Source organism: Phyllobates terribilis, unplaced genomic scaffold, assembly GCF_046119375.1.
Source record: "Phyllobates terribilis strain yellow unplaced genomic scaffold, ASM4611937v1 Scaffold_3__8_contigs__length_932513732, whole genome shotgun sequence".
NCBI lineage: Eukaryota > Metazoa > Chordata > Amphibia > Anura > Dendrobatidae > Phyllobates > Phyllobates terribilis.
The window spans coordinates 120,933,331-121,077,509 of record NW_027362763.1 but is presented as its reverse complement, the minus strand read 5'-3'; the positions used below and the strand labels follow the sequence as shown (position 1 = coordinate 121,077,509).

The following is a 144,179-nucleotide window of genomic DNA, read 5'->3' as shown; positions in this document are numbered from 1 at the left end:
CCCCTCCTCACATCCCCCACCTTTACACAGACCATACAGTGCTATAATCAATGCCCTTAGTTAGTATTAATGCACCCACTGTGCAATGTACGGTAAAAGTACCCTCCTTTTGTGCCCCACACATTAGTGCTCACTCTGTGCCTCTACATAGTAATAGTACTCCTCTCTGTGCCTTCTCATAGGCAAAATGCCCCCATGTGCCTCCTTACCGTATACTACCCCCCCATGGTAATATCCCCTTGTGCCTCCTTAAAATAATGCCCTTGTACCTCTGTAATAACACCCCTGTAACTTCCTGATAATAATGTCCTCATATGCCTCCTAACTATAATGCCCCCCATTGTGCCCTCTTATAATCATGGCCCTTAGTGCCTCTCTATTGTAAGAATGCCCCTCACTGTGCCTTCTTATAATGCCCCTGCCTACACTTTGTGCTTCCTTATAATGTCCTCAGTGTTTCTGTGGCGCCCCTGCGGGTTCAGTCGCCACAGAGGTACTGCATCTCACCTAGAGGAGTGGTATCTCACGCTCAGGTAAGGAAGGAGTACTGCCCGGGACCCTAACACCTGCATCCAACACTACACTACTCCAGACCAGCAGGAGGGGCAAGATGCGTCGCCTCCCTGCTGAGCCCTGTCCCTGGCTGGAGTGGGGGGAACCAAAGTAGGGGGAACCATGTAGTGGGTGTGGGTGGAGGAAGTAAATCAGGGGAGCACTTGTTAGGAATAGTATAAAAAGGGGAACCATCTTGAAAGGACAGATCAGTCTGAGAGGCGAAGTAGAGGGAGCAGGAGCTCTGTAGGAGCTCTGCTCAGGAGGAGGGCCTAGCAGAGAGGCCCAAGACTGAAGAGGGAGAGAGGAGCAGGAGAAAGGCTCCAGGAACGTGGAAGGGACCCCAGGGGTACGGGTAGTGCTGGAGGCCACCCGTACGCCCGAATCTACCAGGAGGTGGAGGGGTCAGGTCGCACAGAGGGGACCGGTCCCTAAACTAGCAGAGTTCTTTAAGCCTCAACTAGGAAACCGGAGGTTGCAGTATTTCAGGTACTGCAGCCAAAAGCCACATCTAATCACCAGAAAGGTGGCCATAGAGGACCCAGGGGACAGAGAAGACGTCGCCCGACAAGGTCCGCGGCCACTGGCCTGAGACACTGGGTGTGAGGTGCAGGGAGACAGCCAGAAGGAATACACAGAAGGGGGTCCCGTTACGTACTCTGGAGAGACCTGGGAGTTTGCTGAACCCCTCCCTGAGTAAGCACAGGACGCCATGAGAAGTTACTCTAGTACTGGTAACTGGAAGTCTAAGAAACCGTGAGTAAACCCTGAGGACTGCACCTTACTGTCTCTGTGATTATTTTCTGCGCCATACTACCCAGCATCATCTTCAACATCTACAACATCTACACTGCCCTGGAGCTAAGCTCTACCTGTGGAGAGCTCAACCAGCTCTGCTGCATTCACACCAGCTCCAGAGGACCTGCTCCGCAGCGGCGGCTCCATATAGCCGCATACCACAGGTGGTGTCACGAACTGTATATAAAAACTATAAATCCCCTGTACTGACCGCCCTGGGTCACGGACCGGATCACCGCCACTGTGACATCTCCCCTAGCAACGAGTGGCCCGGAACCGAGTATCCCACGGCCCAGGGGGCGCGTCATACTTGGCGTCACAAACAGGATATGAACCCACCCGTTATCACCAGGTATTGTGCGCCTAGAGACTGTGTTCTATACTGAATGCGGCGCCCGCCCCAGAAGAACGGGCGCCATTATGTGTGTTATCAAGGACAACAAAGAGCATCCCATCGTGGGCCGGGTCCCAGAATGGCGCCAAAAGCGCAACCCGCCCCATGCGTCTGTGGCCATATACCTGGATCTGTCCATCAGTCTGAGGAAGCCGCCTCCAGGTGTGGTCGACAGCAAGCAGCCATGGGACCGCCCCAGAAAGGGGAGAGGAGAGAAGAACCTGGGAGACAGGGCGGAGTCTCCAGCAGTCTAGACAGACCGCACCCGGCAGGCAACATGGAGGAGAGTCCGGAGCAAGCTCCAGTCCATGGCCTGCAGCAACCAGAAATGCCTCTCACCCTGGAGGAGGCAATGGCAAAATTATCCCTGGAGGATACCGAGTTCCTCCATGCCGAGATGCAGGAGCTAGGCCGGAGGATGGAGAGGGCCCAGCAGGATGCAATTGCCAGCTGGAAGGAGGAGCTGCTGGGAAAGATTGTGACCCGGCAGCAGTCGGCGCTGCAAGTGTCCGGCAGCGCCCCAGCCCCGGCGGAGCAGCTCCTGGACCAGGAGGTGTCGGGCCGAGCTGAAGCGATCGCGGGAGCAGGTAGGAGCGATATCCCTGTCCCGGACGCTGCTGGCGCTGATCCGTTCCTGGTCCCCCTGCAGGAACCTCCTTCCCCGGACGCTTTCAACACCGACCCTGGTGACAAGGTCGCCTACACCAGGCACAGAGGGGAATGGGGCTGGTACGCTCTCCGTGTGCACCGCGTAGAGGAGGATATGCCCCTGCAGGTTGAGGCTGATGACCCGGCTGGGTCAGCCTGCAGAAATCAGGTTTTTCCCCAGAGGGAGCACCACTGTTGAACTGTTCCGTTGAAAGAAAAAGTTTAAAGACTGTATATAGTTACCCGGAAGGGTATAGCAGAGACACTGCAAGTTTAAAAAGTTTTGTGTGCATAATTACCCGGAAAGGGTACCAAAAACTGACAGGCTGAGGACTGTGAGCAGCCAAAAACTTAACTTGTAAATAGTTGCGCTTCTTAAAGTGCCCCTTATTGGTTTTATACAACAAGACTGACCTGAGAACAAAAACCCGTTTGGCGTGGCCGAAGACGTGGTCCAGCGACTGGATCATCTATGCCCTGCAGCCATGCCCAGGGCCTACGTTGAGGGTTTTCGGACGGGTCCCTCATGTTGCTCAAGTTGCACCTTCTCCAGTGAGATGGACACCTGGTTACAGATAGCGCTGTAGCCTGCTAAAAATGTTTTATGTGAAAAATGTTTTATGAGTGTGAAGAAAAATGTGTTCTTTAAAAAGTTTTATATGGTAACCTGTAACGTTTAAGAAGTGTGCTTCCCATAAAGGGAAGAAAAGTTTTGTTTATTATCTTCTATGTGAATGCATCCTAAAAAAATTGTATGTCTAAAATGTGTTTTTACTCTGTTCCAGCCCGCGGACATGCTGTGTTTTACCAGGGGGGTATGTAGCGCCCCTGCGGGTTCAGTCCCCACAGAGGTACTGCATCTCACCCAGAGGTGTGGTATCTCACGCTCAGGTAAGGAAGGAGTACTGCCCGGGACCCTAACACCTGCATCCAACACTACACTACTCCAGACCAGCAGGAGGGGCAAGATGCGTTGCTTCCCTGCTGAGCCCTGTCCCTGGCTAGAGTGGGGGGAACCAAAGTAGGGGGAACCATGTAGTGGGTGTGGGTGGAGGAAGTAAATCAGGGGAGCACTTGTTAGGAATAGTATAAAAAGGGGAACCATCTTGAAAGGACTGATCAGTCTGAGAGGCGAAGTAGAGGGAGCAGGAGCTCTGCTCAGGAGGAGGGCCTAGCAGAGAGGCCCAAGACTGAAGAGGGAGAGAGGAGCAGGAGAAAGGCTCCAGGAACGTGGAAGGGACCCCAGGGGTACGGGTAGTGCTGGAGGCCACCCGTACGCCCGAATCTACCAGGAGGTGGAGGGGTCAGGTCGCACAGAGGGGACCGGTCCCTAAACTAGCAGAGTTCTTTAAGCCTCAACTAGGAAACCGGAGGCTGCAGTATTTCAGGTATTGCAGCCAAAAGCCACATCTAATCACCAGAAAGGTGGCCATAGAGGACCCAAGGAACAGAGAAGACGTCGCCCGACAAGGTCCGCGGCCACTGGCCTGAGACACTGGGTGTGAGGTGCAGGGAGACTGCCAGAAGGAATACACAGAATGGGGTCCCGTTACATACTCCGGAGAGACCTGGGAGTTTGCTGAACCCCTCCCTGAGAAAGCACAGGACTCTGTGAGAAGTTACTCTAGTACTGGTAACTGGAAGTCTAAGAAACCGTGAGTAAACCCTGAGGACTGCACATTACTGTCTCTGTGATTATTATCTGCGCCATACTACCCAGCATCATCTACAACATCTACACTGCCCTGGAGCTAAGCTCTACCTGTGGAGAGCTAAACCAACTCTGCTGCATTCACCCCAGCTCCAGAGGACCTGCTCCGCAGCGGTGGCTCCCTTTAGCCGCATACCACAGGTAGCGTCACGAACTGTATATAAAAACTATAATCCCCTGTAAATAACCCCCTTTTTACTGACCGCCCTGGGTCACGGAAAAGGTCGCCGCCACTGTGACATCTCCCCTAGCAACGACCAGCCCGGCACCGAGTACCCCACGGCCCAGGGGGCGCGTCATTTCTCCTTATATTAATGCCCCCCATTGTGCCTCCTTATAGTAATGTCCCCATTGCGCATTCTTATCATAATATCCCCACTGTACCTCCTTATAATAATGCCCCCCATTGTACCCTCTTGTATTAATGCCCATCATTTGGTCTCCATACAATAATGCTCCACTTGTGCCTTTCCACGTTCTAAGGATGCGGGTAACGTTAAAAGTGTTGTGTGCGATATGACCACTGCCGGACCAGCCCATCTGTTATTTGTCAGAATTGCCAGATGTCCAGTCTGGCCCTGTTAGGAAATACCCACACAGCCCGACACCAGAGAGCATTTCCTGCCACTTCCAGTGTGTTGAGACGATACCAGGCGTTAGAGAACAGCAGAGTAGGACTTTGTACATGTGCTGCGGGTGTCAGTAAGGGTATAATTTTTTATTCGACCCCATTCAGCCGTCCAATTTTTTCTCGGACCATTTTTCCTCAGCGTGGTAGATCAGATTTTCAGCTTTTTTTTTTTTTTTTTTTTTTTTAAGGTCGTGTCCATTTTTATCATCAGCGTGGCAGCAAGAATTAAGAAATTACAAACTTCTCTAACCCATTAAACAGTAAAACATCTACAGCCCTCAGGTGACACATGGATGGCAGGGATGTTTTTCATTGTTTTCACGGACCTATTAACGGATCAAAGACGAACGTCTCCAATTTTTTATGCAGGTGGTCAGCCTTCAAAGACACACGGACATGTGAACAGTCCCATAGACTATAATGGGTACGTGTTGTATATAGGAAAAAAAAGGAAGTCTGAATGAGGCTCATTACAGTAGTGCAGGGTGAGCCATTTTAAATCTGGTTTCATTTGCTGACGGATGCCTTGCGCTGCCAGTTCTAGTTAAAGATTATTAGAGGCTGGAGCTGAGCATTGTTAGGTGTGAACAGACATCATAAAACAGACTGAATCTCAGTCCAGTACAAATGTGACACATTACAATGTACAAAAATGTCTTTGTTGCCTATAGCAACCAATCACAGTGCTGCTTCCATTTTTCCAGCCCAGAATACAGAATGAGAGCTGCGCAGTGATTGGTTGCTATGGACAGCAAGGCCAGGTTTCCTTTACACAGTTTCCTCAATCTCCTAACTGATCACATCTTTGTATTCAGTCATGTCCAAAAGTCGCAGCATGTGAACATACCCCTAATGTGCTTCTCATATTACAGTGCGTCTGTGGCAAAGGCCACAGTCACCAAGAGGACAACTCACCAGATTAAAAGCGACCCATTTTGCTCTTATTTTATTCTTGCTGCGCCCCTGTTTTTTTTTGTAAATCGACCCTATGGATGTAGAGATGTGGGCCTTTTTATTTAGTGCTAAATTTTACAAGAAGTTTATTTAACCCTTCAGGTGCTTAACAGCAATTTTTGGAATGTGGAAGAAAAAAAAAAAATGAACATTTAACTTTTTTTTCACAAAAATTGTACTTTAGACCCAATTTTTTTTTTTATTTTCACAAGGGTACCAGGATAAAACGGACCCCAAAATTTGTTGTGCAATTTCTCCTGAGCACGCCAATACCCCATATAGGGGGGGGAGGGGATGGGGGACTACTGTTCGGGCGCATTGCAAGGCAACATTTTCTGGAATAATTAGTGGACGCCATGTCGCATTTGGAGAGCCCCTGATGGGCCTAAACAATGGAACCCCCCCCCCCCCCATTTTGGAAACTAGACCCCTCAGGGAACTTATCTAGATAGGGGTTCAAGGTGTTCACCACACAGGTGCTTCACAGAAGTGCGGGCACCGCTTCTGGCACCGAGTGCCGGGTGTCAGCTGTCAGAATCAGCTGACACCCGGCGGCAATCGCACGTGCACAGCCTCTGTGCACGCAGAATCACCAATACATATCCATACGTCCCATGTCTGTAAGTACCAGGCCGCAGGGACCTATGGATATGTCTCATGTCAGAAAGGGGTTAAAAAAACAAAAAAACAAACCCCAGAATATTCAGGGGAGCACGGGGAATAAAATAAAAGCAAAAACTGGACACTTCTCTTCTGGTGACACGTCCTCTTTAACGACCTTGGACGTATAGGTACGTCCAAGGTTGCCTCTCCATTTGATGCGGGCTCTGGGGCTGAGCCCGCATCTTTTCTGGCACATGACAGATGATCTGATCAGCTGTCATGTGCCCCTAACAGCCACGAGTGGAATCGCGATGCACACACGGTTGTTAACATGTTACGTTCCGCTGTCAAACTTTTAACATGGCCGCGCTGGAAGCGTGTCATAAGACCCACCCATCGGTGCACCAGTCACGTGATCGTGGGCCGCCAATGGGTTGGCATGACAGAAGATCGCAGCTTCCAGTCTCCCATGGAGACTATTGGAGCTAGTGAAAAAAAATATGTTTATAAAAAAATAAATATATAAAAGTTCAAATCACCCCCCTTTCACCCCATTCAAAATAAAACCATTAAAAAAACAAAAAATAAACCAAAACACATATTTGGTATCGCCGCGTTTAGAATTATCCAATCTGTAAATGGCGTAACGAGCAAAAAAATTCAAACCCCCAGAATTAAGTTTTTTGGGTTGCCACAACATTGCAATAAAATGCAATAACAGGCGATCAACACAGTCTGTACCCCAAAATGGCAAATAAAGTCAGCTCGGCTCGCAAAAAGTAAGGCCTCACCCAACACCAGATCCCGAAAATGGAGACGCTACGGGTCTTGGAAAATGGGGCAATTTTTTTTTTTTTTAATTTATTTATTTTTACAAACTTTGGATTTTTTTCCCCACCACTTAAAGAAGAACCTACACATGTTTGGTATCTGCGAATTCATAATGACCTGGAGAATCATAATGGCAGGTCAGTTTTGGCATTTAGTGAACATGGTAAAAAATGATTGTGGAATTGCACTTTTTTTTGCAATTTCACCACACTTGGAAATTTTTTTTACCGTTTTCCAGTATGGTAAAACCAATGGTGTCTTTCAAAAAGTACAACTCGTCCAGCAAAAAACAAACCCTCATATGGCCATATTGACAGAAAAATATAAAAGTTATGGCTCTGGGAAGAAGAGGAGCAAAAAACGAAAACAGAAAAACCCAAAGTGCTGAAGGGGTTAAGCATCTGTAATAAGGCCATGAGAAATGTGCATATAACTGTGGAAATATTTATGTTTTGAGAGGTAGAGGCACTATACAAACTATGGTGCCCCAAGATTTCCATCTACATGTCTGAACAGAGGGGGGCTGACTTAGCTGGAAAATCCCTTTAAAGCTTCCTTTACACAGGCTTTTACGGTATTTTGAAGGCTTAGTCTACCCTCACCTAATGTGCTCTAACTCTCGTCTTGACCCTTTACAGACACTACAGAAGCCGGCATCACTAAAGTCTCAAAGAATTACTATCAGCTAAAGAAAATGGCGACTGCCTTCTGATTCTCTCTGCAGTAATAGAAACTGTAGATCAACTCCTGTTCAGTATGTTACACTCTTGGAATTAAATGTATTGCATTGCAGAGTGTAGCGGTTTAAACAGGAGGAGTGATATACTGCAGGATGGGGCTCTATATAAAGGGTCTGCAAGGAGTGATATATTGTAAGATGGGGCTTTGTATAGGGGCTGTAATAAGATATACTGCAGAATGGGGGCTGTGTACAGAAAATTTTAAAAAGGAGAAATATACTCTACAAAAGGTTTTTATATTTGGCCTGAGAGGAGTGATATACAGCAGGATAGGGGCTGTGAGAAGTGATGTACTGTAGGAAGGGGCTGAATTTAGAAGAGATACTGCAAGATGGGGCAATGTATAGAGGTGATGAAATGAAAGATGATATTCTGCAGGATGGGGCTTTGTATAGAGGGGCTGAGAGGAGTGAAATACCGCAGGATGAGGCTTTGTGTAGGAGGGGTTGGGAGGAGTGATAAATTGCTGTATTGAGCTGTATATAGCAAGTTGACATTTGTTATCCATTGCAGGGTGGTGCTATATACAGTCATGGCCGAAAGTGTTGGCACCCCTGAAATTGTTCCAAAAAATGAGTGCATTTCTCCCAGAAAATTATTGCAGTTATACGTTTTGTTATACTCATTTATTTCCTTTGTGTATATTGGAACACAAAAAATAAAGGCAAATTGGACATCATTTCACACAAAACCTCAAAAAGGGGTCAGACAAAATTGTTGGCAACTTAATATTTGGTTGCAGTTATTTATTCCAAAGGATGTGCAATCAATTGCTTCCTATAACCATCAACAAGCTTCTTACACCTCTCAGCTGGAATTTTGGACCACACTTCTTACAAACTGCTCCAGGTCTCTCATATTTGAAGGCGTCATCTCCCAACAGTAATTTTAAGATCTCTCCACAGGTGATCAATAGGATTTAGATGCGGACTCATTGCTGCCACTTAAGAACTCTCCAATGCATTGTTTCCATTCATTTCTTGGTGCTTCTTGAAGTATGTTTGGGGTCATTGTCCTGCTGGAAGACCTATGACGCAAACCCAGCTTTCTGTCACTGGGCACTACATTGCAACCCAAATTCCTTTGGTAGTCTTCAAATTTAATGCCTTGCACACCTCCAAGGCACCCAGTGCCAGAGGCAGCAAAAACAACCCCAAAACATCATTGAACCTCCACCATATTTGACTGTAGGTACGGTGTTCTTTTCTTTGCAGGCCTCATTCAGTTTTCAGTAAACAGTAGAATGATGTTACTAAAAATGATGATGTTACTAAAAAGCTCTATCTTGGTCTCATCTATCACCAGAAGGATTTTTGCTTACTCTCGTACATTTTGGCAAAGTGCAGTCTAGCTTTTTTAGGTCTGTTTGCAGTGGGGTCCTCCTGGGTCTCCTGCCATAGCGTCTCATTTCATTCAAATGTTGATGTATAGTTCGCACTGACACTGATGCACCCTGAGCCTGCAGGACAGCTTGAATTTCTTGGAACTTGATTGTGACTGCTTAACCATCCAGACTATCCTGTGTTGCAACCTTTCATCAATTTTTCTCTGCCGTCCACGTCCAGGATGATTAGCTACAGTGCCATGGGTTTTAAACTTCTTGACTATGTTGCACACTGTGGACAAAGGAACACCAAGATCTCTGGAGATGGACTTGTAACCTTGAGATTGTTGATATTGTTCAACAATTTTGGTTCTCAAGTCTTCAGATAGTTCTCTTCTCTCTCTGTGTATTCCTCACTAAGAATGGAGAGCAGACACACAATGGCAAAGATTGAGTCAACTTTTCCCATTTTATCTGGCTTCAGGTGTGATTTTCAGATTGTCCACAGCGGTTACTTGCCACAAAGTTTAACCGAGCATCACATGCTTGAAACAAAGTTGTTTACCAAAAATTTTGGAAAGGTGCCAACAATTTTGTCCGACTCATTTTTGGGGTTGTGTGTGAAGTTATGTCCTGTTTACCTTTTTTTTTCCTCTTTCTTCTGTTCCAATACACACAAAGGGAATAAACGTGTATAACAAAGCATGTGTAATTGCAATAACTTTCTGGGAGAAATACTTTCATTTATTGGAACAATTTCAAGGGTGCCAACACATTTGGCCATGACTGTATAAATCATTAGCAGTTTCGGCTTTCAGTTCTCTCTACGCTGATGACACCCAATTATACACATCTTTTCCAGAAGTGACTCCCACACTGTCTCTAACATCATGTCTCTGTAAGCTGAAAATTTACAAAACTGAACTTCTAGTGAATCCACCCTCTACTAACCCAGCCTGATATTTCCATGTGTGGTACTACCTTAGCTGCCAAGCAGCGTGACCACTGTCTTGGGGATTATAGTGGACTAGATCCAAATCAATCACTAATGTTTCAGGTTAGGTAAAAACATCCACAGGATCCACTTTTCTCCCACGGAAACAGCAAAAATTGGATTTTAGTTCGTACCATAAAATCCCTCTCTCTTTGAATATATCCACTAGGAGGCTCGATACTAGGTAGAAAAAAAAATAAGTTGGTTCCACTCTGTGGGCTATACCCTCTCCCCAAACATTAGGCAGCTCAGTGTTATGCCATAAGCATTAGAACAAAAACAACAACCAACATGACCCGATCCCAAGGGGGAGAACAGGGGCCAAAAGGCAAGAGGAAAAGACTCTGGGAAGACAGGGTGGGATCTGTGTCCCCCAATATATTCAATGAGGGAATGGATTTTATGGTATGTATAAAACTCCCTACTTTCCTGCAAAATTTGTAACAGCCCTTCCAAATGTGGTGCCAATCCCAATTGACAACTTTGCAAACCGTATTAAGAATTTGAGGTTTAGTGTACAAAGCTCTGATCCAGAACTATGCATCTCCATGGTTACAGACTACAAACTAACCCTGTGTAGTCAGAACCTGCAGTCATTGTCCTCCCATCTGCCCCATATTTCTTGCTAACGATTTTTTTAAAGATTTCCGTATCAAAAAAAATCTAAAAAACAAATTGTTAAAGAAAAATAAAATGTCTGGGTCGTTAGATTTTCTTTTTTAATTTATTTTACTCAAGAAAAATATTTCTTATTCAATCTTTCACTGCTGAGTGCGATCACACAAGCATGGTCAACGATATGTCACAAGGTTCTCCAGGAGTAAAAGTGTTAAGGCATGAAAAGACAGACGAGAAGCAGCCAAAAAAAAATAAAATTAAAACGACAATGAAATAAAATATAAAAAAGTACCAAGAATCATCATCATCATCATCATCATCTTCCCCAAAAACTACTTCCCTCGTAAACGATAATCAGTAAGAGATTGTCTTAAAATGTAAGTCATCTTCATGTTAAAGGTTAAGGCAACGCAAGCGTCGGGCTACATAAAAAACAATGAGGTCTCTGTAGAGTGGGGCTTATTCTGTAGGGTGAGTGGGGGTGACGTTATGTGCGGGAGGAGCGCCGCCAGGTTATACATCCTTCTGTGATGGGATGTAAGGTGGGGGAGGGTCCTTCTCCTTCTCTGGCATCTTCATGGCCATCTCGTATGTTGGAAGGATGTACTGCAAGAGAAAGGATTGGTCAGTGGAGCCAGCAAGTGTTAAAATGAACTGGCAGGTGGCCAGCAGCGGGTGAGCTTTCCGCCATTTTACCTGTGGAGGGGTCTCGAAGGCGGGATACACTGCGATCTCCGGCATGTTCCTGTTATTGATGTACTTGTAGCAGTTCCACACACAGTTGATCAGATAGGCCTGCAGGTGGAAAACACAAGTTATGGAAAGACATGACATCAGGAATGGAAGGGAGAAAGCCAAGCTGGGTCTGACAAGATCATACGGGCCATGTGCTGCCCAACAACCGGGACGTATATGTGGCACCCCAGGGGTCTGGTTGCCACAGTAATAGAAATATTATGTCTGAGAGCAAGTGGGAGGTTTCTCTCGTCAGGAGCCCTAAGCATGCAACACTGCCCGCCCAGACCTAGGAGGGGAGGAATCTGCCCTTATAAACTGGGTCTGGGGCGGGATTAGAGAGTCAGAGCTTGGAGAGGGAAAGATACAGCAAGAGCTCTGTAGGAGCAGGAGTGAGAGCAAGAGGCTGGAAGGCAGATAGCTCGCCTTAGCTGAAGACACTAAACCCGGACATGGAGTCCGAGGCTGTGGGGACATCCAGGTCCAGCAGCAGAATCCAACCGGCAGGGGATTCCAGGTCCTCTGGCCTTAGAAGCCCGGAGGCACGGTCACAAGCAAGGGACCAGCACCGCCGTCGTGGAGCGGAGGCTAACAGAAGGCCCCAAGTCACCGGCCATACGGGTGAGCACCACACGGTATACTCAGGGACATGGGCTACTTCTACCCGCTTACAGCAAGGTAGCCAGGAAAGAGTACAGATAGATGGGGAGGCCTAAAACTCTACCTGGCCAGGGGAGATCCTGCTTGCTCACAGACTGACCAGGCCTCTACTGCTAACCAGTACTCCCGGGAGGGTCTGCTTTATACCATCAGTAAAGACCCTGAACTGCACCACACGTCTGTGTTTCATCGCCGCACCATTAGTACTGGGAAGCTCACACCATCACTCCCATCATCCACACTAGCTGCCCTGAGGCAATACTTCTCCCGTGGGGAGTTATCCCATACTTGGCTGCGCTTACATCATCAGCCTCAGCGGCCTGCAGCGCAGCGGCGGTCCCCACTGACCGCAATCCATGGGTGGCGTAGTCGGACATTTGTTATTACACTCAGACTGCCACTGGTTTGACCACCCTGAGCCACGGACCGGGTCGCTGCCACACAGACTACCACCCCCAGCATCCCACCAGAGGCCCGGCTCCGGGTTCCCCACGCGGCCCAGGGGGCGAGTCATATACAGGCCCCACAGATGCCAAAAGAAAAGGCTTTTAGCCTCCATCATGTGAAAAGGTACAGCCATCGGTATCCACAAGAACATATCAGTGGTGGTGCCAACCTGAGGACACTGTGTGTAGTACACGTGTTGGGAGACCTAATTTACATTAAAGGGGTATTCCCATCTCCAAGATACTATCCTAATATGTAGTAGGTGTAGTAATAATATTAGCAAATACCTCCAATTAGAAATGTAGCAGTTTTTCTGATTCGCTATGTCTCTTTCCTTACGAGAAGGCATTGCAGGACCTTTGGTACCTATGATTACGACCACTAGCAACTAGCTGTCACTATATCAGTGGTCGTAACCATGGATACCAAAGGTCCTGCACATCAGGAAAGACATAGGGAATCAGAAAAACTATACTACGGAGGTATTTGCTATTATTATTATTACACCTACTACATATCGGGATAGGATCTTGGAAATGGGAATACCCCCTTTAATTTATTGGTAGCAGGCAAACAAACTCCAAACTTCCGGCGGGGGAACATGAGCTGGGCTATAGATAAGAGGCAGCCTTAAGTGTGGATTCAGCAGTCTGTGCAAATTGGTCTGATATTGGACCACAATGCACGGACTGGCCATGGTTCTCCCGAACCTGACAGTTTCATAAAAATATATGAAGCGGCCATGCCGGGTTTGGAGACCCCGCAGCCAGTCCATGCATTGTGCTGTGATCTCAGACTGATTTACAAGGATGTCTGAATGCGTCCTAACGGCAGCTGACCAAGTACTTAAATGCAGCCGATGACAGTGGTGTGATGAGGTGGGGAGGGCATGTGTTGACACCCCCCGCCAAGGTGTTTACCATGGGAGTCACCATAAAGTGCAATACAAAAGGAAGATGTATGATACAACCAGGCCTCAATTCATCAGGACCAGCATATTGCAGGTGGAGTAAAACGCGCCCAATTCCTAAAAAGATTTTTTAATAAGTTAACGGTAATGTCCGAGACCGGCGTAAAAATGCCAAATCATTGCGACACGGAGAATCTACTCATCAGATTATTTGTGGGGATTTAAACAATAGATTTTGGACCTGTGCACGGAGCCCATCTGTAGTCACTGACCGTAGCTGTGCCCCAATGGTACCAGGCAGGGGGCAATCAGCCGTGCTGCAGGGGCTCTGTACAATAACATGTTTTACCTTTAGAATAATTATTAAGGCGCCAGCAACCAGGACGATGAACAGGAGGCAGCTGGAGTCCATGGCAAGCATGTCATCTTTATATGGAAACTCCGGCTGTAAGAAACGAAAGGGGACAAAAAAAAAAAAAAATAATCTTAGGTTAAGAACATTTTATATTATCACAAGAGCACGCCAGAGAAGACTGAAGAAACGTCCAGGAGAGATTTCACATGATGCACCCCAAAAATAACACATGAATATCTTCGCAATGGAGCGGGGCAGCGCAAAATGAAAAAGAGCGGCAGAATGAGGGGTTTCTACATGTGATTTATCTCAAATTTTTGTAATAAGAGTTAAATGTCCTCTTTAAAAGAAGAAAATTATTTCCAGGCGTTTCCCCCACATCATAGTGCAATCCAGACATGCCTAAAGGCTGAGGCTGCAGTGACTACATTCCCTGCCCTGTGTATTATCATGGAGGTCTTATGTGCACAAGTAACGCTTACAGTCATCTTGCACGTGGAGGAGCTATTGGTGCACTTCACTTTAGATGATGATACCCGGGATAATTTAATTTTGCAAATAGCTCTCCACTAGAATGAAGGAAAGTCTGGCCGCAACGGGTTAAAATATCTGCGTTATTAGAGGGAATGCATCATCATCATCTACAATATCAGATAGCAATACAGTCATTATTTTCATATTGTAGATTATTTTTATTCTGCTTTCCTTCCATGATTATTGGTGCAGCCATCTTGACTGAGCTGCTGATACCTGCAATTAAAGGGAATCTGTCAGCAGGTTTTTGCTATGTAATCTGAGAGCAGCATGATGCGGGTGCAGAGACCCCGGTTCCAGCGATGTCTCACTTAGTTTACTGGGTGCAGCAGTTGTGAAACAATCACAGTTTTCTCTGCTGCAGATCTAGCAGAGCTCGGAATGCTGCGCACTGTACAACTCCGCCCACACCACTGATTGGCTGCTTTCTGTGTACACTGTATATTGACAAAAATCTGCTTACCAGTGATTAGGGCGGGGTTTGGACCAGGAGGCACGAGACACCTTGTCCTAAAGTGTTAATCTCCTGCTGATAAAACACTGATTGTATTGAAACTGCACAAAGTTTACAAAGTGATACAGCGCTAGGCTCTCTGCGTCTACATCATGCAGCTCTCAGATTATATAGCAAAAACCTACTGACACATTCCCATTAACCCCTTCACCACCTTGCAATTTTCCCAGTTTTGTGTTTCATTTTTTGCTCGCTTTCTTCCCAGAACCGTAACTTTATTTTTCTATCAATGTAGCCATATGAAGGCTTGTTTTTTGCGGAACAAGTTGTACTTTTGAATGATACCATTGATTTTACCATACAGTGTACTGGAAAACTGGATACAAATTACAAATGTGGTGAAATTGAAAAACAAACAAAAAAAAAAAAAAAAAACAACCCACAACCCAATTCCACAAATAGTTTATCATTTTATTTTATTTTTGTACCATGTTCACTAAACGCTAAAATAGACATGGCAAAATGACTCTGCAGGTCAGTACCAGTATGCACGTACCAATCATGTATAGTGTTTTTTTTTTTTTTTATTTAAGCGGTGAAAAAATAAAAAAATAAAAAATATGTTGCCAATTCCCTGAGACCCATAGTGTCTCCATTTTTCGTGATCTGGGAATGGGTGAGAGCTTATGTTTTGAGCTCAGAGCGGAGTTTTTTTTTTATTGATGCGAGGGACTTATGACTCGCTTACAGCAGGGCGTGTGTTAAATGCTGCTGCCACTAATGGACAGCGGGATTTAAGTGGTTAACAGCCGCAGGTGGATCTCGGATAGAGGCACATGACATCTGATCAGATCATCTGTCACGTCCAGAGAAAGATGCGGGCTCAGACGCTGAGCCCGCATCAAAGGCAGGGACACGACCCTGGACGTACCTAGACGTCCAAGGTCTTGAAGGGGTTAAGAGTTGGACCACTAGAAACAATAGACTTGAGGTGATCAATAACTTCTATGAGAGAGACTGTTGTTGGCATGCTCTGTGCAGAGGTCATTGTGCAGAGGTCATTGTGCAGAGGTCATTGTGCAGAGGTCATTGTGCAGAGGTCATTGTGCAGAGGTCATTGTGCAGAGGTCATTGTGCAGAGGTCATTGTGCAGGGAGGGAGGAGAGTTGAGATCATGTGTCATCCATTATGTTACTCTGCCAGTGATCAATGAGGTGTCTGCTGAAAAGAAGTGACAACCTATTATAGGGTTAAGTAAAAAGATATAAATAAATATTATAATATTTTAAATATGTTTAATAGAAAAAAACTTTCTTTTTTAAACGAGAAGTGATTTCCTGATTCACATTTCCTGGTAAATTGCTTCCAGTCTGATTGAACAAGGCTAAATAACCACGTGCTCACATAGTGGGTGCACATCTGCAATACCTGAATCCACCAGTGGGGGGCAATATCAGAACTAATAATCAGATATCAATCTTTATGCCATAAGTTCATATATCTTTATAGATGGATATTGAGGGCTAAAGCACTTTGGCAATTTACTGATTATTAAAATTTGCAACCGTTCTTGATATATTAACACTTGTTTACAGCTCATCACCTGGGAGACCGACCACTGCTGCTGTCTAGCTTGTAAACACTGAACTGAAGCTGGACAGGAATGAGAGTCAGTGGCGAGCTCCACTGATTCATAGCTTCAAAACAGTGCTTACAAGCTGAACAGGAAAGAGCTTGTAAGCACTTCCCAAGTTCTGCTGTCTAGCAGCGCTGGTCGGTCTCCTGGGCAACAAGATGTAAACAAAAGAAAAAAAGTGTTAATATCTCAGATTTTTTCAGAAGAATATGGGAAAGTTATGAAATGTCCTATAAATGTCTGTCCTATTCCTGATCTAAGGGTCTAGACTTAGCGGAGATGAATCTGTGCTGCAGTTTATGTACATAAGTAGGGAAGCTGCTCCTTAACAGATAAAAGGAAAAAAACAAAAACACACAGGAAAGGAATACCTGTACTCATCTCAGAACTCCTGGAGTGAACAGGAAAGCAGGATTAAGATAAGTACTTCTTAAAGCATATCTAAACTTTCAATAAACTGTGCATAAATCTATAGTCCAGTATATGTGGTCTCTGTATGCTTGATGTTTTAGTTTGTTTTTCCTCTTAGTTCATGTTTGGAGAAATTAGCTGCTCTGATGACATATACTCTATATATAGAATATAAGAGGAAAAACTGTTTTCTAACCTCTCAAATTCGGAAATACAGCAACAGGATCAATGAGGACATACAGTACAGACCAAAAGTTTGGACACACCTTCTCATTTAAAGAAATTTCTGTATTTTCATGACTTTGAAAATTGTACATTCACACTGAAGGCATCAAAACTATGAATTAACACATGTGGAATTATATACTTAACAAAAAAGTGTGAAACAACTGAAAATATGTCTTATATTCTAGGTTCTTCAAAGTAGCCACCTTTTGCTTTGATGACTGCTTTGCACACTCTTGGCATTCTCTTGATGAGCTTCAAGAGGTAGTAACCGGAAATGGTTTTCACTTCACAGGTGTGCCCTGTCAGGTTTAATAAGTGGTATTTCTTGCCTCATAAATGGGGTTGGGACCATCAGTTGTGTTGTGCAGAAGTCAGGTGGATACACAGCTGATAGTCCTACTGAATAGACTGTTAGAATTTGTATTATGGCAAGAAAAAAGCAGCTAAGTAAAGAAAAACGAGTGGCCATCATTACTTTAAGAAATGAAGGTCAGTCAGTCCGAAAAATTGGGAAAACTTTGAAAGTGTCCCCAAGTGCAGTTGCAAAAACCATCAAGCGCTACAAAGAAACTGGCTCACATGAGGACCGCCCCAGGAAAGGAAGACCAAGAGTCACCTCTGCTTCTGAGGATAAGTTTATTCGAGTCACCAGCCTCAGAAATTACAGGTTAACAGCAGCTCAGATTAGAGACCAGGTCAATGCCACACAGAGTTCTAGCAGCAGACACATCTCTACAACAACTGTTAAGAGGAGACTTTGTGCAGCAGGCCTTCATGGTAAAATAGCTGCTAGGAAACCACTGCTAAGGACAGGCAACAAGCAGAAGAGACTTATTTAGGCTAAAGAACACAAGGAATGGACATTAGACCAGTGGAAATCTGTGCTTTGGTCTGATGAGTCCAAATTTGAGATCTTTGGTTCCAACCACCGTGTCTTTGTGCGACGCGGAAAAGGTGAACGGATGGACTCTACATGCCTGGTTCCCACCGTGAAGCATAGAGGAGGAGGCGTGATGGTGTGGGGGTGCTTTGCTGGTGACACTTTTGGGGATTTATTCAAAATTGAAGGCATACTGAACCAGCATGGCTACCACAGCATCTTGCAGCGGCATGCTATTCCATCCGGTTTGTGTTTAGTTGGACCATCATTTATTTTTCAACAGGACAATGACCCCAAACACACCTCCAGGCTGTGTAAGGGCTATTTGACCAAGAAGGAGAGTGATGGGGTGCTACGCCAGATGACCTGGCCTCCACAGTCACCAGACCTGAACCCAATCGAGATGGTTTGGGGTGAGCTGGACCGCAGAGTGAAGGCAAAAGGGCCAACAAGTGCTAAGCATCTCTGGGAACTCCTTCAAGATTGTTGGAAGACCATTTCCGGTGACAACCTCTTGAAGCTCATCAAGAGAATGCCAAGAGTGTGCAAAGCAGTCATCAAAGCAAAAGGTGGCTACTTTGAAGAACCTAGAATATAAGACATATTTTCAGTTGTTTCACACTTTTTTGTTAAGTATATAATTCCACATGTGTTAATTCATAGTTTTGATGCCTTCAGTGTGAATGTACAATTTTCAAAGTCATGAAAATACAGAAATTTCTTTAAATGAGAAGGTGTGTCCAAACTTTTGGTCTGTACTGTATAATTATATATATATATATATATATATATATATTTTTTTTTTTATGTATATATGTGTGTGCGTTTTTCTGGAATATGATTCAGCACAAACATGCTCCCTCCCTCCTCCTCTCTTCATAGACTGAAGAAATATGATGTGAAGCATTTAGTGAGCTGTACCCCGAGACAGGGCTGTGGAGTCGGCGTCATGGAAATTGAGGAGTCGGAGGTTTGGCTTACAGACTCCACAGCCCCGCCAGTTAAAGAGGAAACCTTATTTAAAATATTGAAATGCACCCCCAAAAAGGCCTTTTATGACCTTATGGGGAGGCACAATGCGTGAAATGAAAAAAAAAATTATAAACTAGAAAAAAAAAATTAAAAATTAAAGTCCACACTGCTGTTACTAGCTCCACCGCTGCAAGAAAAAAAAAAAATAAATGTGATCGATTATAGGTAAATTACAGAAAGGGGTGAGAGAAAAAAAAAAAACATACATTATTTTGTGTAAATAAAATCTAGGCTCCACATATCAGGAGAAAAAGATGCAAAAATTTAAAATTTGAACGAGAATTTTCTTTTATTTTCCTTAAAACTGCATGTGCCTGGTTAATGGGGGAAAATGTGCCTGGTCTTGAACTGGTTAAGGGAATCTGTCAGGGCAAAATGCCATAATACAGTACGCACATCCCTGAAGGGCACCTTGCCCTAAGAACAATGGTACATATTGTTCCAAAATCCATGTACTAGAATCCTATTCTATTGAGCAGGACAGGAGACACGATAGGTGGTGATCGCACCGGCGTCCCAGTAGGTATCGAGAGGTAACGTCACCGGTCCTGCCCACCTCAATGCAGATGCGAACGGAGCAGGACCGACCATTTAATGGACACTGCTTGGTTTCATTTGGTGTCTCTCCTGAAATTTGGTTCAGGTGCACATCACCACAGTATAGGTGCTCGTCACCACAGTATCGGTGCACGTCACCACAGCAGGCTCTCTCTTAGATGCATGTGCTATATGTAAACGGAGCAGGGGGCGCACATGCTCACCACCGCTGTGGCGCCATCCCCAGCATAGGAAATAAAAGCAGTTAATGGGACACCGCCTTCAACCACTTATCCAGCCAAGCAGCTCTGGAGTAGAATTCTTCTGTAGAGGAAAGAGCCCAGCTCCGAGCATGAGCCGCATATACGGAGGTGATAACGTGAGCCGCCATTCACTACCACACAGGCAAAGTCTGTACTTACCAATTGCTCCAAATAGTCCTTAATCCCAGGCAGGTAAGTGAGGGAGCTGATGGTGAGCAGACACGTGAGGGCGAAGTCAAACAGCTGGTAGCAGAAGAACGGGATCAGCCATCCACCGCGGTGCTGCGGGAGAGAGACACGTTACATCGGGACCCCCCACCTCAGTACACCTATGGCATATCCACAGCAGGCGCTCAGCCATTTCTCTAGACTACCATTCAACAGAATGGAGAAAGCCGTGAATGAGCGGCCACCTCTCCTATCCCAGCAGTACAGGACTGTGCTGGAGAAAGAAGTGGGCCCCACCGCTGGGACCATCAGATATTTATGGCATTTCCCATGGACAACCTTCTATAAAGCTGTGATCACACACCGCAGATTGCGTGCAGAACTTTGTGACTAAGATATCCATTCCATACATGTGCATTCATTTCTGAGCAGATGGGACATTTCTGGAGCATTTTGCAATAAACCTGCTGCGCGTGAGCCTACCTGAACGAAACGCACACCTACAGTCATGACCGAAAGTGTTGGCACCCTTGAAATTGTTCCTGAAAATGAAGTATTTCTCCCAGAAAAGTATTGCAGTTACACACGTTATTTCCTATGTGTGTATTGGAACACCACAAAAAAACAGAGGAAAAAAAAGGCAAATTGGACATAATTTCACACAAAACTCCCAAAATGGGCCGGACAAAATTGTTGGCACCAACTTAATATTTGGTTGCAAACCCATCGGAATAAATTACGGCATTCAATAACTTCCTATAACCATCAACAAGCTTCTTACACCTCTCCACTGGAGTTTTGGACTCTTCTGCAAACTGCTCCAGATCTCTCATATGTGAAGACGTCTTCTCCCAACAGTAATTTTAGGATCTCTCCACAGGTGTTCAATGGGATTTAGATCCAAGCTCTTTGCTGGCCACTTCACAAATCTCCAGCGCTTTGTTTCCATCCATTTCTTGGGGCTTCTTGAAGTATGTTTGTTGTCATTGTCCTGCTGGAAGACCCATGACCTAGGACTCAAACCCAGCTTTTGGACACTGGGGACTACATTGTGACCCAAAATCCCTTTTGTAATCTTCACATTTTATGAAGCCTTGCGTACAGTTAATGCACCCACCCAGTGCCAAAGGGAACAAAACAACCAAAGACATCTTTGAAACTCCACCATATTTAACTGTAGGTACTGTGTTCTTTTCTGGTCCTCATTCAGTTTTCAGTAAACAATAGAATGATGTGCTTTGCCAAAATGCTCAATCTTGGTCTCATTTGTCCACAAGACGCTTTCCCAGAAGGATTTTGGCTTACTCATACATTTAAGCAAACTGCAGATTAGCCTTTTTTAGGTTTCTGTCAGCAGTGGGGTCCTCCTTCATCTCCTGCCATAGCATTTATTTTCATTCAAATGTCAACAGATGGACCATTAGTGTCAGTACAAACTGAGTCTGCAGGAAAGCTTGAATTTCTTTGGAACTTGATTGGGGCTGCTTATCCACCGGACTATCCTGCATTGCGAACTTTCATCAATTTTTCTCTGCCGTGCACTTCCAGGAAGATTAGTTACAGTGCCATGGGTGGTATACTTCTTGATTATGTTGTGCACCGTGGACAAAGGAACATCAAGATCTCTGGAGATGGACTTGTAACCTTGAGATTGTCGATATTGCTCAACAATTTTGGTTCTCAAGTCCTCAGACAGTTCTCTTCTCCTCGCTTAGTGTGGCGCACACACAGACACACAGTGCAAAGATTGAGTCAACGTCTCCCCTTTTTTTCTGGTTTCAGTGTGATTTTCATATTGCCCACACCAGTGACTTGCCACAGGGGAGCTTGAACAAGCATCACATGCTTGAAACAAAGTTGTTAACCCACAATTTTGGAAAGGTGCCAATAATTTTATCCATTTTTGAGGTTGTGTGTGAAATTATGTCCAATTTGCACTTTTTTTTCTCAGTTTTGTGTGTTGTTCCAGTACACACAGAGGAAATAACCCAGTGTATAACAAAACGTGTGTCATTCCAATAATTTTCTGGGAGAAATACTTCATTTTCTGGGACAATTTCAAGGATGCCAACTCTCTCGTCCATGACCGAATGTGTCCATCACATGGGACGGACAATATATCCATTGGAAGTGAACTGCTCCTATCCAGTGACTACAGAGAAAAGTATGAGGACTATTATAAACTGTATACATTCTCAACTCAGGACTCGCTTTACCCCCCCATTACTGCAGGTAATTAGAGGTCTATTAATCTATAAATCTCATACCCCCAGAGGATTTGGCTTTTCCTGAAGTGGTCATACATATACGGAGCAGGACAGCAGCCATAGCCCTGTATATAGGACCATTATATGATCTTGTCAGTAGCCTTGCTGGGTTCAGCAGACTATACTAAGGCCATTGTATTACTTGTCATCATGGGGATTATTCGGCAGCTCACTAGTTAGTAGCGGCTCTTCTGTACTCACAGTGATCGCTCCGTAAACCATCATTGCGCTCATAGTAAACATCAGCAGGGAGATGGCAAACAGGACGCAGGCGTTCTCTGCAAGACAAGGCGGCGGGACGTCACACGGCAGAAAGTGCAAACACGTATGTCACCCATTATTATGCCGTGCCGTTTATATGCAGACAAAGCCAGGAAGGAGTGGAGGAAAAAAAAAAAAAATAGTCTACTCCCCCCGACTGACTGGGCTCAGGTCTGGCTTTGTCGCAAAAAAACTGCACTTGTGATTCCAGCTCAGCAGGAAAAAACAGGCAGCTTGTGTTTTATAATCCATTTATCTAATACTTGCAGAGACAGGAAGTGATGATGTACATAGTATGAGCCCCCACACAGCCCCCCAATACATACAGCGTCAGCCCCCTCCAATGCATACAGTGTGAGCAACCCCCACGCATCGCCTCCCCTATATACAGCGTGAGGCCCCCCCGCAGCTCCCCCCTATATACAGCGCGAGCCCCCCCCCCACAGCTCCTCCCTGTATACAGCGTGAGCCCCCCCCACAGCTCCTCGCTATATACAGCGTGAGCCCCCCCACAGCTCCTCCCTATATACAGCGTGAGCCCCCCCCACAGCTCCTCCCTATATACAGCGTGAGCCCCCCCCACAGCTCCTCCCTGTGTATATCATGAGCCCCCCCACAGCTCCTCCCTGTATACAGCATGAGCCCCCCCACAGCTCCTCCCTGTATACAGCATGAGCCCCCCCCACAGCTCCTCCCTGTATACAGCATGAGCCCCCCCCACAGCTCCTCCCTGTATACAGCATGAGCCCCCCCCACAGCTCCTCCCTGTATACAGCATGAGCCCCCCCCACAGCTCCTCCCTGTATACAGCATGAGCCCCCCCCACAGCTCCTCCCTGTATACAGCATGAGCCCCCCCCACAGCTCCTCCCTGTATACAGCATGAGCCCCCCCCACAGCTCCTCCCTGTATACAGCATGAGCCCCCCCCCACAGCTCCTCCCTGTATACAGCATGAGCCCCCCCCACAGCTCCTCCCTGTATACAGCATGAGCCCCCCCCCACAGCTCCTCCCTGTATACAGCATGAGCCCCCCCCCACAGCTCCTCCCTGTATACAGCATGAGCCCCCCCCCACAGCTCCTCCCTGTATACAGCATGAGCCCCCCCCCACAGCTCCTCCCTGTATACAGCATGAGCCCCCCCCCACAGCTCCTCCCTGTATACAGCATGAGCCCCCCCCCACAGCTCCTCCCTGTATACAGCATGAGCCCCCCCCCACAGCTCCTCCCTGTATACAGCATGAGCCCCCCCCCCACAGCTCCTCCCTGTTATACAGCATGAGCCCCCCCCCACAGCTCCTCCCTGTTATACAGCATGAGCCCCCCCCCACAGCTCCTCCCTGTTATACAGCATGAGCCCCCCCCCACAGCTCCTCCCTATATACAGCATGAGCCCCCCCCACAGCTCCTCCCTATAAACGGCATGAGCCCCCCCCACAGCTCCTCGCTATATACAGCATGAGCCCCCCCACAGCTCCTCCCTATATACAGCATGAGCCCCCCCACAGCTCCTCCCTATATACAGCATGAGCCCCCCCCCACAGCTCCTCGCTATATACAGCATGAGCCCCCCCCACAGCTCCTCGCTATATACAGCGTGAGCCCCCACAGATCCTCGCTATGAGATGTGCAAACATCCCATACACATGGAAAGACAAAAAAATATAAATAAAACCCCAGCTCTGCTCTAGTGTATACTATATATTATCCTCCTCTCTGCTGTAGGTGTCGAACTCCATTTTAATCTTACTTGTCTTATAAATCAATTCTCAATAAATTAGATCACGTAATTGTACAATGTGTTTTTCTGCCTGGCATCTTTTTCGTATAGGATTTATCTACTTGGGCCCTCATCTGTGAGCGGATCATGGATTTAGAAAAGGATCAGGTCATTTGCTGAGATGAGAGTCCTCAAAACTCCCTGTATATAGACAAACAGGTATCCACCGCCCGGCTGTAACCCCTCACCTGCCACCTTCTCCGAGGCGTAGTAATTTCCGATCACTTCATACTGAATGTCGACAGTGGGCACGGTGTCGGGGTGGGTGACTTTCACGGTCAGAAGTATTCCCATTAGCAGGTTCACCACCTACAGGAAGGAGAACAGAAATCTGGTTAAACTTTGTGGAGCGCACACAGACTAAACGGTAAATCGCCGGCTCCACGGACGATTCCACGTCAGAAAATGGCGCCTGTAAGAGAGTGGCCAGACGGCTGGACTAGGGAGAACCCCAAGTAGTGGACAACCCCTCTAAGATACTGAAGCAGTTTCCTCCCGCATTAGGCATGTGTGGCCGCACGGCAGAAATTGGAGGTTCGGCCTCAAATTTCTACTTTGCATTTTGCTGCAGTTCCCCGTCAGAAGATTAGTGTGAACGTTCCCCAACGCTGTGAAGGCGCGACGTCTGCATTGCACATATCCACTAACCAACCATCCTATCTATTCTATGACAGCGGGGCAGGGATGGGCGCTCCAGGCCGGCCCCATGTTCTGCACATTCACTACCATGCCATCCTACTCCGCGCTCACATTCCTGATCTTCCCAGGCAACAATCTCAAATCTGTAAGGAAAACAAATGCTGAGAGGAGGTCGATAACCTCGCTCCACGCCAGCACGGCTGACATTCAGAGACAGAACTCTGCCCACCGACCCAAGAGCCCGACACGTCTGCACTACGGACGCAAGATCGGGCACAGCCGGGAAAATGTCCAAAGCCGAACTTACATCGCCACATCTGACCGAACACCCATCACTAATAGATTTCCTTTGTTTGCTTTCCCATCTGTTGCAACTGCTCATATCATATCCAGAGTGACACTGTATTCAGCAGAAGGCATCAAGAGTGTCAAAAATCTAAAAATTACTGCAAAAATGCAATGAAATGGGGAGGGGGGACATTTTATACTAGTATGTCTAACGCATACGTACCCTCCAGCCCAGCTCAGAAACTGACAGTGTGACTGCAGACTTGTCGATTTGGACTGGACAACCCCTTTAAGCTTTCCTCCCTTTCTACATGATCTGCCATCCCTAATAACTGATGCATTCCCCCTCTTTACACTTTGATCTGCTATGTGCAATTTATAACCTCCCCTCGGCAATCTCTAATACCGAGAGAAGGGATGGAGCCAGCAAACAGGACAGCCAGCTATGTATAAGTTTTGCACAGATGCAACAACTGCAAAATGGGAAAAAAAAAAAAAAAAGTCTATAATCTTTAAAGAACAAAAAAATTATTTTTGACAATAAAGCTATAAATTTAATCCGTGTTACAGCACCATTCCAACCATGTCTTTATATTACAAATTCATGGTGACAGGTTCTCTTTAAGGCATCACTTGCTCAATAAAACTTGTTCTGCACAAACCCCTGGTATTCACCATGTCTTCAGTATTTCCTTGTTCATTACTATACATAAACTGCCCAGACTGGATCTGTCAAGGCCATAACAAAATGGTCATGTGCAGCAAACACTTGCCCCAGGGCAAAGTCAATGCCTTTCGGTTATGTGCTTATGCAGTATTATGTCGTAATAATTTTGAATGTGCGTTTTTCCAAGCAGAAACCACATCAAGAAACTCCTCTCTTTTGGGTAGTTTTCCTTTTCCTGAAAAAAGTGGTTTGGAAGAGGTTTTTTTTCTTTTCTAAAGCGTCCTTTGCAGCCTTTTGATTGGACGGTGCCTATTTTGGAAAGGTTTCCTCAAGAATCCACATAAAAGTAACATGCACTTTTTTTTTCCTGAAGAAGTTCCCGGTGGGGGAAAAAACCCAAAAGCTACACATACAAACAGCAAAGTGGATTTCCCCTAAAAATGAATTGCAAAAGTTTGAGGAGGATTTTGAAGAGGATTCACATTCACCCTCATCAGAGCTCGCTCACACGAGCGTATACGTCGGACGGGAGCTATCTGATGTTTTACTAGAGCACTCGCACCAGTATTGTTCTATGGGGCAGCGCAGATCAGTTTTTTTTTTTTTTTTTACAAAAATTTCCATCATCCTGCGCAAATCGTACCTCACTCAGCCATACAGATCTATGGGTGCTTGGAAAAAGAATTTAACTGAACTCTGATGTCATCTGATGGAGGACTGATTTGTTCACAGACCCAATGACTTGCATTGCAGTTTTTGACCTGACCCTCAAACTTTAAGAAAAAAAAGGTTCGTGCTACAATTTTTTTGTTTCTAAGTCCGGACTGTATCGGCATCATAAGTCAAATATGGGAAAAATCAGCTGATCGCTGGGCCAGCTTCACTTGGAAAATGCCCCTATGACCAGTGACTGGTTGCAGCTATCACACAGGTCAGCATGTCATTTATGGAGCCCGGGGACCAGGGGCGCGCGTCGGCCGGGGACCAGCAGGGGATTAGTAACATGCTGCTCTGTTAGCTCATGGCTTTTTTTTTTTCTTCTTTTTTACGAAACACAAACATTACATTATGGAAAATCCCTTTAATTGTGGGCCAGTACCCCAAGTTACACTTGTCATAGTTAAGATATATGAAATGCAACTTTTTAGAGCAATGATACACAATTGCCAAGGGGAAACCAAACTATGGCCATGATCACGCTTTGCTGGTGTCGCCGTCTCCTGTGACAAGTCCTGACCGCGGTACATGGCACGCCTGAATACTCAGGAACTCCAGTTGTGAAACAAACGACCATATAAAAGAGAATTCTTCCAAATTCCTCTTCTGAGCCGATAGTAAAAAGGGTAGTCAATTGGAAAGTGACATCTCTCAATGCCCTGGCTGGACAAGTGGGTGTAAAGTGGAGAGAACTTGGCACGTCCATGCCACACACAAACATCCCACTCGTTTCAGTAAAGTACGGTGTAGTGCTTCATTTATCCTAAGGTGGCGCTGTAGTGGACAACATTCTCCAGAGAACTTTCTAAAAAAAAAATGGATTTGAAACTCGAGAGACTATTCTTTCTTTGAAAGTAGCCTGTCGGCACAGAATGACTGTTCAAACCAAGCGCACAGGTGCTCGGTACAGCCAATCATGTAAGTGCACCTTCCCACCTACTTGCTCTCCTATCTCCTCCCTTCTCTGGCTCTATAAAACTAGAGCTATCAATCAAAAAAAAGAGAGGGAGGGGGTGGAGATAGAGGGGAAACAAGTAGCACTTAAAAGTTTAGCACCCAAATTAGGCTCGGAGATCGACACATCCCACTTTACTTGAATATATATTGCAAATATGTGCCGAGAGGTATAAGCCACGTGTCTTACTACATACTGGAAAAAGCAACAAGACTCAAGAACAACAAAAAAATAAAGGTTTTAAATCAGAATTGTCAGAAATGGCTCCCACCGCTTCCCCTTTCCGGGACATGCATCGTTTCACCCCAATCAGTAATGGGGCTTCAGGAGCTCCAACCCCACCTAGATCTGTGAATTTCTCCGCCGCAGCTCGTTAGTGATCTATAATAACGTCTAACCATTTGCATAGAGGACGGCAGTAGCTGACGCCCATCTTAGTGGCATGGCGGTCAGCACTGTTGCTTAGCAGGCCTTGGTTTCGAATCCAACCAAGAACACCTCCATGAAGTTTGTATGTTCTCCGGGGTCTTGTCCGGGCTCAATGGACGCTGCCCAGGTCACTGGAAGACTAGCCAAGGAGCTCGAGCAACAAAGGAAATAATGCAGTGAAATTCTTGCTCTTCCGCACCGGCTTATCCCTTAGCGAGGATGAATCGGCAGGAGGCGGAATTGGAGAAGACCATGAGTAAGGCTATGTGCCCACGTTGCAGAAATGAAGCAGAAAATTTCTGCTTCATTTCTGCAAGTCCTCTCCCGGGAAAACGCATGCGGAATTCCGCACGCGTTTATCGCGCGTTTTTTGTGCGTTTATCGCGCGTTTTACACATGCGGAATTGCCTTGCGTTTTTTATGCATTGCTCAAGGCAATTCCGCTTGCGGAAACGCAAAATTAATTGACATGCTGCGGATTTTTGAACGCAGCATAAACGCTGCAGAAAAATCCGCAGCATATGCATAGAACTTGCGGAATCCCCTTGGGGACCATGGGGAGCGGATTACCTAACGTTTTACAAGCGTTTCCGCTGCGGAAATTCCGCATCAAAAACGCTTGTAATCCGCAACGTGGGCACGCAGCTTTACTCTCATCAGAAACATCTGCTCCCGATACCAGAGGACAAGGAGAGTGGTGCCCAGATGGTTGTGACCATGCTAGCCCTGCATGGTCACATAAAAGGCTGCGTGCCCACGTAGCGTTTTTCAAGCGTTTATGCTGCGGAATTTCCGCAGCATAAACGCTTGTGAAACGCTAGGTAATCCGCACCCCATGGTCCCCAAGGGGATTCCGCATGTCCTATGCACATGCTGCGGATTTTTCCGCAGCGTTTATGCTGCGTACAAAAATCCGCAGCATGTCATTTAATTTTGCGGAAGCGCAGCAGAACTCCCGCCATTGACTTGCATTGAAACGCATAGAAACCGCGACTGTACATTTCTACAAGCGGCTTCTATGCGTTTCTATGTGTGGATGGTACCCAGTTCTGGAGGAGAGGAGACTCTCATCCAGACCTGGGTACCATTGTACCTGTAAAAAAAGAATAAAATAACAAATAAACTTATATTCACCTGTCCGGCGGCTTCTCTCTGAATGCCGGCATCGCTTGAGGACCTGCGGTGACGTCACAGTCATGTGACCGCAGGCCCTTCACCGCTCTGTCTCGCGATATGCCGGCAGCCGGGAACCAGACAGGAACGAGCGCTGCTGCACACACCGGGGCCTCGGGGGTGAGTATAGCTTTATTTGTTTTCATTTTTACGGTTCACTCTATATAAATCCATGCTGTTTGCATGGATTTATATAGTGTGACCTAGTTGTCAAGCACTTTCCAAGTGATGCTATCGCCTGGAAAGCGCTTGTCAATCTGCATGCGGAAACGCATGTGAACCCGCATGTGGATCCGCATGTATTCTGCAGGAAAAACGCATGCACAATCTGCATGCGTTTTTTCTGCCAGGGAGATGCAGAAATGCTGCAGAAATTTTCTGCTTCATTTCTGCATCGTGGGCACATAGCCAAAGGAGGTCTCTCCAGGACTTTACCACCATGTAGGACAAAACGATAGGGTCAGACCAGACAATTGCATGGGAAAAGAACAAGAGACTAAAATACAGAAGTGAAGATAACGTCAGGAAATGACTACTGGGCAATGCGAGAGGAGCAGGATCTCTGCTTGTGTGACCGGCAGTGTCGGAGGTCAGAGCACGTGACATCAGAAGAGATTACACCGACACCGCACTAAATACACCAAGGGTGTCGCCGTGAAGCGAGGACTATCGTTACTGAGCAGATGGATGCATTACTGGAAAGCCTTGGGGTCTGTTACACCAGGAGCCAACTTAACATGCCGAGTAGCCAAGCTCAGGCTGCATTCACACATCCATGCGAAATGTCCGTGTGCACGCGGACCCACTGAGTAAAATGAATATATTCACATATTCATTAAAATTATAGATTCGAGAACAAGATCAGAAAAAACAAACTCATTGCACGTGTTATTTTGAGGATGTACACAATGAAGTAACAAAAAAAATTAAAAACAGACAGCACACCAACACTTCACATGTATATGTGAATGCAGCCTTAGGCACAAGCATATTAAAGTGACCATACACCCCCCATACCATACTGTGTGCCAAGCACAGGTTGTACCACAGAGGAATGCTCCCCTATATAGTGTCTAAGGCCACGGCCCCTCTATCAGTATTTTTTCTCAGGAGTGGAACAATCAGAGAAAAAGGTATAAGGCTATGTTCACACATTGCGTTTTTCAGCGATTTTTCTGCAGCAAAACCTGATCTCTTGGCAGGAAAGAAGCAGGTTTTGGTGCGTTTTTCAGGATCCCAAAGTTCTCCTTTTGCTTCTACCACAGAAGCATGAACACAGGTCACCAATGCAAGACATATGAGAAATCATATTAACCAGAACTACAAATGTAATGGTGGGGGGGGGGGGATTGTTCAGGAATAGTTTAGACACTGGCAGTGCATTGAGTTTGTAGGACACTATGGTCTGCCATTCAGTTGCACATGCATTGTTCAATTTCACACCTCCCTGAGCCACAGGTATTACTCAATCTCACACCTAGCTCAGCCATTGTTTACAATGTACAAATCACTAATTTACACTCCTTATACAAACTACCATCTCAGTGACCAAAACAAGATGGTAAAAATTACAAAAATAAATGTGTGGCACATACTGTTGTACTTGCTTATTTCCACTAAAAACGCAGCAGAACCTGAAAGCTATGTTCACACTAGGTGTTTTTTCACTAACCATTACTTTCAATGGGTGAAAAAACGCTGAAAGAAGTGACATGCTCTATTTTGCAAAAAAACATGCAAAGTACAAAATTGTGATAAAAAAAACCCCAAGATGTGTGCATGAGATTTCTGGAATCTCATAGACTTTGCTGGTACTGTAAAACGCAACTGAAAATTTGCATCAAAAAATGCTGAAAAAAATCAAGATGTGTGAACATAGCCTAATAGAAACAAGTGCACAAATTCTGCATTTATCACCCACTCCTGGAACGTCTGAGAACCTGTTTCCATTTAGAGAAACGCTATCACATATCCACAGGGGAATGCAAAACTGACATAATATTCCAAAAGGAAAAATAGTGATCTGTAAACCCCAGGCCGAAATGCAGAGGAGGCAAAAGAGAAGTACAGGGGAGTCAGCGAGCGAAAAACTGCACAATCTCACAAGTCAAGAAATTATTCACCATCAGTGAACCTGCAAACCCTGCACACATGTGGCGTCTCCAAACCCCAACTTCACCCCTTCTATACGCCTATAGGAAGTCATGTCAGGGTCTAGAGCCCTGCAGCCGGGCCAAGGGTCAGACTGACACAGGAACCACATTCACGTCACCGCCGTAATCAAAGCAATCGGCACTTATGGAGAATCAGTCCCTGTATAATGAAGAGTTCTTCTGTGTGTCTACATATCACCACTATGGCCGCCATTTTTGCAATGTTAATTCTCTCTCAGAAAGCCCACCTTATGTGCCAGTGTGGCGAGAGTCAACCAGGTCTATAGACTTGTTCACATGTAGCGTTTTTTTTATTCAGTGCTTTATTTGTACGGGGAAAAAAATACAGCGAAATAAAAGATTTCTAAAATCTCATTCCCCCCCTCACATCCCTACTTATATATAAAAATACACCTGCAATTTTCACACTGGCCACTAGGCCTAATGCTAGACTCCTACTGCCTGTTCTTTACAAAAGACTGACAGGCGCAATATCAGTAAAAAATATTACAATGACTGATAACACCTCCATATACAGTAGATAACACCAGATCCACCATTCACAATAGGTGATGTCACAGCTCACCTCCTCCTCCTCCTGTACAATGACTGATAACACCTCCATATACAGTAGATAACACCAGATCCACCATTCACAATAGGTGATGTCACAGCTCACCTCCTCCTCTTCCTGTACAATGACTGACAACACCTCTATATATAGTAGATAACACAGGATCCACCATTCACAATAGGTGATGTCACAGCTCACCTCCCTTGTACAATGACTGACTGCTTTAAGTACATTTTTGATGTCAGACGTTTGGACCTGTGGATCTCGGGGTCCCTGGTGGCTCAGGGGAATGGAGTGTGCAGAGCTGAGCAGATCCAGTGGTCTGAGCCCAGTCCCCGCTCTACTCTCCACGGATGAGCAGACCAGTAGGAGCACAGTGCTCCACTGAGCGCTCTCACACCTTTATTATACACAGTTGCTATGACATGTCAAAAGTTTTTGTTAAAGTTTATTAACCCTTTAAGCTATGTCTATTAAAGCCTTTCCAATGCATTCATAGAGGAGTGACTGGAAAGTACTGACGGGGAGAAGTTGACCATTAAACACCAGACAAAATAATTACAGGCAGCAATAATCACCATGGTACGATTATGGCAAAAAACAAACTTTTAAAATCGAATTTTGTTTCAGAAATTTGTAAAAAAATAAAATAAAAATAAAAAAGTTGGTCTGTGTTGTAGTTTTTTCTTAGACCAATAAAGTCTAACTTATTTCCCTGTGGATGGAGCTGTGCGAGGGCTTGTTACTGGTACCATTTTAAGATGGTACACCATACACCCAGCATAGGACGGCGATTACAGCCAACATCAGGAGATGTTAGAGGAGATGGATCCCGACATTATGGAATCCCCATCACTCGAGACACCTCCCTGTAAGACGTGAGATCACTGAAGCAGAAGACTAACCAGAGGAAATGCTGCAGATCACATGGCGGGGACAGCGGGGGGCGCTACTGCCAGAGGACAATGCCGAGGAGGCTGCAGGACCTCTACCTGCACATTGTCTGGCACCACGTCCTCATCTCTTCTGCCTCCTCACCATCTTGTCTCTTGTTAACAGTCTTGTTAATTTTTTGTGGCAATCCCCCCCTCACCATCATGTGCCACATACCGCCTGTAGCCGCTCAACGCATGGGCCCCATGTTATACCCCATACTCCTCTATACTGCCCCTCTCACCATTTTATCCCTGGCTTTTAACCGCTCCCTACCATGTCTCATTCTCCATCACCACCCTGTGCCTGTATCTTATGCATGCCCCCCTTCCAAGCCTCCCCATATATTACATATGTTCCCCCCTCACCATGTACCTGTATCTTACATAGGTCCCCCAGTTACTCCGTATGTTTCATACATCCTCACAAGACCCTATATGTAATTACTAGGGTTGATCGAGTATGTTCTGTCTGAGTATGCTCGGCCGAGCTCCGAGTATTTACAGCTGCTCGGTGATATGGTTGAATCGCTCCCGTGTGCATGATTTGCGACTGTTTGACAGCTTTATTACATGTGAGGAATGTGTAAGAAATACTGCCCCCCCTCCCTCTCTCTCTCACCCACTGCATCCCCCCTCTCGCCCCCACATTCTCGCCTCCTGCTTCCCCCCGCTCTCTCGCCCCCACTCTCACCCCCTGCTTTCTCGCCCCCTGCTGCCCCCATCTTTCTCTCGCCCCCCCATTCTCGCCCCCTGCTGCCCCATCTTTCTCTCGCCCCCTGCTGCTCCCATCTTTCTCTCGCCCCCCGCTGACCCCCCCACTCTCACCCCCCCTCTCACCCCCCTCTCTCGCCCCCACATTCTCACCCCCCTGCTTCCCCCCGCTCTCGCCCCTCGCTGCCCCCTCTCCCCCACATTCTCGCCCCCTGCTTCACCCCGCTCTCGCCCCCCGCTCTCTCCCCCACATTCTCGCCCCCTGCTTCCCCCCATCTCTTTCTCACCCCCATTCTCACCCCCTGCTTCCCCCATCTTTCTCTCGCCCCCATATTCTCACCCCCTGCTTCCCCCCGCTCTCGCCCCCCGCTGCCCCCCCACTCTCACCCCCTGCTTACCCCCGCTCTCTCACCCCCTGCTCCCCCCCATCTTTCTCACCCCCTGCTTCCCCCCTTTCTCGCCCCCTCATTCTCACCCCCTGCTTACCCCCGCTCTCACCCCCCTCTCTCTCCCCCACATTCTCATCCCCTGCTCTCCCCCCATCTTTCTCACCCCCACATTCTCACCCCCTGCTGCCCCCATCTCTCTCTCTCAACCCCTGCTGCCCCCATCTCTCTCTCTCTCACCCCCTGCTGCCCCCATCTCTCTCTCTCTCACCTCCTGCTGCCCCCATCTCTCTCTCTCTCACCTCCTGCTGCCCCCATCTCTCTCTCTCTCACCTCCTGCTGCCCCCATCTCTCTCTCTCTCACCCCCTGCTGCCCCCCTCTCTCTCTCACCCCCTGCTGCCCCCCTCTCCTCCATTACAGCACGGCCCGGGCCCGCACGTTGCTGGGCTGCAGAGCTCCTCCGGCCGCTGTCAGTCCCGGGCTGCCGTCCTCACCATGTACTTAGTGCCCAGGATGATGGTTCCGGTGCGGACATGGCAGCAGCCGCAGCACCTGGTGCTGTACAGCCGGTCCCGGCTCCGCTTCAGATTCATGCTGCGTATCTCTCTCCCTCCGTTACAGCTTCTTCTTCTTGTCGGATTCTGAACGAAGACTCCAGGACGTCACACGTTAACGTGCTTCGTCATGGTCCTGGAGGCGGGGCCAGAATGTTGCGGCGCCAGCTTTGAAAAGGGCAAATAACCCTTCACAGATCAGAGCGGCCATTTTTGGTGTTGGCACGGTAAAGTATCATCCAATCAGAGCTGGTTTCCGGTGTTGTTGATGTAACGCGCGCGCTGGCCGCCAGGTGTCGCTGCTCTGCGGTTGTGCTGACGGCTGCTGCGTCATGAAAACTTTTCTTTCGGTGTTGATTGAACTTTTTAAAACTTATAAAAACTTTTGGGGAGAAGCTGCGGACACGGTGCAGGGGCAATTATGGGGGCGTTACTGGGTGGGCAGTGAGCTAAGGGACAATTCCCCACTTCAGGTGTGTACTGTGGCTTGGCAATGACGTGAGCAGCATTAAAATGCGAGAAGAGGTCGTTATTGGAGTTGGGCGTCCACGAAGGAATTTACATGAAAATGCCAAGTCACACTATTAACCCCTTCCTCCCACAGACAATTTTTATTTTTGCGCTTTGTTTTTTTTCCTCCCCTTCTTCCCGCAGCTATAACTTTTTTATTTTCCCGCTCACATCGCCCTATGAGCCGTATGGCGACTTGTTTTTTTTGAGGGACGAGTTGTGATTTTGAAAGACCCCATTCATTTCACTATATAACGTACACGAAAACGGTAAAGAAATTCAAAGTGTAGCAATATGGTAAAAAACACAACTCCGCCATTGTTTTTATAGTGTTTATTGTGCGGTAATAATGACCGGTAACATTAATCTCCAGGTCACTATGGTTATGGCAATGTCAAGCTGGTATATTATTTTTTTGGGGTGGGAGGGAGTGGGGTGAAAAAAAACTCAAAAAAAAAACAAACTGCTTTGTGTCACCACATTTGCAAACCTCATAAATATTTTGACCTGTAACCATTTAATTTCTCTGGGGATGGAGCTGTGCTTGTATTTTTGCTTGGCGAGCTGTCGTTTTTATTGACACTATTTTTGGTTACGTACGAAGATTAAATCGGAGTTTTTTGCGTTCACGGAAAAACCAAGAACTTCAATTATTATTTGCTTTTCAGAATTTCCTGTATTTATTATATCCTGATTTATATATATACATATACAGTACAGACCAAAAGTTTGGACACACCTCGTGTAAAGATTTTTCTGTATTTTCCTGACTATGAAAATTGTACATTCACACTGAAGGCATCAAAACTATGAATTAACACATGTGGAATTATATACTTAACAAAAAAGTGTGAAACAACTGAAAATATGTCTTATATTCTAGGTTCTTCAAAGTAGCCACCTTTTGCTTTGATGACTGCTTTGCACACTCTTGGCATTCTCTTGATGAGCTTCAAGATGTAGTCACCGGAAATGGTTTTCACTTCACAGGTGTGCCCTGTCAGGTTTAATAAGTGGGATTTCTTGCCTTATCAATGGGATTGGGACCATCAGTTGTGTTGTGCAGAAGTCAGGTGGATACACAGCTGATAGTCCTACTGAATAGACTGTTAGAATTTGTATTATGGCAAGAAAAAAGCAGCTAAGTAAAGAAAAATGAGTGGCCATCATTACTTTAAGAAATGAAGGTCAGTCAGTGCGAAAAATTGGGAAAACTTTGAAAGTGTCTGCAAGTGCAGTTGCAAAAACCATCAAGCGCTACAAAGAAACTGTCTCACATGAGGACCGCCCCAGGAAAGGAAGACCAAGAGTCACCTCTGCTTCTGAGGATAAGTTTATCCGAGTCACCAGCCTCAGAAATCGCAGGCTAACAGCAGCTCAGATTAGAGACCAGGTCAATGCCACACAGAGTTCTAGCAGCAGACACATCTCTTCAACAACTGTTAAGAGGAGACTTTGTGCAGCAGGCCTTCATGGTAAAATAGCTGCTAGGAAACCACTGCTAAGGACAGGCAACAAGCAGAAGAGACTTGTTTGGGCTAAAGAACACAAGGAATGGACATTACACCAGTGGAAATCTGTGCTTTGGTCTGATGAGTCCAAATTTGAGATCTTTGGTTCCAACCACCGTGTCTTTGTGCGACGCAGAAAAGGTGAACGGATGGACTCTACATGCCTGGTTCCCACCGTGAAGCATGGAGGAGGAGGTGTGATGGTGTGGGGGTGCTTTGCTGGTGACACTGTTGAGGATTTATTCAAAATTGAAGGCATACTGAACCAGCATGGCTACCACAGCATCTTGCAGCGGCATGCTATTCCATCCGGTTTGCATTTAGTTGAACCATCATTTATTTTTGAACAGGACAATGACCCCAAGCACACCTCCAGGCTGTGTAAGGGCTATTTGACCAAGAAGGAGAGTGATGGGGTGCTACGCCAGATGACCTGGCCTCCACAGTCACCAGACCTGAACCCAATCGAGATGGTTTTGGGTGAGCTGGACCGCAGAGTGAAGGCAAAAGGGCCAACAAGTGCTAAGCATCTCTGGGAACTCCTTCAAGATTGTTGGAAGACCATTTCCGGTGACTACCTCTTGAAGCTCATCAAGAGAATGCCCAGATTGTGCAAAGCAGTCATCAAAGCAAAAGGTGGCTACTTTGAAGAACCTAGAATATAAGACATATTTTCAGTTGTTTCACACTTTTTTGTTAAGTATATAATTCCACATGTGTTAATTCATAGTTTTGATGCCTTCAGTGTGAATGTACAATTTTCATAGCCATGAAAATACAGAAAAATTTTTAAATGAGAAGGTGTGTCCAAACTTTTGGTCTGTACTGTATATATTATATAAATGTGTTTCTTTTCTATTTCTTTATTCTTGAAATGAGGGGGGTGATTTGAATTTTTATGTTGTTTTTTTTTATTTCACTTTTTTTTTCTCCTATACTTGAACACTACAGTATTACAACACATATTGAGAATGACAGCCTTCTGTGCCTACGGCAGGGACTCACAGTAGTGCCAAGATGGTAGTGATGCAAGCCCACGGCTGCCTTGTAACCCATCGGCAGCCCGCAGGGTTCACATCACATCAGTGTCGCTGTTAGTGATTGACAGGCATTTCAAAGGATGTTACAGTTTTGGAAAACTCCTCTCCTCTAGTACAATTTGATTTAAAAACAAACAAATTGTTCTTTACTCACCCTCCCCGGGTCCAACACTGAGTCAATACTGCTGCTCTTGGTGTCTGTTATTGTCTTCAGCGCTGACGTCTGCAGCCAATCCGTGCAATCAGTGGTTGTCGACATGACGTTAATGCTGCAGAAAATAACGGGAGCAGTGGCAGAGACTCAGCGCTGGACCCGGGGAGGGTGTGTGTAAGAAGTTTGTTTTCTTTAAAGGGGCTGCCCGGCCTTAGGGCTAAGTCTGCAATCACTCCATGTGCATGTTGTCAGGATTCTCATGAAGCAGGCAGGCGCGTGAGCACAAGTATGCGATTTGCACACGTGCGGTCACGTGCCAACTAGACGTGTGCAGCCTCACTCAATACTATTGTATTGAGCGAGGCTGGACAAGTCTAGTTGGAATGTGGCCGGAAGTATGCAAATCACATACTTGCTGTCACATGACCGCCCGTTCCCTGAGAACCCTGACAGGGTGCAATGCCCATGATTTGAGGATTCACAAGTCTGCAGTTACATAGAGTGTACTCCAAGTCAGGAGAACCCCTTTAATAAAAAAAAAACGCAGCTGGGAGACGGCTTTTCTGAAATGGGAAAAGTCCTTTAAGAGGTTAAAGAGCAGCAATCAGAGCCCGCTCGGTCACTACTGTTGGTGGCGGGGGTGAGGGGGGCTGCTATCTATATAATAGTTGTCACCTGCTGTATGTGGGGTGGTCTGACATGTGCGGTGTATGGATATTTGGAAGATTTTAAAGGGATATTCCTATCCTAGTAGGTGGAATGCCATCGCCTGCTGCTGATCAGTAGGATGTGACCATGAAAACAGTGGGGGTCCTTCAGTTGGACTTCCGCAGGTCTTAATAAAATGTCACTACTTGCAATGACCACTGTATTTTCAGCTAATCAGATTCATTCTCAGTGAAGTTTCTTTAAGTCATGAGTCCTTTTTGAAGTTTTTTTTTTTATTTTTTTTTGTTCCTGCTCTAATTTCCTTTGCCACCTGATGCAGGTCCGGGCTTACCACTTCATTTATACTCTGCAGAAAACAGCAATGAATCTCTCCCAGGTTTAATTTTTCCAAGACGTCATCTATAAGGCTGTAAATCAGCAGCCGCCGTCCTCCTGAGTGACATCAGCGCAGTAAATTCCTTAAGGCTGGAGACCAGGAAAAAAGGAGCCGAGAGAGTACAGATGCCCCAATAAGGAAACCGAGAGATTAATATCCAGATCTGCATGGCTTGAAACGTTAGGTTCTAATTACAATTCTGGAGGCGTGCAAGCCGAGGAAAATCCACATAAAGGTGGTTACAAAGGAAGTCATGGGAGCCCTCTCACCTGGTCCCTATTACGTGCTGCGCTAGACGTTTTACAGCCATCTTTACTGCCCTTTTTTTCTGTTCTTAAAAGTTGACTTATTTCTCAACATAACAAGAAATGTGCTTTTCATTTTCTGCCAATCAGACCCACATCAGCCGGGTCAACCGCTGAGCCTGGGAAAAAAAAAATAAAAGGGCTAGACGGGAGAAGAAGAAGGACTTTCTTGAACTCTTTCTGCCACTCAACGCCCTTTAGGGTTGACTTGGCCACCGTGAATTAACAGGTTTTAAATTACAAACTGGGTAACTGGTATGTTCATTAGGTCAGGCGTCTATGCTATGACACTTTTTTTTTCCATTTTTCTACTGAAAAATGGAAAATTTGACAACAGATTTATTTCTGTAACTCTTGAGATTGTTCTTCACTTGTCTCGGCTCTGGGACGGGCGCTGCTATGTTCCCTTTTCTTATGGCCACTGCCTTTCGCTGTGGTCCATACTAGGTTTCTCAAGTAGCCCGACGAACCCCTCTGATATCATCACCCAAGGCCTTTTGAGCTCCACTCAGACAGCTCTGTGTGTCTGAGTATCCAGTAAGCTTGTATACAGTTATGCTTTGTAATTTGCCTCATGAGCATTCATCTCTTTAGCAAACTCCTGTATGTATATGTTCTCTAACATCTGCATTTACTTACTGGCTAAATGGCTGAGACCAGCTGATTAATCCTTCATCTGCTGTAAGCATAACAAACTCTTCTCTGGTGCTGTTCACACTACAAACGCTGTTGCATCAGAGTATATCTTCTCTACAAGCAAGTATTCAGTTTACCTATTCATCACTATTGCCTATGTCCCTCACAAGAACCATCTGTCTGCTGATAACTCCGCTAATCCTTTGTCTGCTGTAGGCATAACAAACTTTTCTCTGATTTTGTTCACATTAGTGCTGCTGTATCAGAATATATCTTCTCTACAAGCAAGTATTCAGTTTTCCTGTTCATCACTGCTGCCTATATTCCTTACAAGGACAATCTGTTATCTGCTGATAACTCTGTCTTTAACCTTTTGTTTGCTGCAAGTCCCTGGACTTACTATATATCAATCTGAGTATAATCAGTCCAAATCAAAAGTGCTCCCAATTGCTGTGAAAAAAAAAACATTTTAAAGCTCTGAGAGGGAGGAAGGGGCTAAAAAAAAGTATGAAAAACATATACAGCTGTCCTAGATCCTGTCCTTATGCCACCACTGCTTCCGCTCCTCAGTTCTCAGTATTGGTCTTCAGGTCTTCTGGTACGGAGTCCAGCGATTGGCATCATTTAGTCACTGAGGCAGCGTAAGGACCGGTAACTATACTGTATTTTATTTTTATTATTTTTATCCATCTAAGGTCCTCAAAAGATGACAGTAAGTTGCCACCACTTTGTTGGATTCATGAAAATTGAATCAGAAAAATTTGGGGGACATTTGTAACAAATTCGATTTGTTATAGGTCATTTTGGTCGTCTCAAATGGTTGCATCTCTCTTATGTTGGGCATACTCAGATAAAAGTTGGCAAAACTCAATGACTTTGTTGGCTTTGGCTAATTATCTGATGTGTACAGGAGTCTACTAATGAGGTGTGGGCTAAATGTTAACCCCTCCTCTTAACCCTTTCTAAGCCAAGGATATATTTCATACATCCTAGGAAGCTGGCAGGTAATCATCCATCTGATGTATGTAATACGTCCTGGCTACTAATAGCCATATCTCAGCCTTGTGTGCAGCTACATCAACTAAAGTCAGCTTCAAAATGAAACCAGAATCGCAGCCTGCGGTACTCACAACCCAGCCTATTAGGGGTTAAAGTGAGAGCTGCTAATCAGTGCTAGGGGCGGGTTGGACCAGGAGGCTCCTAGTCCTGTAGTGATAACCTCCTGCTGATAAAATACTGATTGTATTGAAAGATTTTAATGCAGTCTAATAAGTGATATATTGCTGGAATCAGGGTTTCTACCCCTCTATCATGCTTATCTCAGATTGCATAGCGAAAACCTGCTGGCAGATTCCCTTTTATTATTAGGAATAAAAAAAAAACATTACACATATTTGGAGTTGTTACTCCTGTAACAGCACAAACTATAAAACTAGCTCATGACTTAGCTCGCCCAGTGAACATGAAAAAAATTGCTAATTTTTGGTCATTTTGCCTTGGAAAAACAATGGAATAATAAGCATTCAGAAACTCACAAGCCCAACTAAAATTAGTTTATTTTCCAAAAAACAAGCCCCAATGCACTGCCATTGCAAAAAAAAAAAAAGAAAAAGTTCTGGCTCTTAAAATATAGGAACACAAAAAAATAAAAAGTAGGATTTTTTTGTGTGAGAAAGAAGTACCGTAAAAAATAAATAAATTATAAATGTGTAGCATCGTCGTGTCCAAAACCCAAACTATAAAATGAGCGTGATATTTTTTCCAATGAGGAAAAAAATGTTTAAAAAAAGCCAGAAATTCCGTAACAGTGTGGCAAAAAAAAAAGCAATGCGTGAACAAGCCCTAAGGCTATGTTCACACATTACGTTTTTTTATGCAAATTTTCAGCTTCGTTTTACAGTACCAGCAAAGTCTATGAGATTCCAGAAATCTCATGCACACATCTTGTTTTTTTATCAGGATTTTGTGCTTTGCATGTTTTTTTTGCAAAATAGATCATGTCACTTCTTTCAGCATTTTTTCAGCGTTTTTTTCACTCATTGGAAGTAATGAGTGAAAAAACGCAGGTGTCAGGTTTTTCAGCGTTTTTTGTGCCAAAACCAAAATGAGATAATTTTTTTTTCCACTGAACTTTTTTGTACATGCATAAAAGAGACAAAAGGACAGTGAAAAAACGCACCAAAAAAACAAGCAAAAAAGCAAGAAAAATCCTGAACAAAGCTTTTGGCAAGAGATCAGGTTTTGCTGCAGAAAAAAAAATGCAGCAAAAATTCAATGCCTTATAGGGGGGAAAAAAATTGCAATTTTTCAGTCTGTTCACAGTTATTTCTGAAAGACACGTTTTGAGAAATGCCTTGAGGTTTATAGTTTCCAAAAAATGGTGTCACTTCTGGGTGTTTCCTCTGTGCTAATACCTCAGGGGCTCTGGTGACAGAAATCCATTCCAGTAAAATATGCGCTAAAAAGGGAGTGTGCCCAAACAGTAGTGTCCAACCACGTATAGGGTAATGTAAAACCACATACATAGAAGAAATTGACTAATAAATTCGGGGCTACAATTTTTCTTGTTGCTTCTTGTAGAAATTAAAAATTTTGAGCTGAATCTGTATAATATTGTAAAAAAAATAAATTTTAGATTTTCACAAGCCAATAGTAATGAAATCTGCGAAACATCTGTGGGTAAATTTCTTCATTACACCCCTAGATTGAAAATGGGCTAATTTCCAGGGCGTTTCACCTGTACCTATACCTCAGAGGCTCTGCAAATGCAATAATGGTGCTCCTTCCCCTCTGAGACGCGCTGTGTACCCAAAGAGTTGGCTAGCAAACATTGTGAAGAAATAGAAGAATGAAAAATGCATTTGGATCACCATGTAGAAAATTCTTCTTTGCAAATCACATGAAGGAGGACACCCGAAAATATAAAAACATTTAAAAAGCCAATAGGCTATTCATATACAAAAAAGGTGCGTCTGAAATAAGACGACCACCTATCCTCATCTGCCTGATGAATATCAATTCACAGGATACTCAACAAATAAGAAAACTTGCAAAAAAACCTAGTATGGATGACAACAAGAAATAAATATGGCATAAAATATCAAAAAAAATACCCAAAATAAATAAGATGATGCCAAAAAGTATTTCATATACAAATGACGTTAAATGAAGTGATATAAACATGATTAATATAAAAAAAATAATAACAGGGTGAGGCAAGGAATATTTCTAAGCTGAGAATATGCTGGAAAAGTTATGATAAAGAATGCACCTAGAACACCAAATATAATAATAATAAATGCAGTAAGTCATCAGATAACCAACAATATAAATTAGTAGGTTAACATAAAAAAAATCAAAGAGTGAATAGGGGAACCTGTGAAATCAGCCAAAATGGTAAGATGGGGAATGTACCCCACGCGTATCGCCACAGCTCTGTAGCTTCCTCACGGGTAGAAGTCAAAGAGTTGCCTAGCAAGACGTAGACGGTGAGATGACTATTGTTGCCGCCTTACATTAATAGGATGGGATAGTCAGTATTAGGGGCGTCCACAAGTGGTTTCCCTTCAGAAAGAAGATGACTTGTTAGTAGTGATGAGTGAGTATGTTCTGTTAACCCTTTCGGCGAGCATGCTCGGGTGCTTTCCGAGTATCTTCAGCGTGCTCGACTGCTATGTTTGAGTCACTCTGTGCTCATGATTTGCGACTGTTTGACAGCTTTAGTACATGTGAGGAATGCCTAAGAAACAGGCATACCTCACATGTATTAAAGCTGTCAAACAGTCGCAAATCATGCATACAGAGTGACTCAAACATAACACCCGAGCACGCTGAAGATACTCGGCGAGCACCCGAGCATGCTCGTAAATCTCGAGTAACAAGCATGCTCGCTCATTACTACTTGTTAGCTCTTGTTAAACTCTATTCAGCAGGGTATTCATATGGATGTCTGATGTACTGTAAAGTATACGTTTGATGTTATTTATTGCACCTCCTTCCATTGGTGCCCCTCCACCGCATTGTTTTTAATATTTCCTGTGTTCTGTGATTCATCACCTATGCTTGTTAAAATTTAATAAATATTTTTCTATGATATAATTGACCAATTTCAAAGTGTGTTTCTCTTGTTTTTTACTTTCCTGGGCCAGTACAGCCTCTGTCCCTCTTGTGTAACTCAGCTCTGCTTCATTACTGTATTAATACTGCTACATAGTCGGACCAGCTCTGCCTATGAACCTCCTGAGCAACTCAGCTTTGCTTCACCAAATCCTTCTCTGCTCCCTTGTGGATTACACCAGTTGCCCTAACCTCAACTCTGCTTCATCGGATTTACTGGTTCCAGTTTGCCCCTCCTGTTACAGATCAGCCACCACTTTGTGCATTGTTCCATCTGGATCTCCCTGCTGCATCAGCGTCATCTGTCCGTGCTGCATAAAAGCTGCTCATCCGGACCAAGCGTATAGGATCCACCACACCAGGTGAGACGTATCAAAAACCAAACTGGGACTATCTTTTCCATTTGAGATGATCAGCTACAGATATCCTCTCCTAAGAGTAATAGTTTAAAGGGGAGTGCGGCACCTTACAGAGGTACCATGTGACGGCACACACAACGCGCACACTTCTAAAAGGACAGAATTGCAGGGACCCGTATGGTGACAACAGGATCCATATACACAGGTCTTACATGTATTACAGTGCTGGCCAAAAGTATTGGCACCCCTGCAATTCTGTCAGATAATACTCAGTTTCTTCCTGAAAATGATTGCAATCACAAATTCTTTGGTCTTATTATCTTCTTTTAATTTGCTTGCAAGGAAAAAACACAAAAGAGAATGAAGCAAAAATCAAATCATTGATCATTTCACACAAAACTCCAAAAAAAGGCCGGACAAAAGTATTGAGACCCTCAGCCTAATACTTGGTTGCACAACCTTTAGCCAAAATAACTGCGAACAACCGCTTCCGGTAACCATCAGTGAGTTTCTTACAATGCTCTGCTGGAATTGTAGACCATTCTTCTTTGGCAAACTGCTCCAGGTCCCTGATATTTGAAGGGTGCCTTCTCCAAACTGCCATTTTGAGATCTCTCCACAGGTGTTCTATGGGATTCAGGTCTGGACTCATTGCTGGCCACCTTAGAAGTCTCCAGTGCTTTCTCTCAAACCATTTTATAGTGCTTTTGGAAGTGTGTTTTGGGTCATTGTCCTTCTGGAAGACCCATGACCTCGGAGGCAGACCCAGTTTTGTCACACTGGGCCCTACATTATGCTGCAAAATTTGTTGGTAGTCTTCAGACTTCATAACGCCATGCACACGGTCAAGCAGTCCAGTGCCAGAGGCAGCAAAGCAACCCCAAAACATCAGGGAACCTCCGCTATGTTTGACTGTAGGGACGGTGTTCTTTTCTTTGAATGCCTCTTTTTTTTTTCTGTACACTCTATGTTGATGCTTTTTCCCAAAAAGCTCTACTTTTGTCTCATCTGACCAGAGAACATTCTTCCAAAACGTTTTAGGCTTTCTCAGGTAAGTTTTGGCAAACTCCAGCCTGGCTTTTTTATGTCTCGGGGTAAGAAGTGGGGTCTTCCTGGGTATCCTACCATACAGTCCCTTTTCATTCAGACGTTGACGGATAGTACGGGTTGACACTGTTGTACCCTGGGACTGCAGGGCAGCTTGAACTTGTTTGGATGTTAGTCGAGGTTCTTTATCCACCATCCGCACAATCTTGAGTTGAAATCTCTCGTCAATTTTTCTTTTCTGTCCACATCTAGGGAGGTTAGCCACAGTGCCATGGGCTTTAAACTTCTTGATGACACTGCTCACGGAAGACACAGGAACATTCAGGTCTTTGGAGATGGACTTGTTGCCTTGAGATTGCTCATGCTTCCTCACAATTTGGTTTCTCAAGTCCTCAGACAGTTCTTTGGTCTTCTTTCTTTTCTCCATGCTCAATGTGGTACACACAAGGACACAGGACAGAGGTTGAGTCAACTTTAATCCATGTTAACTGGCTGCAAGTGTGATTTAGTTATTGCCAACACCTGTTAGGTGCCACAGGTAAGTTACAGGTGCTGTTAATTACACGAATTAGAGCAGCATCACATGATTTTTCAAAGGGTGCCAATACTTTTGTCCACCCCCTTTTTTAGGTTTGGTGTGGAATTATATCCAATTTGGCTTTAGGACAATTCTTTTTGTGTTTTTTTCATTGAAGACAAATTAAATGAAGAAAATGATACCAAAGAATTTGTGATTGCAATCATTTTCAGGAAGAAACTGAGTATTATCTGACAGAATTGCAGGGGTGCCAATACTTTTGGCCAGCACTGTATGTCTAAAGACTTTGATCTAACATTTCTGCCTGAGGCCTTTGTTACCGTGACATATAAAAGCCGTCTGACCGGCCATTAGATTGTCTGCATTGTTTACAGATGCGTCTGCTCTGAATCCTTCTCCTACCTTCCTCTTTGTAGATCTGCTCACACCAAAGCTTACAGGCAGCACAAATACAAAGTGTATACAGCCAGCGCGATCGAGTACTAGATTTTTGCTAGATACGAACAGAACCGGTCAAAAGTTTGGATGCACTTGTTTTCCTTGTTCTTATTGGAATCTGCACATTGTAGATTCAGACTGAAGGCAGCAAAACCAGAAATGAACACACACGGAAATAAGGAGTAAAGAAAAAGACATTAAACAATGGTATGTAAAGCGGACATCAGAGTTAATGTGGAAACCTGTATAGAAAGTTTTAGGAGAAACTCAAAGGGTTTCACACGTTTGCCAGTTTTGATCAAATCAGGGAGTCGATCGATCGGAGACGAGAGAACACACAACCAAGTCTGTCTGTGTCTCAGACTTGTCTGCCCTCAGATGCCTGGTCAAGAGTTTTTATTACAAACCACAAAGACAAGGAAAGTGAGAATGGCTTACATTATGTTACATAAAAAGGAAGATAAGTTGGTCAATACAAAGTAATACATTTTGTCAAAATTCCTTAGGAACTGGCTATATCTAGTTTTACTATACTTTCAGAACAAAGGAAAGATTTAATGCAAAGACATCTCTATTTGATACGCCTTATGTTATTTGCTTTTACGAATAACACATGTAAAGCTAATATTAAAATACAAAATTATAAAAGATATATGTGTATATTTATTTGTCTAAATAATAATCAAGGCAAAGTATACTGTAAGTATTTACCATAACAGAGTAAAAGGAGGATATGTTGAGGAATCTAAGGTGTAACACATATTCTGGTTTGTTTCACACTTGTTTCCTTGCTTACATATTTGTTGCGTTCTGGTTTTGCTGCCTTAAGTCTGAATTTGTAATGTTCACATTTCAAGGAAAACCATTGCATCAACAGGTGTATCCAAACTTTTGGCTGGTACTGGGAAACATTTCCGCTGATCTGGTCATATTATTTTTTAGGATGCTCATCAGCTTCTGCAACTGCAATGGAGCATTTACAGGTGAGGTGCCGGTGGTGAGAGACGGCCGACAACTGTTTTATTACCACTTCTGTCTTCTCTTTTTTCAGCACACACAGCAGTGGGTATAAAATATTGAGTCTGTCTCATGACCGATCCTTTGATCACTGGGTGAATAGCAATGGACGCAGGAGTTTTTTGCACTTCGGCACAATTTAATAAATGCATGGGTTATTCATAAAATAGTAAATTATCCCCTATCCTATGGATACAGAAAACTTGCAGATTTCCTGAGGACCAGTACTGCCTTGAAATCAGGTACAACGCTGCTATATCACTGGCCACTTCTGCTTTGGACTCTAAGACAAACTCAGCTCTGCTATATTGCTGAGCCAACTCTGCCAAACCACTGCAAGCTCTGCAGTAGACTTTAGACAAAACGCAGTCTGCTATATAGGAGTGGCGGGAGGAGCTGCCTAATAAACTCGCTGCTACCTACGGATAGGCTGGGGAAGGCAAACCATGCAGGACACAGCAGGGTGAAATTCCTGTAGGATGTGGCCGCGCCTCCGTATAGCCAGGTGGAGACTCTCTAGGAGCAGAGTTGGCAGTGAGCACAAGGCAGCTCATGAAGATGGTCTGACACTGGGGCAGCAGAGTGGTGAGTGCGGTGACGAGGGCATTGCTGAGAAGGCATGTGAGACGCCGGCGTGATACTGAGCAGCTGCATGCTGCCGTACATCACCAAGCACAATGCAGAGCGTCGGATGGAGTGGTGTACAGCCGCTACTACTGGACCAAAGAAGGAGAAGTGTTCTGTGCAGTGACGGATCGCACTTCTCTATCTGCGTCTGATGGAGGAGGCTGGGCTTGGTGACTGCAAGGAGAACGTTACCCCCTGGCTGCATTGTGCTGGGTGGACAGTTTGGTGGAGGAGGGATAATGCTGTGGGCTTGTTTATCCAGGAGTCGGGCTCGGACCCTTAGCTCCAGTGATGGCAAATCTTAATGCTACAGCTCAAGACATTGTGGACAAATGTAGCTTCAGCTTTGTGGGAACAGTTTGGGGAAGACCCTTTTTCTGTTCCTCATGACTGTGCCCAGGGCACAAGGTCCATACAGGCATAGTTGGGGGAGTTTGGTGAAAGAACATGACCTGCCACACAAATCCCAGACCTCAGCCCCATGCATTAACTGAGAATCTGTCCGTGAGCTCGTACTGACTATCTTTCATCTTCTGAGCTCCTCTGAGTTGGTTTGTGACCACATGCAAGTTGAGCTAAACCTTTTTGTCAGAAAACAGCTAAGGGGAGCTCAGAAGGAAGATAGGAATTATAAAAAATCAATACCTGCTCACTGATGGATTCTGAGTTAACTCATTCTGCAGCAAAATTTGCAACATTTTTAATGAAACCCAATGATCTTTAGCAAAACAAAATTCTTGTATTTAAGTAAAAAAATGTCCATATCCTTTAAGGGTCTATTTTTTTATATCTGGGCTTTACATCCACTACTATTTGCATAAAAAATACAAGTTAATATGCAAGTTCCAGTAAAATTTTGCTGCAAAACCATTAAGTGAATTCCAGAATACTGCTCAGCACACGCTCCTTATCGCCTCCTGCTGATCTTGTTGTCACATTGCAGCAGCTCTCTTTATTCATCTAGACCTGTGGTCTCCAGCCTATGAATCTCCAGCTGGTTCACTCCTACAACACTGAACATTCACAAACTGCTGCAGGCTTCCAGTGCAACCTGGGGTTCATAGTTTGGAAACAGATGGAGAGCAACAGGTTGGAGACCACAGGTCTAGAAGCAATTATTGCAACCTTCAAGAACGTATTACTGTCAGCAGCTAAAGGGTTAAACTCTCCTGATGCTTTCCATAGATTTTCCCTCTGTGTCTTCAGTTGGCTTCTTCATGATCTCATCACTTTCTTCGATTCTTACTCGAGGAGCAGAGAAGAGAAGGGTGGCCACAAAAGAGATTATCAGCTGCTGGAGCCTGGGCTCTCTATAGCCGCCATGGACAGTGAATGGCCCCTGTGTTCCAGACTGAATGATTCTTTGTCCTCTACCTGCGTCTGCTGAATTTACGAGGATCCTAAAGGTAATCTCCTCTCTAGATTTCCTCTCAATAACAGGATGCAGATGTTCCATGTCCCAGAGCGGAGAAACTCTCAATGACATCACTCCAGAATATGTCTGTAACCACAAGAATGAACCGGGAACCCACCGGCATTGTGTGCTGGAATTAGGGTAATGGGCTGACGGCTGATCGGACGCCTTCAGGGGAAAATATTTGTCTTCATAGGCAAGCGAAAATTGTACGGTATGTCTAAAAGAAACAGAAACAAATATGAAAGAAGGAATAATAAAATAACATTCAGCTCCGCCTGTCTAATATGATTTTGTGTCTGTGTCATTTGGAGACTTGTATTCTGCATTTTTCACCGGTTTTCCACTTTGTAGGCTTTGTCTCTAACTTTCAGTTGTCTCTGAGCTAGTGGGGGAGACTAAGGCTGTGCTCACAAGCAAACGAGACTGCTCACCACACCTGCATTTGTGACGTCCCAGGTACGAGTAAGCCTAAAGGTAAATCCAAATTGAGGAAAAAGCGTCCTCCTGGATAAATTCTTTATTCCGAATCCACGCGAAAAGACAAGATTAAAAATAGGTATCAAAACATGTGACGCGTTTCGGAATAAAATTCCTTAAAGGGGTTGTCCACTACTTTAACATTGAAGGCCTATTCTTAGGATAGGTCATCAATGTCTGATCGGAGGGGCACCCCCGCCGATCAGCCGCTCTCGGTGTCAGCATCAGCCGGGACTGACCAGTTACGGAGCTGCACATCGGCTCCCTATTGATTTGAACTGGTCAGTTCCGGCCAACACCAACGACAGCTGATCGACAGGGGTGCCTATTTTATTTTGAAATGCGTCAGATGTTTTGATACCTATTTTTGAACATGGATTTGGAATAAAGAATTTATCCTGGAGGACGGAGTGTCGATTTTTCTTCAGTAAGGCTATGTTCACACGAAGGGCTTTTTTTTTTTCAGCAGCAAAAACCTGCTATCTTGGCAGTAAAAATCATACGTTGAAAATACAAGGTTTTTTTTTGCTGCATTTCAACGTGCTTTTTTTTTGCAATTTTTGAGGCGGTTTTTAGCTGCATATTTTTTTGGGTGCGGATTATGTATGGGATTTGTCTACAGTACATGTTTAATAAAGTTTGTTTTATTCAGCAAAAAACAAGCAATGAAAAATTGCAAAAAAAAAGCCGTAAACAGTTTTTGCAATTTTTCACTGCTTTCTGTGGGTGAAAACTGCTACAAAAACACTGAAATAATTCACACACTGCTGAGTAAAAAAATACGCTGCAGTTCTCAAATTCAGCCAGGGAAAAAAAACAAAAGTGCATGCATGAGATTTCTGAAATTTCACAAAACGCAGATCCTAAGGCTGTGTGCCCACGATGCGCTTTTTAAGCGTTTCCGCTACGGCAAAAACGCTGCAGAAAGGCTTAAAAAACTCATGGTAGAAGGCCTGCCATGTTCCGCAATGATAATCCGCACGTGCTGTTCACATGCTGCTGAAATTTCCGCTGCGGATTATCATTGCGGAAAAAAACGCAGCACTACCAATTATTTTGCGCAAGCGCTGCATTTTCGCCGCCATTGACTTGCATTAGAACGCATGGATTACGCATCACTGTATCTGTAGATGTGCAATCCACGCGTTCCAATGTGCGGATGGTACCCGGGTCTGGAGAAGAGGAGACTCTCATCCAGACCCGGGTACCATAGAACCTGTAAAAAAAAAAGAATAAAATAAAAATAAATATATACTTACTTTCTGGCGGCCCCCGATGCGCTCCTCCTCTCATGCCGGCAGATCGCGAAGGACTGAAGGACCTGCGCTGACGTCATAGTCATGTGACGGGTCACGCGACGCTGACGTCGGCGTCACGCGACGCTGACGTCGGCAGGTCCTTCAGTGTACCGCTGCTGGCAAGGGAGAACGGAGGGAAGCAAGACACTGGGGGCCATCAGAGGGTAAGTATATATTTATTTTTTTGATTTTTTACCATTCTTTCGGTCACACTATATAAATCCATGCCGGTTGCATGGATTTATGTTTTCCCTTTAAATACCGCAGCCATCACTTAATATGCGATGACATGCACGTCCCTACAGCCCCTTTATATCCTCACAGTAGTGCGGCACACCTTTTGAAAAATAGTTTTATAAAGTTTTTTATAGTTTTAAACTTTTATAAAAGTCTGGTGCTGCGTGCAACTTTTTGCCGAGCGCTCCGATTCGTGTCTCCGGATGTCTTGCGGCACCACCCCTCTGCTCGTATTTGATGACCTCTCTGGCTTTGATTGACGAAGATGATGGTCAGTACCATGTGTATCAGATGCCGATCGAAGTTAGTGGCGGTAGGAAGGTAGTGACGAGCGCGGTCTGGAGACGCCCAGCGGATGACCGCTTGGCAAAGATTTTGCGGGATCTTTCTAAAACTATTTTTCAAGCTCCTGCTGTCCTAGGGGGGACTTGCGTAATGTCGTATATAAGGTGGCGGCAGCAGAATATAAAGGGGAAACCTGCTGACATGTTTCCTTTAAAGAGGTTCTCAGGCACTGTTCTCTGACACCAGATGGTGAGAAGCACTGCTGTTGTTGCATCCAGTGCGGACTGCCAGGTGTGGTGCACGGCTGCCAGGTACAGTGCACCTGTCCTTTCCATTAGATTATATGGTATGTATTCAGCTGCTGCAACGTCACCATTGGCACCTCCTGGTGCAGTAGTTAGAGGCACTGGAGAACCCCTTTAAGCTGGCCGTAGATATGTCACTGCAGGCACAGAACAACATAAGGGGGGCACAGAGGGCTGGTCACTAAGGCAATACTGGACCCCAAATCATCACTTCCAAAACTTCTGAGCGGGTGATATCATGGCACAGATAGTGTCATTTATAGGTGCCCATACACATAAGAGCAAAGTCCTCTGGAGCAGCCAAAACTGGAGTACAATGCAAATACAGGGAGATCATACAAGTCAGCGCAATGCAGCACAGACCTGGATCGCAGCATTGCTCCGCTGTTCACACATAGAATCTCTACAATATTATTCGTCCATACATGTATCACTCCAGGGGCAAGAACAATATATGGGGCCATTTACAGTCCAATAGCCCTTTATAATGCACAATCCCACTTCTTTGGGGCTGGATGTGGCCCCCTTACCTCTTGGGCCCCTGTACGGCTGCACAGGTTGCACCAATGATATATCCGCCCATGTATCACTCCAGGAGCGGGCACAGGCAAGAGAGGAGAGGGCCCCTGTGCAAGAACAATATATGGGGCCATTTGCAGTCCAATAGCTCTTTATAATGCACAATCCCACTTCTTTTGAGCTGGATGTGGCCCCCTTACCTCTTGGGCCCCTATGCTGCTGCCCAGGTTGCACCAATGATATATCCGCCCATGTATCACTCCAGGAGCGGGCACAGGCAATAGAGGAGAGGGCCCCTGTGCAAGAACAATACATGGGGCCATTTGCAGTCCAATAGCTCTTTATAATGCACAATCCCACTTCTTTGGAGCTGGACGTGGCCCCATTACCTCTTGGGCCCCTGTACAGCTGCACAGGTTGCACCAATGATACGTCTGCCCATGTATCTCTCCTTCTTACAAGGGATGTGCCCAATTCTCAGTAATAAAACACCTACGCAAAGGTGACCGACCTGCACATCACATTCTGCAGAGTGGTATTCCAATCTCAGACAGCAGGTGGCAGATTCTCCAAAAAAATAAAAACTTGTCAAAAGTAGGAAAGAGTAATTTGTAGCAGAATTAGAGGAAAAGCTTCTTCCTCCATGTGGCCGATGCCAAAAGGAGGGTATGGTACTGAAAGCCTTCATCAGCAGAGGTTGTGGCAGTATGGGGGCGCTGTCATCCCGTTACTGCACGGTACATGGTATACTGGTGCTAAAACATTTATTTGGGGGATAATGTCGGGCAGACGTATGTAGCTGGGACACATTAGAAGACTAACATAAAGGGTTGTCTCAACTTCTTAAATGGGCAAAATTGTAAAGTAAATGTAAAAACAAGCAACTTTCTCTCTGTTATCACGAATGGAAGAATTATTACTCGTATATTATGCAGCTCGTTACCTAGGTTACCGGCCACCTCTGCAGTCTATCACTGGTGGCTAGCTTCCTATGATAGGGGCGGAGTATTGCAAGCTTGCACCCGCCGCTCTGTGCTCCTCCAATGCTGCCGAGCCAAAGGTGTCCCTGCTAACAGTATATGGGAGCGCAGAACTCCAGCCCGAGCCTCAGTGATGCCCATGGTCCAAGCTCACAATCACCCCTCCCCCAGCAAGCAGGAGGCCGGGAGGCAAGAGAGCAGTGCACTCCTGAAGAAAGATTAGATAACGCCCTATGTACACAGTGACTGCACCAGCAGAATAGTGAGTGCAGCTCTGGAGTATAATACAGGAGGTAACTCAGGATCAGTAATGTAATGTATACACAGTGACTGCACCAGCAGAATAGTGAGTGCAGCTCTGGAGTATAATACAGGATGTAACTCAGGATCAGTGCAGGATCAGTAATGTAATGTATGTACACAGCGACTGCACCAGCAGAATAGTGAGTGCAGCTCTGGAGTATAATACAGGATGTAACTCAGGATAAGTAATGTAATGTATGTACACAGTGACTGCACCAGCAGAATAGTGAGTGCAGCTCTGGAGTATAATACAGGAGGTAACTCAGGATCAGTAATGTAATGTATACACAGTGACTGCACCAGCTGAATAGTAAGTGCAGCTCTGGAGTATAATACAGCATATAACTCCGGATCACTAATGTAATGTATGTACACAGTGACTGCACCAGCTGAATAGTAAGTGCAGCTCTGGAGTATAATACAGGATGTAACTCAGGATCAGTAATGTAATGTATGTACACAGTGACTGCACCAGCAGAATAGTGAGTGCAGCTCTGGAGTATAATACAGGATGTAACTCAGGATCAGTAATGTAATGTATACACAGTGACTGCACCAGCTGAATAGTGAGTGCAGCTCTGGAGTATAATACAGGATGTAACTCCAGATCACTAATGTAATGTATGTACACAGTGACTCCACCAGCAGAATAGTGAGTGCAGCTCTGGAGTATAATACAGGATGTAACTCAGGATCAGTAATGTAATGTATGTACACAGTGACTGCACCAGCAGAAGAGTGAGTGCAGCTCTGGAGTATAATAAAGGATGTAACTCAGGATCAGTAATGTAATGTATGTACACAGTGACTGCACCAGCAGAAGAGTGAGTGCAGCTCTGGAGTATAATACAGGATGTAACTCAGGATCAGTAATGTAATGTATGTACACAGTGACTCCACCTGCAGAATAGTGAGTGCCGCTCTGGAGTATAATACAGGATGTAACTCAGGATCAGTACAGGATCAGTAATGTAATGCATGTACACAGTGACTCCACCAGCAGAATAGTGAGTGCAGCTCTGGAGTATAATAAAGGATGTAACTCAGGATCAGTAATGTAATGTATGTACTCAGTGACTGCACCAGCAGAAGAGTGAGTGCAGCTCTGGAGTATAATAAAGGATGTAACTCAGGATCAGTAATGTAATGTATGTACACAGTGACTGCACCAGCAGAAGAGTGAGTGCAGCTCTGGAGTATAATACAGGATGTAACTCAGGATCAGTAATGTAATGTATGTACACAGTGACTCCACCTGCAGAATAGTGAGTGCCGCTCTGGAGTATAATACTGGATGTAACTCAGGATCAGTAATGTAATGCATGTACACAGTGACTGCACCAGCAGAATAGTGAGTGCAGCTCTGGAGTATAATACAGGATGTAACTCAGGATCAGTAATGGTTAAGTAATGTAATGTATGTGTGGCACCCCAGGGGTTCGGTTGCCACAGTGGCATTGCTTCCCTCACAGGGGGTGATGCCATGCCTGGAAGCAAGGAGGGGTCCCCTAATCAGGTTTACCAGCATACAACACTTTCCTGGCTCCAGACCAGCAAGGGGAGCTCCTCCCCTACACACTGGAATCTGGAGGCGGGGTTAGTAAGAGTGAGTTGAGAGAGGAGTTGGAGTCAGGACAGCGACGAGGAAGGACCTGGGGAAGGGAGCTGTGGACAAGCTCACCCCAGAGAGAAGCGCAAAGGAACCGGACACCGGAGTCCGTGGTTGTGGGGCACTGAAGGCCCAGCAGCTGAATCCGGAGGGCAGGAGACTGCAGGTCTCCTGGCCCCACCAGACGCCCGGCGGCTCAGCAGCATCATAGGGCCCAGCACCGCCATGTGGGAGCGACACTTGAGGAAGGCCCGAGCTGCCTGCCATACTAGTGAGGAAAAAGACGTTTTACTCAGGGACGAGGGCCGCAGCACAGCTGTAAGCAGCAGGGCCAAAGAGAATAGCGCAGAGGGAAGGCCTACAGCTCTGCCTGTCGAGGTGGATCCCCAACTTGCTTCCAGGCCGCCCGGACCTCCACCACCAGCTAGTACCCGTTCCCTGGTCTGCTTTGATAAAGCGCAAGTAAAGATAGAGGAAACCGCCATTAATCTGTGGACTGGTCATTATCTGCGCCATCACCTGCATTACACCGCACCGGCAACATCAACTTCCACAATTCTTCATATACTGCCCTGGAGCTTAGCTCTGCCTGTGGAGAGCTGAACCAACTCTGCTGTGTCACCATCAGCTCCAGTGGATCTGCACCGCAGCGGCGGCCACATATAGCCGCATACCACAGGTGGCGTCACAAACATCATCTCTATAAAAACTTTATTCCCCTTTTCTTTTCCTTTAATTGACCGCCCTGGGTCACGGACCGGGTCACTGCCACCTTGACATCCCCAGCACCGACCGGCCTGGCTACCGAGTACCCCACGGCTCAGAGGGCGTGTCATATGTACACAGTGACTGCACCAGCAGAATAGTGAGTGCAGCTCTGGGGTATAATACAGGATGTATCTCAAGATCAGTACAGGATAAGTAATGTAATGTATGTACACAGTGACTGCGCCAGCTGAATAGTGAGTGCAGCTTTGGAGTATAAGGCTATGTGCCCACAATGCAGAAATGCTCCGGGTTTTTTCCTGAGCGTTTCTGCATCTCCCTGGCAGAAAAAACGCATGCGGATTGTACATGCGGATTGTACATGTGGATTGTACATGCGTTTTCCTGCCAGGGACATGCGGATGTGAAGCGTTCTTCACATGCATTTCCGCATGCGGGTTGTCAAGCGCTTTACAAGCGATTTTAGCATCACTTGGAAAGTGCTTGTCAACTTGGTCACACTATATAAATCCATGCAACCGGCATGAATTTATATACTGTGACCTAAAGAATGGTAAAAAATAAAAAAATAAATCTATACTTACCTTCTGATGGCCCCCGGTGTCTTGCTTTGGTCCATCCTGGCTGCTGGCAGATCGCAGTACACTGCACTGAAGGACCTGCCGTCACATGACTTTGACGTCAGCGCAGGTCCTTCAGTCCACCGCGATCTGCCGGCAAGGGAGGACAAGTGCAACGGGGGCCATCAGAAGGTAAATATAATATTTATTTTTTATTTTATTCTTTTTTTTACAGGTTCTATGGTACCCGAGTCTGGAGGAGAGTCTCCTGTCCTCCACACCCGGGTACCATCTGCACATTAGAACGCATGGAATGTGCATCTACGTATGCTGTGATGCGGAATCCATGCGTTCCAATGCAAGTCAATGGCGGCGAAAACGCAGCACTTCCGCAAAATAATTGGTAGTGCTGCGTTTTTTTCCGCAATGATAATCCGCAGCGGAAATTTCCGCAGCATGTGCACAGCACATGCGGATTATCATTGGGGAACATGGCAGGACTTCTACCAAGCCTTTTTTAAGCGTTTCTGCAGCGTTTTTGCCGGAAACGCTTAAAAAACGCATCGTGGGCACACAGCCTAATACAGGATGTAACTCTGGATCAGCACAGACGTAATGTATGTACACAGTGACTGCACCAGCTGAATAGTGAGTGCAGCTCTGGAGTATAATACAGGATGTAACTCTGGATCAGCACAGACGTAATGTGTGTACAAAGTTGCTGAACATCAGATACTCATCATGTAGAATACATCTATTGTTCCTCTGATGTAATACAGTAAATCATTGTAAGACCCCTGAATTGATATAATGAAGTTGTCCAGTTGTCGTCCCATTATTACCTTCTTGTTGCTGCTCATTAGATCGACAGTCACTGTGACTTTTCCCGATGTCCCAGTCACACCCTAGTCAGGTAATGTGTATCACCGGACATGAACCTCGTTTAATTCCATTCTATGTAATTATCGTGTCTCTGGTTATATTGTATTACTGAGCAGCCGCCGTATGTGTCATGTAATCACTGGAGCCGGGAGCTGCAATACATGAAGACAGTGATGAAAGGGACACAGTGATTCATGGAGGTGACAACATGGACAGAAGTTTGTAGCTTCATGTATTAATGTAGGCGTGTAAATGGCACTGAAGTGGACCGTGAGATGGGTACTGGGCCGGTACCTGCAAGACAGTGTGGCGTGACCTTGTGTGGGAGGCTGGTGCTGGGGTGGACAATATGCCTTGTGTTTGAGACAGAAGCTTGTAGGCACAGGCGTAGCTGGGGGTTCAGCGCAGGGGGCAATCTGAGTGGACATCTAACCTAGATGTAACCTCGTGGTTACAGCTACGGAGAAGATCCTTATTTATAGTAGGTATAGGAGAACCTCAGCAGATGACCGCGCTGTTACTGAATAAAAAATCACTATACAAAGACCAATACTGATAATACCGCCATATGGTGACCATATAGTGATAGATACCAGTCCTGCAGAACATACAAGTGATCACAGTACAGTTATAGATTGTAACTGGTAGCTGATTTTCTTTCTGATGGAATTGTTCACTTATCCCCTCTTTTACATTTTGGCCCAGACCACCATGACAACTTCTCCAGACAGTACTCATCTGCAGAGATTAAAACAAAGACACATTTGACTCCATCTCCATCTATTCCCAACCTGCACAAACTCCTCATCCTGCTCATACCCCAGTGCTGAGTCACTGCTGCCATATGTGTGCCCATTACTGCACCTGTTGTGTGGCGCAAAACAGTGCTCCTTAGTGCCCCACATAATAATGCCCACCACTGTGCCTCTTACATAGTAAATCATTCTCTTTATGCCCTCTAGATGGTAAAATTGCCCTAGAAAATATGAATGCCCTCTAAGAGCCTTACAAAGTAATAGTGAAACTAATATCATGATGTCTCCACAATACAGTCCCCCAGAGAGTATGATGCCCCCACAGACATCCCGTACACAGTATGATGCCCCCACAGATGCACTACACAGTATAATGTCTCCACTGCCCCACACAAACAGTATGTTGTCCCCAGGGCCGCCATCAGGGCATTACTGTCTTTACTACTGTATGGGGACCCGTGAGCGGCAGTACAGAGGGGGGGCCCGGGCCCAGTCAGGGCCCCCCCTCTTGTGCTTCTGCTCACGGGGCCCCATGCTGTAGCAAAGTACTGAGCGCCGGGGTAGGCGGCGCACATCTCAGTGTTGCGTTCCTTACCAGAGCTGCGCAGCTCCAGCAGCTCCCTCATACTTCTTCTGACTTCTGGTCAGGTGACAGCGCGTAAGTCAGGAGAATCCGGCGGCGTACCTCTCCTCGTCGCAGCAGGGACTCTAGGAGCATCAGGATGCTGCCTGCAGGGATTGTATGAGGAGTAAGTATGACAACTTTATTTATTTAAATAGAATTCATTACATGAGAGTGGGGGGGGGGGGGGGTGAGCTGCACATGGGGAATTGGGAGTGGGGGGGTGAGCTGCACAAGGGCAATTGGGAGTGGGGGGGTGGATGAGCTGCACATGGGGAATTGGGAGTGGGGAGATGGATGAGCTGCACATGGGGAATTGGGAGTGGGGGGTGGATGAGCTGCACATGGGGAATTGGGAGTGGGGGAGGATGAGCTGCACATGGGGAATTGGGAGTGGGGGAGGATGAGCTGCACATGGAGAATTGGGGGTGGGGAGGGATGAGCTGCACATGGGGAATTGGGAGTGGGGGGGTGGATGAGCTGCACATGGGGAACTGGGAGTGGGGGGAGGATGAGCTGCACATGGTGAATTGGGAGTGGGGGGGTGAGCTGCACAAGGGCAATTGGGAGTGGGGGGGTGGATGAGCTGCACATGGGGAATTGGGAGTGGGGAGATGGATGAGCTGCACATGGGGAATTGGGAGTGGGGGGTGGATGAGCTGCACATGGGGAATTGGGAGTGGGGGAGGATGAGCTGCACATGGGGAATTGGGAGTGGGGGAGGATGAGCTGCACATGGAGAATTGGGGGTGGGGAGGGATGAGCTGCACATGGGGAATTGGGAGTGGGGGGAAGGATGAGCTGCACATGGGGAATTGGGAGTAGGGGGAGGATGATCTGCACATGGGGAATTGGGAGTGGGGGGGGTGAGCTTCACATGGGGAATTGGGAGTGGGGGGGTGAGCTGCACATGGGGAATTGGGAGATGAGAGTGGGGAGAGCACATGAATTGGGAGCGGGGGGAGAGCAAATGGTGAATGGGGATGTGGGGGAGAGTAAATGATGAATTGGGGGTGGGGAGAGCACGGACATGACATAATGATTTGGGGCAGAGGGTGCATGTAAATATAATGAATCGGGGGAGCAGGATGTACAGAGTAGGGGGCTTTGAGGATGCAGGAGTGTGGCTGGTAATAAATTGGGGGAAAGAGTACAGGTTCTAATTAATTTATATATTTATTAGGTGGGGAAGTGGCTATTTACAGTTAGTGGGAGCACAGTGGTGGATTACAATTTATATTTGGAATGGTGGGTTGCATAATAACTAATTATATATTATTAGTGGGTGCACGTCTGTATTCAGCTGTGTAATGTAGATGTTGGAAAATGTGCTTTAGATAACTGTGTTATTTTATGCAGAGATGAGTCCTCGCTGGAAGGAGTGATGGCGGTCTGTGCTGGATGAAGGAGAAAAGCGAAGATGAAGGACTTCACCTAGAGACGTCACCGGTGAGTCAGTGTGTTATCTGTACACTGACCCTATACTATGCAGAGAGCTCCTGTGTATAATGTCACTGGTGATCACTGTATTACCTGTACACTATATACAGAGCTCCTGTGTATAATGTCACTGGTGATCACTGTATTACCAGTACACTGATGACGCGCCCCCTGGGCCAGTGCTGTAGTGCGGCGCACGTGTGCGCGGGGGAATGCCCGGAGCCGGATCCGATGGGGGTAGTAGTCTCCGAGTGGCGGGGACCCGGTCCGTGCCCAGGGTGGTCAAACTAAGTGTGTGGCAGTCTTTGTAGATGTTGTTTAAGTGTCGACTACGCCACCCGTTGAATTTGAGACCGCCGCTGCAGGGCAGACCGCTGAGGCCGGTGATACGGTTGTGCAGCGGGGATGGTATAACCCCCCAACGGGAGGGGTATGGCCTCAGGGCAGCGGACGTGGATGATGAAACACTCAGAGACGGTGCGGTGTAGTTCAGGGTCTTTACTGGTGGCAAAGGTAGACCCTCCCGGAGTACTGGCTAGCGATCGGGGCCTGGTCAGTCCGTGAGCAGATGGAATCTCCCCTGGCCAGGCGGAGTTGTAGGCCTCCCCAACTAATCGTACTCTTCTGGCTACCTTGCTAGAGGCTGGTAAAAGTAGCCCACGTCCCTGAGTGTACCGTGTGGTGCTCACCCGTATGGCCGGTGACTCGGGGCCTTTTGGTAGCTTCCGCTCCACGTCGCGGTGCTGGTCCCTTGCGTGTGACCGTGCCTTCGGGTTTCTTGGCCAGAGGACCTGAAATCCCCTGCCGGTCGGTTTCTGCTGCGGGGTAAGGATTAGTCCCCACAGCCTCGGACTCCGGGTCCGGTAAGAATTCTTCAATCAGGGCGAGCTCTACAGCTTCCAGCCCCTGACCTCTTTTAGCACAGCTCCCACAGAGCTCCTGATCTTTCTTTCCTATAGCTGCTCCACTACAGACCAGACTGTGTCTCTGTCTGTGTTCTCTGCTCTTTCCCCCTAACCCTGCCTCAGCCCCAGCTTTATCTAGGGGAAGTTCTTCCCCTCCCAGGACTGGGCAGGAGGTGTGGCATGCATAGGATGTCTGACCAGGAAACCTCCCACCTGCTCACAGACGTAATATTGCTACTACTGTGGGAACCAGACCCCTGGGGTGCCACACTGACACTATATACAGAGCTCCTGTGTATAATGTTACTTGTGATCACTATATTACCTGTACACTTACATTATACACTGTATACCATGTACAGAGCTCCTGTGTATAATGGCACGTATGGTAATGTTAGCATTGTGTTTTTTTTTATTAATGATCATTATTGTAGTATTCAGTCACTATGTGGTGGTAATATGTGGTCTGGTGGTCTGGTCACAGCGTGGTGGTTTTTGTCCCTTGCATGTGGTATTATTCGGTCACAATGTGGTGGTAATATGTGGTCTGGTCATTGTGTGGTGGTTACCATAGCTCCCCACAGACGGTATAACATACCCACAATCCCCACACATTATGATGTCCCCACAGTTCATCACACATAGTATGATGGCCCCTACAGTCCGTCACACACAGTATGATGGCCCCCACAGTCCACCACACATAGAATGATGGCCCCAACAGTCCACCACACATAGTATGATGGCCTCCACAGTTCGCCACACATAATATGATGGCCCCCACAGTCTGCCACACATAATATGATGGCCCACACAGTCCACCACACAAAGGATGATGGCCTCCACAGTCCGTCACACATAGTATGATGGCCCCCTCAGTCCACAACACATAGTATGATGGCCTCCATAGTCCGGCACACATAGTATGATGGCCCTCACAGTCAGCCACACATAGTATGATGGCCCCCTCAGTCCACCACACAGAGTATGATGGCCCACACAGTCCACCACACATAGTATGGTGACCTCGTTAGACCCCCCACAGCATGATGTCACCACAGCCCTATAAAGAGTATGATGTCCCCAGATCCCCCCCACAGAATGATAGTCACCACAGCCCCCCCTACACACTGTATGATGCCCCCAACAGTACCCCATACAGTCCACCTGCACAATCAGTGTCACAGTGTGGAAGGAATGACATGGTGATGATATCCTGCTTGTGCATGCACAGGACATGGCGCGATGACATCCCCACGTCACTCAATGCCACACACTCTGATATCCGGTGCGTACCCTACCATTGTATAGTCTTCAGGCCTAACATCACCTATGGTTTACAGAACAAAGAGCGGTAGGACAGGGAGACAGTGGTTCCTTGCTCTACCGCAAATTTGAACTATATGTTATGGTGCGTTATACATGCCAATACAGGTAAGTGTGTCTCGTTGCTTCAAGTGGGCCCACCATGTGCCTGACTCCTCTGCTCCCCCACCTTTTTCCCGGTAGCTTAACTACTGCTCGTAGGGTCAGTGTGGCTGTCACTCTATTGGGCAATGTGATTGTATGAGCAGTGAAGATGGTACCTTTACTAGAACTGTGGTTGCTACTTATGTGGACAGTAGAGCTGGACCTTATGTGGGAAATGTGGCCATCCTGTGTCAATAATGTGGCTGACACTGGCTATGCAGCAAACATTAGAAGGTGGTGAATGTCAAACTGGGTGGTCATACCTATCATTCCTATAGTCATCGTCCCTGGTTATAAGTCTCCTTTTTTGTAAGATAATAAAGATTATGGTCCCTTTTTGGCGACAGTCACATGAGGGAAACAATTGTTAAGATCAGTAAAGATAAAGTCTGTAAGGCGCATGGTCCAAGTTCTGTACATCTCGTAATTATAAAATCTCTTGTTTTGGCAAAGCTGCCCCATAATCTGGCATATAATTACTGTTTGTAAGACATGCCCTACTCTGCCTGTAAAAGTGCAGGCATTTTATGGTGTGAATGTGAATGAGTGGCTTGTGTCACGGAGGTGTCCTACTTTCCTGTTGCAACATTGCATTGTGTGTTACAATGAACTTGCAGTAAAAAAAAATAACATTTTATAGTCAGTATGTAGAAAACGAAAGAGATAGAGGTTTATAGGTTAATCCACCTTCAAGCAACTCTGCAATTTTTACTAAAATACATTGGGGTTCATGACCCTTGGATTATAGTTTAATAATCGTTAATCATCAGAAGGATTTGCTAATATCTCGTTTTTGCTTCTTTCGTAGACCTGCAAAAGTTTCCCAGCCTTCAAGTTATTGCTTAAAGAGGACCTGTCACCAGGGCAAAAGTGGCCATTTTTTTGCTTTTATTTTATTCTCACTATTCCTATGAGTCTTTCACTCTTTCTCTTTTTAAAATCCACCATACGGTTCCAGAGATATGAACCTTTTAATTTAGTGCTTAATTTTATGTGGATCACAGGATCCTTGGGGGCATGTCTTTAGCCTCCTCTTCATAGTTACCTCGTGAGCCACGCCCACTTGGTAAAGACCATAAAAGTTAGCTCTAAATAAAAGGCCATTGTAAAACCTTCAGCTTGTGACTCGCCCAGGGGGATATGGGGGACTCGGTACCCGGGCCTTTACCTTCTTTATAGGTCACAGCAGTCGGCTCCCGGGCCCGTACTCTGGGGTCACTCTTTAAAAGGGGCTTGTTACTTGAAGGGACGAATAACAGTTTTGTCTTGTGACGCCACCTGTGGTTTCTGGTAATGGGTACCAGCGCTGCTGACCTCCGGGGGTGATGTGATGGCGGCTGGGATGCTTCGGCTCCCCACAGGCGGAGCGGGCCCCCCGGGGCAGGGTTGATGGAAGGAATGCAGGTGAGAGGTGGCCCAGCCGGGCCAGGGGAGAATAACAGACACGCACACAGGGGGTTCGCTTCAGTACCTTTACTGGTGTAGACGGCAGGTACGGTCCAGGGTACTTGATAGGAAGGGTGCACTTCTGGACTCTCCCCAGAGAGCGGGTATAAGGCCTCCTGATCTGTTTCTTCCTCTCTCTCTGAAGCTTCTGACCAGCCTGAAACTAGGCCTAGCTTCTGTACTCTTTCACTCTCTCACCTGCATGCTTGGTGGTAAGAACTTTCCTCTGGCTACCACTATCCCTAGACGCTGGGGCCTTCGTGGTTCCTAGTTCTTTAGATGATTGTAGCTTCAGGTTGACCAGGGGTCTAGAATCCTCCTGGTAAACAGGTTATTCCTACTGGGTGTAGAGGACCCTGTAGGCGCAGACCCGGTGTCCGGCTTGTGTTCTGGGGTGAGCCTAAGATGCCCCTCTGCCCCCATAACTCCTCTCACTCTTCTGCTTGCCTCCGGCCCCGCTCTAGGCCCCAAGGCTTCAGCACGTGCTTTAGGCCCTGGTTGGCCCTCAGCACAGCAGCTCACATGCTGCTTCTTCACTGATCTGAAGTGCCAGCACACTCCGCCTGCCTAACTCCACCCTCCAGTATATATATCCCTAACAGGGCTCCCTTTGGTGTTATGAGGTGGAAAGGTGGAGGTGTCTGTTATGTAATGAGGGCCTCTTGTGGAGAAGTCTGTCCATGCACCCTTTTGGGTCCTGTGGTACCTGTAATAGCAGGGTGCCACATGTGCGCCTTTTGAAGTCGTCTATTGTGGATTTTGACGTGTGTTCAGGATCATTATCCATTTGTAGAAGCCATCCTCTTTTCAGCTTCAGCTTTTTTACAGATGGTGTTATGTTTGCATCAAGAATTTGTTGAAATTTCATTGAATCCATTCTTTCCTCTACCTGTGAAATGTTCCCAGTGCCATTGGCTGCAACACAACTCCAAAGCATGATTGATCCACCCCCATGCCTAATGGTTGGCAAGGTGTTCTTCTCCTGAAATTCTGTGCCCTTTTTTCTCCACTCATACCTTTGATCATTGTGGCCAAAAAGTTCTAATGTAACCTCATCGGTCAACAGGGCTTGTTTTCATAATGTATCAGGTTTGTTTAGATGTTCTCCTGCATACTTCTGATGCTGAATTTTATGGTGAGGACGCAGGAGAGGTTTTCTTCTGATGACTTTTCCATGAAAGCCATATTTGTGCAGGTGTCTCTGAACAGTAGAACAATGTACCACAAATCCAGAGTCCTCTAAATTTTTCTGAAGGTCTTTTCAGTCGAGCAGGGGTTCTGATTTGAATCTCTAGCAATCCAACAAGCAGCTCTCACTGAAATTTTGCTTGGTCTTCCAGACCTTATCTTGACCTCCACTGTTCCTGGTAACTGCCATTTCTTAATTACATTTCGAACTGTGGAAAAGGCAGCTTGAAAACGCTTTGCTGTCTTCTTATAGTGTTTCCCTGCTTTGTGGGCCCCCACCATTTTCAGAGTACTAGGCAGTTGCTTAGAAGAACCCATGGCTACTGTTTTCTGGCACAAGGTTAGAGGAGACTGGGTTATTATAAAGCTGGGATATTTGCATCACCTGGTTTTTCCTAACGATGACAGTGAACAAGCCATAACCCTAACGGGATAATTAAGGTCTGAAACCTTGGTCTAAGTTATCTGAGCACACGAATCTCCAAGGGTGCCCAAAGTTTTACATCGGCCCATTTTCCTTTTGGTAATTTTTAAAATGTAAAAAATGACAATATATATTTATTTTTCTGCCTAAAATACAAAGGAAATGTGTCATCTTTAACTTTAGGCCTTTTAGAGATCATTTCATCTTCAACTTGCTTAACTGTTCACAATAACAGTAATTTTAACCAGGGGCGCCCAAACTTTTACACGCCACTGTATCTCTGGATTTAAATAAGAAAAACAATGTAATACCAAGGGGAGCAGCAGGGACAAATTAAAAGCAAAAACTGTGTACTTTTGCCCTGGTGAGAAGACTCTTTAAATGCTGTTGCCAGAGACCAAAGGCTGCATTGGGTCCAGTCTTCATCATGGTATATAATAGTGCAACAGTACATAAAGCAAACCGACTAGTAAAATACCAAAAGATATTGTGATGTGGCCGCAATGGACATGGATGCCGGGTAGAGACCATGTCTGCTGCAGTTCTCTGGTGAGTTCAAAATTTTGGAAATAAAAAAAACTGAGGGGGGTGTATGTGGTGAAATAATATAAGAAGCATCGCTCATTATATCCCCCGCTCCTCTGGTCTTTGTGAGTGCAGTGAGAACAGTTTGAAAATTTCCATTTCTAGCAATTTATTAAAGCCTTTGTTAAAATTATGACAATTATGGAGAGTTATGATTCCGTGTGAAAGAAAAATCGTCTTTGCTGCCAACTTTTGAGAAAGGTCTGCAGGGAGATCCTAATGATAGAAACAAAAAGTGCTGTGCTGAACTTTTTCCTTTTGCCCATGCTTTTTATTTAGGAACTGTGGCCCCCATCCTACAGTATCTGATTCACACTCAAGACCCCCTAAACAAATACAGGCTACTCACCAGACCACCTAAATGTAGGTATAGTCCCAAGCCCAGCCATCTATACAGAGACCAACCCAGAACACCCCTTATACCATGGCCGCCCAGGGGCCACATACAGCGCCAATGCCAATTTGTGTGGCTTCCAACCATATGGACACAAAAATGATTGACAGGTTAACTACACTCCTCAGCATTGAAATTGCAACACTATGATGGAAAAGTAGTGTAATGATGGAAATCACTGGAAGGATAGACATGTTAATGATCTGCAAATGATGGAGAAATGGAAACAAAATTTTCATCACATCTCAATTTATTCAGTACAGAGTATGAATGCCACATGCAAAAATCCCCCCACTTAACGCCTTGGCTGCTATCAGTGAGGTCATTAATGGTCGTCTGAGGACTGTTCTGCCATGCTGAATGCACTTGGGCAAATCATCAAGATCCGCTGTTGGCAGCTCCCTTTGCAATTGCCACCAATGACGTCGCAGATGTGCTCAATGGGAGATAAGTCTGGAGACGCTGCAGACCATGGGAGCACGTTTAGGCCACACAGGAGCACACAGTAACACGAGCAACATGCGGCTTGGAGTTGTCGCGTTGAAAAATGGCTCCTGGGACACTTTGAAAAAATGGCCACACCACTGGTTCCGCCACCAAATGAATGTAAAGCCGAGCTGTTAGTGTAGATGAATGAAGACTAGAGGGGTCCTGCTACCATACATTATGTCACCCCACAACATAATCCTGGGAGTAGGACCAGTGTGATATTCCCTCATGAAGACCTCTTCTTGATGTTGTCTCCAGACCAATCTCTGGCTATCATTGCATCCAATACAATCGCAAGACTCATCACTGAAGAGGATAGACCTACATTCCAGCCTCCATTGCCATCTGGCTCTGCACCTTAAAAGAAATAAAAAAAAAAAAGAGAGCTGTGAAACATTAGGGTTCGCGCACACTGGCGTACAGCATCCGATGATTCTCTGATGTGAGAGAATCAGATACTATATGCAGAGTTTCATTTTACTGTGCTCCGATCCTTTCTCATGCAAGAATCGGATCACAGGTGCGGAAAAGATGGAAAACTTAATTTCTCCATCTTCTCCATTTTGTGAGTCGGCGTATATCGGACTGCAATTGGATGACATCCGAGTGCAGTTTGATGTTTTGCACGCACCCATATACTTATATGGCTGCATGCCGTCCGATATACGCTGCCAATTGCAGCATGCAGTGATTTTTTTCTCGGCATGAGAAAATAAACACTAGTCGGCACGGCTCCATAGTATAACATTGAAGCGAGTGCTATCCCATGTAACATCAGATAGCACTTGTCTGAGTTATACGCTGGCCAGTATGAGCGAACCCTCAGGCAGTAAGCAGTAAACCCATACCCACTATTGTAGGGACCCATGTGCAGTCATCATCTCTTCCTCATTACTTTATATTGACATCATTTTTTATGAGGATTTATAAGCAGATTTTACTTCAAAATCCAAGGGAAAAAATTTTTCAAATACTTTTTGAAAAAGTCTCCTACTGGTTATAATGGAAAATGCTCAAAATAACGTGAAAAAACAGCACATTGTGCCCTATAGGAGTTTTTTCCCATTAACATCAATTAGAAGCTGAATTCAGAGTATTTGAAACATTTTTTATGTGGATTTCGGAGAAGAATCTATTTCTAAATCGTCGTCAAAAATCTCGGTGTGAATCTACCATTAGGATGCTGATTTATAGAGGTAAGATTCCTGTAAGCAGAATTCGCACTTATCACACATTTATGGTATATACGTATTATACACCATAAATGCCACAAAAGGTAATACCACCTTTGATTTTTGTAATTTTTTTTGGGGTTGGTTTAGTATGACAATGTTGTCTTAGGACCAATTATGCGGATCCCCATCATAAAGACCCCAAGCTTCCCCTGATCTTGGCCCGGCTCCCGGACCTTTTGGAGCCAGTGGTCACTGATGAATGTTGGGGTTCGCATTGGCCTGATATTTATGGGAGATATATTTTCGGCTCCATAGCGAAAGGACGAACATAACGCATTCACTCACATCAATGCATTAACTTAATATCGGTCCGAAAGATGATGCTATCCATGCCATGCTTCATCTCTATAGATTGGTAAAATCGCGATAGCAAACATGACGTCTGAGTGCAGTCCGATGTTTTGCACACACCCATAGACTGGGTCCGATATACGCTGACACCAAATCAGATTACCTTTTATAAAAAAAAAAGCCCAGGCACACCCGTTTGTATATATACCTCAGACTGCACTCCCAGGGACCTGAGAGCAGAAGTTTACCAACTTTCCTCTCCCAATTTCTCCTCTCCCAGGCTTTGTTTCAGACAATGTCCTGTCTCCACTCGATGCCAGAGTGTTATGTGTGATGATGCATTGGGGCAGAGGAAGGTGTAAGAATGGGCAGAGGTATGTACTGTATGTGTGGCACTTGGGAGATTGCTGAAGGTCCCACCCATGGGACTCTTGAAATCACTATTTCAGAGGCATAATCACAGTGAATAGTAGTCATGGAGTCACAAAACAGGTCTGTACAACTTTTTGTTCTGTGTGCTTCTCCTTATGCTGGCTTGGCACTCTTTGCAAGGAGAAATGTTTCCCCTTGGAACTTCAGTCAGAGGCCTCTCACCTAGCTAAATCAGATCTCATGCTTTGCACTGAGGAGATGCAACACGCCGAAACACGTGTCTGTAAATAGAGTTTCTACAGTAGTTTGGCTTTTTATACCAAGTCATGTGGCTAGGTTCGTTAAAGGGTCAATGTTGACGTTTAGGATTGCTACATCCAGATGGTGGTGCCAGAAATCAAATCTTCCTCCTCCTGAAGAGGCTATTTGCTTCTTTAATTGGGTATGGAAGGATGTCCATATGATGCGCCCCCTGGGCCGTGTGTGCGTGGGGATACCCGAAACCGGACCTTTGGTGGATGCTGGGGGTTGTAGTCTCCGTGGCGGCGACCCGGTCCCGTGGCTCAGGGCGGTCAAACCAGTGGCAGTCTATTTATGTGGTTTTTATGAAATTAAATGTCCGACTACGCCACCCGTGGATTGCGGTCAGAATGAACCGCCGCTGCAGGGCAGACCACTGAGGCTGGTGTTGTAAGTGCAGCAGAGGATAGTATGACTCCCCACGAGAGGAGTATAGCCTCAGGGCAGCAAGTGTGGAAGTTGGGGGTGGTGGTGCGCGGGAGCAGCAGTAACCACACGGAGTCCTGTAATGCAGTCCAGGGTATTTACTCACAGTTCTTTATACACGTTACTACAGCTGGTCATAACGTCCCGCGTCGCACTGTGCTCACCAGGTGAGGGGCTCGGCCTACTTCCAGATAACTTTGGAGCGTTTCACAGGACCCCCTTTGTGTGTCCTTTCTCTGGCCTGTCATACCCCGCCAGTGACCTCGTTCCTGTCCGGCTGCCTCGGGCCTTCTCTGGTAAACCTTGGCTCCGTTTCCCTGACCCTATGTGGTGCCTTCCTAGCGGGTGTAGCGAGGGGCTGCGCCACATAAAATGTCACAGCCTCCGGTTTCTAGCTGAGGGTAGTTCCCCGCCTCCACTAGTTTCGGGGACCGGTCTCCCCCTTTGGCCTGACCCCCCTACGCAGGTAGATTCGTGCGTGCGGTGTCGACTCGCCGGTCCACACCCCTGGGGTCCCTTCGTTCCTTTTTCCTGTAGCCTCCTCCGCTCCTCTTTCTTCCTTCTCCTTCCTCCAGGCTCCGGCCGTTCTCTCCGGCCTGCCTGCGGAGCAGAGCTCGTCCTGAGCCTCTGCTCCTTGTCTCCTCCTCTGACTCCCACTCTCTGACTGAACTCCACAAACAACAACCGAACCTAAGATGGTGCCCACTTTTTATACCTCCCTCTAGGTGCACCCAGGAACTGACCTCTCCCTCCTATGCACTACAGGGTTCCCCCTTCCTCAGTGTTCCCTCCCCCCACTCCAGCCAGGGACAGGGACTGTTGTGCTCTACTTGGAGCATATCGGTCACCCTGCCCCCCGGAAATGTGGTGTAATGCATGCAGGTGTCGGGGTCCTGATTCACACTCCATCCTTACCTGGAAGTGAGATATCGCACGTCTGGTTGAGATGCAATACCTCTGTAGCGGCCGAACCCTCGGGGCGCTACATTCCCCCCCCTGGTAAATCACAGCACGTCCGCGGGCTGGAACAGAGCAAAAGACAATGCGAATTAGGACATGCAAATTTTTTTTTTTTTTTAACTGCCAACTGCATATCACTTCCCTTTATGGGAAACATTTTCTCTTTTCACCAATATATAAAACATTCTTTTTAGTAGAAAACATATAAAACATCAGCAGCATATCAACAGCGAAGTCTCTTCTCAACAGGTCACAGTTCTCTCCGCAACCAGGTGTCCATTCTTCTTAAGGTGCTAACTTGGCAAAACTTTTGAACACGAGGGACCCGTTCGCAAACCCTCAACGTAGGCCCTGGGCGTGGCTGCAGGGCATAGGTGATCCGGCCGTTGGACCACGTCTTCTGCCACGCCAAACGGGTTTTTGTTCTGAGGTCTGTTGTTGCAATATTTATAAAATCAATAGAGGGCACTTTAGGAAGTGCAACTATTTACATGGATTGGCTGCTCCCAGTCCTCAGCCGGATAGTTCACAGAAGGTTGGCTGCTCTCAGTCCTCAGCCGGATATTACTGAAAGTTGGCTGCTCCCAGTCCTCAGCCGGATATTACTGACCCGTCTCCGGGTAACTTTAACCAAACAAATGAACAACAACCCTTAACCGGGCAAACTTCTCATAATCCGGAAAACGGCGTGTCCTGTAACTCTTCACCCTAGTGGGTAACTATTTACAATTAGACTGTTGCTCATCAGTAGCGATGTCCTACTTGTTGACTATCCTCCTCCTCACCGTACTCTTCAGACCCGTCCGGGTCCTCTGGGTAGTAAGGTTTAAGGTAGTGCTCTTCTTCTACCCGCTGGACATTGAGGGCGTACCACCCTTGCAGGCCTCGATGTCGGGTGTAGGACACCAAGTCCCCCGGATACAGATCCCGTCCCCGGTGACCCTCAGGCAGGTAGCTCTCCACGTCCCTCCTATTGACAAAGAGGTCCGTGTCTGTGGTGGGGTCCCGGATGAACCCCCACCCCTTCTCCTGATGGAACTTTACCACGGTCCCAGTAATTTTAGGACCGCGTGCAGCTTGGGGGTTTCGGCGGGTCCGCGTCTTCTCCTCCGCGCTCCGGGCCTGCAGCTGCTCCCTCTTCTGGCGCCACGCCCGCTCTTCCTTCTCTAGCTGCCTTATTTCCCGCTGGCAGAACTCCCACCTGCGAGCTGCGGCCGCCCGCGTCTCCTGCGAAAACCCCATAAGGTCCTCCCCGGTCTGGTCCCACTCAATCTTGACCTCTTCCTCCGGGAGCTGGGGGATGGCGACTGGCTGTGGAGCGGGCAGGAGCGGAGCAAGCGGGGCCTCGGCCTCTGCGGACAGGTTCTTCCGATGACGAGGGTGAACCCATCCATGTGGTAATCGGACCAGCTCTCCATCGGGTCCGGCGAGCTGACTAAATAAGTCGGTCCCTAATGGGTGGCAGTGTTGGGACCGGGGGCGCACGCTGCTGGAAGGCGCCTGGGGAGATCAGGCCTTGCGACCGGGCCTGGAGCGGGCCGCTTCCGACCGCACCCGGGGCCAGGGGACACGGCCTGGGGCTTGATCCGGCGACTGTGCTCACGGCTTGGGGCCTGTGTGCCGGCAGCGGGAGCGGGGGAGGCGCAGCGACTCCCGGGACGTCTGGCTCCACGATGGGGTCCAGAGGCAGATTGGTAGCATCAGGGCTGGTGGCAGGGGTGTCCCCCTTACCTGCTTCCAGGGCTGCGCTGCTCTCGGCTTCCGGCCTCCGCTCCTCGTCCTCAGGGGCTGGCTCGCTGGCCGGTGCTGGCGACATCCCGTGCGGCTGGGCTGCGACCCGCCGGGCCATCTCCTCTCTCCCTTCTGCTACAGCTTCCCGCTGCGCTTGGACCATCCTCCGGTCCAGATCCTCCAGCGCAGTTCGAAGGAACTCCGGGTCTTCTCCAGGGAGCTAAGCCATCAGCTCCTTGAGGCTGTACGGGGCCGCGATGGCCTGCAGCAAGCCACCCGTCAGGGTGCTGGAGTCGGTGCTGCTCGCCATCTCTGGGTGTGGTCTGCTGAGACTGATCCAAACCACACCCTGCCCCCCGGTTTTCTTCTCCTTCCGCCCCTGTTGGGGGTGGTCCCGGGGCAACCTGCTGACAATCACTCTCAGGGGCAGCCCCCCCACGTTGATGGACATCTCTACAGCCGCACTCAAGGCTGTTGGGGGTGGGCTCCTTCTTTGGCGCCATTCTGGGACCTGGCCCACTATGGGAGGTGGCTTCTTGTTGTCTTTTGGCGCGCACATAATGGTGCTGTTCTGCTGGGGCGGGCACAACATTCAATACAATAAAAGTCTCTTTTCAGGCACGCAGTACCCAGTGGTTGTGGGCACGAAATCCTGCCGACTACGCCAAAGTTGACGCGTCCCCTGGGCCGTGTGTGCGTGGGGATACCCGGAAGCGGGCCTTTGGTGGATGCTGGGGGTTGTAGTCTCCGTGGCAGTGACCCGGTGCCGTGGCTCAGGGCGGTGAAACCAGTGGCAGTCTATTTATGTGGTTTTTATGAAATTAAATGTCCGACTACGCCACCCGTGGATTGCGGTCAGAATGAACCGCCGCTGCAGGGCAGACCGCTGAGGCTGGTGTTGTAAGTGCAGCAGAGGATAGTATGACTCCCCACGGGAGGAGTATAACTTCACGGCAGCAAGTGTGGAAGTTGGGGGTGAAGGTGCGCGGGAGCAGCAGTAACCACACGGAGTCCTGTAATGCAGTCCAGGGTATTTACTCACAGTTCTTTATCCACGTTACTACAGCTGGTCATAACGTCCCGCGTCGCACTGTGCTCACCAGGTGAGGGGTTCGGCCTACTTCCAGATAACTTTGGAGCATTTCACAGGACCCCCTTTGTGTGTCCTTTCTCTGGCCTGTCATACCCCGCCAGTGACCTCGCTTCTGTCCGGCTGCCTCGGGCCTTCTCTGGTAAACCTTGGCGCCATTTCCCTGACCCTATGTGGTGCCTTCCTAGCGGGTGTAGCGAGGGGCTGCGCCACATAAAATGTCACAGCCTCCGGTTTCTAGCTGAGGGTAGTTCCCCGCCTCCACTAGTTTCGGGGACCGGTCTCCCCCTTTGGCCTGCCCCCCTACGCAGGTAGATTCGGGCGTGCGGTGTCGACTCGCCGGTCCACACCCCTGGGGTCCCTTCATTCTTTGTTCCTGGAGCCTCCTCCGCTCTTCTTTCTTCCTTCTCCTTCCTCCAGGCTCCGGCCGTTTTTTCCGGCCTGCCTGCGGAGCAGAGCTCGTCCTGAGCCTCTGCTCCTTGTCTCCTCCTCTGATTCCCACTCTCTGACTGAACTCCACAAACAACAACCGAACCTAAGATGGTGCCCACTTTTTATACCTCCCTCTAGGTGCACCCAGGAACTGCTCTCTCCCTCCTATGCACTACAGGGTTCCCCCTTCCTCGGTATTCCCTCCCCCCACTCCAGCCAGGGACAGGGACTGTTGTGCTCTACTTGGAGCATATCGGTCGCCCTGCCCACCGGAAATGTGGTGTAATGCATGCAGGCGTCGGGGTCCTGATTCACACTCCATCCTTACCTGGAAGTGAGATATCGCACATCTGGTTGAGATGCAATACCTCTGTAGCGGCCGCACCCTCGGGGCGCTACACATACATTCAGGAAATATTCGCAGGGAAATCCAAAGTGGCAAGTGGATTCTGTTGCTGATATTATTGCGAACTTCATCTGCTAAGTGAAAAAAAAAAGTATTATCACTTCTTTTTCCACTTTCACGGCTCCTTGGACAGTTGCCACCCTGGTTTCAGCCCATCTCATCCTGCTGTGTTGATATTTCATCTCATGGGATTTTATTTCTTACTTTACATGTTTTTTTATTCTGAACTTGCACATTTTGCTGCGTACCCGCATTACATCTATAGCAAAATCTGTAAAACTGGGCTTTTTTGACGATTTTGACCTCCATGATTGATATGCTCCAAAAATCCCCAGCAATTCTGGTACCTGTAGCCTTATCCAAAGGTTTTCCAAGTAGCAGATCATAAACTAAAGATGTATCATTAGACATGACTGGAGAAAGAGCCGGGAGGAGGGAGGTTTGGCAGTATGTTAGCCAGATGTTTCCTTAATTGCATGCTCTTCTGCTTCTTCTTCACAGGCACAAGGCTCTGAGAATATCAAACACTTGACACTTTGGTTGGGTCTTGTTTGCCAAGACATAAATCCTGCAGATATCCTCAGTGCTGAATGTTGTCTTAGTTAATAGACTCTTTTAGAAACCTTTCAACAACCTGATGAGGTCAAGAAGTCAGCAGAGGTTTGTTCCTTTTCACCTGAAACCACAGGCAGCAAATACTGTGGGTAGCAGTGTGAGGAGCAGGAGTGAAAGGCAGACCACAAGTGTGTCCTCCATGGACTGTAATGTTCCAAGATCATTGATTGTGGTTACAACTGTGCTCAAGGTTTACTGGAAGACATTTATGACCCCACAAATGACTCTGTAATGTGTCTTCTCATTGAAGCTCCACAAATGAGTCAACCTGAAAAGACTTTATTGGGTAAACTATCTCTTCTACACTAGTTATAGCCATTTAATGGTTTGAAGTAAGCACTCCAGAAGACAAATAGAGTGGCCTGATGCGCATGCGCCAAGCTGCTCCAATTATTTTCTATGCGAGTGACCTTGATATGGTCTGAGACCCCTACAAATCACCAGACCAGGGGGCTTATGTTGTCTCTTCTCCCCTGGCTGAAAGACCTCGGACATGCGAGGATAAATTGAGCTGCGGATTGCGCATGCGCCCTGCATTCCATTCACTGTCTGGGAGAGTGACCACAATATGGTCCCATCTCAGAGACTTCCAATAATAGCCAGAACAAGGCTTTTTCTCTTTCTCTGCAGCTCTGCTGGCTGCAAGACCACGGCCAAGAGGAGATCAATGGAGATGCCAGTTGCACATAGGCCCTGCAGCTCCATTCAAGGGCTACGGCACTGACAAAGATAGCCAAAAGCTAGGCTCCAGAGAGTGCCATTGTTCTTTTATTCTGCTAAATGTTGGGATCCCTGGCGTCTAAATCTGTCTGCTGTAATGGAAGCAGAGGAGTCAGAGCTCTGTATAAAGAAAATAGTATTTGAACACTTATAAAAATTTACATTGCAGTTTATGAGTCCCTAATGCTTGGGATCCTCAGGCAATACTCCATAGCCTGGCCAGTGAGTCCATCACTGGGTTAGCAACTGCGGATTTACAGATTGCCACCTGTAATTCCTTGACGGTCTGTAAAAATCGGCAATTTTTTGCACTGTTCATGTAGCATCGGCGTCTCTGCCTCCTTCCAGGCAGAGACGCCGTCCCTCTCACCTCCTCTCTCCCCGCGCTCCCCGCTCTCCTTCTCAGCCTGCTGTCTTAGCGCGCAGTCCCCCGGGCACTGTGCTTAGGGCGCACGCACGCTCCCCCCCTCTTAAAGGGGTTGCGCGTGCCGTCCTAAGGAGTTCCCGGCCAAAATGGAGGTGCCCGAGCAAAGTTGTTGCACAGTTACTTATCTCTGCTTCAGCCCTCAGGTTCCGCTGCTAGCCTGACTCCTCGTCCTGCCTGCCAGCCTGTTATCTGCCCGTTACCTGCTCACCTGGAGCGCTCACCTGTCACCTGCCTGTTACCTGCCTTGTCTGACAGACCGCTCACCTGGGAGCACCCGCCTGTCTCCTGCTGTGCCCGTCAGTCCGCTCACCTGGGAGTGCTCACCTGTTACCGGTCTGTTACCTGCCTGGCCTGTCAGCCCGCTCACCTGGGAGCACCTGCCTGTTACCTGCTGTGTCCGTCAGCCCGCTCACCTGGGAGCACCCGTCTGTTACCTGCTTGCCTACCTGGAGGCTCCTCCGTCACTTGCTGTGACCACCTGCCTGGTAAACCTAGAGACTACTACTTGCTCTGCTGTCACGTACCGTGAACACCTGACAGCTAACCAGAGACTTCTGCCTGCTTGCTGTGTCCATCCGTCATAACGGTCAGTCCCTGCTGTCTGACCTGTGGGAGCCACCTGCTCTCTTACAAGGTCGTCCCCAGAGTAGCACCTGGTCCCTCTGCCCGGATCCTCCCTGGTCACGGAGTCGTTAGCCGCCGTCCGATCATGGTCGGTTCGGGTTGATACTTAGTCACGCCCCTCTGGGTCCCTCCTTGCTCCCCGGCACAGAGGTTCCACCACCCGGACCCGTAACAGTTCATAAGAATTTGATGTGTCCATGAATTTTTTGTTACAGGGGTTCTCTGTTTGGACAAAACTTTCTCAATCTCAGTGTTTTCCCCTTATACTCACCTTTGGTGCCGGCGCAGTTCCAGCGGTGTCGGAACTAGAATTCTCACTTTTTTCAGATGTATCTGATTTGTCTCAATGAGGAGAGACTGAACCCGGCGCTGCTTAACAATTTATTTATTTATTTATTTTACTCACTTATATAGCTCTATTAATTCCATATCGCTTTACAGACATTATGAGCACTGTCCCCATTGGGGCTCACAATCTAGATTCCATATCAGTATGTCTTTGGAGTGTGGGAGGAAACCAGAGAACCCGGAGGAAACCCACGCAAACACGGGGAGAACATACAAACTCCTTTCAGATGTTGTCCTTGGTTGGCTTTGAACCGAGGACCCCAACGCTGCAAGTCTTCAGTGCTAACCACTGAGCCACAATGCCATGTGATCCTCGGGAGCCCCAGTGCCGATACCGCTAGAACGACATTGGCACCATATTATACCAGGATGCAGACATTATAACAGAATGGGGGACATTATATCAGAATGGGGGATATTATACCAGGATAGGGGACATTATATTAGGATAGAGGATATTATACCAGAATGGGGTACATCATAATAGAATATGTGACATTATACCAGGATAGAGGACATTTTATTAGGATAGAGGACATTATACCAGAATGGGGGACATTATAATAGAATATGTGACGTTATACCAGGATTGGGGACATTATACCATGATGGGGGACATTATACCAGGATAGGGGACATTATACCAGAATAGGTGAAATTATACCAGGATGGGCGACATTATAGCAGGAAGGGGCCAAGCATGGGGGAAATTATTACAAGAAGGAGTCAGAACATGGGAAATTATTATTTCATAGGGGGCAAACACATATGTTTTTATAGGATCTAGAACGCTACCAGGGCCCATGCATCTGACCAACATACAGGTGGGTTCCAGGTCCAAATTTTGCACCGGACCCCATCAGACTCTAGCTATACTACTGCCTTCAACTTCTCAGTAATAGAACTCACCGGTGATGGGGACGTATTTAGGAGGAAGAAATGTCATGAACAAACTTGTTACATGGGTGGCTCCTATTACAGGACTGCGCTGGTATCAATGGGCTTAAGGGGTCCCAATACTTTTGTCTATTTATAATATATGAAGAAATTCATTAGCACAGAATTTTTCACCTAGATCTTCACTTTTAAAGTCTGAAAGGTCCTCTCTGAAATGCCCGTACACGTTGATTGGTACCTGCGCTCCTTTTATTTGTTTCATTATATTGGAGGAGACACAGACGTGTAGTAACAAGCGTCGTGTGTAGGAGGGAGAAGGGTGTGATCCTTTTACAAATATCCCCAAACAATCAGATCTGGAGGAGTAAATAGAGAGACGATTTCACCTTTTACTTCATGATTTGGAAATGTTTGGGTTTTATATTGCGTTGTGTAAGCTTCGCCGTCTGTTTCAATTTCCCATCATAAAAGGATTCCCTGTAGGTGGAAGTACAATCGTGTAATCCTCTGTGTGAACCTGCATTATCTCCGTGATTCTGGTGTGTGTTTTATGGTAGCACATTTAGGAAAATCAGAGCAAACAGGAGCAAGTCTTCACATAGGAGATACCAGAATCAGGAACAGAGGCCATAAATCCCATGTTTTTGCTATGGAGTCTGTGAGCAACATTATGTAGGGACAGAGAGCCTGATTCCAGTGATGCATCACTGACTGAACTGCTTGATGCAGTTTTGTCAAAATCCCTGTTTTCTCTGCTGTAGATGTAGCAGTGCTCAGAATGCTGAGCTCTGTATAACCCCGCCCACAGCACTGATTGGCAGCTTCCTGTCTACACTGAACATTGTCAGCAACAGGCCAGTCAGTGCTGTCTGGAGGGTTATGTGGGGGCCACTATACTATTTGGAGGGCTATGTGGCAGCCATTATACTGTTTGTAGGGCTATATGGGGGCCACTATATTGTATGGAGGGCTATGTGTTGGCCACTATACTGTTTGGAGGGCTATGTGGGGGCCACTATATTGTTTGGAGAGCTATGTGGGGGCCATTATACTGTTTGGAGGGCTAGCGACGGCCATTACACTGTTTAGAGGGCTATGTGGGACTATGATACTGTATGTGATCAAATATACAGTATGGAGGTTTGTATGGGGGCCACTGTGCTTTTGGAGGGATAGTGGGGGCCGTTATACAGTGTGCAAGGTTGTGTTGAGGCCATCATACTGTGTGGAGGGCTATGTTGGTTCTATCATACTGTGTGGAGGGTTGTGTTGAGGCCATCGTACTGTGTCGAGGGTTGTGTTGGGGCCATCATACTCTGTGGAGGGCTGTGTATGGGCCATCATACTGTGTGGAGGGTTGTGTTGGGGCCATCATACTGTGTGGAGGGTTGTGTAGGCGCGATCATACTGTGTGGAGGGTTGTGTTGGGGCCATCGTACTGTGCCGAGGGTTATGTTGGGTCCATCATACTGTGAGTAGGGTTGTGTTGGGTCCATCATACTGTGCAGATGGTTGTGTTGGGGCCATCATACTGTGTGGAGGGCTGTGTAGGGGCCATAATACTGTGGGGAGGGTTGTGTTGGTGTGATCATATTGTGCGGAGGGTTGTGTTGGGGCCATCATACTGTGCAGAGGATTGTGTTGGGGCTATCATACTGTGCAGAGAGTTGTGTTGGGGCTATCACACAGTGCAGAGAGTTGTGTTGGTGCTAGCATTCTGTGCAGAGGGTTGTGTTGGGGCCATTTTATTTTGTGAAGGGGTATGGGAGTAATTATACTGTATGGAGGGCTGTGTGGTGGCCATCATATTGTGTGAAGGGCTGTATTGGGGCATCATACTGTGTTGGGGTCACCATATTGTGCCGGGAGGGGGAGGTGGGTGTACAGTAGGGTCTTATACTGTACGTGTGGAGAGTACTGTGGCTGAATACCATATTGTGTTTGGGGTGTTTTGGGGGCACTTTTGCTTCACACTTTATGGGGCAATGAAAGGAGAATCTAGGGGCCTCAATAGGAGGAAAATTACTATGTAAGTATGCAAAGTTGTGAGGTATGTTCTACTGTGACCCCGCTGAATATTAATCTTTTTTTTGTCGAGGGGGGGCAATAAGAACTTCTGCTATGGCGCCCCTTGATTTCTTTGTACGCCCCTGCAACTACAGCAAGCTGCTGAGCAATTGACACATCAAAAGAATCAGGCCCCTAACTTATGCTGCTTTCCGATTAAATAGCAAAAATCTGCTGACAGATTACCATTAAACATGGCGAAATGATAGGATGCCGCCTTTGCCAAAAATGAGTTTGGAATATTGCTGTATATATATATACTAGCTATTGAACCCGTTCTATGCCCGGGTGGCGAGCATTTTTATTGGTATATGGTCTCCCATGCTGGTATGTGCTGCCCCCCTCCTTGTATTTGTGCTGCCCCCATCCTGTCCCCACCATCCAATCCTGGTATGCGTGGCACCCCTCACCCCCAATCCTGGTATGCGTGGCACCCCTCACCCCCAATCCTGGTATGCGTGGCACCCCTCACCCCGAATCCTGGTATGCGTGGCACCCCTCACCCCCAATCCTGGTATGCGTGGCACCCCTCACCCCCAATCCTGGTATGCCTGGCACCCCTCACCCCCAATCCTGGTATGCATGACACCCCTCACCCCTATCCTGGTGTGTATGGTATCCCTCATTCTGGTTTGCATGGCATCCTATCCCTCACTCCTAATCCCGGTATGCGTGGCACCCCTCACCTCCAATCCCGGTATGTGTGGCACCCCTCATCCCGGTATGTGTGGCTCCCCTCACCCCCAATCCCGGTATGCGTGACACCCCTCACCCCCAATCCCGGTATGCGTGGCACCCCTCATCCTTATCGTGGTGTGTATGGTATCCCTCATCCTGGTATGCATGGTACCCCATCCCTATCCTGGTGTGTATGGTATCCCTCATCCTGGTATGCATGGCACCCCATCCCTCATTCCCAATCCCGGTATGCGTGGCACCCCTCACCCCCCAATCCTGGTATGCGTGGCACCCCTCACCCCCCAATCCTGGTATGCGTGGCACCCCTCACCCCCAATCCTGGTATACGTGGCACCCCTCATTCCTATCCTGGTGTATATGGTATCCCTCATCCTGGTATGCATGGCACCCTATCCCTCACTCCCAATCCCGGTATGCGTGGCACCCCTCACCCCCAATCCCGGTATGCGTGGCACCCCTTATCCCAGTATGCTTGGCTCCCCTCACCCCCAATCCCGGTATGCATGGCACCCGTCACCCCCAATCCCGGTATGCGTGGACCCCTCACCCCCAATCCCGGTATGCGTGACACCCCTCATCCTTATCCTGGTGTGTATGGTATCCCTCATCCTGGTATGCATGGTAACCCCATCCCTATCCTGGTGTGTATGGTATCCCTCATCCTGGTATGCATGGCACCCCATCCCTCATCCCCAATCCCGGTATGCATGGCACCCCGCATCCCCAATCCCGGTATGCCTGGCACCCCTCACCCCCAATCCCGGTATGCGTGGCACCATTCACCCCCCAATCCTGGTATGTGTGGTACCCCTCACCCCCCAATCCTGGTATGCATGGCACCCCTCAGCCCCCAATCCTGGTATGCGTGGTACCCCTCACCCCCAATCCTGGTATGCGTGGTACCCCTCACCCCCCAATCCTGGTATGCGTGGTACCTCTCACCCCCAATCCTGGTATGTGTGGTACCCCTCACCCCCCAATCCTGGTATGTATGGTACCCCTCAGCCCCCAATCCTGATATATGCATGGTCCCCTCACCCCTTTCACACTATACACACATATGAAAAAAATAAACAGTTATACTCACCTTTCTTCTCTGTGCTCCAGCGCTGCTGTATCCTGTTCTGCCGGAGGCCGGGGGAGGAGTGCGACGCCGGAGCACCGCATTGTCCGGCGCCATTTTGCTGAAGACACACTGCAAATGTGTCTTCAGTAAAATGGCGCCGGATAGCGCTATGCGCATGCGCCGGTCCGACGCCTTCACTCCGCCCCCGGTCTCCAGCGAAGAGAGGCGCCGTGGCAACGTTCCTCCCGGTCAGGTAAGTATGTAAGTATGGTGCCGGAGATTGCAGTATGCGTTCAGTGTCTACGCATACCGCGATCTCCGGCGCCATACACTTCCTCTTACCTATAACGGCTGGATGCGTGCATCTCTCTGGAGCCAGACTGCGCGTCACGCATGCGCAGTCTATCGAGGCTTCGGACAGAAACACGCATCCCCGGTTATATTATAGATGATCCCGGTATGCGTGGCACCCCTTATCCTTATCCTGGTGTGTATGGTATCCCTCATCCTGGTATGCATGGTACCCCATCCCTATCCTGGTGTGTATGGTATCCCTCATCCTGGTATGCATGGCACCCCATCCCTCATTCCCAATCCCGGTATGCGTGGCACCCCTCATCCCCAATCCTGGTATGCATGGCACCCCTCATCCCCAATCCCAGTATGCCTGGCACCCCTCACCCCCCAATCCTGGTATGCGTGGTACCCCTCACCCCCCAATCCTGGTATGCGTGGTACGCCTCACCCCCCAATCCTGGTATGTGTGGTACCCCTCACCCCCCAATCCTGGTATGTGTCGTACCCCTCACCCCCCAATCCTGATATATGCATGGTCCCCTCACCCCTTTCACACTGTACACACATACGAAAAAAATAAACAGTTATACTCACCTTTCTTCTCTGTGCTCCAGCGCTGCTGTGTCCTCTTCTGCCGGAGGCCGGGGGAGGAGTGCGGCGCCAGAACACCGCGCTGTCCGGCGCCATTTTGCTGAAGACACACTGTAAATGTGTCTTCAGTAAAATGGCGCAAGATAGCGCTATGCGCACGCGCCGGTCCGACGCCTTCACTCTGCCCCCGGTCTCCAGCGAAGAGAGGCGCCGCGGCAACGCTCCTCCCGGTCAGGTAAGTATGGCGCCAGAGATCGCAGTATGCGTTCAGTGTCTACGCATACCGCGCGATCTCTGGCGCCATACACCTCCTCTTACCTGTAACGGCTGGATGCGTGCTTCTCTCTGGAGCCAGACTGCGCGTCACGCATGCGCAGTCTATCGAGGCTTCGGACAGAAAAACGCATCCCCGGTTATATTATAGATAATCCCGGTATGCGTGGCACCCCCTATCCTTATCCTGGTGTGTATGGTATCCCTCATCCTGGTATGCATGGTACCCCATCCCTATCCTGGTGTGTATGGTATCCCTCATCCTGGTGTGCATGGTACCCCATCCCTATCCTGGTGTGTATGGTATCCCTCATCCTGGTATGCATTGCACCCCATCCCTCATTCCCAATCCCGGTATGCGTGGCACCCCTCATCCCCAATCCCGGTATGCATGGCACCCCTCATCCCCAATCCCAGTATGCCTGGCACCCCTCACCCCCAATCCCGGTATGCGTGGCACTCCTCACCCCCCAATCCTGGTATGCCTGGCACCCCTCACCCCCAATCCTGGTATGTGTGGTACCCCTCACCCCCAATCCTGGTATGCGTGGTACCCCTCACCCCCAATCCTGGTATGTGTGGTACCCCTCACCCCCCAATCCTGGTATGCGTGGTACCCCTCACCCCCAATCCTGGTATGCGTGGTACCCCTCACCCCCAATCCTGGTATGTGTGGTACCCCTCACCCCCCAATCCTGGTATGTATGGTACCCCTCACCCCCCAATCCTGATATATGCATGGTCCCCTCACCCCTTTCACACTGTACACACATACAAAAAAAATAAACAGTTATACTCACCTTTCTTCTCTGTGCTCCAGCGCTGCTGTGTCCTCTTCTGCCGGAGGTCGGGGGAGGAGTGCGGCGCCGGAACACCGCGCTGTCCGGCGCCATTTTGCTGAAGACACACTGTAAATGTGTCTTCAGTAAAATGGCGCCGGATAGCGCTATGCGCATGCGCCGGTCCGACGCCTTCACTCCGCCCCCGGTCTCCAGCGAAGAGAGGCGCCGCGGCAACGCTCCTGCCGGTCAGGTAAGTATGTAAGTATGGCGCCGGAGATCGCAGTATGCGTTCAGTGTCTACGCATACCGCGCGATCTCCGGCGCCATACACCTCCTCTTACCTGTAACGGCTGGATGCCTGCTTCTCTCTGGAGCCAGACTGCGCGTCACGCATGCGCAGTCTATCGAGGCTTCGGGCAGAAACACACATCCCCGGTTATATTATAGATATATATATATTGCTGGCTGCAGAATGAGTAAACTGCAAATCCGTCAGTGACCTTGTTCTGATAGTCATAAAGTTTTAAGGGAGAATTTATAGATCTTTTATCTGTTTTTTTTCTGGTTGCCTCTAACTTGATTCATGACCACAGACCACATCAAAATTGAATTTGGTAAAAGTTAATTTATGCGGAATATGTTGACACTAAATAAATAAAATTATAATTTTAATTATTTATTTGCAGGAAAATAAAGAGCCAGTAGAAGCCAAACACTGCGAAATATTAAACGAAACACAACTGCAAAAATGATTTCTAGCCCAATATACATGCATTTTATTAAAAAAAAAAAAGATCCCTAAAGATGGACAACCCCACTAAGTGTTATACCATGCAAACTGGGGAAGACGACTGTCAATGTATGTGACGTGTTACAATCGCCTATCCTCTGTTGTATCACTGACAAAGTCCACCGACTCTCAGTGGTTGGCATTTCGGATAACAGACTGGAGGTTTCAGTTTAGGAACAGTTGTTTTGATGGTGGGCACTGGGCACAGAGTGGTTTGGGTGATACTGATGTTATACAGTTATCTGTAAATAAAGATATGGCCAATCCCCTTGATCTGATTTGCCTGTATGATAGGCCTTTGGCTGGGCTCTAAGGAGATGCCTCTCATACAGACAAATCAGATGGCTTGCATTGCACTGAGGAGGGGCAACACATCGAAACACGCAAACACTGCAAATTGAGATTCTTGTTTGGCTTTTATCCTAACTCATGTGACAAGGCTTAATTAATTGTCAATATTGACTTTTAGGATTGTTACTTCTAATTGGTGGCACTAGAGTTAAAGTCTTCTTACTTTCTAGAAAAAAAATTTGCATATTTAATTTCCCAGAGGAGCATTGTATGATTCTGACATGTCAGGCATGTTGCTCTCCGCAAGGAGAAACATTACCCCTTAAACCCCAGTCCAGAGCCTCTCACCTAGCGAAATCATATCTCTTGCTTAGCACTGATGAGGGGCAACACCCCGAAACACGTGTCTGAAAATTGAGATTCTGGTTTGGCTTTTATCCTAAGTCATGTGGCGAGGCTCGTTAAAGAGTAGATATTGACTTTCAGTATTTCTACTTCTAATTGGTTAGAAGTTAAAGTCTTCTTACTCTCTGGAGATACAATTTGCATGTTTTATTTTCCAGAGGAGGATTGCATGGCCAATACGTCTCCTTACACAAGCATGTCAGGGATACTGTATTACTCTTCACAAGGAGAGACATTACCCTTTAGACCACAACAAAGAAAAACATTTACATTATTGTCAATTCCAAATTTGTGGGAGCAGTATGAGATACACCCTTTTTTGTTAAACACGACTGTGCCCAGTGCACAAAGCAAGGTCTTTAAGGGCATGGCTGGGGGAGTTTGGTCCAGGCCTCAACCCCATCCAACACCTTTAGGATGAACATCAAACCTTGTCACCCAACATTAGCGTCTGACCTAACAAATGCTCTTTTGGCTGAAAGGGTACAAATTCCCACAGACACCTCCAATATTTTGTGAAAGCCCCTCCCGTCTCAGTCCAGACCGTTAAAGCCACAGGAGGTGACCATCTTCCATATTCAATGGCATGTCCTATAGGTGCGAGAGTCGGGGGTCCACATACTGCATCTATGTAGAGAATATTTTTAATGGCAGGGAGACATTATTAGACGAAACCACAGAATAAATTCACCTGATATTCTGTAGGCACAGGCGTGCGCTGTTTATTTGCAGACTATCGAGTTCTGGGTTATCTGTGCCAAGGATGGGTGTAATCTAAGTAATGCACCATCATGTCATGTTCTGTGATCAGACGCCCACTGGATGCTCTCACCGTTATTACCTGCTTCTTGCATTACAGTTAACTATATTTGCAACGTTTTTATTCCGCCCTTAATCTATCGAGTGTGAGACGATCTGAGGAGCAAAATTCATAGCTCTCCACACATGGATTAATAAGGGTGGAGAATCCCTCTAAGGCTCCATTGCTGTTTGTCAAAATATGTTCATCTCCTTCATAATATGTCAATGAAACTGGTTTTGTGGTTTCCCTGGGGGCAGATGTAATCATTATAGGATAATGGAAGCTTATGTAGAATTGTCCTCCCTTTTATCCAGACTGTAGATACATTATTACTATATTCTCACCATATACACTACTAAAATTCTCGGAAATTCCTGCAATACTTGGGATATTAAGCTTTTCTGTAGAGCATGGATTAAAAGCTTGGACTATATTGCAGGACTACTCCCTAATTATTAAAGGTGGTATAGATAAAAGGGGCACAGTTTGCCACCACGCCCCGGTCTTGGAGCTCTAGGGAGGACATAGAAGGGGCCGTGGTACCGATTTGTTTGGGGGCTAAACTTCTGACCACAGTTCTACAAGGCTGCACTTTTCGGAAGGATTGTCAATGTAGAGATGGACCAATGTTGCAAACCTTTTTTTTTCTGGGCAACATTTCCAGAAGCCAATCATTTTTATAAATAATTTTTAAACAACTAAAATATATATTAAATATTCTGAGTGAGATATGTCAAACCCATGTTTAGAATTACAATCAGAATAATCAGGGAATCAGTCAGAAACGATGTCAGCAGGACTTTACCCCCCTCCGAAAAAAAGTATTTATATGTGCATGTAGCTCCTTCAAAGACAAATCCAGTATTACCTTTACATGGCCAGTCCATTACTCCATTCCTGAGAAATCGGCTTTTGAATTGAAATGCAAATAAGGCTGAAGAGCTATTAGTACAACTGAAGCCTCTGTCACTCCAGCTCTATTCTCTTCCTCCTCCTGCTTGACTGACAGCCTCTATGCTGTGTGACTTCAGGCAAAGGAGCTGTCAGTCAAGCAGTAAGAGAAAGCACTGGGTGGGGAATAGAGCTGGAGTGACAGAGGCTTCAGATCTACTATAGCTCTTCAGCCTCATTTGCATATCAATTCAAATGCTGATTTCCCAGTAAAGGAGGAGTGTACTGACCATATAAAAGGTATTGCTGGACTGGTCTTTGAAAGAGCTACAAGTGCATATAAATAGTTTGGGGGAGGTGAAATTCTGCTGGCAGATTTCCTATAAACACTCCGAATCGTTTATATGACTGTGTAGCCCTTTAAAGATAAGCCAGTCAATCCATTTATGACACCAAAGTACTGCTTAAACATCGAGAAATCACATACTAAAGTTGGGTCTAAAAGTGCATTGGGGCATGATGATGCACTTACAGCTCCTCAGCCTCACGCTGTATTTCCTACCAATCAGTGCCCTCCTCTGGCTGCTTGACAGGTCAGTCGCCATATACCAGAGTAATCAACCTGTCAGTCAGTCAGTCAGTCAGAGAAGGGCACTGCTAAGTAGGAAATACAGCTTTGTATGTATTATATTTTGTTATAATGTCCCTCATTCTGGTATAATGTCCCCTATCCTGGTCTAATGTCCCCCATTTTGTTATAATGTCCCCCATTTTGTTATAATGTCCCCCATTCTGGTATAATGTCCCCCATCCTATATAGTAACATAGTTTTTAAGGTTGAAGGAAGACTAAGTCCATCTAGTTCAACCCATAGCCTAACATGTTGATTCAGAGGAAGGCAAAAAAAAACCAAGTGGCAAACACTAAGCTCCACATTGGGGAAAAAAAATCCTTCCTGACTCCATACGACAATCAGACTAGTTCCCTGCATCAACGCCCTATCAAGGAATCTAGTATATATAACCTGTAATATTATACTTTTCAAGAAAGGCATCCAGGCCCTTCTTAAATTTTAGTAGTGAATCACTCATTACAACATCATGCGACAGAGAGTTCCATAGTCTCACTGCTCTTACAGTAAAGAATCCGCGTCTGTGATTACGATTAAACCTTCTTTCCTCCAGACGTAGAAGATGCCCCCTTGTCCCCTTCTCAGGCCTCAGTGTAAAAAGATCAGTAGAAAGGTCTTTGTACTGTCCCCTCATATACTTGTACATAGTAAGAAGATCACCCCTAAGCCTTCTTTTTTCCACAGTAAATAACCTCAAGTGTAATAACCTGTCTTGGTATTGCAGACCCCCCAGTCCTCTAATAACCTTGGTCGCTCTTCTCTGCACCCTCTCTAGTTCAGCTATGTCTTTCTTATACACCGGAGACCAGAACTGTACACAGTATTCTAAGTGTGGTCGCACTAGTGACTTGTATAGAGGTAAAATTATGTTCTCCTCATGAGCATCTATGCCTCTTTTAATGCATCCCATTATTTTATTTGCCTTTGCAGCAGCTGCCTGACACTGGCCACTAAACGTGAGCTTGTCATCCACCAATACACCCAGGTCTTTTTCAGTTACAGTTTTGCCCAGTGCTTTACAATTAAGCATATAATTATACATTTTATTTCCTCTGCCCAAGTGCATTACCTTACATTTATCCCCATTAAAGCTCATTTGCCATTTATCAGCCCAAGCTTCTAGTTTACATAGATCCTCCTGTAATATAAAATTGTCCTCCTCTGTATTGATTACCCTGCAGTGTTTAGTGTCATCAACAAATATTGAAATATTACTCTGTATGCCCCCTACAAGGTCATTAATAAATATGTTAAAAAGAAGGGGGCCCAATACTGACCCCTGTGGTACCCCACTGTTAACTGAGACCCAGTCTGAGTGTTTTCCATTAATAACCACCCTTTGTTTCCGGTCACTGAGCCAATTCTTAACCCACATACATATATTTTTCCCCTATCTCCATTGTTCTCATTTTATGTATCAACCTTTTGTGTGGAACAGTATCAAAAGCTTTTGAAAAGTCCATATACACAACATCCACTGCATTTCCTTGGTCCAGTCCGGAACTTACCTCCTCATAAAAGCTGATCAGATTAGTTTGACTGGAACGGTCTCTCGTAAACCCATGTTGATATTGGGTCATGAGGTTATTCTTCTTCAGATACTCTAGTATAGCATCTCTTAGGAAACCCTCCAGGATTTTACCCACAGTAGAGGTTAAGCTTACCGGCCTATAATTTCCAAGTTCAGTTTTTGTCCCCTTTTTGAATATTGGCACCACGTTTGCTATACGCCAGTCCTGTGGTACAGACCCTGTTATTATGGAATCTTTAAAGATTAAAAATAATGGTCTATCCATGACATTACTTAATTCCTGCAGTACTCGCGGGTGTATCCCATCCGGGCCCGGGGATTATCCTGGTATAATGTCCCCCATCCTGGTATAATGTCGCCATTTAAAAAGAAATAAACTATTCTACTCACCTTCCCCCGCTCCAACACCACGCGATATCCTCGCCTGTAGCTGTAGGATCTGCCAGCTGACTTTGGCGTGCCGCCACGGGCAGCGCATGATGTCACTGCCATGCGCTACGCATCAATGGCAAGCTGATGCCGGCTGATTGGCCGGCGGCATGTATTGCAGCACACGGAGTCGGCGGGTCTCTGAACCGCAATACATTTTACATGAATGTACATTCAAGGGCGCACATCCAGGTGAAATTTTCATCTGCAGACCCCCTCCCGCACAGGTCTGGTTGCGGTTGCATCTTCTGTGACCGCGATCATAACGACCCTGGTGGAAGAAACTGCAGCAACTCAGTCACCATGATGTAGAAACCACGTAACTTTACAGAACAGAATGGGGTCACTGAGGGCTTCATTGAGTTTGGATCTATAATTTCTGTTGACTGTACTGGGATGGAGACTGGTGGGCAATAATTCGTTGATGATATTAATGGGTCTCCCGCATCAATGTCAGTTGTCACTGAGCATTTCACTAGATCTTGGGTGTTATCTTGTGCGGCAACGATGAATGAAGCAGCAGAGATTCTGCATTGTTATATATCTCATTGTGTTGGTGATAGCCTCCATTATTATAAGGAAGACATTTATTGTACAATTGTGACACTTCCATGAATCCATAGATCATGTACTTATGACAGCTTCACTGTACGTCATACTGGCGGAGCAGGTTTTTTTTCTTCGGTGGGCAGATTTACACTGACAGATGCTTGTTCATTTTTATTGTATAACATCAATAAAGTCCCCTGTTGTCTTGCGGCTCGGAGGAGCTGAATGGAGCAGCTGAGGAGGAGTTCAGTCTTGCAAACGCCCTGCTACTTCTTTAAACTCTATGGCACTAAAGGTATGAAGTTAGCAGAGCGCAGCGCTGAGCTACACATGTTATTCCAGCTACATACCACCAGCAATGTAATAGTAGGTAGTATTAACCCCATTGTATTTGTGATGCACTTTAATTACAAGTATATTGGAGTAATGCCCCAATTAAATAATGCCCAGAGCAGTGAGGAGCACTGAGGTGCTGCCTTTTAGGAGCGAAAACTGTGCTGTATGGTTTAGTTGTTAATGCACTAAGTTGCTTGTGACATAGAGCTGACCCCATGCTACCATCTGACTCCACGTGCTATCACGATCCTTGTTGGGGTCCATGGAGTATAAAAGGTTCTTGTTTTCTACCAGTAGAGGTCTTATATATGCTGACGGTGCAACAATGCAGAATAGTTTTGCAGCAGCAGAAAAATGTCTGCACCACAGTTATCAAGCAAGTGAGGGTGAGTAGTATTCGTTATTCTTAGTGTGTCACCACAGAGCTTTAGACATTGCAGTTGGTATAATATCTTCAAGGTAGAGTAGACCAAACTGCCCACATGAGAGTTTCACCATTAAACAGAAGGGGCAAAGATTGCCACCACGGAGGGGAGTGCATTCCTAGTTAGGATACGTTTACCCATTCACAATGTGTGAGTAGTAGCCACACCAGAGGGTATCTGTAAGCTGCTGCTTGTGGGTGAAGAGGTTTGTCACCACAGAGACAGTAAGTTATAGTTGACACCCTGTTGCAATGAAAGCGATTGATGATAACATCTATGTGGCCATTTAGCCCTTTAGATGCTGTGTTTAATGGTGACCATGGCATCTCGACGGCTGTGAGCGAGAAGGGTTTATCTCTTTCATCCCATCAACCACATCCCTAGTCTAGCCAAAGGCCTAGGTGGTCAGTCAGCTATGGTAGCCAATTACACATTGTTAGAAGGTTAGTACCTAGTACTGGTGGTTATAAGGGGAAAAAAGTAAGTAAGAGGGAAAAAAACAGGTGAGTGTGGAGAGAAATAAAGGTACAGTTATACCTGTATTATAACCACCAGTATAACTGTACCTTTATTTCTCTCCTTACTCGCCAGTTTTTTCCCTCATACTTACCTTTTTCCCCTTATAACCACCAGTACTAGGTACTAACCTTGTCCACAAGGGGCGCCACTTCTCCTAAACATCCGTGCAGTAACCAAGTACTACGTCCAGGTAATATACCAATACCTATTGTCCTCACTTACGTATATAATACCCAATCACTTCTTGTGTATTCTCCTTTTTAGCAAATCGACAAGGAATAACCACCTGGACCCACCCCTTACATCTTTCATCCTCTATTACCAGGTAACCGACACCTAAACCCACCCGGTCAAGGGCCATTAGTGCTAATAGTCACAACTTTATCAATTTTCCTCTCCTCTTCCCAGGGGACGACCACGACCCAGTGAACAAAAATCGACACACTTAAACTACAACTGCTACCCGAGCCACAACTGAATATCCTCGGCCCTTTCCACAATCTTTTTTAAATATTATATCATACCAGCCACAGTATTTTTATTACCTACCCCTATGTTTTAATTTCACTAATAAAATTCTGTTTTACAACTTTTGGGTCTCCTATGATATATTCTTTTAACTATTTTTTTTAACCTATTATTCTCTTAATCTATCACTACAATTATTTTATTTCTTTATTCATTTATCCTCATCCCATTTCCCTTATCACTCCTATGTAATCAGCGAAAGTTATGCCTTCTTTATTTATTTTTTAACCTCCTTGACAACTATTGGTAATTGTCTTTACTTTCCGTAGTTTACTTTAGGAAGACCCACCTAGCGCCACTAACCTTTATTACTAGAAAATAGAGGGTCTGTAACAAGCACTGAGAGTGTGCTGTGATGCAGTGAGAGTAACACAGACTCTGCCAAAGTAAAGGAAGAGCTGCTGAGGAGATTGCCAGCAGGTTATGTAAATTGCATGCCTATTGTTGTAAATGCTTAAATAGGATGTCCAGGTTTAAGTATTTAAGTCTGTGTGACTGCAGACTTCTGAATCCTCACATTGCGCTTAGCGTGTGCTGTCAGGATTCACCGGTGCCGGGAGAGGGCGGTCATGTGACTGCTAGTATGTAATATGTATGCACCTGAGCACATTCCAACTAGACATGCGCAACCTCTCCCAATGCAAGTGAATTGAACGAGGATATCTATGTATTGTGACCTCACTGTTTATTATCTCTCTATTATGACATCACTGTGTTTATTATCCCTGTACTGTGACATTATTATTTACAGTATTATCTCTGTACTATGACATCACTGTGTATACTATCTCTGTACTGTGACATCACTGTGTTTATTATCTCTGTACTGTGACATCACTGTTTATTATCCCTGTACTATTACATCACTAGGTTTATCTTTCCTGTACTATGACATCACTGTTTGTTATCCCTGTACTGTGACATCACTGTGTTTATTATCCCTGTACTTTGACATCACTGTGTTTATTATCCCTGTACTGTGACATCACTGTTTATTATCCCTGTACTATTACATCACTAGGTTTATCTTTCCTGTACTATGACATCACTGTGTGTATTATCCCAGTACTGTGACATCACTGTGTTTATTATCCCTGTACTGTGACATCACTGTGCTTATTATCCCTGTACTGTGACATCACTGTGTGTATTATCCCTGTACTGTGACATCACTGTGTGTATTATCCCTGTACTGTGACATCACTGTGTTTATTATCCCTGTACTGTGACATCACTGTGTGTATTATCCCTGTACTGTGACATCACTGTGTTTATTATCCCTGTATTGTGACATCACTGTGTTTATTATCCCTGTACTGTGGAATCACTGTGTTTATTATCTCTGTACTGTGACATCACTGTGTTTATTATCCCTGTACTGTGACATCACTGTGTTTATTATCCCTGTACTGTGACATCACTGTGTATATTATCCCTGTACTGTGACATCACTGTGTGTATTATCCCTGTACTGTGACATCACTGTGTGTATTATCCCTGTACTGTGACATCACTGTTTAATATCCCTGTACTGTGACAACACTGTGTTTATTATCCCTGTACTGTGACATCACTGTGTGTATTATCCCTGTACTGTGACATCACTGTGTTTATTATCCCTGTATTGTGACATCACTGTGTTTATTATCCCTGTACTGTGGAATCACTGTGTTTATTATATCTGTACTGTGACATCACTGTGTTTATTATCCCTGTACTGTGACATCACTGTGTTTATTATCCCTGTACTGTGACATCACTGTGTATATTATCCCTGTACTGTGACATCACTGTGTGTATTATCCCAGTACTGTGACATCACTGTGTTTATTATCCCTGTACTGTGACATCACTGTGTTAATTATCCCTGTACTGTGACAACACTGTGTTTATTATCCCTGTACTGTGACATCACTGTGTTTACTATCCCTGTACTGTGACATCACTGTGTTTATTATCCCTGTACTGTGACATCACTGTGTTTATTATCCCTGTACTGTGACAACACTGTGTTTATTATCCCTGTACTGTGACATCACTGTGTTTATTATCCCTGACTGTGACATCACTGTGTTTATTATCCCTGACTGTGACATCACTGTGTTTATTATCTCTGTACTGTGACATCACTGTGTTTATTATCTCTGTACTGTGACATCACTGTGTTTATTATCCCTGTATTGTGACATCACTGTGTTTATTATCCCTGTACTGTGGAATCACTGTGTTTATTATCTCTGTACTGTGACATCACTGTGTTTATTATCCCTGTACTGTGACATCACTGTGTTTATTATCCCTGTACTTTGACATCACTGTGTTTATTATTCTTATACTATGAACTTGCTGTATTTTCTATTATGTACTGTGACATCACTGTTTTTCTGTATTTATTCTCCTTGTGCTATGATTTCTCAGAGTAAATCATCTTAGCTTTCAACTGATTAATTATGAAGATGATATGTACAGTTCAGGTCTTCCGAATGTCTTGATGATGATCTATTCATGTCAATGATAAAAGCTCTCTTTCTATCAATACTCACTTTTGGGTGTGCTTTTTTTGTACCTTTGTTACTTGTCAACATCCTCACGCAGCCATGACTCTAATGGAGAAACCCTTTAAGACAATGAACAACCTCCAAATGTTGGACTACAGATGTGATCACTGTTGCAGGTTTCCTCATGAAAATTGTAGCATGTTCCAGTCTTGAAGGACTTAGTTGAACCCTGCGTAACATAAAGACAATGGCAATAAATGTAGATACCCATCAGGATTGGCCGTCTCTATCAATAGAAGGGATTTACCAATAAAAATTGACTTCAATCAAGTCATTAATTATTTTTTACTCCCATTTTACTTGTCACCTGTAAATCAATCCCATGACAATACATGTTACAGATCGAAAAGAATTAAAAACTCATTTGCGTGAAGTGTTCAGACCGGTTATTTTTCTCTGTACATTTTTACGAGCGTCTGACACGTACAGACACTTGTAATGACTTCCAGTGAGATAATTATCCATTCTGTACTCTGCCCATTGTAACCATAAAACCAGTGGAGTTTAAAGGAAACTTCAGAAAAACTGATTTTGTTTTTCTAAATAGGCTTATCCATGTCACATAATGTAATTTTTCTATCAGTTCCCAAGGTTTAATGTCCCAAATACCAACCAAACTGGTATATCGATCTATGCCATAGACATTTAGCTAAGGGCTCATGCAGACGAGTGTATAAATCGGACGTGTGCTATCAGATTTTTTTTTTTTATATAGCACATGGACAGCACATTGACCAATGTTATTCAATAGGGCTGAAAATTGCAGCATGGACTACTTTCAGCCGAGTCTTGGATGAGACTCACACATTCAAGTCTGTGGGTCCATAAACAAAATCTGATCCCACACGGACCATTGGAGTGGCGTCTGATTTTTACGGATACATTTATATTATAAACCTAGGAAATTATATGTGATCATGTACATGGTTTAATGTAGTTGTATGAAAATGGATCACACACAGACGTCACACGGACGTAAAAAATGGCCACATGGATGAAAATTAGTTGAAACTCTGGACGAAACTAAGACAATTTTTCATACACTCGTCTGCAGCCAGTCTTAATGTGCCTCATTCTCAGCTATTACCCAAGTCTTGATCTGTTAGTGTCATGGATCCTGTCAAGGAGTGGAAAGAATTAAGGTAATGTTCATACTAAGGTTTTTCTCAAGCGTTCAAGAACCACGCGTTTTCAAGAAAAAGACGCTTTAGTAAACTCCTTACTTGCGGTAGATTTATGAGGAGTTTTCTTTTCCTGAATAGTTTTCTGAAGCTGTTTGTCATGGGGATACCACCACAGAGAGGGGCCAGAAGACTGCGGTGTCTGGTTTCATGAACTCCTGCATAGGTTAGAAGTACTTCACCATCTTATTAAACAGTGCAGGTATTTTCCTTGCTAACAGTGCAAGGGTTAATCTGTTCAGTTGAAGCTCCTGGAGCTTTCCTATCTGGATTGTCTCAGCTGTTCAGTGTTGGCCATTCCCCTCTGCTATATATGCTTGGCACTTAGGGATATCCAGTGTTAGTTTTTTTCTGCCTGGTTCTGGAGTTGGAGGTGTAGATCGTGTTTGGAGTTTGCGTTGGGAAATTTGTTCATGAGATTGTTGCTAGGAGTTTTGCCTGTTTGCACATCCTTAGTCTCTCCTATTTGGTTTCTCCTTACTTTAACTCCCTGTGTCCCACTCTGTTGTTTGGTGAGTGTATTTTGTATGGTTGGTATTTTCATATATCCCTGTCCGTCTTCCCTTGTTTGTCTGGCTAGTGTGTTCCTATACACTTCAGCTTCCCACTACCCTGGGTGGGGGAGGAGACAGATAAGGGTTGATATAGGAGCATAGTAAGGCATGTAAACTCGGCACCTCCACCTTCAGGAACATTCCAGGAGACAGGGATAGACTAGGGCACCTCTACACTGTGTTCCAAATTATTATGCAAATAATATTTTCTCAGATTTTCCCAAATTACCTATATGAATTGCAGTCATTGTAATTTTCCAGTCAAATAACTATTAGAGTACAATTGAAAGGTTTTTGTACAAACTGCCTATGATAACAGTATATTTTTAAAAAAATAAAAAACTCAAACTGCACTCAAAATGCATGTTCCAAATTATTATGCACAGCAGAGTTTTCAACCTTTTCATTTTAATAAAGAACAAAAAAATGGTCATTTTTGAAATTATAAGCATTAGCAGGTTATTACAAACTGAAATCAAACAGTTTTCAACTCAAAACTTTATTCTAGGTGATGTTACATTTGCACATAGGACCGCTTGTTTGAAAGGAACTTCTGAACTCTCTCGTCCATTGAATTTGTCAGGTTTTGGATGGTTTCTGCTTCAATTGTTTTGCATGAGGACAGAATACCCTCCCAGAGCTGTTGCTTAAATGTGAACTGCCTCCCGCCATCATAGACACTCCTTTTGATGATGCTCCAGAGGTTCTCAATGGGGTTGAGGTCAGGGGAGCATGGGTGCCACACCATAAGTTTGTCCCCTTTTATGCCCATAGCAGCCAGAGATGCAGATGTGTTATGTGCAGCATGAGACTGTGCATTATCATGCATGAAAATGATCTTGCTGTGGAATGCACGGTTCTTCTTCTTGAACCATGGAAGGAAGTGCTGTTTGAGAAACTCAACATACATTATGGAGTTCATCTTTACCCCTTCAGGGATCCTAAAAGTGCCGACAATCTCTCTCCCCATGATTCCAGCCCAAAACATTACTCCACCTCCTCCTTGTTAGCGCCGTAGCCGTGTTTGCATGGGGTGTCCATCAAACAGCCATCCTCCACTCCATCCATCTGGACCATCGAAATCATTTCATGCATGATAATGCCCCGTCTCATGCTGCACATAACACATCTGCATCTCTGGCTGATATGGGCATAAAAGGGGACAAACTTATGGTGTGGCCCCCATGCTCCCCTGACCTCAACCCCATTGAGAACCTCTGGAGCATCATCAAAAGGAGTGTCTATGATGGCGGGAGGCAGTTCACATCTAAGCAACAGCTCTGGGAGGGTATTCTGTCCTCATGCAAAACAATTGAAGCAGAAACCATCCAAAACCTGACAAATTCAATGGACGAGACAGTTCAGAAGCTCCTTTCGAACAAGCGGTCCTATGTGCAAATGTAACATCACCTAGAATAAAGTTTTGAGTTGAAAACTGTTTGATTTCAGTTTGTAATAACCTGCTAATGCTTATAATTTCAAAAATGACCATTTTTTTGTTCTTTATTAAAATGAAAAGGTTGAAAACTCTGCTGTGCATAATAATTTGGAACATGCATTTTGAGTGCAGTTTGAGTTTTTTATTTTTTTAAAAATATACTGTTATCATAGGCAGTTTGTACAAAAACCTTTCAATTGTACTCTAATAGTTATTTGACTGGAAAATTACAATGACTGCAATTCATATAGGTAATTTGGGAAAATCTGCGAAAATATTATTTGCATAATAATTTGGAACACAGTGTAGTTCTAGGGATCTGGTTAGCAGCCATAGTCCACACACCCGAGTGACACTGTTATGAAGAAGTTTTGGGCTATGTGCACCCAACATCAATCTGAAGAAAGAAACAAGGAAAGCTGGCTTTTTTTTTTCCTGAAGCTGCTCGTGCTCACTTTTGCATCTTTAACTTATATCTTCTATTATGAAGAGTGGGCAGCTTCCATTAGAAGCTGCATGAAGAATAAACATGTCAGTTCTTTTAATCGCTCCAGGATTGCAGAACCCTGAAGTGGTTAAAAGAAGTGACATAAACCAGAACATGTGCACAGCAAATTGTTTTGACATTGTTGGCATTATGTCCATTTTTTGGCAGTTTTTCTGCATTTCTTTTTAGGCAGTATCCGCCTGAATGGTGTGAACCAGGGTCGGCGTCAGCACCCGGTGCACCCGGGAAAGTGCCGGAACCCTGAGCAGGCGGGGGGCCCACTCGCGGTCGGGCACCCCGCCGGGCTATGGGCGGAGGAGAGCAGTGCCAGCGCCTGTCCTTCTCCCCCGCTTGCTCAGGGCCCCGGCAGCCGGATACTTACCTCTCCCCGTGCCTCCGCAGATCCGCTGTCTTTCTGCTGTGCGCTCCCTGTGACGTCTCAGGTCAGAGGGCGCGGTGATGTCTTTCCATCACGCCCTCACCTGAGCGGTCACAGGCAGCGCAGAGCGGGACGACGCCGGCAACACTGGAGTCTGGACTTGAGCAACGGCAGCAGGTGAGAAGTGAGGTGAGTACTTGATTTATTATTTTTTTAATGTATGGAGGCATGGGGCATTATATGGGGGAGTGACATCCTGCATGGGGCATTATATGTGGGAATGACATCCTGCATGGGGCATTATATGTGGGAATGACATCCTGCATGGGGCATTATAAAGAGGAGGGGTGAAATCCTGCACGGGGCATTTTAAAGAGAGGGAGGAGGTGATATCCTGCATGGGACATTATAAAGAGGGGGGGTGACATCCTGCATGGGGCATTTTAAAGAGAGGGAGGTGATATCCTGCATGGGGCATTATAAAGAGGGGGGGTGACATCCTGGATGGGGCATTATATGGTGGGGGAAAGGGACATCCTGCATGAGGCATTATATGGGGAGGAAAGAGACATCCTGCATAGGGCATTATATAGGGGGGGGAGAAGTGACATCCTGCATGGGCCATTATATGGGGGGGAAAGGGGCATCCTGTATAGGACATTATATGGGGGGGAGAAGTGACATCCTGCATGGGGCATTATATGGGGGGGTGACATCCTGCATGGGACATTATATGGGGGGTGACATCCTGCATGGGGTATTATATGGGGGGAGAAATGACATCCTGCATGGGGCATTTTATGGGGGGAGTGACACCCTGCATGGGGCATTATATGGGGGGTGACATCCTGCATGGGGCATTATATGGGGGGGAAGGGACATCCTGCATGGGGCATTATATGGGGGGAAAGGGACATCCTACATAGGGCATTATATGGGGGGGAGAAGTGACATCCTGCATGGGGCATTATATGGGGGCTGACATCCTGCATGGGGCATTATATGGGGGGGAGAAGTGATATCCTGCATTGGGCATTCTATGGGGGGGAGTGACATCCTGCATGGGGCATTATATGGGGGGTGACATCCTGCATGTGGCATTATATGGGGGGGTGACATCCTGCATGGGGCATTATAAGGGGGGGAACAGCCTGCATGGGGCATTATAAGGGGGGAACAGCCTGCATAGGGCACTATGTGGGGGGAACAGCCTGCATGGAGCATTATATGGGGGCCAGTATCCTGTATGGAGCGTTATAAGGGGACCAGTATCCTGTACGGAGCGTTATATGGGGGCCAGTATCCTGTACGGAGAGTTTTATGGGGGCCTGTATTCTGTATGGAGCGTTATATGGGGGCCAGTATTCTGTATTGAGCGTTATATGGGGGCCAGTATTCCGTATGGAGCATTATATGGGGGCCAGTATTCCGTATAGAGCATTTTATGGGGGCCAGTATTCTGTACGGAGCGTTATATGGGGGCCAGTATCCGGTACGGAGAGTTTTATGGGGGCCTGTATTCTGTATGGAGCCTTATATGGGGCCAGTATTCCGTATGGGGCCTTATATGGGGGCCAGTAATTCGTATGGGGCCTTATATGGGGGCCAGTATTCCGTATGGGGCCTTATATTGGGGCCAGTATTCTGTGTGGAGCGATTCGCCGGTTTCTGAGCTATTGTGGAATTTACAATAGATATCACTCATGTAATGTAAGAAGTGAAATCTTTGGCATTGTACTATATATATATTTCTCTGCGGTATCTGTGCATCATGAATCGTGGTATGTGTTAAAGGGGCCCACTGAGACTCTTTCGCCCGGGGCCCACAAAAACCTGGAGCCGGCCCTGGTGTGAACATAGCCCTGAAGAGTTTTTTGCTGTCTTTTGATCAGACAGTGCCTAGGTTGGAGAAGTTTCCTTTAGGATCTACTTCAAGGAAGTGAGGGTAGGTGCACAAGGAGTTTTTTTTCAGGAGATTTTGGACACCAGAGGTGTCGAGAATTCTTGATCGAGGATGCCTGAGAAAGAAGTGAAGACCAGATACCACAGAGAACGAGACTAAATGCTGGAACAGGGCAGCGCAATTGAACTGCTCGTCATCTCTAGTAGACCTCTTTCCGTAAGGCCGAATTCACACATCCATGAAATGAATCTCAATACTTGGTCTGACCATTGGAATGGATCCCAATACTTGGCCGGACCATTGGAATGGATCCCAATGCTTGGCCTGACCATTGGAATGGATCCCAATACTTGGCCTGACCGGTGGAATGAATCCCAATACTTGGCCTGACCGGTGGGTCTACTTCCTGACCAGACAATTCGTCTTGCTATATGAGGCAGTTAGCTCAGGTCAGGAGACCCACGTATAAGGTTGTACATTGCGATCCAAGCATGGTCCGAGTTTCGCACCTGTGTGAATTTGACCTAAGAGGTAACTTAAACCTCCTTTGTCCCAAGGCAAAAGCTGTAACATGGCACCACGTATGATGCAAAATTTATAATAAAGGTGTCTTCTGATTTAGTAGAGGAACGATTGGGCCTGCACAGGTACAACTGTTACCTCATCATCATGTACAATCACAACCCTGCTAGGAAGCTTCTTCTTTCTAATATCCATAACAATATTTTAGTGGTGGGTTTAAGGCTAAAAAGAAAAACTGTTATGGCTAAATGCAATTTTTCATGCATGATTGGCCGTGTAATGAGTTGGGCGACCATCGACTTCACCCAACCCTGACTGAGGTGTAACATGCAGCAAAGGCTCTGTGATACCGATATCTAATTCCTGCTATCTCTACGTTAAATGTTAACCTGAACCGGAGATTTTTATTGAATAGTTTATGGCATCCATGTAACACTGAATAATTGAAGAGATTTTAATTAAATATATTTATGTGTTCGGTAATGTTAAATAGATGATGGCTGAATGCTGAGACTGTAATAGTTTAGAGGGTTGTGTAATGTGGGGGCCGACTTGAGTTATCTGCACAGTAAACTCTGCCAAGACTATTGCTTTATTTTTATGTACTTTTTATGATGTTAGGTTTTCTTGCCAACGTTATCTAAGCAAAACTCAAAAGTGTTAAGGCCTATGTGGTATCTGGTGTTTTCTAACTACTGTGACTTTGTACATTTTAGAAATTTGAAACCCAAGGAAAGAAGGAACTCTCTGTGCTCCGACGATAATCTTCCAGAGCAGGGTGGGCAATCCATTTTCCTGAGGGGTCACATGAGAGACTGTGACTGTTGTGGAGGCCAAACCAATAGGCTGAAATTAATTCAGCTCAATATTAATATTAACTACAATTATTTTTAATATAAAATAATTATATCACTTAATGTTGAGCAAAATTAAGCATGCTTACATCCCCCTATGTACCGTATAAGCCCATACACAACTCCCTATATGCCGTATGAGCCCCCACACAGCCACGTATGTATCGTAAGAGCCCACACACAGCTCCAACATACAGTTTAGCCACCACAGAGCCCCTCTATACACAGTATGAGCCCCCACATAGCCCCTCTGTATATAGTATGAGCCCCCACATAGCCCCTTATATACAGTATGAGCACCACATAGCCTCCTATATACAGTATGAGCCTCCACATAGCCCCTCGATATACACTATGAGGCCTCACATAGCCCCTCCAAATATAGTATGAGCCCCCACATAGCCCCCTGTATACAGTATGAGCCCCACATAGCTTCTCTATATACAGTATGAGCCCCCACATAGCCACTCTATATACAGTATGAGCCCCCACATAGCCTCCTATATATAGTATTAGCCCCCACATAGCCCCTATATACAGTATGAGCCCCCACATAGGCTCTCTATACACAGTATGAGCCCCCACATAGCCTCCTACACACAGTGTGAGCCCCCACATAGCCTCCTATATGGTATGAGCCCCCACATAGCCCCATATATACAGTATGAACCGCCACATACCCTCCTATATACAGTATAAGCCCCCACATAGCCTCCCATATACAGTATGAGCCCCCAAATAGCCCCCTATATACAGTATGAGCCTCCATATAGCCTCCTAAATACAGTATTAGCCCCCACATAGCCTCCCATATACAGTATGAATCGCCACATAGGCTCTCTTTATACAGTATGAGCCCCCTTATAGTCTCCTAAATACAGTATGAGCCCCCACATGGCCTCCTACATACAGTATGAGCCCCCACACAGTCTCCTACATACAGTATGAGCCCCCACATGCAGATATTCCATACACATATGAAATAATATATATTCATCGCTGTCTGCATCCTGAGGATACTTTATTCATCGTTGTCTGCATCCTGAGGATATGGATAGCGTTGACAATGGACGGAGGCAGACGGGTGGCAGGGGAGGACCACTCTTTGGATGTCTGGGTGCGCAGGCCAGACTGGAGAAGCCAAAGGGCCGGATGTGGCTCGTGGGCCACACTTTGCCCAGCTCTGCTCAATAGCATGATAATACACTCCCTCTGGTTTTGAGGTCACTTGCGGGGAGTGGCATTGGTCTTTGCTCGCTCGTTCTCTCCTTGCAATGTGCAATGACAGTGCACTTTCTTGCCAGCTCGTTACTTCACATCAGAGCCGGCAAGGGAGCGCACTGTCACTGTGCACTTAGAAGTAGAATAGTGCACAGTGACAAGAGCCTACAGAGTATATGACGGAATTGACGACCGACGCATGCTCAGTAGAGCAGGGACTAGCCCAGCCCCTGAAATGAAGATTAGATAGTTATTTTCGGTCCGTCCCTTTAAAATTTCACTCTATCTGTGTCCCCAATGACAACTATTAATGTCCCTGGCTTCTCAGTGTTACACTAGGGACACTTGCCCACACTAACAAATCCAATAGCATGTTGGCTCAGTGGTTAGCTCTGATGCTTTGTAGCGCTGGGGTCCTGCAAATACAATATCTGCAAAGAGTTTGTATGTTCATCCACGTGTTTGGTTTCTTCCCAAAGATAGAGAATTTAGACTGTGAGCCCCAATGGGGACTGTGATGATAATGTGTGCAAGCATAAAAGACATATACATTTATTTTTATATATTTTTATATTTCATATAGGAAATTTTGTTATTATAGGCCTTGTGGAACTTCTTCTTTTAAAGTTTTTTTTTGTCAAAGTGGTTATCAGGTTTCGAAAACCCATTTTCAAACACCGTATTTATGAATTCCTAGTTAATAGTAGGGGTCTTCCTGCTCAGGACCCTCATGAAATAGAGAGAGCAGAAAATGTCTATAAAGTGTATTGGTCGCCCTGGAGGACCCAAAACCTCCTTGACCTCCATTTGACTGCACATTCATCTCAATAGTCAATATTGTGTAATCCTTCATTTTGCCTTTGGGGGCACTGTGGTTAAATTGAGCCCTTGATATTGAGTTTACAATTAATCTGTGGGGGTCCCAGCTGCAGGACACCCTCTGATCAGTTTATTATAGGGAAAATGTTCTACCAGAAGCAGACAAAAAAAAAGTGGTTTCTCATTTTTTTCCATTCTGTCTTGGATTTTCTGTGTCGACCGTATTTTTAGAAAAAAACAAAACATATGAATAACTTTCTATAAATGAATTTAACAAACTGGAAGGTTGTTCATGTTCCTTCTAAATATACAAGGTTTAGATCGTAACCATCTGCTGGTAATGAGGCAAAGAACAATGCACAGGCTTAAATCCTCTGTATCCCTCGCAATGGTTTTAATTATTTTACAGTTAGTGCTGTAAACTTGGCCCAGTGGTCCCATAAAGCCGGTCCTCGGCCCTTTCTTCACAGCTGCCTATTTGCACATAAGCCGCATGGTAAAAAGATTATTGAGAATCGAACATGGGATCTTATAAAACACATAATGGCCAACACAATGGTTTATTTAAGTGTTTCGCGGAAGATGTTGTGTCATGTTGCACTTACAGAGCTCGTAAATTTAAAGTAGGAGATGACTTGTAAGAAAACTGCGAGAAAGGTCGTGTAGAGTGTAGCTCCAGGCTCAGGCTACTTTGCAGAATATATTCTGGATTCATTTATAGGTGTTATTTCTGGTGAGGTGAATCCTCAAAGTTCTGGATGAGCAGTTGTTATGCAGCACGGAAATATGACGCTGGTGCAGCAGGGACGTGCATTTGGAACAACAGAGGATTCGAGCAGTAGTCCACTTGAAAGCCGTAGACTCATCATAGGGAGACAGCTGATGAGGCAGAGTCAAAATAGCGTAAAATCACAGTTGACTTTAGGTAGTGATGAGCCAGAGCAGATTATGTCACATTGTCCTGTGCGGAATTATGATATAGCAGAGCCCAGCGACGTAGCATAGCCGGGTACGCCAGGAGCATCAATGTAGAGTTGGTCTATAGATTTGAGCAATTAAGCAGTGTTGGGTATCTTAGGTGGCTCAATGTAGATATTTTCAGCAGAGTTAAATGAAACCTATCACCAGGATTTTTCGAAGTAAACTACGGGTAGTGTCATGGTGGGATGTTGCACTGATTAAAATTGTACCTGAGGTAAAGAAATCCGTCTTGTGGTTCTTGTGTAATCAGTGTTTGCAGTTTTGAGTTAATGAATTTCTCGTGCTTCGGGCGGGACTGTAAGCAGGGTCTTATCCTGGTGCTCTAGGCCAGATCAGCAAGATAAGATCACAGGCCGCCCTGAAGCATGAGCATGTTCATCATCATAGAGACAGCCAGCCAGAGAGACAGATAGAAAGCCAGATAGAGACAGAGAGACAGCCAGAGAGGGAGAGAGACAGCCAGAGACAGAGACACCGCCAGAGACAGAGAGACAGATAGAAACAGAGACACAGATAGAGACAGAGAGACAGCCAGAGAGGGAGAGACACAGCCAGAGACAGAGACACCGCCAGAGACACAGATAGAAACAGAGAGACAGATAGAGACAGAGAGACAGCCAGAGAGGGAAAGACACAGCCAGAGACAGATAGACAGCCAGAGACAGAGAGACTTATAGATAACCAGAGACAGAGAGACAGCCAGAGACAGAGAGACTTTGGCTGGCTGTCTCTCTCTGGCTGGCTGTGTCTCTCTCTGGCTGTCTATCTGTTTCTGGCTGTCTATCTGTCTCTCTCCCTCTCTGGCTGTCTCTCCCTCTCGTGCTGTCTCTCCCTCTCTGGCTGTTTATCTGTCTCTCTCGCTCTCTAGCTGTCTCTCCTTCTCTGGCTGTCTTTGTCTGTCTCTCCCTCTCTGACTGTCTATCTGTCTCTCTCCTTCTCTGGCTGTCTCTTCCTCTCTGGCTGTCTCTCTCTCTCTGGCTGTCTCTGAATGTCTATCTATCTCTGGCTGTCTCTCTATCTGTCTCAGGCTGTCTCTATGATGAGGATCACACTTGTGCTTTAGGGCGGCCTGTGGGCAGGTCTTTTCTTGGTGATCTGGCCTAGAAGACCAGGATAAGACCTGCCCCAAAGTACGAGAATCTCATTAACTCAAAACTGCAAAAACTGATTATACTAGAACCACAAGACGGATTTCTTCACCTCAGGTATCATATTAATCAGCGCAGCAGCCCCAACATGACACTGCCTGTAGTTCACTTAGCAAAATCCTGCTGACAGGTTTCCTTTAAGTGATATAGCAGAGCCCAGTGATGTAGATGAAGAGACTCACTGATGTAGCACAGGTGATAGATCAAGAGACTCAGTGTGGCAATGTAGCAGAGCTGAGTAATGTAGCAGCAATGCAAGTGGCAGCATGGTTGCCGACTACCTGAATACTCTAGCCTACAAGGCCTTATAAGACCTCACCAAGTAGAAGACCAGACTATTTTTGCTGTATCTAATGAGTATAAACATAAAAGGTCAATTAAAATGTTGTATGACTGATGCATCCTTGGGCTGCAATGCGGTGTACCCCCCAGCAACTGGTTTGTCTCAAATAAGGCTGACAGTAGAGCATCCATAAGTTTGGGGATGTGTAACTGGAATCATGTGATACACAGGGAAAGAACTGACTAATTGGCACTATTCTGACTCCATAAATAGGCTGCGAATGTGGGGCTCCTTAGACAGTGTGTGACACTACCGATGGAAGCCCTACCCTGGGAGATGGGGACTCGGAGATGGGTCCTAAGTTGTTGATGGGGGTGCAGCCGTGGCCCGGACCCGCTCCGTGCCCAGGGCCGTCACACTGAAAAAAGGGATGGTATGGGCTCGTCCAGGTTGAGTGGCTGATCTCGACTACGCCACCTGTGTCACCTGGTGAAGGCTACCAGCGCCGCTGCAGTCCGCTGAGGTATGGTGTTATGGCGGCCGTCGTTGTTACTACTCCCCACAGGCGGAGCAGGGCCTCAGGGCAGCGGGACAGGATGGAGGGGGTAGTAGTCCAGGAGGTCTGATGCCGCGTAATCTGGTGTAATGCAGAATAAAGAGTCCGGAGGCCATAGGGGTTAACTTCCAGGGTTTTTACTCACGTTGTAGAGTACAGCTGCAAGGCTTCTCCCTGCTCCTCGCGGAGTTCTGCGGTCACCAGAGACGGGGGGGTCCGACAACCTCCGAGTAAGTCCTGTGTTCAATCAGGACCACACACCAGAGTGATCCTAGACTACAGACCGGGTTCTCTTTCCTGTCTGTGTGTGTAGATAGGCCGGGTCTCCCTCTGAACTCCTCTCAGAAAAAGTGTACGGGTGGCAGCTCCGCTCCTTCCGATACCCGGTGGGATCCTCAGGGCCTACCGGGCTTTCCTGACCAGGACATGGAGTAGCAAGGTCGGGTGTCGGGGGCCGGTACCCCTCTTGCAGCCGGAATCCCTCTGAATATATCAGGTTGGCGAGGACAGGTGGCATATACCGCTCCATCTGCATCCTCCCTGGGATCCATTTGCTGTAGAGCTACACTCCTGAGCTCCAGGCCTTCTTGGTCATGGTCCTTGACCGGGTTGAGACATCCATTATCTGCAACCTGCCCCTCGACCCAAGGCTAAGGTACGAGGGCCGTGTCTCCGTCCTCTGCAGGCCCACACAGGATCCACGCTCAGGGAGGGAGATCACAATACAAAGACCCAGAACCAAAATGGCTCTTTTATTAAATATGAAATTTAAAGTGTCACTAAAATGTGAGTCCTCCACCCTCACCCACTAAAATGGATCCCCTAGCTCTTGGTTCCCCAGTCTCCCGGCAACCAGGAGGGCAGCACCTAGTGCATTGTAGCCCCCTCTGGTGGGAGAAGTGTGGTGTTGGATGTGAAGAAAGGGTCCTGACCATCGCACTGTTCTTACCTCAGAGGAGGAACACTACACTCCATTAGAGAAGTGCAGCATCCCTGTGGCGGTCGAACCCTCAGGGGCGCCACAACAGCGTTTCTATGGATGTCTGTATTGAACCAGTACTCATACCTAGAACTTCATCAGATAGCTTGACTCGACTGCGGAGGCACGTATGAAGACTCCAGAAGAAAGTTTATCCTCAGGTTGAATTCATGTATTATGCACAATAGTAACAGCAGGTGAAAAAAACAATTCTTATCCAGAGATGAGAAAGATGGCTGACAAACACTAACTGGGGAAGAAAGGATGGGTTACTAATACACATCAGAGCTGAACTACAGGGAGAGAGACAGGACAAACCTCCTAAAGGAGCAAACCTGATTGCACAGCAGCACAACAACAATACAATGATAATACAACACTGTACGATTCCCAATTCGTGGGACATAACAGCCACAAATTCACCCCCCACAGAACTCCCTCTCCCACAGTTTTAGTTATTCTCCAGGTACTCAGCTGGCCCCAGGACTCGGGTGCCATTATCCAGTCTGATTTCCCCTTTTTCAGGCACACAGACACATGCATGCACACAGTGGGGTCATTTTCATAGGAAGCCAATTAGCCTCTCAGCATATTTTTTTGCTGTGTGGTGAGAAACCAGAGAAGACTGACTCCCTGAGGATGGTATTCCTTATACCAAGAACCTTAAATGGGTTGTCCAGCCTTTGGCGACAAGTCTACAGTCACTTTAAGAATAAGCTGCGAGCTGTGAGGATTCTCCGGTGTTGGCGCCGGGAGCAGGCGGTCATCTGACTGCAAGTATGCAATTTGTATACTTCCGGCCACATTCCGACTAGACGTGTCTGGCCTCACTCAATTGTTGTGACTGCATACGTTCATGACAAACCTGCCCCCTTTAAGGCCACACCAAAATGCGCAATAGTACTTTGTTCTGCACACGTCTAGTCAGCATATGACTGTATGTATGCAAATCGCATAATTGCAGTCATGACTCCACCAGTCCCTGCGCAGGAGAATCCTCACATAGAATGACTGCAGACTGGAAAACCCCTTTAACTTTTTATTTCTCCATCGACATAGCCATCCAAGGACTTGATCTTTGCTGGACAAGTTGTAATTTCGAATGCCACCGTTCGTTTTACCAATCAACGTACTAGAAGACTGGAAAAAAAAATTCCAAGTGTGGTGACATTACAAAAAAACCCTCCCACAAAACAGCAATTTTTTTTGGGGGTGAGGCAGTTTAATTTTATGGCATTCAATTGTGCTACAAAAATGACCTGGCAGTGTGATTCTCCAGATCAGTACGACTACGGCAATACTAAAGTTGCATAATTTGTTTTTGTATAATTTATGAAAAAAAAAATTGCTAATTTTTTTTCCTTTTTCTGCTGATTGGGTGGTGTGAGGGCTTCTTTTTTGTGTTGGGAGCTGATGTTTTTATTGATACCATATTGGGGTCCAAGGAAATAAATCTCAGCGTGCACGATTTGCCTCTGAGAATCAGATAGCACGGAAAAAAATAGAACTGCACTCCTTATGCCGCCGTCCGTTTTTTTCACAGACCCATAGACTTGTATTGGCCCTTGTCATCTGTGCTGATGGTAAAAAACAGACAGGTCTCCATGTACAGTATTTTGCATAGACATACGATCCGTGTAAAACCAGACATGTGCACAGCAGAATAGGTTATAATGGATACTTGTGGCATCCGTAAAAAAAACTGACACATGTACTGCAAACACGGATATGTGAAGGGGTCTTAATGTGTGAATGTGCGCTGCAGAGGCAAGGAACCAAAGACATTGAAGCAGTAAACTCTGAAGAGTCAAGTCATGGCGGGGAGAGGTCAATATGAAGGTCAGAAACAGGTGGAGAAGAAAAGAAAGAGCAACTCTACAGTGGATGTCTATAAGACACTGTAAATATTCTGCCTCTTAACACTGGATTGTCTGCAGAGTAATAATTAATGATAACATTCATGTTCTGAGAAGGGCTATATTCGGAGGTGTAGTTTCACCCGGTTCAATATTGTATTGCAAAGTCTGAGTCCTGGGTTGGACGCTCACTCCGATGTGTCCTCTTTTTACCCCTTAATACATACAGTGTCCATCATTAATATTATATTATATATAATCCTGCCCCTTAATAGTACATGCAGTATTGCCCTTTATTATATACAGTGTCCTCCCTTATTATGAAATGTGCTCCCCTAATATTATATGCTATCTTGTACTTTGTTTTTACATACCCGTCCTCCCTTATTGCATAGAGAAACTGAATCTTCTGTGTTAGATTTGTATTTGTTTAGTGGGTCTCGGATGTGGTATGAATTCTTTTTGACGTGTGATGCAGTGGCATACCGCCAATGGTGGCAGGCCATGCTACTGCTATGTGGCCCGTGAGCTGGGGGGCCCGGTGCCAGTGCCTGCACCATGCACCCCCCACATCGGGCCCGGCTCCACATTCAAGAGTTGAAAGCAGGGTCGGCGTCAGCACCCATCCGGCGTACCCAGGCAAGTGCGGGGGCCCTGGACCATCAGGGGAGGCCGACTCACCGTCGGGGCCCAGGCCGCTCCCCTAGCATCTCTGCAGGACCGCCGGCGATGCTGCTTGATTGCCAGCACTTCATCAGACATGGCCGCGCGCTGTGCGGCTGGGTCTGGTAGTAATGACTCGGCCGGGGCGACACTGCGCCTTTAATTGTGCTTGTGTGTCGCCCCTGCCATGTCATTACCAGCAGACATATCTGTACAGCGCACTGCACGTGGCCATGTCTTAAGTGCCGGCAATCAAGCAGCGCCAGAGGTCCTGCGGAGATGCTGGGGGAGCGGCCCAGGCCCCGACGGCGAGTAGGCCCCCCTGATGGTCAAGGGCCCCCATGGTGAGTGGGTCTCGCTGATGGTCCAAGGCCCCGACGGTGAGTGGGCCCTGCTGATGGTCCAGGGCCACGATGGTGAGTGGGCCCCGCTGATGGTCCAGGGCCCCGACAGTGAGTGGGCCCTGCTGATGGTCCAGGGCCCCGACGGTGAGTGGGCCACACTGATGTTCCAAGGCCCTGACGAAGAGTGGGTCCCGCTAATGTTCCAGGGCCCCGACGGCGAGTGGGCCCCTCTGATGGTCCACGGCCATGTGTGTGATGGCCATCAGACACGCTAGCGGCCCTGCACTGCCACATGAGGAGCTGGATGAGAAACAGGCTGGGGGCAGGTGAGCAAGGCTTGTCGCCAGCTTCCCCAATCCTCATATTAAAAATAATTCTAATGTGTGTGTGTGTATGCCAGTGTGTATGTCTGTGTATATATATTTATGTCTGTTTTATGTGTTTTTAAGAATGTGTTCAAATATGTAGGTATGTCTGTATGTGTACGTATCTATGTACGTGTCTGTGTATTGTATGTGTTCATATCTGTTTACCATGTGCATGTGTGTGTATGTCTGCATACTGTGTGTGTGTGCATGTCTGCTTACCATGTGCACATATCTGCGTACTGTGTGTGTGTGCACATGTCTGTGTACTGTGTGTGCGCGTGTGCGCATGTCTGCTTAGTGTGTGCATGTCTGCGTACTGTGTGTGCGTGTGCGCATGTCTGCATACTGTGTGTGTGCATGTCTGCGTACTGTGTGTGTGTGGCACCCCAGGGGTCTGGTTTCCACAGTAACAGCAATGTTATGTCTGAGAGCAGGTGGGAGGTCTCTTGGTCAGGGATCCTATGCATGCCACACCTCCTGCCCAGTCCTGGGAGGGGAAGAACTTCCCCTATATAAACCTAGGGCTGAGGCAGGGTGAGTGAGTAGAGAAGAAGTAGAGACAGAGAAGCAGATATAGGAAAAGAACATCAGGAGCTCTGTGGGAGCAGTGCTATAAGGAGTCAGGGGCTGGCAGCTGCAGAGCTCGCCCTGACTGAGAAGTTATCACCGGCCCCGGAGTCCGAGGCTGTGGGGACTAACTCCTATCCAGCAGCAGAAACCGACCGGCAGGGGATTGCAGGTCCTCTGGCCCAGAAACCCGAAGGCACGGTCACACGCGTGGGACCAGCACCGCCGTCGTGGAGCGGAAGCTACTAGAAGGCCCCGAGTCACCGGCCATACGGGTGAGCACCACACGGTACACTCAGGGACGTGGGCTACTTATACCCACCTCTAGCAAGGTAGCCAGAAGAGTATCGTTAGTTTGGGAGGCCTACAACTCCACCTGGCCAGGGGAGATCCCATCTGCTCAAGGACTGACCAGGCCCCAATCGCTAGCCAGTACTCCGGGAGGGTCTACCTTTGTCACCAGTAAAGACCCTGAACTACACCGTACCGTCTCCGAGTGGTTCCTGCTACCCCCATCATCCACGTCGGCTGCCCTGAGGCCATACCCCTCCCGTTGGGGGTTATACTATCACGCTGCACAATCCTACCACCGGCCTCAGCGGTCTGCCCTGCAGCAGCAGCTCCTTAGCTGTACTCAACTGGTGGCGTAGTCGTCCAACATCTACCGCTGATACAGCGCCACTTAGTCTGACTCCCTGGGCACAGACCGGATCACCGCCACGAGACTACAACCCTCAACAGATCCGGCTCCGGGTAAGCTCCCGCGTGCGCTACGCTGCGCGACACAGGCCCAGGGGCGCGTCATGTGTACATGTCTGCGTACTGTGTGCATGTCCACATGTCTGCATACTGTGTGTGCATGTCTGCATACTGTGTGTGTGCATTTGCGCATGTTTGCATATTGTGTGTGTGCGCATGTCTACGTACTGTGTGTGCGTGCACTTGTCTGTGTACTGTGTGTGTGCGTGCATGTGCACATGTCTCCGTACTGTGTGTGTGCGTGTGACGCGCCCCCTGGGCCATGGGGTTCTCGGTAGCCGGGCCGGTCGGTGCTGGGGGTGTCACGGTGGCAGTGACCCGGTCCATGACCCAGGGCGGTCAATTAAAAGGAAAGGTAGAAGGGGAATAAAGTTTTAATAGATAACGTTCGTGGCGCCACCTGTGGTATGCGGCTATATGGGGCGACCGCTGCGGTGCAGATCTTCTGGAGCTGATGGTGATGCAGCAGAGTTGGTTCAGCTCTCCACAGGCAGAGCTTAGCTCCAGGGCAAGATCTAGTGATACTATAGGGTAGATGTTGTTGGTGTTGTGTAGTGCAGGTGATGGCGCAGATGATGACCAGTCCACAACTTAATGGCGGTTTCCTCTCATCTTTACTTGCGGTTGCTAAGTAGACCGGGGCACGGGTACTAGCTGGTAGTAGAGGTCCGGGCGGCCTGGGAGCAAGTTGGGGATCCACCTCGCCAGGTGAAGTTGTAGGCCTTCCCTCTGCGCTAATCTCTTTGGCCCTGCTGCTTGTAGCTATGCTGCGGCCCTCGTCCATGAGTAAAACGTCTGTTCCTCACCCGTATGGCAGGCAGCTCGGGCCTTCCTTATGTGCCACTCCCACGTGGCGGTGCTGGGCCCTATGGTGCTGCTGTGTCGCCGGGCATCTGGTGGGACCAGGAGACCTGCAGTCTCCTGCCCTCCGGTTTCTGCTGCTGGGCTTTCAGTGCCCCACAACCTCGGACTCCGGTGTCTGGTTCTTCTCTCCTCTGGGGTGAGCTGGCTTACAGCTCCACTCCCCAGGTCCTTCCTCGTCGCTGTCCTGTCTTCAACTCCTCTCCACTACTCTTACTAACCCCGCCTCCAGATTCCAGTTGCTAAGGGGAGGAGCTCCCCTTACTGGTCTGGAGTGTTGTTTGCTGGTAAACCTGATTAGGGGACCCCTCCTTGCTTCCAGGCATAACATTACCCCTTGTGAGGGAGGCAATGCCACTGTGGCAACCAGACTCCTGGGGTGCCACATTGCCCCCTAGTTAAATTCAGTACTCCCGGGCTGAGGATACCTTTTTGAATTAAACAATCAACAACAATAACAATTCACATTACAAATAGTTTACAAAGTCTCAGAAAGGTAAAGATTGCAGAATAACAAAAACCAAACTAAACTTGGGAACAGTCATTGCGGCGCTTAGTCTTTACGCCACTATCCAGGAATTGTCTTTTTCCAGGCACTTGAAGGTTGGTTGATGGGAACCGCCTCAACCCACTTCGTGTATCGTCCCTGGGCGTTGCTTCAGGGAACTCTGTCGGTGGGCCTGGTTTTCGGCCACGCCTGCGGTTTATTTTCAAGGCCAATTATTAACTATTTTCAACATTGTCCTGACCACACCTAGTCCTGTGGTCCAATTGTCCATAAGTTTAACAACTATATACTTTACATTTTTATTCTCTTACACTTTAGTTCCTCCAGTGGGCAGGGAGCTGACCACTAGTACTACGGGTTGAACTACGCAGTACACTTGTTGCCACTGACCTACCCTGATCTCTATTGTCTACTGCTGGTGTGGTGGGCTCAATGTGGACTACACTACGGTTAGTCTGAGGTAACACCAGTAAGCTTGGTAGTCTTCTATGAACTCTTTGACTCACCATGGGTATGACAGATTCACAGCTAGCAGAGGGTAGATTCTCCTGATCTGCTGCTGATGAAGCATTTGTTTCTGGGGCCGACTGGTCTCTGCTGTTCTGGAGCCTCTGCAGCTTCCGGTGAGGCCGCTTGGACAAAGGTCAGGACAGGTACCACGATTGCTCGGTTCACCTGCGTCCAAGACCGGGGACATTCTCCAAGGATTGTTTGGACCGTTTCTTCCACCTTTCCTGTGTTCTGGGGGTTGTCTTGGTCTTCTTCTTTATGTTTCAACAGATCAGGGCATATCTTCAAGTGGTCTCTTGAGACTGCCGCTGAAGTTTCCCCTCCATCTTTACTGATGAGGCACACCTTGGTGTTATCGAAATATGAAGGTAAGATGGTGTATGGCTCAACCTCCCACTGGTCATCTAATTTGTGGACTCGTCTCTTCCTCTTGAGTACCTGTTCTCCAGGTGACAAGGGGACTGCAGGTGCGTGCTGATTGTAAGTTTTCTCCTGCCTCTGTCTCGCCTGGGACAAACTTCTTTCCACACATTCTTGCACCTTGCGGTATTGTTGCTGCCGCTCCATATCCCAGTCTGCATCTGGTGATGTCGTCTCAGGTGTTAAGACTCCCATGTCTAAGTTAATGGGTAGCTTGCCAGGTTTTGCCCTCATCAGGTAGGCGGGTGTACAGTTTGTGGAGTTCACCGGGATGTGGTTATATAGGTCCACCAAATCTGGTAACTTCTCCAGCCACAGGCTACTTTCTTCAAGGGGCAACGTCTTCAACAGGTCTATTACCACCTGGTTCATTTTCTCGCACAACCCGTTGGTCTGGGGATGATACGGCGTCGTCCTTATTTTCTTGCAGCCATACAAGTTACAGAATTCCTGGAACACTTCTGCTTCAAAGGCTGGACCTTGGTCGGTCAGCACTCGTTCAGTGTAACCGTGCGGGTGACAAAAGTGTTGTTGAAACGCTTTGGCTGCCGTCTGATCTTTCATTGACACTACTACCAAGAACCGGGAGTAGTGATCTACTATGGTGAGAGCGTAGACATAGTCTGACCGTCTTGAGGCTAGCTTCACGTGGTCCAAGGCTACCAGTTCAAGTGGTTGTTCGGTGATTATGGGCTGCAGGGGAGCCCTCTGGCTGTCACGGTCTTTCTGTCTCAGGTTGCATGGACCACATTCTCGACACCATCTCTCAATTGCTTTCCTCATGCCAGCCCAGTAGAATCGCTCACATAGCAGGGCTTCCAACTTCTTCCACCCAAAGTGTTCTGCTCCACCGTGGTACGCTTCTAAGACCATTGGCCCATCCCGCCTCGGGACTACCACCTGCCAGACCAGTTCGTGTGTCCGGGAGTTGATGCTTCTTCGACACAGCTTTCCCTCATAGATGAACAGTTTGTCCTTCTCCTTCCACAACTGTTGGGTCTCCTGTGGAGCATCTGGATCAGTGTGCGAGTCAGCTTGTGTCAGCAACTCCTTTAATAGGTGGACAGCCGTGTCACCATCCTGCGTCTCTGCCCATCCATGGTGGGGCAATGGGTTAAACGTGGCCTCTCTGTTGGCGGAGCGCTTGTTCCTCACACAGTGGGAGCACTGGGTCACCCCATGACGATGGAAAGCGGGTATCTCTATCTCCTCCAGCTCTTCCGGGTCTTCTCCCCCATCTGGCAAGTTGGGCATCCTGGACAGCGCATCAGCATTAGTGTTTTTATGCCCCGCCTGATACTTTATGGTAAACTCGTAGTTAGACAGTCGAGCCATCCATCGTTGTTCTAGGGCACCAAGCTTTGCAATCTCCAGGTGCGTCAGCGGGTTGTTATCCGTGAAGACTGTAAATCTGGAGGAGGCGAGGTAATGTTTGAAGCGCTCTGTTACAGCCCATACTATGGCTAAAAACTCCAACTTGAAGGAACTATAGTTGTCGGGGTTCCTTTCCGTAGGACGGAGCTTCATGCTGGTGTAGGCAATCACTCTCTCTCTGCCCTGCTGTACCTGGGACAGCACCGCTCCCAATCCCACTTTGCTGGTGACTCGCCCAGGGGGATATGGGGGAAACTCGGTACCCAGGCTATGGGATGTCACGGCAGTCGGCTCCCGGGCCCATACCCTGGGGTCACTCTTTAAAAAAGGGGTTTTTGTTAATAACAGTTTTTGTCTCGTGATGCCACCTGTGGTTCCCGGTAATGGGTACCGGCGCTGCTGCAGACCTCTGGAGCAGATGTTAGGGCAGCTGGGTTGGTGCGGCTCTCCACAGGCAGAGTGCAGCTCCAGGGCAGTGTAGGGGCAGATGGTGATGCTGGGCGTTGTAGTGCAAGAGCGACAACGTGGCAGAAATAACTGACAGAAACAGTGGGTTGCAATCATCCGAGTTTACTCACAGTTATTTAGGTTCTTCAGGTGGCACTGTACAGGTGTCAGCCTCCCACGTCGCGCTGCGTCTACTAGGCAGGGGTTCAGCACTCTCTCAAATATCTCAAGAGCACTTAACGGGACCCCTCTCTGTATGTTCCTTTCTCAGCCGACTTCCCGCGCTGGGTCTCTCCCTCCTGCCCTGCGCCTCGCCACACAAAGTCTCGATCGGGTACCTTGAGATCCCTGTGGGCAACTTAAAGTTCCCGGACCTAGCTTGGTGCCCTTTTCGGCGGCTTAGGTGCGAAAGTGGCAACTGCACCTTGGAAGTGCAGAAGCCTCCAGTTTTCCAGCCGAGACTTGAAGTAACTCGGCTAGTCCAGGGACCGGTTCCCTTCTTGCGGCCTGATCCCTCTGACGCCTGGCAGATTCGGGCGTACGGGTGCCGTCCTGCACTCACCGTACCCCCTGGGATCCCTTCAATTCCTGGAGCCTTCCTCCCTTCACTCTGGTTTCCCCCACTCCAGCCAGGGATGGGGCAGCAGAAAGCAGTGCATATTGCCCTTCCAGCCGGCCTGGAGTAGTGTAGTGTTGAGTGCAGGTGTTGGGGTCCCGAGCAGTACTCCATCCTTACCTGAGAGAAGGAGATGCCACACCTCTGGGTGAGGTGCAGTACCTCTGTGGCGACTGAACCCTCAGGGGCGCCACACTGGCATCCGTATGGAGTATAAAGGGTTAGCCATAGTCGGGGTAGGCCAGGACTTCGTCTCCCGTAAGAGCCACTTTCAGTCGAGTGAAGGATTCGTCTTCTGTTTTACCCCATTTGAACAGAGGATTCGGGTTCTTGGCCTTCTTGGACTGGCCCACTAGGAGGTCCTGCATGGGTGCCGCTATCTTGGTGAAACCCTTGATGAATCTCCTGTAGTAGACTACCAGCCCGAGGAACTGCCGCACTTCTTTGATAGTGGAGGGTCTTGGCCAGTCCTTGATAACGGTGACTTTTTCAGGGTCTGGTGCTACACCTTCGGTGCTTACCACATGACCTAGGTACTGCACCTTCAGCTTCAACAAGCGGCACTTGGACGGCTTTACTTTCAGGCCATAACCAGATAGGGCTTCAAACACCTCGGCCAGGTGCTCCAGGTGGTCTTTGTACGTCTTTGAGTAGATGATTACATCGTCTAGGTACAGCAGAACGGTTTAGAAGTTTTTGTGTCCTAGGCAACATGCCATTAACCGCTGAAATGTTCCAGGAGCATTGCAGAGCCCGAATGGCATGCAGTTGAACTCACAGAGGCCCATTGGTGTTGTAAACACAGTCTTTTCTCTGTCCGCCTCTGCCACGGGAACCTGCCAATACCCACTGGTGAGATCCAAAGTGGAGAAATAGTTAGCGGATCTTAGTGCAGCTAAGGATTCCTCAATTCTGGGTAATGGGTAGGCGTCCTTATGTGTAATGCGGTTAATCGGCCTGTAATCAACACACATCCTCATTGTACCATCTTTCTTTCTAACGAGAACTAATGGAGCTGCCCAAGGGCTACAACTATCTCTGATCACTGCAGCCTCCTTCATCTCCCGTAACATTCCTTTGGCACATTGATAGTGAGCTGGAGGTACAGGCCGGTACCTCTCTTTATTGGGCGGATGATCTCCTGTGGGGATATGATGTTGGACCCCTTTTACCTGCACAAAGTCTATTGGGTGTTTGCTAAAGACTCGCTCATATTCTTGGACCACCCGGTATACTCCATGCTTTTGGTGCGAAGGGGTGGAGTCAGTGCCCACTTGTAGCTTCTGACACCAATCCTCCATCTGTCCCTTGGAGCCATTATCCTCCGCCGGTTTGGAGGGAGGCAAGGGTTCCACTGCCTTTATTGCATTGTTACTGACAGTGAACAGCTTAGCAAAGGTGGCATACTGGTACTGGGGTAAATGGACCTCTTTCTCCCCACAATTCAGGATGCGTATCGGTACTCTCCCTTGCGGACATCGACTACCCCCTGGCTGTCAAGATGGTGGGCCTACTGTCAGAGTACACGGTTTCTACCAAGGCCTGATAATCTTGACCACTGAGACCTATTGCTGCCCGACACCATATTAACATTTCACTCCTAGGGGGCATTGCAATGGGGAATGGATCACTCATTCTGACACGGCCGACTTCTCCACCCTCGCAGCACCCGGATGGCTCGGTCTTTAAATTGCGCAAAGTGCAGATCAGGGTTTGCAGAGCCATAATGCGCAGCTGTGTCCGGTGAGCATTACACAGGAGCCCCTCAATAAACTGCTCAGTTAGCAATCTGTCCTCGTGTCGCACACTGTTGGGGTCTACCTATTTAATGGCCCGCAGCGCCTCCTGCAGGTTTAGAGCATAATCCCGTACACTGTCCTGCACTCTTTGTTTGCACCCGTAGAACTTCATTTTAATCTCTGCTGCTGTGCGGGTGTCAAAGGTGTCCTTCAACCGGGCCAGTATTTCCTTAACAGTGCCTTTGTCCCTGCCCAGCCAGGACTTCACCGATTAGCTGGCCTATGAGCATGCTGACTTTTTGCTTCTCAGACAGGGGGTACACTTTAAACAAACTGCGCAGTCTCTCCTCAAAGTCGGTCAGGGTGTGCGACTCCTCTGAGTACTGGGACAACCACGCCGCCCCTGGTATGGCATTGATAATGGCATTACAGTGGCGGTGGCCGCGCCCGCGGCTGAATCCTCTCCCAGGTTGGGCATCTTCCTCCCCCCTAGTGAACCTCAGCCAGGTCCTGGGTTTCTGCTGACGTACCAGTTTGCTGCTCTGCAGGCAAGAGGAATCTCTTACCCGGCGGTTCCGGATCGGGGCCTCCTGCTTCCCCTCGGCTGATGACAAATGACGTGATGTTACAGTTCAGCAAAGTCTATGGCACACAGTACCCGGTTTCACCGGGCTTCGTTTATTCTGTTTGTGACGCCAAGTTGACGAGCCCCCTGGGCCGTGGGGTACTCGGTAGCCGGGCCGGTCTGTGCTGGGGGTGTCACGGTAGCAGTGTCCCGGTCCGTGACCCAGGGCGGTCAATTAAAGGGAAAGGTAGAAGGGGAATAAAGTTTTTACAGATAACGTTCGTGACGCCACCTGTGGTATGCGGCTATATGGGACCGCAGCTGCGGTGCAGATCCTCTGGAGCTGATGGTGACGCAGCAGAGTTGGTTCAGCTCTCCACAGGCAGAGCTTAGCTCCAGGGCAAGATCTAGTGATACTATAGGGTAGATGTTGTTGGTGTGGTATAGTGCAGGAGATGGCGCAGATGATAACCAGTCCACAACTTAATGGCGGTTTCCTCTCATCTTTACTTGCGGTTGTTAAGCAGATCGGGGCACGGGTACTAGCTGGCAGTAGAGGTCCGGGCGGCCTGGGAGCAAGTTGGGGATCCACCTCGCCAGGTGAAGTTGTAGGCCTTCCCTCTGTGCTATTCTCTTTTGGCCCTGCTGCTTGTAGCTATGCTGCGGCCCACGTCCCTGAGTAAAATGTCTGTTCCTCACCCGTATGGCAGGCAGCTCGGGCCTTCCTTATGTGCCGCTCCCACGTGGCGGTGCTGGGCCCTATGGTGCTTCTGTGTCGCCGGGCGTCTGATGGGGCCAGGAGACCTGCAGTCTCCTGCCCTCCGGTTTCTGCTGCTGGGCCTTCGGTGCCCCACAACCTCGGACTCCAGAGTCCGGTTCTTCTTCGCTTCTCTCCTCTGAGGTGAGCTGCTGTGCAGCTCCTTTCCCAAGGTCTTTCCTCTTCGCTGTCCGGTCTTCAACTCCTCTCCACTACTCTTACTAACCCCGCCTCCAGATTCCAGTTGCTAAGGGGAGGAGCTCCCCTTTCTGGTCTGGAGTCAGGAAAATGTTGTATGCCGGTAAACCTGATTAGGGCACCCCTCCTTGCTTCCAGGCATGGCATCACCCCTTGTGAGGGAAGCAATGCCAATGTGGCAACCGGACTCCTGGGGTGCCACACGTGCATCTCTGCATACTGTGTGCATGTCTGCGTACTGGGTGTATGTATGTCTGCGTACTGTGTGTGTGTGCATGTGTCACCCAGGGGGAATATAGGGGACTCGGTACCCGGGCCTTTTACCTTGTTTAGGAGGTCACGGCAGTCGGCTCCCAGGCCCGTACTTTGGGTCTCTCTTTGAAAAGGGGGTTTTAGTGTACAGTTTGTCTCGTGATGCCACCTGTGGTTTCCGGTAATGGTTACCGGCGCTGCTGCTGACCTCCTGGGGGGTGATGGGATGGCAGCTGGGATGTTTCTGCTCCCCACAGGCGGAGCGGGCCCCCGGGGCAGTTTAGGTGCAAATGGTGGTGATGCTGGGGCTTGCAGTGCAGGAGAGATGGCGCAGCAGGAGTAACTGACAGAGACAGGGGATTCACTTCAGTACCTTTACTGGTGCGGATGTCAGGTACGGTCCAGGGTACTCGGTAGGAAGGGTGCACTTCAGGACTTCTCCCCAATGAGCGGGTATAAGGCCTCCTGGTTCGTGTCTCCCTCTCTCTAAGCTCCTGGCCAGCCTGCAACTGGGCCTAGCTTGTGTGTCGTGCTGTTCCTTCACCTGTCGCTTGGTAGTAGGACCTTTTTCTGGCAACCACTATCCCTGGACGCCGGGGCCTTCGTGGTTCCTAGTCGTGTCAAGGGTTTAGCTTCAGGTCGACCAGGGACTTGTAGTCCTCCTGGTATGCCAGTGATCCCTACTGGGTATAAAGGACCCTGTAGGCGCGGACCCGGTGTCCGGTTTGTGTCTTGGGGTGAGCCTATGATGCTCCTCTGCCCCCTCAACTCCTCTCTCCTCTCCTCCTTGCCTCCGGCCACACTCGGGGCCCTCAATACAGCAGCAGACGTGCTGCGTCTTCACTGCTCTCAGTGGCAGCACACTCTCTGACTAAACTCAACTAACTCTCAGACTGAACTGCCTGACTCCACCCTCCATATATATATCCCTAACGGGCTCCCTCTGGTGGTATGAGGTGGAAGGGTGGAGGTGTTTGTTTGTAACGAGGGCCTCTTGTGGAGAAGTCCATCCATGCACCCTTTTGGGTCCTGTGGTACCTGTGAACAGCAGGGTGCCACATGCATGTTTGCGTATGTGAAGGATGAGGGGGCAGGCTGGGACCTGTGTTGTATACCTATATTTCTCCGCCGTATCTGTGCATCATGAATGGTGGTATGTGTTAAAGGGGCCCACTGAAACTTTTTCGCCCGGGGCCCACGAAAACCTGGAGCCGACCCTGGTTGAAAGCAATGATGGAGGAGGGAGCGTCAGGTGACACTCATTTTCCCATCATTCCTCCTCTGTGTCTGACCAGCGGAGTGATGATGCGCCACGCTTTGTCAGACAGTGGAGTTGGCAGCTTCTGAGGTGATGAGAGAGACGCGCTGCAGAGACTGAAGCAGCGGGGAACGAGGAGCGGTAAGTATGTATTTATTTATTTTTGTACTGATAATACTGGAGGACTAGGGCAGCATTTTGCCCTGTAGGGGGGAGGAGCTGCATTTTACCCTATGGTGGGGGGAGCTGCATTTTACCCTATGGTGGGGGACCGCATTTTTACCCTATGGGGGGCTGCATTATACTATGTATAAGACCATGGTGGGTGCATTATACTGTATGGAGGATCATGGGGAGTGCATTATTCTGTGTGGAGGACCATGGGGAGGGCATTATACTATGTGGAGGACCATGGGGAGTGCATTATACTGTGTGGAGAACCATGGGGAGTGCATTATACTGTGTGGAGGACCATGAGGAGTACATTATACTGTGTGGAGGACCATGGGGAGTGTCTTATACTGCATGCAGGACCATCAGGAGTGCATTATACTGTGTGGAGGACCATGGCAAATGTTTTATACTGTGTGGAGGACTATGGGGAGTGTCTTATACTGTGTGGAGGACCATGGGGAGTGCATTATACTGTGTGGAGGACCATGAGGAGTGCATTATACTCTGTGGAGTGTGAAGGTTTGTGTAGGGGCCATTATACTGCATGGAGAGCTGAGTGGGGGTCACAGTTGGGAAGAAATATACTGTGTTGGGGTCACCATACTTTGCCCTGGGAGTTGAGGTAGGGTAAAGTAGGGTCAGTATACTGTACAGTGGATGAATTCACTATGGGGGTATCATACTGTGTTTGGGGGGCACTTTTGTTGGCATCATACTTTATGAGGCAAGGATAGAGGAATCTATGACTTCTGATAAGAACTTCTGCTATAGGGCCCCCATGATTCCTATGTACGCCCCTGGTGTGATGATAGGGTTAAATACATAACATACAATTGGTTGGTCAATGCACAAGGAAAAACTTTTGTGGAGAACATGTCCACCACTTATTCTCAATGTGCTTCTTCTGCCTGGGGCACAAAAATACCTTGTCCTAGCGCTGATGAGACGCCATGGCAGTTCATGACTGCCGTCTACCACATGATGTTATAGCCTATGGTCCATTGGTTCTGGGACTCAAAGGTCAGATAGTACTATTCTCTTTAAGGGCATTTGCTCTTTTTACCTTACAGTTATATACATTATAACATGTGTTAATGAATTTTTCCTACAGCCTAATGACTTTTACATTGCTGCTAATTTCTTTGTGCCTCAGGAGATGAGATATATCCCCCTCCTCCTCCTCCTCCTCCTCAATATCCTGTGTATGGTTGTAAGACAACTGCCTGCAGCAGGAGCCTCCCCACTCTGCAATATTTACAGGACAAAATGTGCTAAGATACACCCTTTGTTCAAGGAGGCAAGGATTCAGTGAGCTACCAGGCAAAAATCAGCATAACATTAACCCTTTTATTCTCTGCAGGACTACGCATGACTAATTGACTGTTTATGCAGGTTTATATAATAGTGTTGGGGAGAGTGGGCACCAGACGTCATCTCACGAGGTTCATGGTCTTATAGTGTAGGGTTATAGCATGTCGTAGCCCGATAGACGATAATTCCAATAATTGGAAGTACACTGAGGTGTGGGGGGTTGCTGCATTGTGACAGTCTTGTGAGTTGAGTAAGGGGAGGAGATAAAAATCATGTCATCGGCATTGTGCTTCTGTTGGGCATATGTCTGTGGCAACGAGAAGAATGCCTGCTAGTAAATGTTACACAGGTGACAGCAAATATGGCCCTAGAAGGTCTTTGACATTGTTGCTGGAGAGGATCCTTTTCTGAATTGCAATCCTGTTACACACCTGTCCCAGCTATCCCGGGCTCTGCTTCCTTCCCCTGGGCCCGCTGCCCTCTGTTGTGCTCCACGTTGGGTTTGGCTCCATGACATCATTTCCCTAGACCTATTTAAGGCCCATTAAGACACACACCTGTGTCTTGGGATTGAGACTCCTATTCCTATTTTGGGCCCCCCTCCCACGCCGTGTAATTCTAGTACCATAAAAAATGGTACCGGTGTCATCGTGTTTTGGATCAGTGCGCCATCAGTTTTTTTTCCTGTATGACTTAAGAAAAATCAATTCCAAAGCTTCTCCTCTACTTTGTAATGTTAAACACGTATAGAACACGGATGACACACAGCTGGTAAAAAATGGACATGTATGCAGCGCCATAGATTATAATGAGTACGTGTGGCATCCGTAAAAAATACCTGAAACACGGACATGTAATGGGGACCTTAGGTGTGCTCCACCTTCTGTGCTTTGTGTTTGAGCCGCATGCGTCCCTGCTGGGCTCCACTTTATCCGTCCTACTGCTCCTGAGATTGCTGAGTCTGCCAAGTCCTCGCTGCCCTTGTGCCTTCCTACTTGCAACTAGAACGCCCAGGGTCCATGTGCCCCCCGGGACCTGAGTCTTTGACAATCCACCTCACCAGGTGAGCCTAACAAGCGCTCTTGTGAATCGTCCATGTGTACCGGTCGGCTGTGCCGGTTGCTCATTTTGAATGAGTGCATCCAAGTAACAAAGACTTGATGAAGGTTTATCATGAGCGGAATTTGTGAATTCAGTTTGGTTGACGGCTGCAATGCTTTTATTTTGCACCTAATTTATCAAATTGCTTCAGAAATGTGTCACATCCTTAATACAACACTACTGTCTAGAGCTTTTAATGCAACATTTTCAAAAGTCCCAAATCTGGCTTGGACCTATCTCGTATACAAACGTGATGAGATCTCAAAAAAGTCAAAAATGATTGCGCAAAAATGATGCAACAAAATTTGAGACATGTCAACCAAAAACCTTGAAAAATCCCCCCCCCCCAGCCCCATTTTGTACACGATTTAGCAAGATGCATAGAGGAAAAGACCCAAGGGGGGTAAGTAGACACTCCCCTGCTTGGGAAAGTCGTGCAATGCAATCATTGGGCTTTTGTAGGTATCACGCTAATTCAGCAGTCCTGGTGTAGACCACTGGAGTGGCCAACGATGGATCCACGGGCATCACAAAAATTCTACAAATGTTATCTTCTGGCAGCACCTACTTGAGTCTGCTGCACTTTGCATGGCATGTCCTCCACTCCACACACCTCATTCTGTCAGCGTTGCTCCACCAGGCCGGCCAGGTAATACTGAACATCTATAGGATCCCACACGACTAAGATCATGTGGAAGCATGCCGGTGATTAATCTTTACTCTGGTGAACTGAGTCAGACTCTCATGTGGGTCCTGCCCTGTAAGAGTGAGTCATGGCCACGGTGTCATACGCCAGGGGGCACAGAGGGAGGGTCAGCGCTGTGATAAGGCCTTCTGCTTACTTTATGACCTGATGTAGGCTGGGCCCATGCATGAGGTGCAAGTGAAATGATCAGCACTGATTTCACATGGAGAAAATGCCGCCTTCAGGCAGTGAGTCAGGTTTCCAGATCTTGTGTCATGTGTTTACCTACAAGTCTAACAGGAGAGAGACCTGATTGTCTGCACCTTTTAAGTTGTAGACCAGTAACCGACACCAATGCGACTCCATCAGAACCGCTCTTTAACCTCTTTCCGCTGTGGCAATTTTTGTTTCTTTGCATTTTTTTCATCCCCCCTTTTTATTTTTCCATCAACACAGCCTTATGAGCGCTTGTAGGTTTCAAGACAACTTGTAGTTTTTTCATACAATGTACTGAAAATGGGGAAAAAAATTCTGAGTATTTTGAAATAGGAAAAAAAATAAATCAAGCATTTCCGCTATAATTTTTCGGGTTTTGTTTTTACTACGTTGGGTCAGATTCTTTAGGTCAGTATGATAATAGCGATACCAAACTTTTATAGTTTTTATTTATTTAAGCGGTGAAAAAAAAAAGGATTCGTCGAAAAATATTTTGGCCTTATGTCGCCATTTTGTGGCTGTAGTTTTTTTTTTTGCTTTTATTTTTTGGTACATACAACAGTTTAATAACTTTGTAGGGTATTTTTTTGTGGATGGTGCCATGGCTGAAAACAGCAGTTCTGCCTTTTTTTCTTTAAAGCGTTAAGCTTACGGCTTAAATAATTTTATATTTGAATAGATACAGACGCAGTGATGCAGAGTATATATATATATATTTTTTTATTTACTTCTTATAATCAGGAAAATTAAGTCATTTAGACGTTTAGATATTTTTTTATATTTTTAAAGATTTTTTAACTTTCACTTTATTTTTTAGTCCCCCTAGGGAATTTGAACTACAATATATACTGCAGTACTTCAATAGTCAGTATAAACCACAATCTCCTATGATGCAGCAATGAAGACCTTTAGCTGGCTTTCTGTCGCCTTCAGCTTACAATCTTAATTCTTTCATTTCTTTTCCCACCCCTTGATATACAATTTGAAGCCTGATCCAAGCTTCAGATTTTGCTCTTGTGGGAGAGTCCCTCCCTGTAATACAGGCTGGATGTGAGGTTCGTGTGTCTTTCCCAGTAATGCGGGCTGGATGTGAGCTGGCCAAGAGAAGAATACCGCATCATAAGAAAATGTGGAGTTACACCTCTTTGTGCAGAGGGTCGATAAATTCCCATACCCCAAAACGTACCGTACATACCAGAATGGCATAAAACTATAACAATAATGTTATATATTATTTTTTTTACTTTTTATTACATTTTTGTTTTTTTTCATGTAACTAGTTTATTACCCTAGCCCTAAACCTAACGCTAATACTAATCCTAACCCTAGCCCTAACCTTAACCCTAGTCGTAACCTTAGCCATAACCTTAACCCTAGTCCTAACTCTAACACTAGCCTGTAACCCTAGTTATGGCCAGAAAAAGTATGTAAAAACGTAAAATTTATTATAAAGTTAGTGATTTTTTTTTTTAATACAGGTAACAGTTTTTTTTACGTTTTGGGATCCCTCAGTAGGTCTTTGTTTCTCCTCTCACAAAACTACAAGGGAGAGGTAGGGATCTGTAGGATAGCACTGTGCAGACTTTGTCATCTCAGTTGCTGCTTATGCAGAGTGCAGCAGTCCTGATGAGTTTGTCATCAGCTGAACTCTGCATAGGAAGTGACCTAGGTGACAAAGCTCTGTGAGAGCTGATGACAAATTCATCTCGACTGCTGCGCTCTGCATAGCAACCTGTGGCAACAATCTAGATGTCAAAGCAGTTTATGGTTGATTTATTCATGTAGTTCATCGACTGCCAGACGGGCAATCATGGTACCCTGCACTGCTCCAAGAAAAATAGATAGTGGGGATAGTGAACGGGGAAAAATTTTGTGCCCACATAGAATTTGGTGGCGCCCCTGTGTCCCTTCCCCACACCCAATAATCTACATTACTGCCTTCACCCACTAGTGTAATGATAGGAAATGCAGATGTATCAGTCATACACAATCCCTGGTACTTGACCATGACCCTATCTTTTACATTAAAGTGTCTAATGAGCATGTGCAAAGGTCATTGTGAAGGGAGGAGGAAGTGAGCTGTGACATCATTTATTTTGATTGGTGGGTCATGTGTTATCAGCTGTATATATGTAATGCACACGCCCGGACTTACTGGCGTGTGCGTGATTAGTGATTCCACTGTGCCATGAACCGGAGAGTGCCTGGAGGGGCGTAACTAAGTATCTGCCCGATCCGACCAAGGTCGCATGACGGCATACGACGCCAGTGCACCAGGGAGGAACCGAGCAGAGGGACCAGGTGCCACTCCAGGTCAGACCCCGGACACGGCTGTTGACCCACACCGGGGAATACAGGAACAGGCAGGCTAGAGTGCAGGCTGGGTAGGGTCCAGTACAGACTGGGAGACGGGTTCAGAGCCACAGATGCGGTAATCAAGCAGAGCAAGGCGAAACAGCAGGTGCGGTAGACAAGGCCGAGCAGAGCAAAACCGTAGATGCGGTGGACAAGGCCGAGCAGAGCAAAACCGCAGACACGGTGGACAAGGCTGAGCAGAGCAAAACCGCAGACGCGGTAGACAAGGCTGAGCAGAGCGAAACCGCAGACACGGTAGACAAGGCTGAGCAGAGCGAAACTGCAGACGCGGTAGACAAGGCTGAGCAGAGCGAAACCGCAGACGCGGTAGACAAGGTTGAGCAGAGCGCAACCGCAGACGTGGTAGACAAGGCTGAGCAGAACGAAACCGCAGACGCGGTAGACAAAGCTGAGCAGAGCGAAACCGCAGACGCGGTAGACAAGGCTGAGCAGAGCGAAACCGCAGACGCGGTAGACAAGGCTGAGCAGAGCGAAACCGCAGACGCGGTGGATAAGGCTGAGCAGAGCAAAACCGCAGATGCGGTGGACAGGGCTGAGCAGAGCAAAACCGCAGACGCGGTACACAAGGCTGAGCAGAGCGAAACCGCAGACGCGGTAGACAAGGCTGAGCAGAACGAAACTGCAGACGCGGTGGATAAGGCTGAGCAGAGCAAAACCGCAGACGCGGTGGACAGGGCTGAGCAGAGCAAAACCGCAGAAGCGGTAGACAAGGCTGAGCAGAGCGAAACCACAGACGCGGTAGACAAGGCTGAGCAGAGCGAAACCGCAGACGCGGTAGACAAGGCTGAGCAGAGCGAAACCGCAGACGCGGTAGACAAGGCTGAGCAGAGCGAAACCGCAGACGCGGTAGACAAGGCTGAGCAGAGCGAAACCACAGACGCGGTAGACAAGGCTGAGCAGAGCGAAACCGCAGACGCGGTAGACAAGGCTGAGCAGAGCGAAACCGCAGACGCGGTAGACAAGGCTGAGCAGAGCGAAACTGCAGACGCGGTAGACAAGGCTGAGTAGAGCGAAACCGCAGACGCGGTAGACAAGGCTGAGCAGAGCGAAACCGCAGACGCGGTGGATAAGGCTGAGCAGAGCAAAACCGCAGATGCGGTGGACAGGGCTGAGTAGAGCAAAACCGCAGAAACGGTAGACAAGGCTGAGCAGAGCGAAACCGCAGACGCGGTAGACAAGGCTGAGCAGAGCGAAACCGCAGACGCGGTAGACAAGGCTGAGCAGAGCGAAACCGCAGACGCGGTAGACAAGGTTGAGCAGAGCGAAACCGCAGACGCGGTAGACAAGGCTTAGCAGAGCGAAACCACTGACGCGGTAGACAAGGCTGAGCAGAGCGAAACCGCAGACGCGGTAGACAAGGCTGAGCAGAGCGAAACCGCAGACGCGGTAGACAAGGCTGAGCAGAGCAAAACCGCAGACGCGGTGGACAAGGCTGAGCAGAGCGAAACCGCAGACGCGGTGGACAAGGCCGAGCAGAGAAAAACCGCAGACGCGGTGGACAGGGCTGAGCAGAGCAAAACCGCAACTGCAGTGGACAAGACTGAGCGGGCAGGAACCGCCGAAGCGGTAAGTAAGACAGGACAGAGATAAATCGCCGAAGCGGTAAACAAAGATAAAGCAAAGGGGACAGGGCTCTGTTCACACGGAACAGACTGGAAAAGAAAGGCAGAACCAGAAACACACAAGGTACTTGCAAAGAAGTAGCGAAAGGACTCCAACTCACAAACGGAAGTACAATGACAACGAGTAGAAGTTAGGTGCAGGTTCAGACTCTACAGAAAAAGGGAGCAAACGGACATAAAGACAAAACAGGTAAGAAGCTAGGAGACAGTTCAGACAAGAACAGTAACTGCAACAAAATGCAGGAACGAGCCTTGGTAAAGCCAAGTGCTGGTTCAGGCACTGCAGAAAAAGGGAACAAACGGACATAAAGACAAAACAGGTAGGAAGCTAGGAGACAGTTCAGACAGGAACTGTACTGCAACAAATACAGGAGCGAGTCTGGGTATGCGGCCCCCAGAGGGCGAGACGAACAGGCTAGGAGCGTGTTCAGACAGGCCTGGAAATACGGCCTCCAGGAAGGCAGACAGACAGCTTGCTAGAGTACAAAGACTGGACACAGTTCATACACGGGAACTGATACCGCAAGGCAGAAAACATAGACAGTACCTGGCACAACATTGACAAGAAGCCAACTGACAGAACAAGATGCTCAGGCATGGATTCCAAGGAGGAGCTGGTTTAAATACCAGGTGATAGACAGCAATAGGCTGAGGACGCATTAGGGGTGTGTTTGCAGCAGCTACAAGAAACAGGAAGTTCAGCAGGCGTCGCCCTAAGCAGCCAGAGCAGAGCAAAGCAGACAGTATGGAAAGAAGCCAAAGTGGCAGTCTGGACTGGAAATCAAGTGCGCACTCTTGCACAGAGGGAGATGGACCACTATGCAAGGACGCCGCCAGGTATGTTACAATATAGAGGTGTTACCTTTCATTGTAATCCTGTCTCTGATGATAATGAGCCTGCTGAAAACTGTTCATGAAAGGAAAGGGAGTATGGGTCTAAAAAGGCCCCAGTGGCCAGTGTGAAAATTGCAAGATTACTAATGTTTTTTTTAAACAATGTTGGGGTTTAAACAAAAGGTCATTTTCTGATGATGGCTTCCCTTGAAGACTAGGTTTTAATACATATTAAGTTTTATTTTTAATTTCAGCTCTTACACCTATGAGGCCTCCCCAGATGCAACCGAATTAACTATATTGTGCGGAACTAATAGTCGTCTATATGTCAGAGCGGTGCGTTCATCAGCCATGATGAGGTTTTATATTTCAGCCCCTACAATGGCCGTGCCCTATATTAAGCCTGTTTTGTGTCGCCGCTTTATAATTAATAGGAAGTGCAGCTGCGGAGGTTGGGAACCACTTTCTGCTTCCTTCCAGCGATATATAGAGTATCACACAGACAGAGGACTGGATATGATTACCGGGCGGCCCGACATCAAAGCCCAGGGACTAAAGCCTGAGCTGTTTCATCTGGACCTGGGACATAGAGAAGCGAGCGTGTGAATGCGGGTTCACAGCACAGGAGGCCGGGCATGCACGTTAACATTTGTCGCATTAACTTGTATTACACCTAGACATTGTTTTATGTCCCAGCAATGCGATTCATCTGTCAGAAATCACCTCTGTGTGAAGGAAACGGCCGGGACAATCCGAGCCGCTCACTGCCTAAATCTCTTTTTAATAACCCCTAATCTCTTACCTGTAACCTCCTGTGACAAAGCGTGACACCAGCCGAAAAGAAAGGATTGCTGCAGCCTCATTTTCTGTATGTAATGGTTTTTTAAAGGGACAATGCAGTTTTAAGTTTAACCCCTTCCCGACCAGGCTATTTTCCATTTTTGCATCTTATGTTTTCTTCTTCCTTCATTCTTCTTTCCGTCTGTCCTCTTTCTTTCTTTCTTTCTTTCTTTTCTTCTTTCTTCCTTTTTCTTTCCTTCTTTCCTCTTTCCTCTTTCATTTTTCCTTCTTCTACTTCTTCTTTCTCTTTCTTCAGTTTTAAGTTTAACCCCTTCCCGACCAGGTTATTTTCCATTTTTACGTCTTCTTCTTCCTTCATTCTTCTTTCTTCTTCTTCTATCTTCCTTCTTTCCTTTTCTTCTTTCCTTTTCTTTTACTTTCTTCTTTTTCTTATTTCTTCCTTCTTTCCTTTTCTTTCTTCCTTCTTCTTTTCTTCTTTTTTCTTTCTTCTTCTTTCCTCTTCTTCTTTCTTCCTTTTTTCCTCTTCTTCTTTCCTTCTCTTCTTCTTTCTTCTTTTTCTTCCTTCTTCCTCTTCTTTCTTCCTTCTTCTTCAGTTTTAAGTTTAACCCTTTCCCAACCAGGCTATTTTACATTTTTGCATTTTCTTCTTTCTTCTTCTTTCCTCTTTCTTCTTCTTCTTGTTCTTAATTTACCTCCTTATTCTTCTTGTTCTTCATTTTTCCATCTAAATAGCCATATGCGGGTTTGTTTCTGTGTGACAAGTTGCATTTTTGAATGACACCATTCATTTCATCATGTGGTGTACCAGGAAAAAAAAATTCCAAGTGCAGCGAAATTGTGAAAAACTACGCAATTCCATCATTGTTTTTTATTATTTTTTTTTTATTTACCATGTGCAGTATACTATAAAAATTACCTGGTAATATGATTTTTCCGGTCAGTACGATTACAGAGATACCAAACATGTATTGTTTTTAAAGTCACAAAAATAAATTAGGCAATTTGTAAAAAAAAATGATTTGCTTGTGTTGCCAATTTCCAGAACATTTTCAATTTTTGGTCGATAGGGATGTGTGAGGGCTTATTCTTTTGTGCTCTAATCTGACTTTTTATTGCTACCATTTTGAGTAGATATGATGTTTTTAAAGCCTATTTTTGCATTTTTTTTTGCAGTGTTGAGGTTTCCAAAAACACATAATTCTGGCATTTAGATTTTTTTCTGATTACACCATTTATCGATTGGACAATGACCCGAAGCATACTGCCAAAATGGTAACAAAGTGGCTTAAGGATAACAAAGTCAATGTTTTGGAGTGGCCATCACAAAGCCCTGATCTCAATCCTATTGAAAATTTATGGGCAAAGCTTAATAGGCAGGTGCGAGCAAGGTGACCTACAAACCTGGATCAGTTACACCAGTTTTGTCAGGAGGAATCGGCCCAAATTCCCACCAACTATTGTGAGAAGCTTGTGGAAGGAGATCCCAAACGTTTGACCCAAGTCATTCAGTTTAAGGGCAATGGTACCAAATACGAAGGAAATATATATAAACTTTTGACTTTGCAGTAAGTAATAAAAATGCCTTAAAACATTCTCTCGCTCTCATTATTCCGGCATTTGGAAAATATTAAACATTATGGTAATCCTAATTGACCTAAACCGGGAAAGGTTTATTCTGATTTCATGTCAGATATTGAGAAAAACATGCAGATGTGTCTTTTTATATAGTGTATGTAAACTTCTGGTTTCAACTGTACTTTATGTGTGAACACTGCCTTATATCTTCTTGAAAAAAAAAAACAAGACCTCATATAGTGAAGCTTGCGTAAAAATCAAAAAGTTCTGGCTGCTACAACTAGGATTGAAAAAAAAAAATAATAAATTCATAAGTCCCAACTGTCCTGGATGCAGCGGGACAGTCCCGGATTTGGGTCGACATCCTGCTGTCCCGGGCGGTCTGCTAAATATCCCTCACTGCCACCACTCCTCTGACATCTCCTCCTATCAGGGGAGAGAGAAATGGTAAATGACTGTGACTAGGGGTGTGTTTAGGGTTGTGGCCAAAATTTTGCCCAGTTTCCACATAGTTTGTCCCTCTTGCTTTTCTGTAGGAGTTAAACATATTTTTAATAATTATCTGTTGCTGGAGAATCGTATGATATTCAACCCTTTCTCTTTTGATTTGACTTTGCATGTGTCCAGCACCCGCGGGGTTAATGTGGCCGATGTGCTATCGGATGCCCATCATTGTATGTCATATATTCTTTCTCACAGTCAGGTGCTTATTTTACCTTCTTCTTCTCCACACCTCAGGATGAATGTAGAGACTGGGTGTGTTAAGGATCTGTCTGACGGCCGATAATGCAGATAATCCAGTGATTTCATGACTCTGAATTTTGACAGATATCTGCAAATTAAAGAGACCTCCGCGCTGCAAATAGAAGGAAAAAAAAAAACAACTAAAATCTGGAGATTCCAAACATTGTACTACCTCCACTACCCTAGAGGGGGACTCCCAGACACATGAAATTGTAACCTCATAATGTGATAAAGCAGATCTGTCACCAGATTTCACTATACAATCTGCATACATTATTAAATAGATCTCTTAGACCAGATGAAGCCGGTGTACAAACTATAAAAATCCATGTCAGAATGGCAGTGTAATTCTCGAATTTAAACTCAAATCTACGTCCACCTAGCTCCACAGTGTTCCTCCTCCCTGCTGCTGAATCTCCACCCACCAAGCCTGATTGACAGCTCAATATCCCTTCTCCCTGCTGCTGCGCATCCTGCCCTCAAGTTTAATGGACGGCTCCTCAATGCCCTCCCTTCATGGACTCGTGAGCTCTCACTCACCAGTGGGAAGATAAAATACTCAACTTAATAATAGGACTTTACAACCATTCTGAAATGGATTTTCAAAGTAAGTACACCAGCCTTATAAGGTCTAATAGATCTATTTAACTCCTTACTCCCTGTTCAAATGGTTTTATAGGTTTTATAGATTTTTTTTAAGCAAAACAAACACACCAAACTGTGTTAGGATAAAAGGGGAAGGGTATTGGAGGGAGGGAGGAAGGAAAACACATTTTTAATAGGGAGGGAAAATGGGAAGGAAGAGGAAAGAATGGAGGTAATCCCTTCAAGTGTAGGAAAGGAGAGACAAGTGCATTTAACGCCTTAATGAGCTATGATGTACATTTTCATCATAAGTCACTAAGAGCTGTATGAAGCATGCTCAGGAGCTGAGCCTGCTTCATGCCAAGCAGCTACAGTGCTATTGTAGGATATAGTATAAGCGATCAAATGATTGCAGATTCAAGTCTCCTAACAGGAATAAAACATAAATTGAAAATTAAAAATAAAATGTTTAAAGAAAAAAAAAAAAAAAAAAATTATAAATATTTAAAAGTTTTTAAAAGTTTAAATCACCCCCACTTTCCTCCTAAAAAAAAAATAAGTCCATAAACGTCCGATCTATCAAATCATACAATTATTTAAATCGTACAGAATACGACGTTCTGCTGCTGAACGCTTCTTTTTGCCAGAAATTCTAAAGTTGAAAGCATTAATTAGTGAAAAAGCTCCGAATCCTAGAATATCCCTGACTGCTCATTATGGCTATGTTCACGGAGCGGTGCCCGCGGTATGGTTGGCAGAGGAGACCAAAGTGTTGATTTATTGACTTTATTTTGGGCTTTGGGAAATGTAAAATGTTCCAAAATAACAGATGATTTGAGGTCTCGCGAAATTGAAAACAATGAAGATTTTATAGCTGAGCTGTGTACAAGGGATCGGCTTTCAAGGCGTTGTCCGGGATTAAACAAAAGTAGCTGCTTTCTTCTAAAAACAGCGCCACTCATGTCTGTGGTTAAATTTGGTAGTGTAACTTAGCTCCATTGAAGTGAATGTGACGGAGCTGCAATACCAAATGCAACCTGTGGACAGTTGTGGCACTGTTTTTCGAAAAAAAAAAAGAGTTGGTTAATTTACTTTTTCTATGAGGATGCTACACTGTTACTGTAATGTATTGTGCATTGCACCAATATATATACAATAAGATCAGGTACTTAGTTCATTGTTAACCCCTTCATGACATAGGATACATAGGTGTGAGTGTATAAAGCAGGCTCAGCAGTACCATGGCTGCCGTGTTAGTACTCCTGTGAAGCCCCCTAGGAGACAGTCAGTTTCCCTATATACTGCAATACTATTCTCTAAGGTATCTAATAAATAAAATTAAAAAAAATAAAGTTTTTTTTAAAAAATGTAAAAAAATCTAAGAGTTTGAACCATCCCCCTTTTCCGAATTTAAAAATAAAAAAATTGGTATCAACGCGTCTGTAAATGTTCGGTCCATGATGATATAAAATTATTCAACCTGTATGGTAAATACTGTTAAGCAAAAAAAAAAAATGCAAAAAAAATTCTAAGCCCCAAGAATCTGTTTTTTCGGTCCCTGCACCCCCATCCAAACGTTCAATAAAAATCAATTAAAATGTCGTATTTCCATGAAAATGGTACCAATAAAACATCAATAAAGAAAGCAAGCTCTATCCACAGAAAAAATGGAAAGGTTATGAGTTTCAGAAAATGGCAACGCAAACCCAAAACTTTACAAGTGTGGAATCTTCATCGTACTGATCTGGAGAATCGTTTTCCAGGTCATTTTTTACTCCACTTTGAAATCTGAAAAAAAGTAAAAATCCAGAAAGCAATGTGGGAAATGACATTGTTTTTCACCAATTCACCCACCTTGGAATTATTTATTTTTTTTACGTTTTTCAGTACATCAGTCTATCAAAAGTACAACTCATCGCCACAAAAATTAAACCCTCATATATCTATGTAAACAGAAAAATAAAAAAATTGATGGCTCTTGGAAGAAGGGGAAGAAAAAAATCGAAAGTGCAAAAATGGAAAATCACCAGGTCATGAAAGAGTTAAAGGGGAAGAATTGTTCATGAAACTAATGCTAACTACACCAAAATGGAAATCTAAGGAAGTGAAGATAACTGAAAAAAAAACAGAGATAGAGTCAGACTGGTGACAACAGACAGAGATAAGTTCCACCTAACAAAATACCATCTTACAATGGTGGACACCAAGGTTTGGGCACTAAACTAGTCTATGCAAAGACTGAAGCTGGGACTCAAGATTAAACTATTGGACACCAAGCACTGGGGTAAAAAAACACCACTGGACGGCAGGTACTACAATATTGGATGTGACTGAGTGACTACTAAAGTATTGGACTCTCAGAATTGGGGCCCTCAAACATTGGATGTTATGGACTTGATGCCAAACTACTGAGCACACCAGACAGACCACCATAAAACTAGAGATTTGGGGCTAAGCCATCAGTCCATGGACACAACGGGCTGGGCCTTTACATGTTTGTGGCCATTTCTATTGAAGACTCTAGAAATTATGGAGACAGCAACCCTCTTAGACCTCAAAGGGACAACCACACACATATGGGACCAATTCTTCTTGACTTCGATAGGGCCCCCAAATGACCATCATAGAAGGTAGGTTGTAGGGATCCCTATGATTTCATTGTTGAATATTTTAAGGTCAAAAAGTGGCACAATATCTCAGTCAATGAACCCAGTGCCAACCGCTCATAAAGTACCTTCTACCTGCTAATTACATGCCATAAAAGTGTGTGGTGTTCCAGCTCCTGCCATGATCACCATATCAAAGTGATATTATAAAGCCCTCAGTCATTGTACGCGCTGCTCCACCCATGGATAGCATTACTAATCTCTCCACACAGCCCTGCACGCCTCATTTCTTCTCTTTCCTTCTGCCAGTCGCCTTTTAATAATTTTCTCCGGAGCACTCATCTGATTGACAGAGAGACGAGCTAATGTCTAAATGTACCAATGACGCTTTCTATAGTCACTTTCTATAGGTCTCCATCTTCTTCTCTTCCGAGAAAATTGGAGCACACAATGATCACACTCTGGTGAAACTCTGATCAGTAGGCCCTAGCCAAAAGACGGCCATATGCATTAGAAGTGGGTTGATGGTTAAATAACGGTCATTTAAGCTCACGCATTTTAACCCATGTTGTTGGCTCCTGGAGATACATTTTTAATGAGACCAGCAAAGGATCTGTCCGAGAGTGTTTTCTTGGGAAAGAGCATTAGAAGAATGAAAACTTCAGACATAGTTGATATATTTCCAGACGATGAAGGTCAATTACCAGTGATCTTAAATGATCATTCGTTGTTAAACTGCCTCCAATGAAAGTTTGCAATGGCTGTAATTGGCCACCTTTAGGTCAAGGTGACACCAACGTATTTTCTGTCATCCAAGTGAATAGGTCCGATTATGCTAATTACACTCTGATCAGGACTTTATCAGAGTGTGACCATTGTGTGCTCCAATTTTCTCGGAAGAGGAGAAGATGGGGAAAAAAATTGTCCATCTTCTCCATTCTGTCAGTCCATGGAAAGTGGATTGCACTCAGATGTCTTCCGAGGACAATCCGATGTTTTCCACTGACTCATTGACTTGCATGGCCAAGTTTAATCCGACTATTGAATCCAACTTGGGCATGCTGCGATATTTCCTCGGACCGGTTCAGTCAGAGGAAAAGATTGGACTAATGTACGGCCCCACATCATAACATTGGTCCAAGTGCGATCCAATGTTTTGTCAGATTGAATTCGGACCGAAAATACGGTCGTCTGCATGATCCCATATGGGCACCCTAAAGGACAACAGCCAGGATGGGATTGGGTGGGATATCTATCGGCCACATATCATTCTAACTATACAAATAAATATTTGATCTTTATATTGTATATTTTATACAATACTGTATATTATAGTTAAGCAAAATGATTTTGCAGGACCCTGATCCAGCAGCCAAGTGAGTGCGACCCTCGTCCTACCTGCTGACATCCCCGGGGCCTTATCTGATTAGTAGGTCAGACGCAATGTTTTGCATGTTTCAGTGCCATTTTGATGTATGTATAACTTATCGATTACCTTTTAAAAACTCTTTCTTGGGGGAATGGACAAAAGAAATAGAAATTCAGTATTTTTTTTTTATTATTTTTTTTTTAAATGCTGCGCTATATGTTAGTCCATTTACGGTGATGCTAAATTTATATTATTTTTTATGTTTTACTAATTTTGCACACAAAAAATTGAGGTAAGCTGTAATTTTACCTAATACACTTTTTATCCCATTTATTTGAAATGGTTTAAAAAAAAAAACAGCAATTCTGGCACTATTTTTTATTTATTTTTACAGCATTTAATACGCAATATAATTGAGGTTAACCTAATTTTGCTGTTGGATCAAATGACAATTATATCAAGTTTTGTATAGTTTATATTTTACTAATTTTGCATGGTAAATTCACTTTTTAGAAACAAACATTTCTTTTCCATTGCCATATTCTGACAGCCATTATTTTTCTTTTCCGCTGGCGAATCTGTTTGAAGTATAAGTTTTATTTTTTCGTAAGATAACTTTTTATTCCATCACTTGATCATGTCTTATTCTATTTTTTCGAATGCACAAAACAACAATTCTGGAATTCTGGCGTTGTTTTTCTTTTATCTTTTTTTATGGCATTCACAGTGCAGATTAAACAACATCATTTTATAGAAAAACATGTTTAAAATGCCAGTATACTAATTTTGTATAGTGCTTTTTTTCTTTTTTTTTCTTATAGTAATGAATTTTTTATTGGTTAAAAGCAATTTTTTAGATCTTTTTTTAATAATTTTTTTTAGCAACGTAGCAAGATGTATTATGCCTACTTGGCAGTATGCTCCTGACGGGCCGTGTCAAGCGAACACAGCTGAGGGGGTCACGCAGATCCCACCTCTGCCACCAGTATGACACAGATGACACCGAGAAGATCCCACAGATCCCACCACTGTCACCAGTTTGTCAGGAGAACGCAACTCCGCTGCCTCCAATCACCAAGACAATTATGCAATTGACTGACGAGTGATGGACAAGGCCGCGGCTGCTTTCACTACTAGGCCGGTTATTGGGGAAATCACAGTGAGCATATGGTATATACACCTCCAATTCCAACACTCAGTATATACAGATGCTTCTCACAAAATTAGAATATCATCAAAAAATTAATTTATTTCAGTTCTTCAATACAAAAAGTGAAACTCATATATTATATAGAGTCATTACACACAGAGTGATCTATTTCAAGTGTTTATTTCTGTTAATGTTGATGATTATGGCTTACAGCCAATGAAAATACAGAAGCTATTATCCAAGTAAATTAGAATACTTTATAACAACAGCTTGAAAAATGTTCTTAAAATCCAAAATCAATTCAATTAAAATCCGAAATCAATTACTGCATCAATGCGGCAATGTGGCATGGAGGCGATCAGCCTGTGGCACTGCTGAGGTGTTATGGAAGCCCAGGTTGCTTTGATAGCAGCCTTCAGCTCCTCTGCATTTTTGGGTCCGGTGTCTCTCATCTTCCTCTTGACAATACCCCATAGATTCTCTATAATAGATTCTCTATGGGGTTAAGGTCAGGCGAGTTTGCTGCCAATCAAGCACAGTGATACTGTTGTTTGTAAACCAGGTATTGGTACTTTTGGCAGTGTGGACAGGGGCCAAGTCCTGCTGGATAATGACATTCCCATCTCCAAAAAGCTTGTCGGCAGAGGGAAACATGAAGTGCTCTACAATGTCCTGGTAGATGGCTGCGCTGACTTTGCTCTTGATAAAACACAGTGGACCTACACCAGCAGATGACATGGCTCCCCAAACCATCACTGATTGTGGAGACTTCACGCTAGACCTCCAGCAGCTTGGATTGTGGCCTCTCCACTCTTCCTCCAGACTCTGGGACCTTGATTTCCAAATGAAATGCAAAATTTACTTTCATCGGAAAACAACACGTTGGACCACTGAGCAACAGTCCAGGTCTTTTTCTCCTTGGCCCAGGTAAGACGCTTCTGGCGTTGTCTATTGGTCATGAGTGGCTTGACACAAGGAATGCGACACTTGTAGCCCATGTCCTGGATATGTCTGTGTGTGGTGGCTCTTGAAGCAATGACTCCAGCAGCAGTCCACTCCTTGTGAATCTCCCCCAAATTTTTGAATGGCCTTTTCTTAACAATCCTTTCAAGGCTGCGGTTATCCTGGTTCCTTGTGCACCTTTTCCTACCACACTTTTTCCTTCCACTCAACTTTCCATTAATATGCTTGGATACAGCAATCTGGGAACAGCCAGCTTCTTTAGCAATGACCTTTTGTGACTTACCCTCCTTGTGGAGTGTGTCAATGACTGCATTCTGGACATCTGTCAAGTCAGCAGTTTTCCCCATGATTGTGGAGCCTACTGAAACAGACTAAGGGACCTTTTTAAATGCTTAGGAAGTCTTTGTAGGTGTTTTTTGTTAATTATTCTAATTTACTGACATAATGACTTCTGTGTTTTCATTGCCTGTAAGCCATAATCATCAACATTAACAGAAATAAACACTTGAAATAGATCACTGTTTGTAATGACTCTACATAATATATGAGTTTCACTTTTTGTATTGAAGAACTGAAATAAATAAACTTTTTGATGATATTCAAATTTTTTGAGAAGCACCTGTATCTATACCCTGGTACGGTCACTGCCAACTCCACAATAACAAAAAGAGAACTACTAGCTGCCAAGACCAATCATTTATACAGGCCGACTGGACACCTGTTACAGGTAGCATATGGCTTCAGGGGTGCGGTTTACAGGGCAAGAGGAACAAAGCTATTAAATTTAATATATGTAATCAAGAAAGGTAGGCAGTGTTTACAAAAAATATACAAAGGTGTTACAAAATGGGAACAAAACAATACAGTATATACAATTACTTGAAATAAAAAGTAATAACAAAAGAGAATTACTAAACATGATGTTGCAGGAATGGCTCTTATCTTTATGGAGGGAAGCAGTCTGATTAGGAAAATGGAACACTCTCACAGCGAACTATGTCTCCCAGAATGAACAAAGGCAGACACCCAAATTTTGCTTTTTATTAGATCAAAGTTACGCTCTCATACCTCCACTTGGTGAGCTCATATGGGAGCTGGTTGTGGGATGTGCTAGGCCTGTTAGAATTTTATGAGATCCTTAACTTTCAGGATATCTTCGTCTCTGGAGGTCCCAGGTGGTAGATATTGTCATCATGTTTCTTATTGCGATTTTATTTGTCCATAGAAATGAAATATGGCATGGATAGCATCATCCATCGGGTAGTTATTAAGTCGGAGGGGTTAGAATGGCCTTATGGTGATATGAGTGGATGCGTTATATTCGTCCCTTCGCTATGACTCCGAAAATATATCTCCTATAAATATCGAGTCAATGCAAACTTCAATATTCATTGCTGATCACTGGCTCCAGCTGGTCTCCGATCACTGTTTTGATCAGAGGAAGCTTTTTGGTTTGGAAGTGCATAAACAACTCTCAACCTTGGTGTCTTCTTGCCAGCAAATCTCTCTGCTGTAATGACCAGGTCACTGCAGAAGGCCCCCTAGTTCAATGGAGATGGAAGTGGCAGCTTTCTCTCTCACTTCCCTAGTTCCCTAGTTCTAATTAGTTTTCTCTCTTCACTAACTATAATCAATCCCATATCTTCAATGTGAGGGTTAAATGTTCCCTCTCCGGAGACGTCTTATGGATTTAAATTTTTCAGCCTTTTAGGTTCTGCCATTCATGGTAGACCTGAAGGCCATTAAAGACTTCTGGCTGCCACCGCAACCTGTTTAACTACACAGAAGCTACAGTCACTAACGGCTCGTGCAGATGACCATTTAAATCAAATGAATGCTATCTATGGTTTTGACGGATAGCACTCCTACCCATATTATTCTGTGGTGCTCTGTGCATATCCAATTTTTTTTCCTCGAACTGAGTGGTCCAAGGAAAAAAATTGCAGCATGCACGATTTGCCTCTGAGAATTGGATGGCACTCACCCATTCATGTCTATGGGTCCGTGGAAATGAACTGGACCGCACTCAGATGACATCTGAGTGCAGTCCAATTTTCATGTACTGATAAACTGGGGAAGGTGGAGAAACCTTTTTTTTTTCTCTCCACCTCCGAGAAAATCGGAGAATCAGAGTGTGATTAGCATAATCAGACCGATATTCTCTGATAGAGAGGGATCGGTTGTGTGGCCTTAGTTTTATTAGGAGCTAAACAGCCAGGATTGGAGTTAGCTCCGATCAGGGTGTAGGACTCCTATCAATCAAATACTGGTGGCTGATACTGAGGACTGGTCATCAATATTGAATCTCTAAAAACCCCTTTTGCTGATTAACGCACTACAGATTCTGTCACATGGGTGATTATACATAATAATAATTCCTGTGTACTGGATCCGCTGTTTTCCATCATTACTTTGCTCCCTAACACCTCTTTTATAGCTTCATTACTTATTTTCTTAAAACTTCAGCTCCACCGTTTTATAGCTGTCAGAAAACTGTTGTGAATTAGTTTCACATAGTGCCACGTCTCTCTATTATTTGTGTTTGCACAGTATACGTGGTGTGAGAATATTATTACCGCGGGGTCAGCACTCGCACAGGTCTCTGAACTGCCATAAATGAGGAATATCACGTTCATTTACACATTGTATCCAGTGGTTATTAATCTGAAACACTGCAGCTGTGTCTGGGCTGTGCGGCTGCTGTTCCATAGGATACAGATGATGCTATTATTTACAGCACAGTATACAATGGTCTGCGCTCACATATATTGCAGCAGATGTTCATAGACTTGTTACATAAATGGAATCTGTCAGCACGTTTTTGCTATACCATCTAAGAGCAGCAGAATATAGGAACGGAGACCCTGATTCCAGCGATGTGTCACTTACTAGGCTGGTTGCTGAAGTTTTGATACAATTACTGAATATATGATTGTATCCTGCTGCTGCTTTGTAGTAAATATTTTATCTCACTCCAGGGCTGGGGTCACAGTTACATTGCCCAGTACAATGTCCTCTATGCTACTAAAGCTTCTGAACATGTGCCACATAAAGATATGAAAGCAGGCATTCCCTCAGGTCTCTATACTTTGGATTGTAAGAGAACAGGCATCAAGTAGCAGCTGTAGCCTTCTAGCGTTTTATTTCATCCCAGTTCTGTATCACAGCTACAATGCTTAGTACTGCTCTATAATCCTCTCTGGTCCTTCTACACATGTGCATCATTTAATCCAAGTTCTGTATTCACAGCTACAATGTTCAGTACTGCTCTATAATCCCCTCTGCTCCTTCTACACATGTGCATCATTTCATCCCAGTTCTGTATTCACAGCTACAATGCTCAGTACTGCTCTATAATCCTCTCTGGTCCTTCTACACATGTGCATCATTTAATCCAAGTTCTGTATTCACAGCTACAATGCTCAGTACTGCTCTATAATCCCCTCTGCTCCTTCTACACATGTGCATCATTTCATCCCAGTTCTGTATTCACAGCTACAATGCTCAGTACTGCTCTATAATCCTCTCTGCTCCTTCTACACATGTGCATCATTTCATCCCAGTTCTGTATTCACAACTACAATGCTCGGTACTGCTCTATAATCCTCTCTGGTCCTTCTACTTATGTGCATCATTTCATCCCAGTTCTGTATTCACAACTACAATGCTCAGTACTGCTCTATAATCCCCTCTGGTCCTTCTACACATGTGCATCATTTCATCCCAGTTCTGTATTCACAACTACAATGCTCAGTACTGCTCTATAATTCTCTCTGGTCCTTCTACACATGTGCATCATTTCATCCCAGTTCTGTATTCACAACTACAATGCTCAGTACTGCTCTATAATCCCCTCTGCTCCTTCTACACATGTACATCATTTCATCCCAGTTCTGTATTCACAACTACAATGCTCAGTACTGCTCTATAATCCTCTCTGGTCCTTCTACTTATGTGCATCATTTCATCCCAGTTCTGTATTCACAACTACAATGCTCAGTACTGCTCTATAATCCTCTCTGCTCCTTCTTCACATGTGCATCAAGATAAGAGAGCAGGAACTGGGAGTGAGGAGGACTTCAGCAATGACTGGTAAGTAAATACAGGAGTCTGGTCTGGGGTCTTAGTTAATTTAGGGTTTTGGTCTGGGGTTTGAATTAATTTTGGGTT

The 144,179-nt window shown here is 46.2% G+C and overlaps 1 protein-coding gene and 1 long non-coding RNA gene across 3 annotated transcripts; both read right to left on the bottom strand.

Moving 5' to 3' along the window:
* Positions 1-10,885: 10,885 nt before the first annotated feature.
* Positions 10,886-34,672, bottom strand: LAPTM4A (lysosomal protein transmembrane 4 alpha). Its single transcript, XM_073674115.1, has 7 exons — positions 34,478-34,672; positions 24,544-24,664; positions 22,517-22,593; positions 20,040-20,162; positions 13,900-13,995; positions 11,495-11,593; positions 10,886-11,404 (listed from the first exon to the last, which is right to left on the bottom strand). The coding sequence occupies exons 1-7, from the start codon at positions 34,574-34,576 to the stop codon at positions 11,312-11,314; spliced, it is 708 nt and encodes a 235-aa protein (XP_073530216.1). The 5' UTR covers positions 34,577-34,672; the 3' UTR covers positions 10,886-11,311.
* A 12,463-nt stretch (positions 34,673-47,135) lies between these two features.
* On the bottom strand, positions 47,136-125,236 carry LOC141257970 (uncharacterized). Of its 2 annotated transcripts, none has more exons than XR_012318150.1 (3): positions 125,052-125,235; positions 94,516-94,699; positions 47,136-49,514 (listed from the first exon to the last, which is right to left on the bottom strand). It is a non-coding gene; the product is annotated as an uncharacterized lncRNA (long non-coding RNA). The 2 variants fall into 2 exon arrangements; XR_012318151.1 differs by lacking the exon at positions 47,136-49,514 and adding an exon at positions 66,958-67,553 and having other exon boundaries at positions 125,052-125,236.
* Positions 125,237-144,179: the final 18,943 nt, after the last annotated feature.

Coding starts and splice junctions, on each gene's coding strand:
- LAPTM4A (XM_073674115.1), bottom strand. CDS start 34,576: ATGAATCTGAAGCGGAGCCGGGACCGGCTGTACAGCACCAGGTGCTGC. Junction 11,594..13,899: donor CCTTAATAATTATTCTAAAG/GTAAAACATGTT, acceptor TTCCACCTGCAG/GCCTATCTGATCAACTGTGT. Junction 11,405..11,494: donor CCTTCGAGACCCCTCCACAG/GTAAAATGGCGG, acceptor TTTCTCTTGCAG/TACATCCTTCCAACATACGA.